A 144,179-nucleotide genomic window follows, 5' to 3' on the forward strand; every position below is an offset into this window, starting at 1 on the left:
TGGTAGCCTTTAAATCGGCCGCGGTCCGTTAGTATACGTTGAACCCGCGTGTCGCCACTATCAGTGATTGCAGACCGAGCGCCGCCACACGGCAGGTCTAGAGAGACTTCCTAGCACTCGCCCCAGTTGTACAACCGACTTTGCTAGCGATGGTTCACTGACAAAATACGCTCTCATTTGCCGAGACGATAGTTAGCATAGCCTTCAGCTACGTCATTTGCTACGACCTAGCAAGGCGCCATTACCAGTTACTATTGATACTGTGAATAATGTACCGTCAAGAGCGATGTTCACCATTTATGGATTAAAGTTAAGTATTCCACCAGCTACGTCCGATTTTTCTAAATTCTAATTTCCTTGTCCTGTTCCAGACCTCACGCCAGCCTGCGTGAGCTAAAACGCGTGCCTTTCGGCTTCCTCTAGTAACACGGTGTTGGCTCTCCTGCCAACCACAACAGGGTATGCAACGCGCTCACACATGGTTCGCACAGACGTTACTTTGGACGTCATGGGCTACATTTCCCACGTGTTACAACCGAAGCCTGTCAACGGTGTTCGATGTCTCCGTGACGTTATCTTTCCGTGCCGTCCTGACTTACCTCGATTCAGCTAGTGTTCGACCTATGCTCTGATCAACACTTTTTCCAGATTTCACACCTACTGTAAAGTCTGGTCATCCGTTGCCTAGAGACTGGCGCACCACTGCTGGCCACCTAACGCGATTCATAAAACCTGGTGTAGAACTGAAGCTGGATGTAATGAAGTAACCATAGCTGTTATCCACTAGATGTTCAGCCTTTTTGGAGCCATTGTTGCAACCAGAGGCGGCTCTGAACGTCTGTGTATCACATTTGTCACCCTGTATGTTGTAATTCAACCTCTCCGTTGTTTTTAAATCTTTCTGATTATTTCGCCAGCTGGCGCAGTAATTGGGAAATTGGGTTTAATTATAAAGTCGCGTCATAGTTCTCGCCGTGAAGCAGCGTTGCGACAATAGCAACTTACACAAGTGGAAACTATGCCACAGAATATTAATAAAATATAAGTAATATTTAACACCTGACTGGCTGCAACAACGAGAAAAGGCGCATACATTCGCTAGTGAGTGGACTGTCTAATAACTACCGCTTTTAGATATGATAGTAACAAATTGTAATTATTGTAAAAGTCACTCACATTTTATGAATATACAGGAGTCGTAGACGCACGTATAATCTTAGATTTACCTTTCCTTGTGGCCTGCTTACAATGAATATCGGAGTGTTGGATATAAGAACCAGATTAAAATTATAACAAAAGGAATCGGATTTCTTTAGAAAAAGAGAAATGATGAAGATTTCAGATATTAGTGTCGCGACAAATGGCCAAATTGAAAAAAAAGGAAAATGGCGGCGACACAGGAAGAAAAGGGCATGATCACCTATCTCCATTTTTGTACTGCGCCATCGCGAAGATCGTCGCTGATATCTGTATCCATCTCGTATAAACAATAGCAATATTGATCCATGTGTTATTAGGCATCCATAAATAATGATAAACGTGAAGATTCCGTTTTAACTTACACTGGGGATTATTCAGATGAACTTTCATAAATATAGTAACAGGTTTCACGTATACGTCTACACCTTATGACGAACAAGAACGGAACAGAAAACTACTACTAAAGCTAGTAATTGAAGAGCGTGATTATGTCATTGTCTCTCAAAGTCTATCAGTGCTCTTACTTATCTATGATTGGCCGATCGACATCTGGCAGATATTTTACATTTTGTTTATCAGAAATATTGAAAAAGTATCTCCACGATGTCTACGAATCCCCTATATGTTTAATAATGTACTCTTCCTAATATACTTTATATGCTTATTGAGGAAACTGTCCTTATTTGCTATCCTTCCTGGTGTTGCATTTAATGGCCAGTATAGTAAATCGCCCAGTGATGTGTGAAGTGCTTCATATATGTAGATCATTTGTACTCTGAGGTAAACTTTACTTGGTGGTATGGTTTATTATTTTTGCGGCTTTTTCTTCAGTGAGAAACCTCACCATTTTATCAACATCTGCCTTGAAAATTACTCTTTGGATATGTGGAATTAAAATTAAGGCCAGAATACTTAACATCCCCACATTGTATGGGACGACTTATTCCTTATTCGCTATTCTAGTCTTCTAGTTACTTGCCAACACAAAAAGCAAGAATAACAATTTTCTTTTCCAGTAGATCACCAATAACAAGTGGTTGTAGAAGGGACTTAGTAGATGAAGTTTTGATATGGAACTCCTGTTCGGTAAAGTACCGCTCGGATTTGAAATCAGTTTGAGGATCGGATCACTTTCATATCTCCCGCTTCGCGGTACGCATACAGCGGAGAAAATGAGCTCAAACCTATGTGCTGTAGAAGCAAATGGCATGAGTAATGCTACGACTACTTGTCCTCGGATTCTGTTCTACGTGACGAAGGACGTCCATCACAAATCCGAGACTGCAGAACGTCGGTGGAGCACCACAACTAACCTTCCTAGTTTCCAACGTACCAATTTCGCGCAGCCGTTTTCACAGTCAGATGCAGGTGTTATATGATGTCATAATTACAACAGCGACCGACGACGGCCGACTCCACTCAGCTTGTGTGCACACCGTGAAGCGGAGTATCTGAAAGTCATCCGATCTTCAATCTACTTTTATATCCAAACGGTACATCTACATCTACATCTACATGGATACTCTGCAAATCACATTTAAGTGCCTGCAGAGTGTCCATCGAACCACCTTCACAATTCTCTATTATTCCAAACTCGTATAGCGAGCGGAAAGAATTAACACCTATATCTTTCCGTACGCGCTCGGGTTTCCCTTATTTTATCGTGGTGATCGTTCCTCCCTATATAGGTCGGAGTCAACAAAATATTTTTACATTCAGAGAGTAAAGATGGTGATTGGAATTTCGTGAGAAGATTCTTTCGCAAGGAAAAACTCCTTTCTATTAATGATTTCCAGCCAAAATCCTGTATAATTTCTGTGACATTCTCTCCCATATTTCGCAATAATAGAAAACGTGCTGTCTTTCTTTGAACTTTTTCGATGTACTCCGTCAGTCCTACCTGGTAAGGATCCCACACCGCGCAGCAGTATTCTAAAAGAGGACGGACAAGCTTAGTGTAGGCAGTCTCCTTAGTAGGTCTGTTACATTTTCTAAATGTCCTGCCAATAAAACGCAGTCTTTTGTTAGCCTTCCCCACAACATTTTCTATGTGTTCTTTCCAATTTAAGTTGTTCGTAATTGTAATACCTATGTATTTAGTTAAATTTACGGCTTTTAGATTACACTGATTTATCGTGTACTCGAAGTCTAACGAGTTCCTTTCAGCACTCATGTGGATGACCTCACACTTTTCTTTATTTAGGGGCAACTGCAACTTTTCGCACCATTCAGAAATTTTTTCTAAATCATGTTGCAGTTTTCAGAATGAAATTTTCACTCCGCAGCGGAGTGTGCGCTGATATGAAACTTCCTGGCAGATTAAAACTGTGTGCCCGACCGAGACTCGAACTCGGGACCTTTGCCTTTCGCGAGCAGGAAGTTTCATATCAGCGCACACTCCGCTGCAGAGTGAAAATCTCATTCTGGAAACATCCCCCAGGCTGTGGCTAAGCCATGTCTCCGCAGTATCCTTTCTTTCAGGAGTGCTAGTTCAAGGTTCGCAGGAGAGCTTCTGTAAAGTTTGGAAGGTAGAAGACCGATACTGGCAGAAGTAAAGCTGTGAGTACCGGCCGTGAGTCGTGCTTCGGTAGCTCAGATGGTAGAGCACTTGCCCGCGACAGGCAAAGGTCCCGAGTTCGAGTCTCGGTCGGACACACAGTTTTAATCTGCCAGGAAGTTTCATGTTGCAGTTTGTTTTGATCTTCTGATGGCTTTATTAGTCGATAAACGACAGCGTCATCTGCAAACAACCGAAGACGGGTGCTGAGATTGTCTCCCAAATCGTTTATAGATCAGAAACAGCAAAGAGCCTATAACACTACCTTGGGGAACGGCAGAAATCACTTCTGTTTTACTCGATGACTTTCCGTCAATTACTACTAACTGTGACTCTCTGACAGAAAATCACAAATCCAGTCACATAACTGAGACGATATTCCGTAAGCACGCAATTTCACTACGAGCCGCTTGTGTGGTACAATATCAAAAGCCTTCCGGAAATCCAGAAATACGGAATCCGTACATAGTATCCTTATCAAAACTTCATCTACTATGTCCCTTCTACAACTGCTAGGAAACTGTCATGAGATTCTTCACTCACCCTGTCTATCAGATTTCCATAGATCTACTTCAAAAACAATACCGACATGCTCTGCTTGTCCAGTAAAAAGAAAGTATTCCATGATCGTAGGCGCTTAGGAACAGCAACTGTAACGTTTCTAGATACCTGAATTGAGCATGACGAATCATCAGACCTGCTGTATTGGTTCTACATTTCCAGCAGATATCATAGGTATCCGTCTAATATTATTATTTACCTATGTCTGTCAAGACTTTTCGGCCTGTGCACAGAATTATTGAGGTTAGCCGTTTACCTCAGAGTGTAAATGGTCTACATATCGCGGACACCAGACACATCTCTAGTCCAATTACTGTTATCCTTCGTTAACAGTATTATTAATTTTCGTACATTCTGCCATTGTCAACTGCGTTTATTTTAGTGTCTATTTCAGTGGTCTCACCGAGCAGGTGCCTCCAAAGAGCGGCTATTGGAGGCAGCTGCAACGTAAAAGTGTCAGCTATTTAAGGTGTTTATAGGTCCAACGGTCAAGCCTGGAACCTTCCTGGTATCAACAACGTTGGGAATCTTCCATTACTTTCGTCTAAAGGAATGACGTACATTAAATCAGCAGCGGCGTAAAAGCCAGAAAATGAGGCCCTGGTATGGGCTTACTGTCTAGTAAATGAAGGTAGAATTAATGTCTTACACATCTGCAACAGCGTTTTCCTGGAAATTGCATATGTTAAATTTCATCCAGGCTGAGGAGGTAGCACCAGGTGTTTATAATTAAGCTGACAATGTTCCGGGTGCTGCAGTATACATCGCGGGATGCTGAAAAATCGTAGATATGTGTTCGCGGAGTATTCTGAAAAAATAATAGATCCACCTTCTACCACCAGGTGAAAATACGGCATCAGTATGCTGTCGGTTGGCGACACGTGTTAATTACTTTTGTGAAGTTTCTATGGGTGTAAAGGGCTAAGAAAGTTGAAGTTTTCCGTACGAAAGGCAATGGGTATTGAGAAGACAGTCCGTGCACTGCGGGTAAAGTTGTTTTTATCAGAACGGCAGCAATAGCAGCTTTGCATTGCGGGAATATCGCAGACAGAAAAACTGCGTAAAGGCTGCATGTCGACAAATGGGCTATAGAATATGATCAAGAACTTTGAAGTAATTGAATTAGGTGGTACAACAGAAAGAGAAAGGCAGCCCATTCTCATGGCAGCAGCTGAAGTTGTTGAAGCTACAGACGATCGTGCAGCACATGCCTGAAATTCTGCAGCCAGTGTTTGAGCTGTGTCACGGGAATTCTCTCTGTCCTGGTCAACAGTTCAAAACAATTTGCGGCCCATTTTGTATTGACATACCTACAATATTCAGAATGTGCACCAAATGAAGCCCCAAATAGGCTATGACGCCGCGATATTACCCTTTGCTTTTCGGCACTCGTGAAGATGGATGACGTGTGACTGTGGAATGTACTTTGAATGGATGAGGACATTTAACTCTACGCGGTACCGTAAATGCGCGGAACTGTCGCATGTGGAGTACTACGCTGCCGCATGTAGTACAGAAAATCTACTCCGCTCAGCTTACGTGACTATGTGATGTGTTTTCACAAGCTTCTGCATTCTCGAGGCCCTGTTGAGTGTACATTGACATCTGTACGTTACAAGGACCTCCTTGCACAACACGTGGCTTCAGCTTTACAAGAGTGCAACTGTGTACCATTATTTCCGTGCAAGACGGAGCGACACCACACGTCGTATACCAGGTGAAAGATTTTTTAATCAAGAAAACTTTGGTAACTACCATATCATCTCTGGACAATTTCAAGATGTTTGACTTTCTTCAAGTTATGGGAATACATGAAACATCGTGTCTATCGGGGTGTATCAGGACTCCTCTTTATCGAGAGGATAGAATACGATGAAATATCACTCTGATTAAACCAGATATGCTGCAAACAACTGTCGACATTACTATGTTATGGATGCAGCATGTTGCTGAATCGGGAGACCACGTTGGACACTTGTTGCAACTTGTGGCCACAGCCCAATAAACGCACCAGAATCACCGTTATCGTACTCCCCTTTTCCAGCACCCACACCATTTTCTGACAGATTACATCGCCACGATTTCACCTAGTGCCAGCGAGTGGAACTATTATATTTTCAGCCATACTCCGCGAGCGCAACGATTAATGAACATACCTGTGATGTTTCAAGAGTCCTGCGATGTATATAAACCGCATAGCAGAACTTGCAACACAGTCGGTTTAATTATAACTACCTGGTATTTGCTGGCGGCCGTGGGGAAAAAGTCTCGCCCTTTTCCACGCTGTGTCGTCCTCTAATCGAAGTATATAGATATTGACCCACAAATAATTTCTATGTTCGTCATTAGCGGCTTAGATTTCCGTTCAGATGTAATTCAGCAACCGTTTCTTCGTCGGCTTTAGGATTATTTGCCAACCATAAACGCGTTGTTCATGGGAAATGGCATCGTCCACACTAGGTTAATGCTTGTAGCGGTGCTTCTGCATCTGCTGCCCTGCTGCCATCTGCGTTCGACACAGATGTTTTTCCTCTGCCCTGACATTTGGAGACTGCACCATTGGTCCCAGTAGGTCACCTGTGGCTCTGCTGGAACACTGCCGATTCCTTAGTGTGCATGTGATTGTTGGTTCATGTCCAATCGACGTCGACAATCACCGGCAGGTTTTTGACGACAACGTCCACTCATTTGCAGGTAAGCAAGAGCGATAGGAAACCTGTGTGGATCATCCCCTTCGCAGCCCTGCGCAGTCTAGATCTGTGTGACCACCAGCTACCGCCTGGTACAGAGTAGGTGTCCCAAATATCGCCCCTGAGCCTAATATCGCCTATTTGTATTTCCACGCTGTTAAGCGTGCCATCTGTGAGTTTGTTTAATAAACTTGAGCTTCTGCAGTTTTGCCACAGACGGCACTAGTAGCAAGCTTCCTAAGAGTAATAGCGGAAACAGTATAGCATTTGAAGTGTCAATCGTTTTTACTGGCTGCAGCAAATCGAGGGAACTACCAGGTAAATGTTTACTGATAATAATTTCGTTTATACTGTTAGGAAGTATGTTAAATAATGTTTGCATTCGTATTATTGATAGCGAGAAAAGGTGTTTTCAAGAACTGTAAAACGTGTATGTTTTTGTTGATTGTACTATGTTCGCAATATCGCCCATCAACTGGATCGTAATATCGCCAGTAGGTGATATTGGGAGCAGCTATTTTGTTAACCGATCTATCTCTTACTTACCTCAAACCTATTTTCTTAAAAAAAAAAAAAAAAAGGCAAGCTGAGAGTGTCCAAAGACGTTTGAAGTACCCAGATCAATGATTCGAGAGTACATTAAAAGATGTGCTAAAGGGAGAATGTACAGGAAGCTGCAGTTGCAAGACAGAAACTTGGAAGGAAACCTGTGTTGACACCTGAAGTTGAGAAAGAGCTGGTTGAGCACTGTATGGAAATATAAAAAATTTCTTTGGTTTGACGCGAAATGATGTTAAGCAGATGGCATTCCAACTTGCCGTAAGGAACAATCTGCCCCATCCCTTTTAAAAAACTGAGAACATGGCAGGTCGAAAGTGGCTGATATTGTCTATGAAAAGAAATTGCTCCCAGTTAACAATACGAACACCACAATCACTGTCAAGAGCTAGAATTTTAGGCTTTATTCAAGACAATGTGAGGTTATTTTTTGTATTCTCAGAGCAGAACTTGATAAAATCAAGTTCAACCCTGCTAGAACATTTAATGTTGGCGAAAGTGGAATAACAACTGTCCAAAGCAAAAACGTGAGGGTGATTTGCACAAAAGAAAAATTGGCAGTTTAAAAAAATGTCATCAGCCGATCACCATCATCACCTGTATGTCAGCTGCCGGTCAGTATATTCCTCCAATGATAGTGTTCCCCAGAAAGAAGCAGGATCTGAAGCTAATGAAAGGATCCCCTCCAGAAGCTATTCCAGGATTTCATCCATCAGGGTGAATTAAGTGTGATTTGTTTTGTAAGTGGATGAAGCATTTTGCCTCTTTTGTAAAGCCTACGGCAGAAGACCCAGTTATTTTAATCCTGAATGGACACTACTCACACACAAGGAACCTAGACGTTATAAACTTTGCCAGAGAAAATCACATCATAATGGTCTGCCTCCCACCTCATAGCACGCATAGGATGCAGCCACTGGATGTTACCTTCATGAAGCAATTTGAAACCTTTTACAATCAAGAAATTGAGAAATGGATTTCCAATAATGAGGGTAGAATTGTGACTAAATATGACGTCGCTGAACTCATGGGCAAAGCTTGCATTAGAGCAGCAACCATGAGTAATGCATTGAATGGTTTTCGTTCCACTGGTATCTATACTTATGATGAATGAATATTTACTGAAGCTGATTTTATTTATGAAGCGAACGATAACTGACCACAGCCTATATCTAAAGCTCAGTGTGGACCTCAATTACTTGCAAATACTGCCACAGTTTATCTAGCACATAGGCCTATTTCACGTAGTCTTGACAATGAAATTCCGTCTGCTGGTGAAAATGAATCTCATTCCTCATCTGCTTCCATGTCATTCCATCCTTACGTCTCGCCCAAAGACATAAAAGCTGTACCAAAAGTTCAACCAGGATCTCACAAACGAAAGTATGGGGAGTATGGGGAGAGACTAGTTCTCCTTATAAGAAGAAGTTGGAAGCCTTTTATGCTTCTAAAAACACAAACAAGTCCAATGAGGCTTCAAAAAGTTGAACAACACGAAAGAGAAATCCTGCCACCAAGAGGAATATTAAAAGAAACTAAAAAATCTCAAGTTCTTCTGACAGTAAGGCTCCTAGTGAACCTTCACTGGTAGACACCGATGACGCACATGATCTGGATGCTGACGATGATTCTACAGATTCCACCTGTGCATTTTGTAATGTTTCCGACGATTTTAGTGGAGAACGGTGGCTTATGTGCTCTTCGTGTTTCAACTGGAATCAGAAATTTTGTGATGCAGCGAGTGACGAGCGGAAAAAATACGTATGTTCTTTCTGTCTTTCTTAAATTTGTTTTTCATAATTGTGATGTAAATAATCGCATCTAATTGTACAATTGCGTTATAGTTTTCCAATAAATTCCAAACAATTTGATTTGATCTTACTCTTAACTTAAATTTTTTTCAGAGAACCATGTTCAAATTCACTTACAAAAGCTAAACAAATATGGGCTGTCCCATTTTTGAACAGGTGCTCTTAATTTCGCTGGGTGGGCGATAATAGGAACATGGGTAGGCGGTATTAGGAACCAAGTCTTAGACAATTTCCTTTCACCGCTTTCTAAATTTTCTAAAATAACTCAAAGTAGCACAGCTTTAGAAGTAATTTGGCCTATGGAAACCAAAGAAGGATAGTTTCTACCAATATTCATTTAGTTTAAAGCTTGATTTCACCAACCAAGAATTTGATAAACAGGGAAATAATAATGGTGGGCGATATTTGGGGCCCTTACCCTACTGACCTTCCAGGCACTGTACTAATGAAAGTATGTCTTTAGGTACAAGTCTGTCAACTGTTCTGCAGCTAGTACAGTCCCTAATATCTGTAGACAGAACTGCAAGACTGTTCTTTTCTAAAGTTTATCCACACGCCAAAGTGTCTCTCAATCTAAGGATTTCGTGGTGTGCTGAAAACAGCAGAAGAAGAGAAATCAGTGAAAAAACATACCTGTACTAAGTGGAATTATGTGTAATCTCTCGAGACACAAAGACTCACACATTTTAGTTTTGTTCACTGCATTTATTTTAGTTTGTTGTACTACAAACTTTAAGTTTATATATATTGTGTATTCATGTGGCAATCTCGCTGGTATTGACCTATTATGTTAAAAACAGTCTGCTCGATTTGCCTTTTTAAACCCATAGTTCTCTTTTTCCTCTATTGTCTACTTGTTTGTGTTTCACGGCTCAACAGTTGTAGATTACTTCTCTTACGAGAAGTTAAAATATGCGTTCACTTGGTTTATATCTATTGACAGCATCCTGTAGCTCCTGTATAATTTCTTTCTGAATCCTGTAATAAGATTTAATGAAGCCTTTCCGTCAGCCATTTCTTAAATGCTTCTTACAATGGAAAGAGAAACTCTGAGCGGCAGCAATTTTCCCACCTTGTTGAGAACTACTCCTTGTCATTAAGGAGTTCACCCCTTTTCGATACTTTCTGTTAGCCAGTCTATCATTCACCAAAGTTATCACACAAAGAAAAACTAGAAACAATAAAACTAACAGAAGTTTAAGGTATAAAATTCACAATAAAACCCGCTGCAGACGACCATGACAGTCGTAACTGTGGTCACTACTGCAGAATATCTCCCTCAGAGAAAGTCTTTAAGGTATAGAGGGGGCGGCGGCGCGGCTCCTTTCGTCCACTACCTGCACCTACTTGTAAACTCGCTGCAGCAGATCGCCGGTAGGATAGGCGAGCGGAAACTTACCGTCCTGCAATTGACACCAGACTGCATACAACGTAAGTATTCCAAGAATCGGGCAAAGGTCTTAATTTTTAATGAAAGCTGAAAATACTGGCAACTCTTCGGTATATTCTGAACCTTGATAATGTTCACGCCCTTGCCAATCGTAACACAGTCATGTGCAAAACTTTTCATTCACGTTAGCAAGTTCATGGTAACCTATTTCCCGAAATCTGAACAACTACTAAGCACGAATTGTTCTTAAATGAAAATGCTCGCCATACTATTAAGTATATAGGTGTCTAATGCACTCACGTTTTTATTCACCGATCTGCTCAATATGCTACGCGGAATTACTGTTTTTCTCAGACACAAAATTACTTAAGAAATCCGTACTTTCTAAAAAACACACCGGGCTAAATATGCCTTCACTTTAAAACACTTTTGAAACGTGTAGCCAACTAAAACCGGCAAATTATAATTTTCGGCGGAGCGCATACTACACACGACCGTACCATTGAAAGGCTGGGCTACGACTCCTTTAGACTGCTGTTACCATTCTATATCTCCAAGAGAAGAGACGCGAGAAGAATACTCTGTTCTGATTGGTCAGTTTTCCTTAAGGCCAATAGAAAAACATTCTCCCACGTTAGTCTGCGCTTTCCATAACTAACCAATTAACAAATAATATACTTTCGAACTGTACATTTACCCGAAATAAATATTTAACATTCTGATATTTTCTTAATGCATTATGTTACTAACCAGTTTCATTTGCATTTGAATTAGCTATCCTTTTATCATAAACTTACTTAACATATCTGCACTCACAATATAAGACTTGCTCACCCAAGATCGTACAGCATTCATCAGTAGAACAATGATCTGCATATTTACTTTAGATCACATTTACGCATCATTCACATTACTAAAAGCATATACAAACCTGTACAAACATAAATAAACAGAAAATCCTTCCAGAAATAAACAGAACAATACACAAAACCATTCTTGGCTTGTTTCTTGAATGCCTCTGTGCACTACTGTCCTCCAGCAGATGAAAATTAGAACTACATACTCGACTGAACTCGCTTCAGTCCATCTGTCACTGTGCGTGCATGAGTCATTCTCCTGATACACAGGCTCTAGACAGGAGCGTTATAAGGCGCCACTCCTCAACAGGAGCAGCGCAGGTCACCTCCCAGGCGGCCACAATGGGGTGTCCTTGCGAGTGCTTGTCGCTCACCGCAACGAGCGGTCGCTCAAGGCTGACTTCGATGAACTTTACGACCTGTCCCTTAAGCTACATTTCCAAGGTATTTTTTCCTTACAGACCAAAAATATCATCCTCTTATTTCTTTTTCACAGTTTATGCTTCGCAACAGAAAATGAAGAGACAGAGAAAGTATATGAGGAAATTGAAAGGCTAAGTGAGTGTGTAAGGAGAGATGAAAATCTGATAGTCGTGGCGGATTGGAGTGCGGTTGCAGACGAAGTAGTAGAAGAAAGTGTAAGTAGGCTGTTTATGTTTTCTTTATGTAAGTAGGCTGTTTAGGTTCTTATATTGGTAACGCCGCCGCCAAGTAGCGCTCTCTGTATGAAAATCACTGGCTGTGCTGTGTGCAGTCTGTGGCTGCTTTGCATTGTTGTAATACTCGCCATTGTAGTGTTGGGCAGAGGCAGCTGGCTGTGAACAGCGCGTAGCGTTGCGCAGTTGGAGGTGAGCCGCCAGCAGTGGTGGATGTGGGGAGAGAGATGGCGGAGATTTGTAATTTGTCATGAACTGCTATATTTATATATGATGATATCAAGGTAAATACATTGTTTGTTCTCTACTAATATCTTTCATTTGCCAACTATCCCTATCAGTAGTTAGTGCCTTCCATAGTTTGAATCTTTTATTTAGCTGGCAGTAGTGGCGCTCGCTGTATTGCAGTAGCTTGAGCAGCGAAGATTTTTGTGAGGTAAGTGATTTGTGAAAGGTATAGTTTAATGTTAGTCAGGGCCATTCTTTTGTAGGGAATTTTGAAAGTCAGATTGCGTTGCGCTAACAAAATATTGTGTGTCAGTTTAAGCACAGTCATGTAAAATTGTTCAAAGGGGACGTCTCATATGTCGACCCTTAGCCTAGGATACCTCACTGGAATCTTCTGATTTTTTCTTGTAGTTTGTGTATTTAGTGTAGCTTTTGTTTATTGCTAGCGCGTAATTGTAGAGAGAATCTCCTTTGTAGTTCTAGCCTTTCATTGTTGTACAGTAAAACAGTTGTGGCATGCATGTAGATTTGCACCAAGTATTTCGCAGCTACGCTTGCAATTAACTAGATATTATTTTCAGTGCTATGTTAATGTGTTCTCCTATTTTTGCACTTCAAATTGTGCTTTTCTGTGTTATCATGTGAAATATTGTGACAATTATGGCGTGTGAAAAACGTAACACTAGGCTCCAAACTAAACTGAGAAATAATAGTGACGACGAGCGTAGCTTATCAGCGCCGCAGAGTAATGAATTAACTAATGTTCAAAGTAGTAATTTGGTAACTGTGCACAGGGAAATGGAGCGGGCGTCAAACAATGGCGTGTACAGTGAAACAATTAGTGAAGAGGGAAGCATTATCGATCGATCGGTCGGCAACAGCTCGCCTCAGGAAGCCGAAATGACACGACACGATCTCGCAAATACTGTAGATTCAGGTTTTGGATCCTCACCGTTTTCTCAAATAAGTCAAGACACATTTTCTGCTTGTCAAAATGTGAATGTTTCCGGTGTAAATTCACTGCCGAAAAGCACTGAGGAACATGTTTCAGACACCAATGCATTGTTATTACAATTAATACAACAAATGGGACAAACACAGCAAAAGCTTCAAAAGTTAGACACAGTGGAACAAAATCTCAAAAAGTTAGACACAGTTGAACAAAATCTTAAAAAGTTAGACACACTGGAACAAAATCAGAGACAAACACAGCAACAGCTTCGAAAGTTAGACTCATTGGAACAAACTCTTGAACAAACGCGTGAAGATTTAACTACTGAGTTACATAACATTGAATCGAAATGTCAAAAAGTCTGTAATGACGTAAAAACTCAAATTTGTGAGCATTTTCAACCTATTATTTCGCGACATGAAAAGGCATTACAGAATCACGAAGCAGCCATAAAAGAACTGCAAATTATTGTTCATGAAAATCATGAGACCTTGCAAGCTAAATTTGACTCAGTTGCATCTACCGATTCGGTTACGCAACTTGCAAAAACTCAGGAAAACTTAAAGAACACAGTAGATTCGATTTCAACACAAATGGACAATATGAAACTTGGTTCAGAAAAACACATTGAGGAAATGTGTTCACTATCGGAGAAAGTAGCCGAACTTTCGGATCAGTTCACTAACTTATCTACGAAGGTAGATGATAATCTGAACGACACAAAACCGGTAGTCTTTAATGACACAGAAGAGTGCGAACAAATTAGGAAATTCAAACAAAATCAGAATCAAATTAATACGCAACACCAAAGAGAAATCCGGGAAGTACAAGTTCAGCTGACTCAGGTAATACAAGAATTACGCATTTCAGAGGCCACTCGCGCTCCAATACGGGAAGAGGGACATAGAAATACGGAACAACCACAAAATAATAACACAGGACACTTCGGAAGTTATGAAAGAAATTGGCAAGGTGCACCGAATTTTGAAATGGAACCGCCGAAACGACGTAACAATGACCGATATGCGACTCGCCGACATGATGACTTTGACTATAAGCTGTTCATTACTACACGTAAATTCAAAACATTTAAGAATTCTGGGAACGACATTCATCCACAAGCATGGCTCCATCAATTCTCTCATTGTTTTCCTCCCAACTGGTCGTTAGAACACAGATTAGAATTTATGTGTGGCTACTTGGAGAATGAACCAGCTGTAAGAATGCGATCGGTAATTCACGATTGCCACAGTGAAGGAGAGTTTTACCATGCCTTCCTCTCAGCATATTGGTCTCAAGCCACACAAGACTGAGTAAAACATAGCATCATAATGATGAAACGTTTCGAACAATCTGAATTCTCCAGTCTTGTGAAATATTTTGAAGACATGTTGCACAAGAATCAGTACTTGTCAAACCCATACAGCCCCTCAGAACTCATCCGCATTTGCTTAATCAAACTGCCTGAACATTTACGACATATTATTTTGGCAGGACGTTGCAAAGACGACATTGAAGCATTTCAGGGACTTTTACAAGAATTAGAAATTGACACTGACAATCGCGGAACGCGAAACCAGGAAAACAATCAATACAGGTCACATACGTCACAATTCTGTGATGACAGAAACAATAACTGGACACGAAAAGGCTATTCTTACAACGCAAATCGTGACCAAAACGGACACCACCCATATGACAACCGCTGGCAGAATAATAATAGTTACAGAGAAAGATCGCATTTCCGTAGTAATGACTATCACAGAGACAATCAGAGAAACAGACAATATAGGAACCAAAACAATTATTATCAAGGGAGACAGAATAACTTTAGACGCAACGGTCCAGCACGCAGTTACGATTCAGGGAGAAACTCTCCACCACGTGACCGACACGAAAGAAACTGTGTAAACTACCGACAAAACGACAGACCTGAACTCTATCAGAACTGGCGAGCTTTAAACAGAGCTGGGCCCTCTCGGCAAGGCGAATTGGTGGAAGTTAGACCTCCTAATCCCAGTAACGATGCGCGCCAACAAAGAAACAGACAATGACTCACACCGCAGGCAGTCGCGTGCACCGGCTGGCTCAGAGAAAAATAACATTGACGCTAACCTTGAGCAAAATTCCAGTATTCTTTACGGACGAATACCGCATGATAATTGCATTCAAGTTGAAATTCTGCGTACTAGGAAGAGTAAAGGTTTACACCATATTTCACATGTAAAACCGTTTATTGAAAGATAATCTGCTTTTTAACTTTGTTTTTGCCATAAAAAGTTTCACTTCACGTTACTAGTATGCTTTAGAAACTGTTACCATGCAACAATGTTTTGAAGTTCAATATCCACTCAAGAACCAAGAGAACTTATTTTAACAGAAATTACGACTGCATTGTTATTGCGAACAGACGACACAGTGTTATTGTGTGTATACATTCCTCCTTGTTAGTTGCACGATTACGTAACGAATATGAGGCTTACATACTTAGGACATATACTGGTACTGCTAATGAGATTCTAATGCAACATTTTGGTTTACTTGAAAATACATTCTGAATTAAAGTACTTTTTGAGAGATACCAGATGACACAGTGGTTAGTTTATGTGACAGCTACACGATTTTATCACGACGCTGCTAATGCGTGACAATTTACAATGTTGCTTCTGCGGTGTATCTGTTTTATATCTGCAGAGTTTTTTCTGAATTCTTCTATAAAGTGAGACATGTTTTAGTGGTGACTTTTGTGCTATTGCTACAAGGAGACAGCCTTTTCCGTAGGACAACAACACGTTACAGCACAGTACTTTCCTCATCACAGCAATAAGCGTAATAACTAAGTTATCTATACGCAAAGCATTTCACTTTTGTTTATCATGAGGTAAGTACATTGGCCTCTGCAGAACTTAGCTTTTGGAGGACGATAACTACGACACTTCCACAGAGATTATCTTACAGCAAGACGCATATTTAGCGCTACAGGACACGTATTTGTGTGATTAATTTTGTACTTAAAACATTTATTTTTAAAGATTTTTGAATTACAAAGAAAGTTTTTCGTGATACATTTCATTCCATTGCTGTAATCTGTAACACCTGAGGGTATAATTACAATAATCCTCAGTGGGGTACACGCTTACTTTGTGTACCATGTGTGTGGCAACCACAAGGAACCCTAGCTAATATGGTATTTGCTTATACAACTTTACACATCGTTACCATATTTCTCTAACACACAAATTACACAGCTATCTGATCATGTAACTGAGAGATAAACTTTTTTTACTACGTCAGTGACAGATGTTTATGCAATTACACAGTTGGATAACTTCACACTTATGAAACTGTATTTTGTCTGTACTGTGTGAACTGTTCATATTTTTTTGGAACCATTGTGATACTATGAGAGCTTTGAATGATGTATTTGGTATGGATTCATGATTTTTAAAGTACATTTGAGGCAGATGACACTTTTGACATGAGCAGAGAATTTTTTTAATTATTGGAGGAAGCTACTACGATTTTGAGATTTGACTGAGGTGTTATGATGTTATTTTTACGACGACGATGTCTATTATGCTGCTGAGGTATGTTTATGATTAATAGGCTGAGGCTATATGAGTTATTTGATTATGCTTCATATTTATAATGACAAAATATTGACGAGTGTTGATGGATACATATATGTGTAATAAGGTAAGGAGTGATGAATAGTGGGTAGGGACTCTTGACTTGTGAAACAGGATGTTGGAAACCAAGAATCGTACTTTAAGAGTTATAAAATGTGCGTAAATGCATGACTGTATCACAATGCTGACGAATATTTTTTTTGGACACTTATATTTATAGGATTTTGTTTCTACAGATTTGCAACGCTAATTCTTGACGTGTGAAATATTTTTATATGAGACTGTCACTGTAGCGGAAACTGCTGTCGTAAATATTTCCGTAAGAAAGTTAAGTGACCACCTGCATGTAATGCGTCGCGGGCACCCACCTGGGCGACAGCCGCCCGAAAAAAAAAAAAAAAAAAGCCATTAGCCTTTCAGCGGCACAGGTAGAAAAAAAAAGGGAGGCCATTATCCTGGCTATTGACGTTCCTTTGTAGAAAGCATCGCAAATATTACACGCTCATTACCAGAAAACATATGGTTACTCGTACTTTGTGCTAATTACTGAAATGCTTATGAATTGACAAGAAATATTTTTACATCTGCACACCTGATTATGACAAGCGTCTTTCTATGAGAGTTGAGAGAATTTCTACTAACTTATGAAATGTCACATGACTACTGAATGATATTTTTATGCTTTGCTTTTCATAGTTGCTTATTTCATTTGATATCTGGTTTCCAGCTGTGTTGCAGCATTGCTTTTATAAAATGAAATGCATTTGCTAATGTGAACACTTTCTGTCAACAGATCTATTAAATAATTATTATGATCCACATTCTTTAAAAAAGGAACACTTGGAAAGGAAAGAACAATAAGAAGGAACTAGTAACAGTAACACATAATTTTCTTTTCAAGTACATGGTAATATTTCTTTTACAATAAGTTGTTGTGGTGCACCACTTTAATTACTTAGACATTAAGATGTGATTATACATTTCCCTTATCTGCATTGTTATCTTTAGTGTACTATTTTTTCTGCTTGAGCTATGTCATGTTTAGATATAAGCTGCTGTTTGCCAGCCATAGTGTTACTGAATTTGACTTTGTGTTACTCTGCTAAGCCAGATTTATTTTTTTGTGTGCTGCGCATTGCCTCATATTAGTTGTAATGTTGAATTGCTTGGTAATTTAGATTTACTGTAGCTTGCTTTGCGATTTTCCATTTTTTTCATTGCTGTTTATATTAATTGTTTTATGTGCTGCTGCATTGCCTCGTCCCTTAGTTTAGCATCTGAGCTCAGTACATTTAAGTTAGCTTAAGAGGGGGTAGACTATATAAGAAACTAACTATTATAAATTTATCAGAAATAGGATACTGTACAGTGGAGAAAAACTATTATTGACAGAGGATGTGAACAAAATACAGAAAGCAGGTATAGATAGGACTTTTTGGGAATAATGATGAACAAAGGGAGATCTCCATGCAAAATACTGCAGTAAAACAAACCCTGTCCTTTCCCTTTTGTGTTATCCTACTATATGTTTGTGTACCCTTGTGTATTTGTTTTCTTCTTGTCTCTGTGTAATTTCATAGAATTTTTTTTTTCTTTTAATATTAAGCTACATTCACTATGATGAGGAATACTGTTATCCTCGAATATAATTGGCATCAATAATATGTTATTTACTTTGTAAAGATGTTTAGACATTATTTATTCTGTTCTGATTTAATGCTCATGTGTGAAATTAATGTTTCGAAAACTATTCTCATTATTTTATATATTCACTTATGTCATAATTCCTGTAACACTGATGTATATGTTATTTCGATTCTTTTGTAAAGCCCATATTACTACAAATGTTATCTGTACTATTATGTTCTTAAATGATGTATTTTGTACCTTTGCAATTGTATTTTCATATTGTAAATTTATAATTGTATAGACACCAGTTCTTCAAATTAAGTTACATTTCACTGCACACGTTTCTGTTGGTCATAGTATATGGACAATATGTGAGAAGTAGGGACTGTTAGTGTTTGCACGTGTGTTAATAATTCAGCAAGGGACTGGATAACAGCATTGCTGGTTCTAAGGACAATTCCAAAAAACTTTGTGAGTGCACAAGTGGTGGTTTATGGACTTGCTATATTCTCCGCAAGACTCTTCGATAGTGATTGTGCACCTGCACAGTCACAACAGATGGCTGCTGGCCATCTCTACAAGGACTACAGTGGGTCTACATCTTTGGTGGCCCACCAACGCCATTATTTCTACAAGGACTACAGTGGGTCTGCATCTTTGATGACCCACCAACGCCATTATTTCTACAAGGTCTGCAGTGGGTCTGCACCTCTGGTGGCCCACCAATACCATACTCTCTACCAGGACTACGGTGGGTCTGCTCTGTGATGACCTACCTACCAATATTCTTCCAAACTACGACTGACTCTGCTGTGGGTTTGCTCTGTTGTGGCCCATTATCTGTCAGCATGTCAAGAGTCAGCACTGTCTTTCCGTTGGAAGGACAACACTACTTCTTCAAGACTGCATGGAAATCCACTACTTCCGTGTGCATTTTCTTTTACTGCTCAGACTTTGAGAAAAACACTGCAGTTTTACTGTGACGAATGATGAGGACTGTCTTTATGGACTGTGAGAAATTTTTAGCTTTTGACCAACATTGTATCAATAAGTGTGTGCATTTGATTTCTTTGTTATTGTAATTGTGAAAAATTTTTGTCAAATCTGTATTGGCCAGTGCCCAACACCATTTGTAAAAATTTTTTGTGGGGAGCATGGGGGCTATGTAAGTAGGCTGTTTATGTTTTCTTTATGTAAGTAGGCTGTTTAGGTTCTTATATTGGTAACGCCGCCGCCAAGTAGCGCTCTCTGTATGAAAATCACTGGCTGTGCTGTGTGCAGTCTGTGGCTGCTTTGCATTGTTGTAATACTCGCCATTGTAGTGTTGGGCAGAGGCAGCTGGCTGTGAACAGCGCGTAGCGTTGCGCAGTTGGAGGTGAGCCGCCAGCAGTGGTGGATGTGGGGAGAGAGATGGCGGAGATTTGTAATTTGTCATGAACTGCTATATTTATATATGATGATATCAAGGTAAATACATTGTTTGTTCTCTACTAATATCTTTCATTTGCCAACTATCCCTATCAGTAGTTAGTGCCTTCCATAGTTTGAATCTTTTATTTAGCTGGCAGTAGTGGCGCTCGCTGTATTGCAGTAGCTTGAGCAGCGAAGATTTTTGTGAGGTAAGTGATTTGTGAAAGGTATAGTTTAATGTTAGTCAGGACCATTCTTTTGTAGGGAATTTTGAAAGTCAGATTGCGTTGCGCTAACAAAATATTGTGTGTCAGTTTAAGCACAGTCATGTAAAATTGTTCAAAGGGGACGTTTCAAAAGGGTTACGAGAGAATATAGACTTGGTACTAGAAATAAGACAGGAGAAAAACTAACTGAGTTCTGCAATAAATTTCAGCTGGTAATAGCGAATTTTCTGTTCAAGAATCAAATGAGGAGGAGGATATGCCCAGGAGATATGGGAAGATTACAGTTAGATGACATCATGTGCAGGCATAGATTCCGAAATCATATACTGGACTGTAAGTTGTACCGAGGTGTATATACATACACAGATCACAATTTAGTAGCGACGAATTGTGGCCTGAAGTTTAACATACTAGTCAGGAAAAATCAACGTGCAATGAAGTGGAATACACAAGTACTAATGAATGAGAAGATATAATTGAAGTATGCTGAGGCTACTGATACTACAATAATGAAGAGCTCATTAGGCAGTTCAGTTGAAGAGGAATTGACATCTCCAAAAAGTGCAGTTATAGAAACTGGATGGAAAATATAGGTGTAAATAAGGTAACGGTGAAGAAACCATGGGTAACACAAGATACTTAAGTTGAACGACGAAAGAAGGAAGTACAAAAATGTTCAGGGAAATTCAGATATACACATATACAAGTTACTTAGAAATGAAATAAAAAGGAAGTGCAGGCAAGCTTAGGCGACAAAAGAGTGCAGAAATCGAAAACGATTGTCGGAAGGACTAACTCAGTATGTAGACAAGTAAAAACAATCTCCGGTGAAATTAATAGAAAGTGTCATAACATTAAGACTACAATGGGAATTTCACTCTTAAATTCATAGGAGAAGCGAATATGTGGAAAGAGTACATGTAGGTCTCTATGATGGGGAAGACTTGTCTGATGACGTGACAGGAGAAAAAACAGGAGTCGATATAGAAGTGATAGGGGAACAAGTATTGGAGACAGAATTAAAAAGAGCTTTGGAAGACTTACATCGAATAAAACAGAAGTTATAGATAACATCCATGAGAATTTCTAAAAGCATTGAGGGAATTGACAACAAAACAACTATTCACAGTGGTGTGTAGAATGTCTGAATTTGACGATACACCATCTGACTTCCAGAAAAACATCATACACAGAGTTCCGAAGACCATAAAAACGACAATTGCGAGAATTGTCTCCGTATGCCCATAATCACACAGATGGTTGCGGGACCACGGCTGTTCAGTACAGAGTGTCGAATCAAATCTCTTTCAGCCTTCTAATTACCGATTGATATCTAATTTCCAACTAGCAACCAGTTTCGGCGATATATTACGCCATATTGAAGTGATGAGTGTGTCAAAACTCTCCAGTTACCAGTTATTGAATGCTGGCTCCTATTTTGACGGGGCATGATGTGAGAATCTCTCTACGCCTTGATCAGGGGGATCAGTAAAATAAAAATTGAAAATCAGACGGCTGTAAGATATTTGATTGAAAATTCAGTTCGAAAATCATCGCATAATCAGCTAACAGCTCAATCATCTAAGTTTCCGACAAGAAGAATGAGAAAGATAGCTGAAGATCTGCTTCATGACGATCAGTTTGGCTTTAGTAAAGTTAATGGCACCAGAAAGATCACTGTTGAAGCAAAAAGAAAAATCAAGACTTGTTCACAAGATTTGTCTCGACCTCGGAAAAGTGTTCGATGGTGTAAGATGGCGCAAGATATTCGAAATTCTCAGAAATATAGGTTTAAGCTGTAGGGAAAGGCGGGTAATAAACAATATGTACAAGAAACAAGAGGGAATAACGAAAGTAGACACGAAAAACGGAGTGCTCGGATTGAAAAGGATGTAAGACAGAGAAGAAGTCATTTTCCCCGACCATTCAAGCTACACATCGAAGAAGCAATTACGGAAATAGAAGCAAGGTTTAAGAGTAAAATTAAAATTCAAGATGAAAGGATATCGACAGATTCAAGAGTGAAATTAAAATTCGAGGTAAAAGGACATCAATGATAAGATTTGCTGATGACAGTGTTATTCTCAGTGAAAGTGAAGATGTATTACAGGATCTCCAGAATGGAATGAAGAGTCTAATGAGTACAGAATGTGGAATGAGCATAAATCGAAGAAAGATAAGTTAATGAGAGATAGTAGAAGTGAAAACTGTGAGAAACTTAGCATCAAAATGGGTGCTCGCGAAGTAGACAAAGTTAAGGAATTCTACTTCCTAGGCAACAAAATAATCCATCATGGAGGCGCAAGGATGATACAAGAAGCAGATCTGACAGAGGAAAAAAGGGCATTTCTGGTCAAAAGAAATGAAACACAGAAGTTAGTTTGAGTAAGAAATTTCTGAAAATGTACATTTGGATTCCGAATAAATCGAACAAACGCGAAAGTAATGCGAAGTAGCAGAAGTGAGAACACTAAAAAACTTAACATCAGGATTGGTGATCACAAAGTAAATGAAATTAACGAAGTCTGCGTCCTAGGCAACTAAATAACCCATGACAGTCGGAGCAAGAAGGAAGTCGAAAGCAGACTAACGCTGGCTTAAAGGCGTTCTTGGCCAAGAGAAGTGTGCTAGCCGTAGGGAGCTGTAGAGGAAATATATCCAGCATTGAGGACGTAGGTTGGTGTTGTGGATTGGCAAGACAGCCAATCCACTATGACAGGAAGGCGAAAGGCACGCGTTTAAGCTCACGCAGGCTGGCGTGAGGTCTGGAACAGGACAAGGAATTTATAGTAGCAAAGAACGTACGTAACTACTGGAATACTTAACTTTAATTCATAATTGGTAAACATCGCTCTTGACGGTACATGTTTTACAGCATCAATAGTAACTGGTAATGGCGCCTTGCTAGGTCGTAGCAAATGACGTAGCTGGAGGCTATGCTAACTATCGTCTCGGCAAATGAGAGCGTAATTTGTCAGTGAACCATCGCTAGCAAAGTCGGCTGTCTAACTGGGGCGAGTGCTAGGAAGTCTCTCTAGACCTGCCGTGTGGCGGCGCTCGGTCTGCAATCACTGATAGTGGCGACACGCGGGTCCGACGTATACTAACGGACCACGGCCGATTTAAAGGCTACCACCTAGCAAGTGTGGTGTCTGACGGTGACACCACAGTTGGAAGTGCTACTCTGAGATGAAGAGGTTAGCACAGGACAGGAATCCGTGGCGGGCGAGTCAGGAGACCGATCTCAAATAAACAAATAAATAAAACTGCTTCTGAAGGCTGATCGCGTACCTCTTCGTGCTAATGACGTGGGCCTATGTTTGCTCTGAACGAAAAGCGAAGATATTGAATACATCGCATGCAAATAGTGAAAGACAAGCTGAGCTTTATTTTGTGTAATGTACCTAATCAGAATGTTTTTAATAAGTTGTTTTTAGTTGAAGTTTTTTATAAACCACAAAAAATCGATTTCGTAGTCTCCTGTCAGACTTGTCATCGCTAGTGGCAGAGTGCGAGCATACAAACGCTCTGGGAGGCCCAAGTATAGACCTGTGGTTAAAATTTCTCTCTGCAGAAAGTTTAAGGAGACTTTCTTTCTAACGATATGCGTATTAGGCTTCCGGATCAATCCACCACACACGACACAGCCAAAGTCCTTATACATGTAGTAGTACTAGAGAATACAAATATAGTAATTTGCGCCTGTTAGACTTCAAAAAAATGGTTCAAATGGGGCTCTGAGCACTATGGGACTTAACATCTATGGTCATCGGTCCCTAGAACTTAGAACTACTTAAACCTAACTAACCTAAGGACATAACACAACATCCAGTCATCACGAGGCAGAGAAAATCCCTGACCCCACGGGTAATCGAACCCGGGAACCTGGGCGTGGGAAGCGAGAACGCTGCCGCACGACCACGAGCGGCGGACGTTAGATTTCCGTTCCACGACTTTCAGCTCTTGATGTGGTATTCTTAATATACTCCAACCAGACAACCGAAGAAAAATCTCACCTAATAACCTATAGAAAGTTAAACAAGTTAACCATGATTTTCTATAAAGGGACTGTCCATCTACTCCATTATGGGGTATAAGCAATGAGTTTATATTTGACGATAAAGTCCAGGACGTCAGTCGCAAACTTTTTGCATTGTACGGTAAACGTGCCCCTGAACGCTGTGTGAAAGTAAAGAGCGCTCCTGCTGCATGATTGACTACAGAAATACACAAGACAATGAGTAAACGTGATTCTACAAGTTACAGATTCAAGTGCTGCAGAGTTTCTGAACTATGTGCAGTAACGAAATAGCTGCAAAACAAAATTCTACAAAAAGTACGTAATCTCAATTTCAGGTATACTCTTTTGTACACAGCGTATTGCAAGCTGCTGCACTATCGGTAAAACTACGCAGCTTCCGAGTAGGAAAGGAAACAATTTGATACTGTAACGTTCCCTGGCAACACTCACACTATTAATAAACTAAAATTTAATTGTACTATATACGCCGCTATGAAGCAAAATGTATATATTGTAATTATTTAACAAATAATTTTATTTAATTTTGTGTAAAGGACATTCGTTATTATTGTAATATTTTCTGTAGTAATATTTTCGACGTATTTATGATTGTAATATTTCTATGCTCATAATGTAATTGCGAAATGTGTCAATATCTGCGATAGCAAAAATGTAAAATTCAGCCACAGAGGAAAATAATGTTGTAAGATTACAAAGAGATGTTAATGGTCAGCAGTAATATAAATAACACTGCATGGTGTGCGTTCTTTGTCGTCTTCCTCGAGAGCTTAGAGAGAGAGGAACCTGTGACGTAGCATTTTATGAATGGGTAGACTTCATTTGTTTGTATCTAGATTTAGCCGCCATTAGAGGACAAAATTACAAACTAATGTAAGTTGAATTATTGTTGTGGTCTAAATACATTATAATTTATCAAAAGTGTGTATTACTAATGTAAATTAGCTTGCCCATGTCATCTATAATATTTCTTTAAAGAATTTTCAGCATTTTTAGCGGTGTTGCTGGGCTGTGCCGCGACCGAACGATTTGCAGCGGCGGCACATTTAAAAAATTGTTCCGCTAAGAAAAATTAACCAAACCCGTAAATCGGGAGCAGATAAAAATTAGCAGTGAATTAAGAAAATGTTTTTCTTTTACAGCGATCCTGAGACTGACGGAATTTATTACTAGTTTCACATTTGTGCATTCATAGGCGGATAGTTAACGTTGAAATTTAACAATTTGTTGGTTCTTTCAAATAACTTAAATGTATAGTGAAGTGTGTTTTATCAATGATAATTAAACGTCGGCTTGGTAATATTTAACCATTTTCTGCTAATAGAGACAGTCTTGTGTTCCATAGCTAACACCGGGAAAGAATTCAGTAAATATTTAAAAAAATATCACTGCATTTAGAAAATGTGTGCCAAGGTCGAATTATGTAAAAGATATAATTCTCAACTAAATATTCTTAATCAGTTAATATGAATTTATCAGCATGAGAGGGTTGACTAAGTTCACGTAAATTTAAATGTACTTAAATCTGTCTAAATGGATTTTTATTACCACACGTAAATAAGATGTTCTACAACAAAATAGGCGAATTATGACTTTTTCTCAGCAGCACCAAATTTCCAAGCTGTGGTAAATTACCAGCTAGAGAGCAGATTAAATTCAGTAGGTGGTGGTCTGTTTGTTGCTGTTACAAGTAGTTTATTCTCCAGTGAAATTGAAGTGCACGGTTGCTGCGAGTTAGTATGGTAGAGCCCGTATTCTGCAAGTACCATAAATTAATAATTAGTTTCTTTTACGGACTCGACGACCTAAATGATATAGTTACCGAAGGGTTCGAGGGAAATTTGAGGCTCATTTCGGATAGGTACTCACGACGTAGTAGTATGTCGACTTCGTGGTTATTCAGCATCGTCTCATAACTGCGAAGGATTATGTGATGTAACGTCCCTTAGCAAAAGACATATTTTGTAGTAAAGAGAAAATATTGTGCATCGTATTTTGTTATTTTATGGAATTATGTATTTTTTTTATTATTATTTATTTTAGATAATATCTGTGCCGGCGAGTACTGAAACCACACAGACGATAAATATCATACAAAGATGAAAAAATATCACTAGTATAAATAATACAGAACGAACAGTAATTTCTTTGTCTTCCTCTTGGAGTTACGGGAGTAAGATAGCCTGTGTCGCAGTTGTACATGCTAACGTAGTCTTCTTTTGTCATGGTTAATCGATGCACGCCATTACGTACTCATTTTTGAAAAAGGTGTGTATTGTAGATAAGTTAACATATTTGAATGTTTTGAATAGAGTTATTTAATGAAACCTTGCATTATTATTTGTAGTAGCTTGCTTAAATTATTATCCCATCCTTTTAAGACATTTTCAGTTATTTAAATATTATCCGTGGTGCAGAGCTGCGCTACGAACGAACAAGCCGCTGCCGCGGCGCATTCAAACTGCATTAAAAGAAATCGATCATACCGCAAAGAAGCGGGAAGGTAATAGTGGAATAAAATCATCTCTTTCAGCTTCCGGACTTGCAGAGCAGAGCAGCAGATTTTATGATGTGTTTTGCAGGTTGACGCGGGCTGCTGATAATATATTGCTAACAGTACAAAAGAGATAATTTACCTTCGTAACATAATAGGAATTTTGTTGTGCTTAGTTCTGGTCTGGCAAACCTTATAGTGAAAACGTATTTTTCTCCGACAATAGTCTCATGTTCTTGTGCTAGTCGTGGTAATTATTAGTGTTTTACGCTTAACAAAAATCCACTGCAAAATGTTGAACAATCTTTGCGAACTGTAACATCAGTATTTCATAACAAAGTAATTTTCATTTTCAATAATTATAAAGTAGGGAAGATATGTTGATTTTTTATAGTGAGTTACAGTAACCAAAAATGTTCCTTTAATAGAAAGCCAGATACAGAACAATAAGAACCCAATATATTCTGTTTTGTTGAAAATTAATGATTATAAAGAAATTCTTGGCACAGCATTACTAAAAGGTATTTCGCGGCTCTTTTCGTATATGCGTTATTACGCGAGCAATAACAAAAACAAAACCAAAATAAATAGAAAAGAGTATATATATATTTACGACAAAAAAGCGAAAGTGACCATTTTGACCGATTAGGCCCATTCCATGGTACAATGTCTGTTCCCCAATGACAATGCTGCGTTACAACACGAAAGAGATGTTGTTCACACAGTTCGCAGCGTCCAGGACAGGTTTTGTGAGCACAAGAATGATTTCTCGCATCTCCACTGGCTCCCACACTCAGCAGATATCACTGTTGTTGAGACTTTGTGGTTTGCTTTGGAGAGATGATTGCGTAGTCGCAGTACACTTCCATCATCGTTACCTGATCTTCCACTATTTTGCAGGAGAAATGCTATAAGATTACCTTCAGACTCATACAGATCCCGCATTTATCCATTAAGAGATAAATGTAAGCTGTTTTGAATGCCGACGGGTTTCCTGCTCCGTGTTAAACGTGGTATTGTATTGTGTTATTGGTGACCTTATGTTTTGTACGATCTCAGTATATTTTTGTACTTCTTTCGCTTAATCAAATAGGTATTTTACAATAATGTTTATTAGCTAAAATTTTGGTGAAAGGAAAAAGTCATAATTTATTCTTGCAAGTTTTAGAAAGGGTTAATTATACCTCGTACAAAATACAGGCACCTATGTGTAATATTACCACTCTTACTATAACGTACATATATCATTTTTGTTAATACTACACACACATTTTTCTTATAATTTCCATACTCTCATATCCTCATCGCTTTATTAAATCAGAGTGTAGCATGTTTCACATTGGCTTACATAGAAATTGTTAGAATAGTTTATTCCGCAGTTTTACAATGACTACATAACAACTCAAAAGAAACAAACACCTATATACCTATGAGTACATTTGTTGTAACATGATTCTCTTTCCACTTCTTTTTGTTTGAGGGAATGTTCTTGATTGTAGATTGTGTAAAATATTTCTTACGTTCACTTCTGTTTATATTTTAACTTCCGTCTTTACGGGTGGTTAGTTAAGTTCTGGACTTTCGCTTTCTCTTCTATAGAAATTTATAAGCCTACTCGTTTATGATGTGGGGGCCTCGCCCTCATGTAACTTCGTACAGAAGGGTCTTGGTTCCACCAACCAACGTTAAGGGCCTTCTACACTAAATTTATGTGCTCCCAGCATTTCTGCATTTCACAATTTGTCTCAATAGTCGTCTTGCATATGCCTCCAAAAAATTAAAAACAGTCTCGACGGTGAAGCGCTACGTGCCGTTTAGGTAAGAGATATTTCACACTACTAACGTAGTACAAGTAAAGGTGGTCGTGATAGAATAATATCAAGCAGGGAGTAAGTTGTGGAACACATACTGTGGGCGGGTGTATTTTTTCGTGCTTACAGACATTAATAGGGAATTGTGGAATATAAGAAAACGGCAAGAGGTGGCATAAATAAACAGCTTCACCTGCTGTGGGCGGGATCTTTTGCGTTTTGGTGTTGCACGTTGGCGGTGACTTGACCGCCAAAGAGCAACGACGCTCTCAAAGAATGAAAACAAACGTCGGGACGGCTTTGTGACAAAACAAAATATATATTGTAATCTTGTCATGTTGAGCCTTCGAGGCGTATCTAGTACGAAAAGTTGAGTTCTACCCAAATTCATCAGTCACTGTAATGATCTGTATACCCACTCATGGAAATACGTATTTGTAAAAGGAACATAGTGGAAGTGCTTTTTCGTGATATGAGTAAAAGTTATCTTCTTGTCTCCAGTAACAGCTTCAGTACGTCAAGAAGTCAAGCCTTTCCTCAGCTTCACAGGGGATTTCAGAGGCATTGATTAGCAGGACCTCTACTTCAAGAGAATTAGCTATGGCAACCGGATTAGAAGAAAAAGGTGAGTACGCCAGGTGTTACACATCTCGTAAAGTGTTCTGACTCAGTTTCGACTAAAAGGAGCGAGCCAGAAGCTAGATAATAACCTAAACCAACAATAAAAACACTTCAGCAGCACTCGCAGCACTGACGTAAACAAAACGTAAACTTTATGACAACAAATAAAAATCCACTGTAGATGGCATAGGGATACGGTGAGATGTGAAAGTCTGCAAAATGATTTCTTTCTTCGAATGATTTTTTTCTCGACTCAGTTTCAACTAGTTTATGCCCTGCTACCTCGAGATCGTCTAAATGTTATACAGTGAGCTCTACTAGTAAATGTAAATTAAACTCGTAAATATCCCCTTTTTCCTGTCCTGTGATACAGCAATCAATGTCCACGTTCAGTTCAGGCACGACGTCTTCACTTGTTGTATTCAACCCGATTATCTGTTCTGACTGGATGAAACTATAAATTCTATAGTCCTTGCACTTAGTTTGTTATCATGGGACAAGAAGGTAACACCCTCACCTTAAGGGGCTGCAAATAACCATTCATCATTACCTAGAAAAGTCCAAATGCTATCATTTAATATGACAATTTTTTGTGTACAGAGGTTTGGAACTACTCACGTAGATTGCTACGTTATAGCTGCACATGTTTCATGGTCGTATGTGAACATTAGTAAGTAATTTTTTTTAATATATTTCGCTGTTTTTGTCTCTTTCCTCACAATGTAATTGTTCTCCTCCCAATTTAGTACATTGTTGTTTAGCTTGGACTATGATATGGAAATCCATTTCTGGAGCTATATACATGTACAAACCTTTCAGGCATCGATTTCTCCTGTCTATGGTAACACTCCATGTAGGCTGCATACATTCTTCCTCCAACGGCTACATTCAGGACATAGCTTAATATATGTCCTGACAAGGATACAACTACTTCATAATCCTGAGCAGCTGATAAGCATTTTCATCAGTGAGTGTTATAGGAATTTCTTATTTCTCAAGTTATCCCTTAGATTAGATTAGATTAGTAAAGAGTGTACGAGTTGCACTGCATTAATTGAATGTGGTTCTAATATTCCCTATTGTCCGCTTACTAGCGTGGAAATTATTAGATCGTGCTCGTGCTCTAGTTTGTTAAATATTGCGGTTAACTGAATCAGTTGTTCTTTCATTACAATCATTGCAGCTAATTGTGGTACCCTTTGGTTCGCACTGTTGGCGTATTCGCTAATTTATCTGTGTAGCTTTCCCATTCCCGCCTCTATCGTTTCGCGCCAGACTAACTACTGTGTAATTAAGCTGGTTAACTTACTGTGACCTGTTTTTTAGGTGTAGCACTTGTGTCTGTTCTTCTTCCCACTACTTCTATTTTAATTTTAAAATACGAAGTATCTTGCTCGTCCAATGTGTAGTATTATTTGGCAAATTTATAAGAACTCCTTTAGGCTATTTGCAAAAACAACCAGGTCATTATTTCTCTTAATTCGAATGACTACGTTTTGCCTCAGTGTTCGCACGACCATAAAAGGTCCTCTCCATACAGTATCTAGTTTCTTCTATCTACCCGGTCACTCACACTCATTGTACGAGAAGATTTTGTCTTAGACCTTAAAATGCTTCAGATTTTCGTTTCGATCATAATATTCCTTACTCTACAATTTTCGTTACCGGCCATGCTCCCAAACACATTGGTGCATGCACGGCGTTTCTTTCTTTTTGAAAAAATAAATTAATTAATTAAAACTCCAACACAAGTTCATATATATTGTTCTGGCAGGATCTTCGTTCATTGCACAACTACTACATATTCCTGTCACTGTATGACGTGTGGTATTATACACAAAAACAACATAATATACCATTCCACGTGTTCCACTCGTATTGTGCCTTGCTGATATAACGCCTTAGGTGCTCCGCTAAGGATCTAAGTGGTCGTTCTCAACCCTACTGCTCTGTGGGTAGTGAGCTATGGTCTCTATCATATCGATTTTAAGAACGCTGCAGATTGTTTTCATGGTGCCACTCACGAAGGTACTTCCACGATCACCTAGTAAAACGGATAACATTACAAGCTGTAAAATAATCGTCGCCTCTAACACGCGCGCAACTGTGTCAGTGTCTTCTTTTTGGATTGGTTTTGCAACAACAAATTGTGTTAATGCATCCTGGAATGGCTAGAATGTATTGGCTACCTTTTTCCATCTCATTGAGAGTCCCTATGATTTCGATATCGCATCTCTCGTATACTTATTCAGAATTCAATGCTATTTATAGCGGCACTTTTAGATTGTGTTGCATGATCTTGTTCATTTGGCAGCTATGGCACTTTGTTGTGTATTCTGCAATATCTCGCATCATACCCGATTACGTTCGGTATCTCGTTACAAGTTAGTACATGTGACTTATTCCTTATGCCAACTCAGAAATGTGTCATGGGAATGCTTAAAATTATGTATTTCTTTTCCTCACTTATCTCTCGTCCTGCAGGAGCATCTTCGAAACTGACAAGAGTGATCATTATCTGTTTCTGCAGTCTGTATTTCCCTTATGTGCGATAGGGCATCGGCAACTATTTTATTTTGTATGCAATCTCACAACTGAATACTTCGTCTAAACTTCATAACGTTGGACGACGGATCTATCATACATGATTTCCATTTTAGTTGCTTATGATCTGTCCATATAATGAACTTTCTGCTGAAAACATATGGCCTGAAATGCTTTACTGCCCATATAATAGCTAACAATTCCTGTTTACTGCACTGTAATTTTGCTCCGGAGGCATAGGCGATGGGTAGGTCCTTCCTTAATTCGACTTGACACAGTAAGGCTCCTAGTACATCCTGGTTTGTGGTAGTGGTTATTATTAACTGTTTCGTGCAGTGCGGATACTGCAGAATGGATGGATTTATTATCTTCTCTTTGAAGTCTGAAACACATCTTTTTGCTTGTTATCTCATTCAAATTTTGCTCCTTACTTTAAGAGTTCATGCAGTGACCGAGCTGTTTCGCTGAAATCATTTATAAGCAGCCTAGTAATAAGGGCCTGTCTAGGCAGGCGTTCGTGTTATTGTATTCAAGCCCTGTTGTTCTGCCGAGTTTCATTTCAGCATAAGAATAGTAAGAATTGATATGTTCCTGTAACTTTTGCAAAGAAGTGGAGAAACAAATTTCGGCATTCCTACCACTAATCCGAGAATGATTGGACTGAACACTCACTTTCATCGTAGCTTGGCTGCAATGGACTCACACTTATGAATATTGTCTTATTATATGAATAGTTTCAACTTACTGCTGCCTGACGAAATTTTATTGCAGTTTTCAGTACAATGAAACTTGTACCAGTACAGAGATTTCCTAACATTCCATAACGGTTATTTTCAGATTAGATTCCTTGTATGCAGATCACCAAGATGGCCACCACGCATGACGACTAGCCAGCATCTTCAACAGCCCTAGAAAAGCAAAACATATATTATAAATATTCAGCTTATGTTCGTATTATTACTCTTAGTGTAGTTCCGGTCATATAGTTTCAAAGTGAATTTTAGTTTGATTCTTTCAGACTGTACAACATCGTTACAAAGAAAAATCCACTGAACAGCCAGATCATTATGACCACCTACCTAATAGCCGGTATGTCCAACTTTGACACTGATAACAGCGGCGACATGTAGTGGCATGGAAGCCATCAAGCCTTGGAATGTGGCTGGGGGGGGGGGGGGGGGGGGAGTTGATATCACATCTGCACACACAAGTAACCTGATTTCCATCAATTCCTAGGAGAGGGCGATGAGCTCTCACGCCACGTTCAATCACATCCCAGATTTGTTCGATCGGGTTCAGATCTGGAGAGTTGGGAGAACAAGCACGTCAACTGGAACTCGCCACTGTGTTCCATGAACCACTACATCATACTTCTGGCCTTGTGACATGGCGCATTATCCTGCTGAAAAATGCAACTGCCGCTGGAAAACATGATCGTCATGAAACGTTGTACATGTTCTGCAAATAGTGTGCGATACTCCTTGGCCGTGAAGGTGCCTTCGACAAGCTCCAGTGGACCCATGGATGCCGACGTGAACGTTCCACAAAGCATAATGGATCCGCCAGGTTGTCCCCGTCCCGTAGTACAAGTGTCAAGGTGGTGTTCTCCTGAAGACGACGGATTTACGCCCTCCCATCGACATCGTAAAGATGGTACAGGAATTCGTCAGACCATGCAATGCTCTGCAGCTACACCAACGCACAGTGCCGACAGTCAAGCGTCCAATTCAATCGTATCTGCCGATGTCGTGGTGTTAACCTTGGCACACGCATGGGTCGTCGGTTGCGGAGACCCATCGTTAGGTGTGTGTCGGTGCACTGTGTTGGGGTGGCTGCCAAACCCGATGAAGTCTAGACGTGGTTTCGCCACGTATTGAAGACATTAACCACAGCAGTCCTAGAACACCCAACAAGTCGTGCAATTTCCGAAATGCTCGTGCCGAGCCACCAGGCTCCGACAGTCTGCCCGGGTCAAACTCATATACATCGCGCGTCGTCTTCATTTAACGCAGGAACAGCATGCTCACTGATATTGCATGCAATGTGTGTGTGTGTCTGACTAGCAGTCATTCCTCGCAAGGTGACGCTACTGTCACCTGGACGGGTTTATATCGATAGTAGGTCGGTGGTCGTTACGTTCTGGCTGAGCAGTGGGTATGTGTGATTTACACTGTACTGACAGTTTTACTGACAATGCACTGCCCTTCATTTACTTAGCAAATTAGTATACGCCTCGTAATTAAGTGCTATTGTCAATTATCATCGATATAAATCATTAATTTTTTTATTCTCGTAAAATCAGGTCAGTATCGGAAAATTACTATGAAATATAGAACATTATTTAATTTTAAAAGGGCAATATTTCGACTATTGTGAAAACCAATTCTGTTCGTTATTTTGATGTAAAGCAACAATGCAATGTCACGAGTAGATTGTACAAATAGATGGCCTTCTTCAGGTTAAAAAAAATGGCTCTGAGCACTATGGGACTTAACTTCTGAGGTCATCAGTCCCCTAGAACTTAGAACTACTTAAACCGAACTAACCTAAGGGCATCACACACATCCATGCCCGAGGCAGGATTCGAACCTGCGACTGTAGCGGTAGCGCGGTTCCAGACTGTAGCGCCTAGAGCCTCTCGGCCACCCCGGTCGGCTCCTTCTTCAGGTTCTGGTTGCAATTTTAATACAGAATGTTATAAAACCAATTTATAATAAACGTTTATTTTTGATTACCTAAAGAATGATCGTTAAAGGGCACGTCTGCAACTGCAGGCTGTCAAGGGAGTGTATCGCAACTACCTACATAATTTTTAAGAAAAGGATTTGTTACTTCCAACCTTTAAGTGTATATAAATGATATGCTGTCATTTCTTCGAATGGCCTGATGACATTTTGTAACTCTGTGTAAGTAAAGCACTCTCTACATACAACATCATTCGCCGAGATAGCTCTGAATTCGTAATCGGGAGAATTAGTGTTGAAATTCCTGTCAAGTCATGCTGGTTTAGGTTTCCGTGAGTTTTGTAAATCGATCAAGAGAAATGCTGTGTAGTTCCTTTAAATGAACACTTCAGATTTTTCTTCCGTCCCTCCCCAAATCGATCCTGTGCAACAGTTCTAATGATTTCGTCGTCGATTAAACGTTTGATCATGATTTACCTTCCCGTTTACAGCCAACATCCACCACAGGCCATCTGGCATACCCTTTCCTTATGGAAATGTGTTTATAAACTAACGCGATTGTAATTTTTCAAAGAGAGAACCGCAAGAATCAGTTATGTTGGTAAACAATGAGAAAATATTGTTTTCCGGTGTAACGACAAGCGCCGCCATGAAGGTCAAGAACGATACAGCAGAGAGGGCTCGGAGACGACGTCAGCCAGCAGCACGCTGACTAGGACCGCACAACGACGGGAGCTTCCTCCACACGAAGAGAATAAAAGCGACGCGCCGTGTAGCCTCGGCCGCACTAGAAGGACTAGAACATGCGCACTAGAAGAGCCACACTAGAAGACGCACTAGAAACCGGGCACTAGAAGACGCACTAGCAGAGAGGACTAGATGAGTTGCACTAGAAGACTAGACGTGACTTGTGATTCATATTAATTGTTTGCTTGGAGACTGTATACATCACATGTACCCAATTGCTTGCGATACGTCATTGTATTGTAATAAACTCCACTAATATGATTTGCTTGTATGTTGTCTAGCTATCCGAGAACAGCTTCCTAGGCACCCTATATTACACGAGTGTGCAGGATACCACATATTGACCGTGAGATGATATCAATATTGCATGAATTAGTGAAGACAGAGGTCGCTCCCAACAACAAAAGAGTGAGGACGTTCTTAACGTTTAGTGGCACTTCCGTACCTGTGTGACGGACTTTGTTAAAGTGGAGAGACGGAATTAATGCATATGTGATGGTGAAAGCGGTTTATGTGTAGAGTCTTCATCAAGCTACACGTTTCAAAGGGGAGTAGCCGTTGTGTAAGGTGAATGACACTGTGCAATGAACTTGAAATTATTCTTACCGACAACGAAGTTAGGAACAGAAGATCAAGTGTGTAGTATCAGCATTTCAAAATCGCACTCGATTTTGATTTCTCAATATGTTTTAAGCAATTTAACGTAAATAAAAAAAGTCAACCTAATTTTTGCAATCGTAATTTTGTTGATGTCCTTTAAGTACCCTCTCACTCTGCCAGTAGCCTCTGGCAATGCGCGACGAGTTCGGAACACAGTTTCTTACTAAGAAGACTGCCGTATATTAAATTTTGCCAAGACTCATTTTCTCTCTCGAAAGGATATCTCTGTAAAGACTTTTGTATTAATGTCAACTGAAAGAGCATCAATACTTAACACAAGGTATGGGCATTCTATCGTTTGTTACCATTAACTAACAATCTGTAGGTTGCAGCTACCTTCGTGGAGGCATATTAAGAATCCACGAAATCCATCACCTACAGGAAAGCAATAACGATTCTTAGACAAATTTGATTTTTGCGTGGCCTATATAGGGAAACAATATTCTCAGTTACGTCATTATCAGTACCAATGATTTCATCAAACCACATCTGCTTTCCGCTTCCTCCTCTCCTCTCCAGTCAATCAAAGTCCGAGATGGTGAAAGTGGCACAATTGAGCTAGTAGGGAAAGAAATCCAAGGTCATGGAACTAGCACAGTTGTTGTTTTGTAACCCTACTCTTCCCACCCCCCCCCCCTCCCCCGAGCAAATCATAGTCTAGTATTTTAGGAGCATTAAAATGATACAGCCAATAATATTGTTATATGGTAGAAAAAGCACAGTTGTGCTAATGCAGAAAAAATTCCAATAAGGTGGAACTAAGCTGCTTGTGGTTTGTAATTCTTCCCCTATCCTCCAGTCAGAGCCTAGTGTTTTAGCTTCCATTGAAATGAAACAATTTTAGCTTTGATTAAAATGAAACTGCCAATCGCAATGTGGCCCCAAAGCCGACTGTGCGCAAAATTATCTGATCGACCTGAATTATTTATCAAAAGATAATGTTTACAGTAATTCCACATCTAAAATAGGTCTTTCAAACACATTCACTCCTGAGAAATAAGTAACGTCTCCTGAATGACACAAAATTGCGCAAAAATAGTTGTGCCAACTGCAGTTTCATTCCTAACAATAAGAAGCTGTTTATGTATCGTTTCACCAGTCACACTCACAAAAGTCAATGGACTATATAACCTTCAGTGTGGAAGATGGGAATGAATAGTAAACATACACTCCATAAAGAGTTGAAAAGAATATTTTTTTACGTATTGTAACTGACTAACTGGAAATACATAGTTACTGAAGATAAGTTTTACTTTAAATACCATTCCACAACACTTCAGAACTTGAAATAGAATGAAGTAATGATTTACGCTCCTGTTGTTTGTCTTCACTAACATATGTATGCCCTTTTAAAAGCTCCTAGTTCGATTAAGGCACCATAGTGAAAGTTATAACAGAGCTTGCAATTCATTACTGTCCACATCTAAGTGCTTTTCAAGTGTTACAATGTAAATTCAACGATTAAAATGAGTGCAAAAATACATGATTAATGCAAAAAAAGCAGTGTTTACATCAAGTGCCACAAAAATGTTTTCCTCATACACATACAAGTCGATCAAAGCGGTGTCTAAAAGATTTTAGTGCAATATCAAATTAAGTGCCATAATGCTGTTTACATGTCTCAACACATGTGGATAAAAAATGACATACTGATACATACCAATCTGACAAGTTTGGCCGGAAGGATCTATACTAACCTGGCCAGGCCAAAACATTAGCTAATATATTTTGAAAACACACAAACAAATACACTGTCAAAATTACTGTCACCTATTCGAAAAATGTAACTAATTATCCCTACTGTTAGTGTGTATCACAATGTAACATCAAATTAAATTTAGATTAATCTATGAAGCTTATTACGTGTTACAATGCTACCTTTTCACATAAAGGGTTGTCATTTCAATCCGAATAAATGTTACGCAACGCACTGTCATTATCTAACGTTTTTCAGCAATGTATCACTAAAGAAATATGTGCGGAAACAAGCAGTCTTAGTTTTAGAAAAATGTAATCGATGATACTGAATGGCAACTATTTATTTATATTGCAAAAATCTTGGGCCTTGGTGTGGTTAATACTAAATTAACTATTGTAATATTTACCAGTTGGAACTGTGGTATCGAGTTTCTCTCAAATATATTTGTTTAGGAGAAGGTCTGCCTTTAGCAAAACACAATCTGATCTTATCCTCTGTTTCCTTGACATGTGTGGCTCAATTTAACAAGAAAGAAAATAAAATTCCACAGGTAATCATCAAATAATTTTACTTTCAAGATATCGACTCTGTCATCTCCTTTAGGGGTATTACATAAGATGTAGGTCTTATTTAGTGGCTGATTATAGAAAATAAAATCTGTAAACGTTTAATAGAGCCTTGGCAACCACCGTTCTACTTGGGAAATTTAGGAGACCCTTGGCACTGTGTTTCCGATTGGTAACTGTTGCAGAATTGTTGAACGCAACTAAGTCCAGGAGTTTTGTAATAAAATTCCACAATTGCCATTCAGTATCATCGATTACATTTTTCTGGCAATACATTGTTGATAAAAAGTTAGATGTTGACGGTATGCTCTATACTCTTCCTCAGATGGAAATGACACCAAAGTAGAAGCAAATGTAAAGAACATAGAGCCTAAACAACTGTATCATGCGTAACAGCAGACGAAAATGTTTTTTGTTTCTTCCAACTTAACATATTTGCCCACACATTCCGACAACTGGTTAGCATTCTCACTATGGGGTGTGACCTCCTCTGGCAGCAATACAGGCCTAACAGCCACAGAGCATGTTGTGAATAACGTCATCAATGTCATGTTGAGGCAATAACGCCTATTCTGCCTGCTGATCTGCTCGTAAGTCTTGTAGACTGGTTGGTGGTAGCTGACTTGAAGCAACCTGTCTATCTAGCGAAGCTCAGACATACTGTATGGGAGAGCAAGCAGGCCACGCCATGCGTGCTGTATCTTCCGTTTTCAAGAAAACATCAGCCACTCGTGCTCTATGAGGTAGAGCTTTCTCGTCCACCAGTACGAGGTCTGGACGCGAAGCACGTCACAATAACCGTACATGAGGTTCCACGACATCGTCACTATATCTGACTGAAGTTAAACTTTTTCGATTCAGGCGTACAATTTCGTGAAGAGATGTTCGAGTGATCAACATAATCCCTCCCCACACCATTAGCGTTCCTCGTCGATGTCGGTATCTTTACGCAATATTCGTATCTCGACATCGCGTTCCAGATTCCATTCAGATGCGAATCCGTCGAGAACCATTCTCCAGACCAAATCAGGACTCACCTCTGGAAAGAACGTTGGACAACTCTTCGACTGTCCAGGTGACATGTTGACGACTCCACTCTAGACGTTTCCTTCTGTGAAGGCGCGTCAGATGCACACACACATCAGGCCCCCGACAATAAAGGCCGCTCTGTCGAAGCCTTCTGTACACCGTTTGCCTCGATACAACGCGTCCAGTGGATGTTGCGAGGACGGACGTCAGTTGCTGCGCAGCACTAAGGCGGTACCGTCGTACCCTTACAGTCAAATAACCGTCCTCTCTGTCTGCTGTCACACATGGTCGGCCCTGCCCTGGTCTCACCACATCCGAGAAACAACAGAACGATTCACGCGTAGCCATCGAGCCACATGAGTTTGCGACTGTCCTGCTGCTCTTCTCCACTGTAGGCTCTCCACCGAAGAGAATGTGGTAGGTGTCTTCCCTGTGCCATACTCCATCTACTGTTACTGTCTACACAGCAACTGTGGATGTGGGACTAGTCGGAAAACACTACTCCGTTTGATAGGTGTCCTGACGTCATCACTGGCGTGGTTGTTCGTTGACAGAAATGCTATCTTCCGCGCAGAACACAATCGTACGGCATGTACTGACAGATTGTATGATTGTATCGTGAATTAGACAAACGACTGAATACCAGTTGCTTTAACTTTAAACACCAGTGTAGATAGCGCCGACAGGAAAGGTTAAAGGGACGTTTGGAGAAAAGAGACTCCGTTATACGAATATCAAGAGCTTAGACGCAAAACCAGTACTGAGCAAGGAATGGAAAGCTGGAAGGTGGAAGGAGTATTTAAACGGGCAATATAAGGGAAATGTACTTGAAGACAATGTTATAGAAAGGAAGGAGGACTTAAATGAAAATGAGATAGGAAATACGACACTACGAGAAAAATTTGGCAGAGGACTGAAAGACCTAAGTCAGAACAAGAGCCAGGGTAGACGACATTCCCTCAGAACTATTGACATCCTTTGGTGAGCCAGCCATAAAAAAAAAGCATTACGCGTGACGTGCAAGATACATGAAACAGTCGAAGCATCCTTAGACTTCAAGAATAATGTGATAATTCAAATCCAAAGAAACTTTAAATTTAGTAAGTCTTGGTTGCAAAATACTAACACGAATTACTTATAGAAGAATGGAAGATCTGGTAGAAGCCGACCTCGGGAAGACCGGTTTGGATTCCAGAGAAATTTAGGAACACTCCGGGCAATACTTACACTACGACTTATCGCACAAGACAGGCTATGAAAAGCAAACTTACGTTTATAGCTTCTGTACATTTTGACAAAGCTTTTGACAGTGACGGCCGGAATACACTCTTCGAAATTCTGAAGGAAGCAGAGGTAAAATACAGGAAGCAAACGTTTGTTTACAACTTGTACAGAAACCAGAGATCAGTTATGAATATTAAGGGACGTAAAAGGGGAGCACTGGTTGGTAAAGGAGTAGAATGGTTTGTAGCCTATCGTCGATGTTGAGCAAGCAGTGAAGGCAGTAGAAGCAAAATTTAGAAAAGGAATTAAAGCTCTGAGAGAAGAAATAAAACTTTTAGGTTCGTCGATGACATTGCAATTCTGACAGAGAGAAAAGGACTTGGAACATCAGCAGAACGGATTAGACGTTGTCGTGAAAGGAGGATATAATTTGAACGTTAACAAAAGCAAAACAGGGGTAATGGGTTTTGTATCCCGAATGGGAGGCGGCGCGTGGGTTGGATCAGGAAGAGGTAAAATACGTCATTAGTGCTGTATGAATTTAAATTGACTTCATTCGAGCAATACGAATACTTAACTTGGAATGTGGTGCGAAGCTGAAGCGAAGCATCCTGGCTGGCTGCACCTTATGAAATGGGGCGAAGCAGTCGCGGAGCTCGTAGAACTCGACAGCACTGTCTAGAGGGCACTGTCGTCTGTGTCTCGTGGTAGTGCCAACCTTTGAAACTATGCGTTGCTATCGATACCACAATGGGATGTTGAAGAATTAAATCAGGGGACGCTGAGGGAATTAGATCAGATAACGACAAACTGAAACCAGTAGAAGCATTTTGTTGTTTAAGCCGCAAAATAACTGATGATGTTCGAAGTGGAGAGGATATGTGATGTAGACTGCCAATGCCAAGAAAAGCGAGTCTGGAATGAGAATGTTGTTAACATCCAATAGAGATTAAAGTTTTAGGTAGTTTTTTCTGGAGGTATATGTGTAGAGTACTGCCGTGTGTGCAGATATAAGAAGCGATCAAAAAGTTTTCATCTGAGGGCGTTGCTACAGCGAATAAACAATATAGCGTGATTCCGATGCGGGTATATCAACACCGACATATAGCCCAGGTATCAGTGGGGCAATCGTATCATTACGAAGTGCGTGCGGTAAATAACCAAATGCGTCCAAACAGGACCGACGCGCAGTTATTCTTTTCTTGGCTGCCGGAAGACAAACACCGGTACACATCAATCAGAGAATCTAGATTGTGTTTGGGGCAGCACGTCTGTCGAAAACCACCGTTGCGGAAAACTGCGACAGAAGGTGCTGTCGCTTCATGATAACGGACGCCACCAAGTCGCAAACGTCGTGACGCAGAAGTTACGCCAACTCGAGTGGAAGATAGTGGAGCACCCGCCCCATAGCCCTGGTCTCACCCCACGCGATTATCACGCCTTCGGTCCTTTTACAAGACCCTGAACAATCGAACAATCGACAATTCCTGTCGGACGAGAATGTGCAGCAGGCAGTGACGGACGTCTGCACGCAACAGTACCCTTTCTTTTTTTTACCAAACGGGTATCCTCGACCTGATACATCGATGGGATTATTGCCTCCATGCTCGTCGTGATTTCTCCTGACTGGTATATCGAGTCGGGCCGATTCTGGACTGTACGGCCTTCTAACGGAAACTTTTTGACCGCTCCTTGTACTGAAACGCGGACAACTTCGGACAAGAAGATCCATTCCGCGACGAATAACCAGGTATTTCGCTGTTGTTCCAGGTATCGGCATTTCCTGGAAATACATTTGCTTTCTGCAGACCGGAAATAGTATACCATTGTCAACCCAACACCAACCGAAGCAAAGCATCACTAGCATACGGCTCTATTTCTCTACCATCAGCCAGAGGATAGAACAGGCTTGGGAAAGTAGAACCACTATCCACGGGAGGGTCTACCTGCATACCGGAAATAGTATATCATTTTCACCCCTTCACCGACCAAAGCACAGCACCTCCGTGGATGCATTTGTTTGTGTACCATCAGCAACAGGACAAAACAGCCCTACGAAGCGTGTCCCTACTTACTGGGGAGGAGAGAGAGGGATGAGGGGAGGTATTAGGGCAGGTAAGAGTGGCTCTAAGCTGATTAGTCTCCATCCGCACATCGAGGTGAAGACATATGCGCTGATCTGGTGGAAGGCTTTTATTTATTTATTTATTTTATAGTTGTGTGATGTTATTACAGTGATTCGTTTTCCTGTACACCCAAGGGCGGGATGTGGAATGGAATTGTAAGTCACACAGTCGTTACTATTGTCTTTGTGGTGTTTTTTTTTTTTTCAGAGACACACTAGTACTACTCACAGGAAAAGCACGTCTATCCATTCTGAAATATTAGCTCAGTATTGATTATCACATTGTCGTCTGGCCCTACCAGCATTACGTTACTGGTGTAGTCATCTACTCACCGTAGTGTGTGGAACGTGCTAGCTGAATGTATGTTTGAGGATGTTGAATGTTATGAAGTGCTTATTTTGTAGTATATTCAAGCAAGATTCAATATTCTCGGTTCAATAATCATCATAGCAAGCATATGTTTATACGACAAGTGTGAGTTTACACTTACTCTTCTGGAAATTTCATTGATTTTAGTACATATCCGCTATTTGCACTGTTGAAGTCACACTATTCATTTTAAAAGCGTAAGCCTATATCCCGTAGACGATGTGAGAGAGGTCTGTCGGTACAATATTTCGTTGTAGCAAGCATGAGAATCGGACCAGAAGAATACATGACGATAATACTTCATGCAGCAAATGTGTGTTCATACTTATTCAGTGGTTTTATTAAATAAATGAGCTGGTATTACAGCTGTTGAGTTTCCATGAAAATCAACTTCAGGCAGACACATAGTGTGTTATCCCTTAAGGAGCAAGTGACCTGTGCAAAATTCCTCCACTCTCTATTCCTCCACCGTCTGAACATCAGGAATCTCATCTTCCCACATGGTACGAGAACACACACACACAAACACACGAAGCTTTATTCGTTACAGTGGAGCGCCTGAAACCTCTGCCAGTCAATCTTCGAACAGTTTACCTGATGAATTAGGGTAAACTCAGATGGTGATGGGTTACAACAACATACAGTGCTGATAGCTAGCAAGAGTGAACAGCCCTCTCCACCTGTCAGGGGCAGAGCGGACGCATCGCTGCATTGTGAGATGACTAGCATAAAGACATGTTTATATGTCATTTACCAAAGATGTATTGCATGAATATTTTTTTATTTCATGCGCATGAGTTTTTTACTTAGCCGAGGATCACTTTCAGACAATGTCGGTACATCCAGAATGTTTGAAAGCACTCCACTGCTGACCATTCAGTTCTTGATCAGTGACAAATAGTGAAGTATTTCGATATTGTTCCAGGGGTTAGTCTTTCCGAGAAATACGTTTAACGGCTTGAAGGATGTGTCCTGTTCTTGACTCTTTTGTCCAGCTGTGAATGATTTCTACAGACCAGAAGCAGTATATCACTGCCAGAAGATGGATCTCTTTGTGTACCTACAGCGACACGTTGGAACAGGCCTGGGACCAGTATCCCTACGAACATGATGTTGAGAGGGAGGGAGGAGTGGAGGTATGAGAGGCTGTAACACTGTCTATATCTGCACATCGAGATGAACATAGGTATACCTGCCGCCACGCTCTACAGGTGCAATCTTTTGGAATCAGTATTTGTGGTAGTCGTGTTATTACAATGATTTTTCCTAGTACCCAGTGCATGTGTTGCATTATGACCCATTGTTTATGAGTCATGGTTGTTTTCACGATAAATTCGATGTGTAATTAGAGCAGTGAAGTTTTTTCTGTTTGTTGTGACAGAATGTACTAACCTTCCTACGCTTCTATAATAGTTTGCTCCCTTTCCCTTCTTACCATGTTTCTGTGTACAATTCCGAAAATATCTGTGTACAAATTGCTCAGCAGCTATACGCCTGTAGATTTGTAGATTGGTAGGAGGCATTTATTTCAGCAGCAGCTGTAGGACAGTTCCCCTACCAATTTCGAGTGGTAATGTGGACTAGAGCTAACAGCAAGATAGCATATACACACAAACAAAATCGGAAAGGGGACAAATCCCGTTTCACGCGTCCTTAGTTGCGCACTATATACCAAGACGAGCACATTTGGTTCATTCAGTCTGGGATAAAGGAGTAGGGCGAAGTTGATTCCTTCACTGTGGATTGATCAGCCATTTCGAGAAACACAAACAGCTCCAGCGCAGGCAGTAGTTTCTATGAGTTGTGAAATGCATCCTCAGGCCATTCTGCTACACCACCGCAATTTGCTGAAAAGTATACTGGGGGGCGTGCGGGGCAGCAGGAAGTAGGGACGAGAAGGGGCAGCTGTAGGACAGTTTTGAGCACCCTCTGATGCTGGTATTATGGACTAGACCAGTCGGTCTTCAGATTTCGAGGCGAACATACATATGCGCGATTGGGAAAAGTGGGTGTGGGGATTGGCAGAAATTGGGGGCAGGGGATGGGCTGAGGGTGGATGCAGCTGTAGGACAATCCATCAGCAGGATAACACCCTGAAAAATTAATAAAGGAAGTAAATAGAAAAAGTACCTTACGTCCTTCCCCTCCAGCATCTCAGCACAGTCTGACTTTTCCCACCAATTCACAAGTTGGGAATTGGAGCGGAAGTGAGAGAGAGGACAGGGTGAGGTGGTGGTGGGTAGGGGAAGTGGGAGATGGATGAGTGGGGGTAGCTATGTCAATAATGTGGCGTTGTCATATCTACACCATAGGAAGAAGATGTGGGGGACAGCTGACATCTTGAGTAAATTTGACAACAATGCAGACTGGCATCACTTCAGCTTTATTCCACTACTCACGTGTGGGACTTGATTAAAAAGTATCAAAATAACAGTGCCGCAAATCGCTGTCCCATCCTCAGGAGAGGCAATTCCAAAAATGTACTAAAAGTAAACAGCAAGTAAGTCAGGTATGGTACATGTGTTTATTGCCATGGCTTTCATACCATGTGTTTATAACGTTGACATTGAGCACTGCTAACACGCTATAAAGTGATTCTGGAGAAACAATACTGCACGTTGATTTTCATTTGTAGTTAACGGCAGCACAGGCCTCTGTTATAGGGCATTTCGTCGTTGTTTCCTAAGAGACCTCTTCCTTTAAAGTTCACCAAAGATAAAATTATAGAAGTGATATTTTTGCTTAATGTACAGACCATTTTGCTTTTCCTGAACGACTGTTTCTATGATTTCCACATGTTATCTTAAGATGCCCTGTGATTATATGGGTGGAACTGGAGAGACATACATCATGTTGATACCACACTGATAGACCAAAAATATTGTTTTCATTCACTTCTTTGAGTCAGTGTGGATTTTCAACTGACGATTACTGCATATTTCGAAGACTGATTTGTCCATGGTTTGTAAATGAAGCTTCTTCCAAAGACAAAATATTGCATTGATACAGCCCATCACTTTACATTTTTCGTAGACGAGATTCGGAGAACTGTAGCCAGCTTTAGACGCCATTGTCATGAAGCTTTGGCCAGTTATAGAGTGCTTAGAACCTAAGACAGAGATACAAACTTTTTCTTTATATCGTCTGAGAACTTCTTCACGTGTTGGCTGATGGCCTGCCTATGTTCATTTGACATCACCTAGCTAGACTGTGAATTTCATTGTTGGACAGGAGACTTTGCAGTACTGATCAGAGGCCTGAAACTTTCCCTGATTCACATAGTACCTTCTACGACATTAAGTTTTCTCAAGTCCTTTTTTGTCTCTTGCAGTCATCCTGTGGTGTTTTTTTTTTTATTTGGAAACGAAATTACAAATCTCCTTCGTCAGCCTGCTTTCATCCATTCTGTAAATATGACCGTAAAATATTAATATCCTGTTTCTTATTGTGTCTGATTGTTTTTATGTCTCTATGTAGATCTTCATTACTCCTCTTCGTGCAGTTGTTATCTTAGTTCTTTTTTTGTGTTCCTAAAATTTTTCTGAGTATTTTCTTTTCTATCTTTTCCAGTTCTTCTTCTTCATCTCCTTTATTCAATGTTATGCACTGAGATCCGTGAAGTGCTTCCGGTTCAGTTACTGTTGCCTAGTGTTTAATTTTGGCCTGGAATTATGCTGATCTTTTATTACATCAGTTTTGGTTGAGTTTGTATGCTAATTTCATTTCCTTCGATCTTACTTTACTTGTGGTTTTATGCCGGCTGGGGTGGCCAAGCGGTTAAAGGCGCTACAGTCTGGAACCGCGCGACCGCTACGGTCGCAGGTTCGAATCCTGCCTCGGGCATGGATGTGTATGATGTCCTTAGGTTACTTAGGTTTAAGTTGTTCTAAGTTCTAGGGGACTGATGACCTTAGAAGTTAAGTCCCATAGTGCTCAGAGCCATTTGAACCATTTGTGGTGTTATCTAACCCATTTGACTGTATTCCAGATATTTAAACTTATCAATCCATTTAATGTTTTCAGGTTATTTTTGTATACATTTTTCTCTGTTGTGTTTATGTTCAATGTATTCCGTTATCTCAAATGATATCAGTAACCGGTTTTAGCTGCGATTTCGTAAAGTGATTGTATCATTATCTCTGTATCTATTTTGTTCTTAGAAATTACTGCAATATCGTCAGCAAAAGCAAGGATTTCGTCTCAGGTCTTCCTCTTCCTTGGCCTAGATACATTTCTTCGATGGTTTTGCCTTGCAGTTCTGTACTCCACTCCCTCATAACCTTGTCTAAGCCCATATTGAAAAGAATCGGTGAGAGCCCATCGTTCTGTGGACACCTGTGTTAGTTTAGAAGGGTTCAGAAACATCTAGAAATTTACTTTCTGAAGTTGTGTCTGTGAATGTCTGTTGGACTAATTATCTGGTGGTTTTGTCGATACCTGCTTCTTTCAGTGTTAGGTATACTGTCTGTCTACGTGCAGAATCGTAGGCTTTATTGGAATCGATGGATGTAACGACTGCCTTAAGGCTCTACATTGTTCTGACCCCGAGAATTGTTTCCAAGTTAAAAATTTGCTTCGGGCTCAATACACGTTTTCTGAACCCCGCTTGGTATTCGCAAGTTGTGCGCTATTGTTGATCTTCTATCTTATTCAGTAGAGCTTCAGATGTAATTTTGTAGGTGAATGGAAGCAGAGATATGCTTCGTTAATTGTTGGTGTCTTTCCTGTCAGCTATCTTGTGTAGCGGATGGATTATGGCTTGTTTCCAGTCTCCCGATATTCTTCCCTTCTCCCGGCTATCTTTCATAACCTTATAAATGGTTTTTGCTGCCCGACCCCCCCCCCCCCTCCCCCATGCTTCCACAACTTAGCTTATATCCCGTCTTCAACAGTCACTCTGTTGTTTCCCAGCTGGCCCATGCATTGATCAATTTGTTGTAGTGACGGTGTTTCTGAAGGTGGGTTTTCCTTTTGAGGCTTTCTGAAAATTGGTCGTTGTCTAAGCTCCTTGCAGGTTATAAGATTTTTGAAATATTTTGCTAATGTCTCACAGTTGTCTGTGTTGTTGGTAATCAGTTTGCTTGTTGAATCTTTGAAGTGTAGGCACATAGGCTTATAACATGAAATTTTTTCTTTAATGCTGTGTAGATGTCCCTGGTGTTGCCCTGTCTTAAATATGTATTTATTTCCTCTTAATGGTTTTTGTCGTGTTTTCTTTTCTCTGTTCGTATAATTTTTGATGTCTGTTTTCCGATTTCAGTGAATTTATTCCAGTCTCTTTCCTTTTTGTAAGAATTCCTGTTTTTGTAAAATGTTAGTCTATGTTCTATTGCTTCGTCACATATCTCAATCCACCATCCATCTTCCGTTATTCTTCGCGGTTGTTCTAGTTCTTTCACACTTTCTATCATTGCCGTTCTGATTTCGTCCCAGTTTCTCATCTTCTTTGCGTGAAACTTTTTAACGATTTCATTCCTGTTGTGTGACACATTTTGTATCGGTTCTGCGGACTTTTTTCATTTTGGGTTCGAACTGTTAGGTTTAAATTTGGCTTTGATTTCTGTTTAAAAAAATACTCAGAATCTGGGCCTAGTCCTCTTCTGACCCATACGTTCTTGATTTCTCTGTGGTTTTGTTTGGTTATTGCCACGTGATCTAGTTGATATGAGCCTAAATTGTATTAGGAGATAACCAGGTCTTCTTTCTCCTTGGTAATTTTCTGCAAAAGATTTACATTAATTTTAAGTCAAATTGTCTGCAGTAGCTGATGAGCCTTTCTCCATTCTTATTGGCGCGTTTGTGTGCAGGAAAATTTCCTACGATTGCATTATATTTCTCTTCTCTGCCACTCTGTGCACTGAAGCTACTATGAGCAGTTTTATGTGGTGCTTTGGTAGTTTTGATGTCTGATTTTCTATTGCTTGCCAAAATAGTTCGGCTTTTTCGGGATTTCTTTCTGTTATCGTTCTTGGTAAGTGCTTGTGCATTTACGACGGTATAGCACTTATTTGCTGTTCTAAACGAGAGAAGTAATATACGCTCCGAAGGGTATGCATAATTTATTATGGATTCTGTTAGGTCCCATTTGACAATGAAAGCTGTTCGAAGCATAGTGACCTCCTGTTTATTCCTTATGGCCGGTTTTCCTCAGTAAATCCTGTAACACTCTTATTCCAATGCGTTGTCATCACCGTATCTAGTTTCCTGAAGCGCTAGTACAAGTATGTTGCGTCTGATTAACATATATGTCAGTTGGTTAAGTTGCCCAGTTTTTAGTAAAGGGTTAATGTTCAATGTGCCTGGCAGATGTTTTCGTTTAGACCGTATGCGAGGAGTTCTAGGAAGCTCAGACTCTTTCTTACGTGATGTTCTAGGCTCTCTAAAATCAAATGGCCTAGCTGCATCACTGTTTCCAGTACTAAAGTTTTGTCTACCACCTGGAGTACTTTTCCGTTCAGTGTTTACCATTATGTCCTCGTTGAAAGTACTTTAGGACGGGATATTAGCCCCTTCGTGGGATGTTACATCTATGACCGAATCTCCAGATGGGTCTTAACAGGTTGCCCAGTATGGGAACAGACGCCTTTCGTAGCCGATCACTTTGATACAAAACGCTACTGATTTTTGCAGGAACCATCTACATGTAGAGAGACGCCGACCACGCAGCCGCTTATTTCAAGTCAGACGCGACTTGGATTTTTGTTCTGCTTAGCGTGTTGCCTCCACCGCTAGAACTGCCTCATTGAGGTACGTTTTCTCTGCCTTTACTTCCGTTGAGGTATCACTGACAGGAGAAAATGATTCGTCCGCCTTCTTTGACATTTGCATTCGCCTCAGAAGCCTTTGATCTTCTTCGTCTCAACCCCCACGTTGCTGACTAACTGGCTTCCCTTCTCCTCTTACCAGGCGGCTAGCTAATACAAATCGAGAGTCCCGCAATGGTCGTCTTGAGTTCTGAGCCCCACGCCGCGTCAAGGCTTGGTCCTTGGATATGAGACGCGTAGTACTTCAGCTACAGAGAACGAAACATCTTTTAAAAGCAAAGATACGAAAATAAAAATACATACGTTGCTGAACGAAGCACTGTTTATCACAGGATAATGCTAAAGAGAACGTACCACTAAATTTCTAATGCAAAACGGTAATGCTTGCAGTACTGCACGGATTATAAAACTGCTCCTTCTCTCAAAATTAAAATTTATGTAACAGACTGCTGAAATCAACGCTATGTGGGATGTCGGAAGTATAAAAGTCTTATGAAACTACTGAATCTCTATGACATAAACCACATGGAGTAGACCTATAACAGAAATCAAAATACCATTTCTAGCGATTTTATGATAACCAACTGTGTAACCAAGGGCATGTACGCAATGCACATGGGATGAAAAACGATGAGTTAATTGAAGATTGCGACACCATGTGTCTAGTTTGATCACTGACGCAATTATCAACGTGATCAAGCACCAGATAATATAACCGTAAAAAGTAGCACTCAGTCAAGGATTCAAAGTAAAATTTATAGGAAAAATAAAACTATAAACCATTCTTTATAAAACTTTGGGGACAGGTTCCTTTCTTAGTAATAAGAAAAAATTTCGTTAGTTCATACAGAGCGAATCAACTACACTCCTGGAAATGGAAAAAAGAACACATTGACACCGGTGTGTCAGACCCACCATACTTGCTCCGGACACTGCAAGAGGGCTGTACAAGTAATGATCACACGCACGGCACAGCGGACACACCAGGAACCGCGGTGTTGGCCGTCGAATGGCGCTAGCTGCGCAGCATTTGTGCACCGCCGCCGTCAGTGTCAGCCAGTTTGCCGTGGCATACGGAGCTCCATCGCAGTCTTTAACACTGGTAGCATGCCGCGACAGCGTGGACGTGAACCGTATGTGCAGTTGACGGACTTTGAGCGAGGGCGTATAGTGGGCATGCGGGAGGCCGGGTGGACGTACCGCCGAATTGCTCAACACGTGGGGCGTGAGGTCTCCACAGTACATCGATGTTGTCGCCAGTGGTCGGCGGAAGGTGCACGTGCCCGTCGACCTGGGACCGGACCGCAGCGACGCACGGATGCACGCCAAGACCGTAGGATCCTACGCAGTGCCGTATAGGACCGCACCGCCACTTCCCAGCAAATTAGGGACACTGTTGCTCCTGGGGTATCGGCGAGGACCATTCGCAACCGTCTCCATTAAGCTGGGCTACGGTCCCGCACACCGTTAGGCCGTCTTCCGCTCACGCCCCAACATCGTGCAGCCTGCCTCCAGTGGTGTCGCGACAGGCGTGAATGGAGGGACGAATGGAGACGTGTCGTCTTCAGCGATGAGAGTCGCTTCTGCCTTGGTGCCAATGATGGTCGTATGCGTGTTTGGCGCCGTGCAGGTGAGCGCCACAATCAGGACTGCATACGACCGAGGCACACAGGGCCAACACCCGGCATCATGGTGTGGGGAGCGATCTCCTACACTGGCCGTACACCACTGGTGATCGTCGATGGGACACTGAATGGTGCACGGTACATCCAAACCGTCATCGAACCCATCGTTCTACCATTCCTAGACCGGCAAGGGAACTTGCTGTTCCAACAGGACAATGCACGTCCGCATGTATCCCGTGCCACCCAACGTGCTCTAGAAGGTGTAAGTCAACTACCCTGGCCAGCAAGATCTCCGGATCTGTCCCCCATTGAGCATGTTTGGGACTGGATGAAGCGTCGTCTCACGCGGTCTGCACGTCCAGCACGAACGCTGGTCCAACTGAGGCGCCAGGTGGAAATGGCATGGCAAGCCGTTCCACAGGACTACATCCAGCATCTCTACGATCGTCTCCATGGGAGAATAGCAGCCTGCATTGCTGCGAAAGGTGGATATACACTGTACTAGTGCCGACATTGTGCATGCTCTGTTGCCTGTGTCTATGTGCCTGTGGTTCTGTCAGTGTGATCATGTGATGTATCTGACCCCAGGAGTGTGTCAATAAAGTTTCCCCTTCCTGGGACAATGAATTCATGGTGTTCTTATTTCAATTTCCAGGAGTGTAAAAGTTTCATCGTAACTATTGCGGGAACGAAAAGTGCTATTGATGTGCGGTTTCCACTGTATGGATTGGTAGTGAGGGATTCGTACTGTTAGCCAATCAACAGATTGCAGTCATGTTTAGAGAGTGCATTTTTAGTGCAAACATACACTTTTTAAATGAAACAATGTCTACTCACATTAACAAACTGAACGTAGAGTACACTAAAACGTTGACAGTGTTTGTTTAAGGATTCTAGTGTGAGCCATTTACGAGATATCGTGCTTCGTACTCTAATGAACACCACAAGTACATACATTAGTTATATGGATTCTGGCCAGAATGAAAGAACTGGGCATCACAGGTTGTATTCAAAATGACCATCTGCCGCGGCAATAGGTTTTTCCAGCCTAATATGGAACGACTTCTGTACACGTGGTAGCATTTCAGCGGAGATACCCGAGCAGGCTGCAGTAATACGTCGTTGCATGTCATCGCATGTAGTTGGCGTGTCCCTGTAGACGGCGTCTTTCAGTTTTTCCCACAGGAAAAAGCCTACAAGTGTCAAATCCGGGGAAAGGGCTGGCCAAGATACAGGTTCTCTGCGTCCAGTCCAACGATTTGGAAACAGTTCGTGAAGACATGCTGTAGTACTTCGTGCACTATGGGCTGGACAGCCATCACGCTGATGTCTTAGGTTCCTCCTAGTCTGCAGAGGAATGTCTCCTAGCATTCGTGCAAGATGGTCTGTTAGGAGGCTGCGATACTTGTGCGCGTTCAGTGTTCCGTCTAAGGACAACGGGCCTATGAGCTGATGGTTCACTATCCCACACCACACGTTTACACTACATGGACGCTGACGTTCCCAAGGGGATAATCAACAGACCAACAGTGCATGTTTCGCTTGTTTACCTGGCCACGATTGGTAAATGTGGCTTCAGCATTAAACAAGATTCATGGTACATGTGTAGTATCATGTCTCAATGCCCGGGTACAGATGTTAAAACATTTCTGAAAATTGTTTCCCTGCAGCTCTTGTGGGAGATAAATGTGATAGGGATGGAACCAATGTCGATGGAGAATGCCTAGGTCACTTGCCTGACTCATGCCACTTCCTCGGGTGATTGAACTGGAGCTAAAGTGCGGATCAACCGAAAAATTACTTCTACAGACTTTGGATGTATGCGTAAAACGCAAAAAAGTCCATTGTATGGCAAAACTACTTTTACAACTTTGGATAGAGGTTGCTTACGACATAACGAGAAAACATCCTTTAAACGTATGTCCGACAACTATTGGTTTTCGAGTTGTTAATGAGAGTTCACGCTGAACGGCTTTGCAGGTACAACCCAACAACTTAAATTCATTCATTCAAAAAAGGCTTTGGCTCATTATACCCATTAAAAATACAGGTATTTCAGTACCGATGAATTCAATACACTTCTATATGCTAACTAGTTGAATAAAGCGGAACGTGCCTAAAGCAGAAACAGAATGTAAATCTTAAGACTTAACTAGTAATTCATTGTATTGTGCGGAAAAAGAGTTTACACAGTACTACTGTATTACAGGATACATTAGTTATTAACGACTCTAGAAGGAGTCTCCTTTTAACACAGGACTGTAGTACTCTGATTATGCGGTTAACCTGCGCAAAACCAAGAAAAGTGGTTCGGCACAGCGCGGAGATGCGTGTGTGGACACCAAACCGCGCCGCTGTGTGCAAGGACGAGCAAGTGATGCGCAGTATCGGTACATTAGAAGGAATGGTTCGTTTGTGAGCGCTGGATTTCTCGTTTCCCACTATTACTGACGCACCCGGGCCGACACTGGAACATTGTTGCGCACGAACGAACACTCTACTGCTATCTGAACAGCGAAAGAGATGGGTGTTGTTCAGTTAAACAATGGTTTTATCCGGCAGTGCCAAGAATTCCAAGAAATGTACTATCTGTATCATTTTCTGTTAGGTGCAGTTGACTAGTAGCATTTTAAGTGATAATGTGGTATCGAAGAAAATCTATGTGTCGCTAGCACTTAGCGAAAAGATTAAGGTAGTAGAGGTGAGTGCGAAAGTCAAGCACTGCGTGCGAAATAATGTTGCCTTTCAAATGCGGTAAAATACAAATTTACGATGCTTTAAGAAACATGGATAAGCTAGGGATGAATGAAAGAAAAGGGAAAGGGCAAATGAAAAGAAAGGTTAAGAAGTCGGGGCTATGGAGAAATTTACCTGGTAGGGTAGGAATGGTTCCTAAGGGCGCTGGCAAAAAGCTTCCTGAAAGTCTCTAAAGAACTAGGAAATACGGAATGTAAGGCATCATCAGGATGACTGGACCTTTTCAAAGCTATGCACAATATCATGTGGAATGAGGTGTTTGGAAAAGCTAAAGAATTGCGGAAAAGAGTTGCAGTAGAATGGAAGACAATACTGTACAACGTAACTGCGAAGTATGACTCGAAAGACACATTCAGTGCCTACGAAACGGGACTGTTTTGTGCGTACTGTCTATAAAATCTCTAGCAATTCGAGGTGAAAAGTACACAGGTGGAAAAATGTCCAAGGAAACACTCACTGTACTGCTGTGTGGAAACATATCTGGCAAAATGGAGGAGTCACTGGTGATCGGAAAGGCAGAAAAACCGCCTTGGTTGAAAAACATAAGCCGGCCGCTGTGGCCGAGCGGTTCTAGGCGCTTCAGTCCGGAACCGCGCTGCTGCTGCGGCTGCAGATTCGAATCCTGCCTCGGGCATGGGTGTGTGTGCTGTCCTTAGGTTAGTTAGGTTTAAGTAGTTCTAAGTCTAGGGGACTGATGACCTCAGATGTTAAGTCCCATAGTGCTCAGAGCCATCTGAACCATCATCATCTGAAAAAAACATAAATTTCAGTAAGATTCCCGTCACATGACGAACAATAAAAAGGCGTTGATGATGAGTAGACTTATGGAAGAGTGACCGGGCTCTTTCAATGTAAGAAAAAGGAAAGGAAATCACCTAGTTCTCCCAGTCCTAGACAATGAAACCTGCCGCCCGAAAGTCAAGTTATCAAACGAGAAATAGGCTCCGTTCCCTCCAGGTTCAACAAGCTCACACAACCTATTGACCAGGGAGTTATTTCCACATTCAAGACCCATTGCAGATGATTACTGATGCGATCTTTTACTCATACTGTTGAAGAGGCCGAAAGTGCATTTGCTGTTACACAGTCAGTTTCTGTCCTGGATGTAGTATATTGGTTTGGCTTGACAATAAGAAGAATAAAGCCCGAAACTGTTACGAAGTGCTTCAACAAAGCAGTGTTCGGAGGTCAAATACAGGACGCTCCTGTGGCCATTGAAGCTCAAGAAAATGCAGCAGTAATTGCAGAATTAATTAAACTGCGAAACATTTCTTGTAACGTTGATGATTACATTGGAGGTGATTGCTTCCTGTCAAACCACTCCACTTCTACTTCAGTGACAAGTTTAATAGACATTTGCAGCATAGAAGATGGTTAGGTAGTAACACATGAGGAAGAATAAGAGGAGTAAAATTTACACACATGAAGAAACTATTGCATGCAGAAACGATGTTACGCAATCTGCAGCACACACAAATTCTCCCAACCTGTTGGAACTGTTGTACAGTACCAAAAATTGTATAGAGAAAACAATTTTTGAGCAAGAAATTCAAACAGGTTTACCTCCTCGATATGTGGCGAAAAAGGTGAAAAGTAAGCAAGTAAACAGGGTAATAATGCGTATGTACATTAACAGTAATCGAATTTAAAGTTAGAGAAAAAATATAAGATATTCCGAATTATTTATCAATTAATGTAATAGCCTTGTATTCTGTTATACAATAAACGGAAAATGAACATCTACTGTGCAGGCGTGAAGATATGTAAATACGTCAATCATTACAAAGGCACACTGTTGTACCCGAATAAAACAGTGGAAGCTAGTATACCAAAATACACTTTAGCTGTAAACTGAAATGACAAAAGTCATGGGATACCTCCTGATATCGTGTCAGACCTCCATTTGCCCTGCGGAGTGAAGCAACTCGACGTGACATGGACTCAATGAGTCAATGGAAGTGCCCTGCAGAATTATTGAGCCTTTCTGGCTCTACGGAAAGTGTTGCCAGTGCAGGATTCTGTGTATGAACAGACCTCTAGATTGTGTCCCATGAATGGTCGATGGTCCCCAGTAGCCAAACATAACCAGTCCTATTCAATCATAGGTTTAGTTTGACCTTAGGATCCAGTCCATTCCGCGTAAACACAGCCCACACCATTATGAAGCCACCACCAATTTGCACAGTGCCTTGTTGACAACAATGAGACCGTGCCTTCATGGGTCTGTGCCACACTCGAAACCTACCATCAACTCTTACCAACTGAAACCAGGATTCATCTGACCACACCACGTTTCCCTGTCATCTGGGGTCCGACCGACATTGTCACGATCCCAGGAGAGGCGCTTCAGGAGATGTCGTGCTGTTAACGCAAAGGAACTCGAGTCGTTCGTCTGCCGCCATAGCCCATTAACGCCAAATTTCGCTACAATGTCCTAACGGTACTTTCGTCGTAGGTCCCACATTGATTTCTGCAAATGCTCCACACAGTAGTGCTTGTCTGTTAGCATTGACAACTCTACGGAAACGCCACTGCACTTCGTCGTTAAACGAAGACCGTCGGCATCTGCTTCGTCCATGGTGAGAGATAACACCTGAAATGTGGAGTTCTCGGCACAATCTTGACACTGTGGATCTAGGAATATTGGATTCCCTAGCGAATTCCGAAATGGAATGTTCCATGCATCTAATCTAACTACCACTCCGCGTTCGAAGTCTGTTAAATCCCGTCGTGTGGCCGTAATCACTTCCGAAGTCTTTTCGTATGAAGCACTTGAGTACAAATGATAGCTCCTCCTAATGCACTGTCCTTTTGTATCTTGTGTACGCTATAATTCAGCCAACTGTTGTACGTATATCGCTATCCCATGGCTTTTGTCACCTCAGTATGTGGCTCAAAATGAAGACCTTAAATGAGGTCACAGTCGCACCAAAACGTGTACTGGTCAAAGTCAACTACTTTACGGCAAAGCCCTATTGACTGCAGTAGAGGTGGACTATGAAATTTAATGCCGGAAAAGGCACTCATCTACTCTCGGGAGCTGAAAAAATTTTGAAAATGTTTGCCCTCCTAATACTTATAATATGTACTGTAACTTGCGGTAAGGTTGTACTGAACGAGTACGCAAGTTGAGCTGCCTACACTGACTGCTTCTCATCGCGCTTGGGGAACCAGTAGAGCTCCATGGTGGCGACCTTCTTACGCAGCTGGTTCCTCTCGGCCACGAGCTTCTTTATCTCCATGCGCTGCTCGTGCACGTGGCGCTTCATCATTTCCCACTCCTGCATGCTTGGCCTGCAGAATAACACACCAATGCACACACAACGACTGATAATAATAAGTGGCAGCTACGGCGGGCAGGTGCGCAGCGCTCCCTGTCCCAACTGCACGGCACCTGTGGTCGTTCAGGCTGGCGCGCAGTCGCTGCAACGCCTGCGGCCGCGCCGGCCGGTCCGTGTAGAGCTGCAGCAGCCCGCTGCGCAGCGGCTGCATCGCGCCGTGGCTCTCCAGGTAGCAGCAGAGCGCCGCGCGCTCCGCGCCGCGCCCGCACGCCTCCTGCATCGTCATGGCGGCGTTGCCTCGGAGACGACAACAGTCCAGGCCGAGCTCGAGAACACACTGACGGTCGCTACAAACAAGTGCTACGCACGATTATATATGTAATGGGAAGTGTCGCCAAATCAGACGCTACCTGCTTTCTTTCGCTTCTATTTAATACGAGTGATTTAGGTGGCGTCCGTAAGTATGCCTTTTTCATGATCATTTGGCACAGTGACAGCTGCTGTGTAAGAGCACAAGACCACGTGGCACCAACACTTTTGGCAACTTGCAGATTTATTAGTTATTTTTCTTTGAATGCTGTCAAACGTGACATAGACGCTGCAATATGGAAGACACGGCACTTACATACACTGTGTTACAGCTTTTCTAGACTCCGCAAAACTTGGTACCAAGGATGCGAGCACACCTTCAGTTGTGCAGTTTTAAGATGCTTTTGCACATGCCCAACACGCATGACGTAATTTCCTTATGGGCCAAATATACACATCAAAAAAAGGTTTGCATCACCCGAGTTCTCAGAACTCCTGTAGGGAGACGTTGACTGTGGTTACCGTATCACAGACACAGTCCCTTTTGTTGTAACTGCGACAGGGACGGTCGCGGGGTAGCAATGACGGAAAGCGCGGCGGGTCCCGCGGAGAGGCCCGCGAACAACAACGGGAGAGGACGGAAACGACCAACGAAGGACAGAACGAATACAACAAGATCGAACAACGGAGTCATAAGAAAACAAGCACCGCCACTCGTACACAGAACAAGAAAGTAAACTGTCTAACGTGAAGCGGGGTGTCACCCGTCGTACGCGTGATTAGACTGGCTGGCTGACCTTTTTTTCTTTTTTCTTTATTGTTATTTTCAAACCCGTACAAACAGGCAGGCTGTCAGCAGCATGTTACGTCCCTCTTCAGCCACAGAGCAGATAAATAAACAACAGAAAGAATACACTTAAGTGACATAACGGTGAGTGATAAAACAGTAGACACATAAAGACAAACACGGAGCCGTTCACATTCGACGATAATCTACACTACAAACTGTTGACACGACGCACAAACACTGAAGATGGCGATGGCACAGGTGAACGATGGAGTGCGACGGTGAACACTGAACACTAAACACGATAGCACACACACGAGACACTGATGGCGATGATCTCCGGAGCGCGAATGTCCACGTAGCGTGTGCGAGTCCGGGGACCTGCCAAGCTGGCTGACCGAGAGGCAGGCGCTTTAGTACGCTATCGGAGGCGCCGCTATTGGACGCTGGGACCACGTGTTCCACTGTGGCGCCCCCACACTAAAAGCGGGCCAGGAGGCGCGCGCCGCCACAGCTTACGGCGCGGTGGTGCAGAGACCTCTATGGGTCTTCGACGTCCATGACGTCTGGCACTTATTCAAATTCCGCGGCGCGCGGTACCAGACCTTTGACTGTTCAGAGATGTCACTAAACCTGCCCAAAGATCTAAACAACCATGCATTAGCAGCGCCTATTAGACGGAGGGGTCCGACAGCCGATCAGTTCCAGTCATTCCACTAGGAAGGAGGCACAAGGCTCATGTTGTCTGTAGTTCAGCAATGCCTAGACGGTCAGTACCGCGGTTCGATCGCTTCCGCATTGTTACTTTCTGCCAGGAAGGGCTCTCAACAAGGGAAGTGTCCAGGCGTCTCGGAGTGAATCAAAGCGAGGATGTGCGGACATGTAGGAGATACACAAAGACAGGAACTGCCGATGATATGCCTCGCTCAGGCCGCCGAAGAGTTACTACTGCAGTGGAAGACCTCTGCCTAGGGATTATGGCTCGGAGGAACCCTGACAGCAACGCTATCATGTTGAATAATGTTTTACGTGCAGCCACAGGACATCGTGTTACGACTCAAACTGTGCGCAATAGATTGCATGTTGCGCAACTTCACTCCTGACTGTCCATGACGAGGTCCATCTTTCCAACCACGATACCGTTCAGCGCGGTACAGATGGACCCAACAACATGCCGAATGCACCGCTCCGGATTGTCATCACGTTCTCTCCACCGATGGGTGTCGCATGTGCCTTCAACTAGACAATTGCCTTAGACACACTGTCCAGCGAGTGCACCAAGGTGGAGGTTCCCTGCTGTTTTGGGATGGCATTATGTGGGGCTGACGTACGCCTCTGGTGGTCATGGAAGATACGATACATCAATGCCATCCTCCGACCGATAGTGCAACCATACCGGCAGCATATTGGCGAGGTATTCGACTTCATGCATGACAATTTGCGCCACCATCGTGCTCATCTTGTGAATGACTTCCTTCAGGATAACGTCATCGCTCGACTAGAGTGGCCAGCATGTTCCCCAGACATGAACCCTATTGGACCAGCCTGGGATGGATTGAAAAGGACTGTTTGTGGACGACGTGACCCACTGACCACTCTTAGGGATCTACCCCGAATCGCCATTGAGGAGTGGGACAATCTGGACCAACAGTGAATGAACTTGTTGATAGTATGCCTCGACGAATATAGGAATGCATCAGTGCAAGAGGAGGTGCTACCGGATATTGGAGGTAGCGGCGTGTACAGCAATCTGGACCACCACCTCTGAAGGTCTCTCTGTATGGCGGTACAGCATGCAATGTGTGGTTTTCATAAGCAATAAAAAGGGCGGAAATGATGTTTCTGTTGTTATCTATTCCAATGTTCTATACAGATTCCGGAACTCTTGGAACGGAGGTGATGCAAAACTTTTTTTGATGTGTGTATATATGGATTTGATAAACCGCGTGCGCAGCCATGATGTGCACAGCTAGCCCTTGCAACTAGACGCTCACTCCTCAAATATGATAATTCACTCACTATACAGTAAAATTAGATCGGACGCCAATATATGTTAAATTTTTACTGACAGTAAAACTATTTTGTGGGTTTCTGAAAGAGTTATAGTACATTAAGGTATGAATTTTATCATACAGTAATCTATTTGAAGCGGTGAGAATCATAAGGACCTACAGCACAACATCGTCGATTATGAGACTGTAGCCTTTGTTGATGCTTCTGAAACTTGTTGATGTTATGGTGAGTAAGGTGTATGTGTGCTGTAGGCCAACATTGTATAAATGAAAATTCACGAAAAGCTGTATCACTTGTTTCTCTGAAATTCACTTAAATGTGGGATCGACGGCGTGCTTTAGGCACTTACGGATCTCAGCGCCTCATTTGTATTCTAGTCAAGTGACCATGTTGGTAGACATAACTACTTGAGGTTAATCTTTTCGACAAATGCCACTTTGTGTTTGGAGTTGGTTGTTTACTGTGCAGGAATCGGCTTTCGTGTGCAGTGTTAACATGAACAATGTTGAATCTATTTTAAATGCTAACAGAAAAGTAAGGCCGTGATGACGAGTCGTTAGTCACGCTTGTGTAACTCTGTCGGTAGAGTACTGGTTTCAAAGGGCAAAGGTCCCGAGTTCGAGTCTCGGTCCGGCACACACCTTTAGTCTGCCAGGAAGTTTCATATCAGCGCACGCTTCTCTACAGAGTAAAAATCTCATTCTGGGAACAGAAAAATAATCACCAGGAAAAGTCGACTACGAAGTAACTAGGGCCTCCAAGAACAGATCATTTGATTGAGAGAATGACGAAATCAAACAAATGTGGCTACAAGCGAACATTTACAAAGGCTAGCGCAAGATGTATGGCTGCAGCGTAAGAATATCTAATTTTCAGCCCGGAAGCAAGTTATATATGTGTTAGGGATCTTGTACATTTGTCCTAAAAAATGTAAAAGCACGAAAACTCCCACGCACACCAAAATGTGAAACGGAGAGTTGTGGAAGTTTACACATTATTTCGTTATTGCCCTAAACTGTACTTAATTATGCTAAAAACGACAAAATTCCACAAAAACAGTTCTTTACTTTGTCAGATAAGTTTTGCATCTTATTATTATTACTATTATTATTATTATTATTATTGGCAGTGGCTGTAGTTGTATAAACTTGTTGATAAGAATAACTGTTATACAGTAGATGCTATGAACTTGACACTCTGAAATTTACCTGAATCAAAAAATTTGTGAACACCCAGAATGTACACCCACGCGATGCCACTAATTTGGCTTCTTTTTTAGATTTCTTTAGCGAGACTATTGGAAAGCATTAAAATCCAAGTTTACTAACGATGCAGCCATCGCTTGGGTTACGTATGTAATCCACTTGTGGCAGTTCAAAAAATCTGGAAGTCGAGTAGCGACAATGCTTCGAGCGTCTGTGAACTTCAAGATAGGTTGTTGGGGGACACACTCAATGTCATGCGAGCACCAGTCACTTTGGTTGTGTCGCAGGAGCTCGTCAAAGTCAGGCTGTACCACTGTAATCCGGGTGACCTATTACGTAAGTATTTTTGAAATGCTGCTTTTTCCGTAGTCCATTTTTTGCATTTCATTTGTTGGAATACGTTCGATACGTTTATTATGTTAAGTAATTATTGTTTTACAACTTGTAAACATTTGAAACGATCGTGTAATTTCATTTAATTTCAGCAAAATTATGAATCAGAGGCTAGAAATTTGAATTCTAGTGTGGCTCAAGAACACTGAGGATGAGGGTTGTACTCCTGTCTTAAGTTCTAACGATGAAGATGATGTTCTGGAGGAGCAAGACCGTTAGTTGAGTTTGAGCAAGAACGAGGCCGATACAGGATCTCAACAGAAACCAGAAAAAATAACGTACTACAACCGTACAAAGAATGGTGTGAACCTGGTAGGTTAGATATGCATGCTGTATGACGTATCTAGAAATTCAAGAAGAAGACCACTTACTTTATTTTATGATTTGATGACCCTAGCACCCCCAATGCACTTTGCATTGCTACAGCGACCCAAAACCGCATTACTGTTCGAAGTCGAGATTTTCTTATTGACCTATCTCTGTCTTGGATGAAAACCCCGGCTCTCCGATGGTTAGAAAAAAAAAATGTTGACAAGAAGTCTGCCCTTCCAAATAAAAACTTTTCTTGCCATTCCTCTGGTGGAAAGTCAGCCATAAACTTTGGAAATGATGCAGAGGAGTTCTGTGCGTCGCTGCTATGAATACAGAAGATCACGAAACATAAGTACATAAAAAGTGTGTAATGCGTGTAATAAATTCATTTACCCCTACCATTCCAAGATCATCTGTATTTCGTGTCCTGAAAACCACCGTTAGATTCGCATTTATACAAATATGTATTTTTTCAGATTGAGTCATAGCCAATGATATTAACTCAGTTAAAATTGTGACTTGTTATAAAAATTGAGATCATGCTGGAAAATAAGGTTGTGTTACCAGAAGAGTGGCGAATGGTATGATGTATTGGAATTCTGAATGAAACCACCCGGCCCTGGGGGAAAAAAGGTGTTCCATTACCTATTGAACGCTCCTCGCATAATTCATAATATGCAGTGAAGTTACGTCGCGGCAGCATCTAAGATAACCTACCGGCCGCAGCCAACAACTAGCATCTCACTTTCTTCTTATCTCCTACGGTGTTTTTCATCAGCTTTTCACAGAACTGCGTTCTTACGAAGATCTTTTCTTAAATTATTTTCGTATGCATCGTGTACAGCCTTAAACGTTACACCAAGTCATGCCACTGAGCATTCGAATAATCACATTTGTACATCGTTTAATCGTATACTTAAAAGATCGAAAGGTACAATAATTTGACGTCCGGGAATTTTGTTAAATTATGTCCAGAATAGTGTACTCCTGTTCCTGTATTACTATGTAGAGATCTAGCCTCTGCATTTATAAGGCAAGTGGGTATGTATGAAGACACACTTTTCTCCAAGACGTCCCACAGCCACCCACTCCCGGTTGTGTCGGTAGATAGACCTTGATATCGTGCTCTTAGTAAGGGAATTTGATCACAATAGGTGGAAGTGGGTGAGCGTGGGGAAAAACGTTTTCTCCCAAATTTTTTACTGAATAGTGTCCCCCCCCCAACCCATGGACCTTGCCGTTGGTGGGGAGGTTTGCATGCCTCAGCGATACAGATAGCCGTACCGCAGGTGCGACTACAATCGAGGGGTATTTGTTGAGAGGCCAGACAAACGTGTGGCTCCTGAAGAGGGGCAGCAGCCTTTTCAGTAGTTGCAGAGGCAACGTCTGGATGACTGACTGATCTGGCCTTGTAACACTAACCAAAACGGCCTTGCTGTGCTGGTACTGCGAACGGATGAAAGCAAGGGGAAACTACAGCACTAATTTTTCCCGAGGGCATGCAATTTACTGTATGATAAAATGATGATGGCGTCCTCTTGGGTAAAATATTTCTAAGGTAAAATAGTCCCCAATTCGGATCTCTGGGCGGGGACTACTCAAGAGGACATCGTTATCAGGAGGAAGAAAACTGGCGTTCTACGGATCGGAGCGTGGAATGTCAATCCCTTAATCGGGCAGGTAGGTTAGAAAATTTAAACAGAGAAATGGATAGGTTGAAGTTAGATATAGTGGGAATTAATGAAGTTCACTTGCAGGAGGAACAAGACTTCTGGTCAGGTGAAGGCAGGGTTAAAAATACAAAATCAAATAGAGGAAATGCTAGAGTTTATTTAATAATAAATAAAAAATAGGAGTGCAGGTAAGCTACTACAAACAGCATAGCGAATGCATTATTGTGGCCAAGATGGACACGAAGCCCACACCTACTACAGTAGTACAAGTTTATATGCCAACTAGCTCTGCAGATGACGAAAAGATTGATGAAATGTATGGTGACATAAAAGAAGTAATTCAGATAGTGAACGGAGGCGAAAACTTAATAGTCATGTTTGACTTGAATTCGACAGTAAGAAAAGGAAGAGAAAGAAACGTAGTGGGTGAATATGGATTGGAAGTAAGAAATGAAAGACGAAGCCGCCTGGTAGAATTTTGCACTGTGTGTAACTTAATCATAGCTGACACTTGGTTCAGGAATCATAAAAGAAGGTTGTATTCATGGAAGAAGCCTGGAGATGCTGGAAGGTTTCAGGTAGGTTATATAACGGTAAGACATAAATTTAGGAACCAGGTTTTAAATTCTGAGACATTTCCAGGGACCGATGTGGACTCTGACCACAATCTATTGGTTCTAAACTATAGATTAAAACTGAATTAGATTAAGAAATGAGGCACTTGAAGGAGTTTTGTTATTTGGGGAACAAAATAACTGATGATGGACGAAGTAGAGAGGATATAAAATGTAGACTGGCAATGGTAAGGAAAGCGTTTCTGAAGAAGAGAAATTTGTTAGCATCGAGTATTGATTTAAGTGTCAGGAAGTCGTTTCTGAAAGTATTTGTATGGAGTGTATCTATGCATAGAGGTGAAACATGTACGATAAATAGTTTAGACAAGAAGAGAATAGAAACTTTCGAAATGTGGTGCTACAGAATATTGCTGAAGATTAGCTGGGTAGATCACATAATTATTGAAGAGGTATTGAATAGAATTGTGTAGATGAGAAATTTGTGGCACAACTTGACCAGAAGAAGGGATCGGTTGGTAGCACATTTTCTGAGGCATCAAGGGATCACCAATTTAGTATTGGAGGGTAGCGCGGAGGGTAAAAATCGTAGAGGGAGACCAAGAGAGGAATATACTAATCAGCTTCAGAAGGATGTAGATTGCAGTAGGTACTGGGAGATGATGAAGCTTTCACAGGATAGAGTAGCTTGGGGAGCTGCATCAAACAAGTCTCTGGACTGAAGACCATAACAACAGTGCCTAAAATGTTTTGAGGGACATAGAAGTTACTAAAAAGTATCCTTTAAACAGGATTTTTCAAGAAACTTCGAAAACTTTTGAAGATGTATGCGGCTGAAAATTATAACAATTTATCATCAATTATTACAGGGCTAAATTCTCGTGAAATTTATTCCGTTTCCGAAATCGAATAAATCCGACTTTTGTAGACTACCGAAATCAGATATTAAAACATGTAAAGAGACGATCAATGAGAGGAATACCAAAAAGAAAATGTGAATATTCATATGGAAAAGTGATTTAAAAAAAAACTTTTGAATATTCAAACAGTTAAGTGAATTCAAAAAAAAAAATTTCTCATTTTTCTTTTTTGTATTCTGTTGCTTTCTTAAAATTTCTATACAAGTGTGTATAATACACTTGTACCTGTAAGTCTGCCTAATCACAGCCCGAAAAATAAAATTACAAATGTATGGTATAAGCAAGTGTTGTAAATTATGTACGTATACGTCTGTCTCTTTCGGCATTTGCCATCTCTGTAGACTACCACAACCTCCCAAGTACCTGCTACAGCCTAGAACGGTCTAGGTTCAGCGTCGGCAAACTGTTTGCCTGAGCCTCTATGTAGGGGAGGAGTTCTCTTTTATAGAACTAGATATCCATGTAGATTTGGAGGATCCAGTTTAGAGTCAGAGTTAGACAGAGCTTTGAAAGACTTGTGCTCGAATTTCTAACTTCGGTGAAAGAAGTGGTCAAGTATGTAGATTCCATGAGACTGGAAACATGCCATCTGACACACGGAAAAATGTGTTGCCTGACAAAACTATTGAATTACCCAGAAGAAATGGTGGTATGTCAATATAACTTCGTACGCGTACACACCATTGGTAGATACATGAACGATTGCAATTGCAATTCTCTGTGCCAAGCAGAGCGGCCACCAGTATGCTTTAGTGTTCCTCGTGTTTACTGCTGTTTCCAGGCCTGCTAGGATATGTTACGGGCGTCAGCAGCATTAGTCGTTGAATGTTCACTGTCAACGACACGGAGATGCCACATACTCCTGTGAGACATGGTTATCCGTACATGGCATCGTCCGAAAAGTGCCTCATTGTGGGTCTCGTTTTAGCCGGCTGATAGAGTCGTGCAAATACAGATTTGTTGGGTATTCGGATGTGACAGTGGCGCAGTGTTGGACAGGAATGGAACATGAGGGCAAGCATACTTGTCGTCAAGGCTCCACTCAACCACGCCTGACCACCTAGAAGAGAACAGTATCATAGTGATCACCAGGAACATCGTAGTCTCTTCCATATGAGGTCAGGTAAAGGATTTCTTCCGACATTCTCTGAGATCGCACATCAACAGTTAGACACTAGCAACAGACTGAGAGGGAATTATTGTCCTTTGTACCGACAGCCTCTAGTACGACAACACAAATGACTGTGTTTGGAGTGGTCCCGTGACTGGGAAACATGGATTACTCAACAATGGCGTCACTGTGTCTAGCGATGTATCACAATTCTGCCCTAACTCAGATGACCATCATCAGCGAATATGGTGACGACCTGGTGAGTTGCCTGTTTCTGTTCATTCCAGCGCATTTCAGGACGATACTTTAGCTATCTTAACCTACTTCCACATTTAAGTAATTGTCATAGACCCAAGTATCGTAAGACAGCACGAAGCAACCAGGTCTTATTTACTCTAACTTACTTTCACCTTTCACCAACTGTCGTTGGCCCTGAGGCAAGAGATGCTACGTAACTGTAAGGCTTTCTGTACTTTCACAACAACACCTAAGTACTCCAAGACCTGCAGCTCCATGGACTTGTACTCGACCCCAAGCATATGAAATTTTGTCAAGCGAATTTCAGCAAGCTTACTCTTACAACAGCACCAGTCGATTACCGAACTGCCCTCAGGTTATATCACAACATATTTAACAGCTGGCATCGTGGAGTGGAAATTTTCTAATCACGTCCGACGTTACCTGAATGAAACAATTCCAGAACGTTGGATTGAAAGAGGAGGAGCAGAAGACGAACCTCATCGACTGTGGCCTCCCAGGTCTCCAGACCTCACCCCTTGTGACTTTTATCTGTGGTGTTATGTAAAAGGCTGCTCTAAGAGTGACACTCTTGAAAGTCTGCGACATCGCATTGTTGAAGCGGCGGGAGACCAACTGCTTCGTGTGTGGCAGGAAATGTACCACGATTCTGATATTTGTCTTGCGATACTTAGAGCTCACATTGCATAAAAGTGTGAACTTTTATCATTCGAAGAACGTTGGGATTGCGTTTCTGTCTTTTGTAGTTTGGAAGCAATAACTGTTTGGAAACTGTTCCTTCTTTTGAATAGCTCTGTATTCCTAATATTATATGAAACACGGCTTATTGTGGAATTGTAACGCTAGATTTGGAAGGAAGTCGTGGCATCTGTTGGGTGGCGTATGTTAAGAAAGGTGGAAATAAATCTATTGCTTTGAATCGTTTGGAGTCTTAAAACCTCCTAAAGAATTACATTACTATTTTACTGAAAAGCATGATTTCTATAATTTTCCACCCTATCTCAACTTCAATACATATATGTGAGGAGACGTATTCATTATGATTCTCAAGAAGCATGTAGAGAAGAATTACACTTCAAACAGTACGTGCTCCACATCCGTACACCACTCTCACTTCCAAAATAGTGGGGTGTCATACACATTGATGCTCAAAAGGAACAACTTCCATTCTAAGAGGAAAATTATTTTTCACCTTTAGACTTAGATATAGAAAATAGTCTATTGGATTGACATTCTTCGATACATATAACGCCTCTGCACCTATACGACCCCCCAAGCCACCTTGCGATGTGTGGCGGAGGGTACATCGTGTACCACTGTCATTCCTCCTTTCCTGTGACAGTCGCGAACAGTTCGTGGGAAGCACAATTGCCGAGAAGATAATTTCATATTTATGGTTTTTTTTCAGCCATTTACGTAGAAGGGATCAATATGTTTGATGACTGTCCTACGAAAGTACGTTCTCGGAAATTTAACAGTGAACTACACCAGGATCAGACAGCCTTTTTCAGCATCTGCCTCTGGAGTTTTTTGATCACCTCTGTGAGCTTTCGTGATCACTAAATGAAGCTGTAACGTAACATGCCGCTCTTCTTTGGATCTTATCTATTTCCTCTCCCAGTGCTACCTGACACTGATGAACAGTGTTCAACTATGGGTCGCATGACTGTTTTTTAAGCAGCTTCCTTTGTTGATGGACTACATTTTATGAGGAATCGTTCAACGAATCTGTCTGGCATCTGCCGTACCCGCGATTAATTTTATATGGTCGTTCTGTTTCAGATCTCCCCATATGCATACTCCTAAGTATTTTATGGAAGTAAATGCTTTCAATATTTGTTCTGAAATTGTGAAATCTATCTATACTGATAATAAAACTTTAAAATCTTCATGTCTGCCAGTTTGTATAATTGAACACGGAAATCTCCAACACTACTTGACAAATTTTCATAGCGTTTTCAAACATAATTTGAGCTTATTTTGCGGCAACGTATACGATCTGCTTCATCAAAATCGAATCATAGGGAAAAAAGACATCGTGATTTATGTTTCTACTTAAAATTATCGTGTCCGTTTGTGTGTCTGTTGGAACACGCTAAGCTCCAAAACTACTAGATGAATTTTGATTACGTGTTCACGGTAGCTTGATCGCAGCTTGAGGCAACGTATAGGCATTATTTCATGAAAAATCGGAACAAGGAAAAATATATATTGTAATTTAAAGATTTGTATAAAATCGTCTGCCCAGCTTAGTAGTTCGGGTGTTCAATCATCCAGGCGTAGTACACTAAAGAACAAATCGATGGCCCTGTTAGTTTCGTAATATACCAATGAACGATTAGATGGCGATGTTAGTTACGTTTAACTCTCTGACAGATTTAGTTCCGAATGTTTACGTCAGTGACAGGGTCAAGTGCCTCAATCCTATCCTTAAGAGTACAGAGTAACATTGAATTTACTTGGATAGGATATAAAGACTTACAGATTTTGTTTTATATATTAAAAACTTAACGACATTGCTCCGCTTCTTTCGATGGGATTTATTTATGTTGTTTGCTGGAAAAACCAATTTATTTTGTTTTCTTTATGATTTAGATGCCTACTAATTACATTTAAACTTAATTTTTTATGAATAAAAAGCCTTACAAGGGAACCTCCCCATCGCACCCCCCTCAGATTTAGTTATAAGTTGGCACAGTGGATAGGCCTTGATAAACTGAACACAGATCAATTGAGAAAACAGGAAGAAGTTGTGTGGAACTGTGAAAAAATAAGCAAAATATACAAACTGAGTAGTCCATGGGTCACATATGCAACATCATGGACAATGGGCTCACGAGCGCCGTGGTCCCGTGGTAGCGTGAGCAGCTGCTGAACGAGAGGTCCTGGGTTCAAGTTTTCCCTCGAGTGATAATTTTACTCTTTTTATTTTTGCATAGTTATTATCTGTCTGTTCGTTCATTGACGTCTCTGTTCACTGTAATAAGTTTAGTGTCTGTGTTTTGCGACCGCATCGCAAAACCGAGCGGTTAGTAGACGAAAGGACGTGCCTCTCCAATGGGAACCGAAAACATTTGATCGCAAGATCATAGGTCAACCGATTCCACCACAGGAAAACACATCTGATATATTCTATACAACACTGGTGATGGCATGTGCGTCACATGACAGGAATAAGTTGTCGACCCACCTAATTTGTACACTTGGCGAATGGGTAGAAAGATTCTTCTACCTTGCCCGATTTAGGTTTTCTTGTGGATGTGATAATCACTCCCAAAATAGTGATGAAAACATAAGAGTTTGTCACATAAACTGAAAATAAAAAATTTAACTTTTCACTCGATGGAAGATTTGAACCAAGGACATTTCGCTCCGCAGTTGCTCATGTTACCACGAGACCACGGCGCTCCTGCATTCATAGTGTCCTTGATGTTGCATATCTTTCCATGAACTACTCAGTTTGTATATTTTGCTTATATTTTCACAGTTCCACACAACTTCTTCCTGTTTTCTCAATTGATCTGCCTTCAGTTTTTCAAAGCCTATCCACTGTGCCAACTTATAACTAAATCTGAGGGGGGTGCGATGGGGAGGTTCCCTTGTTAGAAAAGGGCAAAGTCTGAATATACCTGAACGACGGGCTAAAGGACTGAGGACCATGCAGTCTCATGAAAACACTGAAGATTGTGAGTGTTATGGCAGCTAAAGAATATAAGGTTTTAACTCATACTTGGAAACTCGTTTCGACAGCGAGGCGCGACGTAACTGTGATGGTTCAAATGGCTCTGAGCACTATGGGACTCAACTGCTGTGGTCATAGGTCCCCTAGAACTTAGAACTACTTAAACCTAACTAACCTAAGGACATCACACACATCCATGCCCGAGGCGGGATTCGAACGTGCGACAGTAGCGGTCGTGCGGTTCCAGACTGTAGCGCCTTTAACCGCTCAGCCACTCCGGCCAGCCGTAACTGTGATTTCGAGTGTCATGCAATATTTAGCTTCTCAGAACCCTGCTTTCACAGAGGCTAAAAGTTTCTTACCCCCAACGTGACATAACGTAGAAAAGAAAATTTTTATGGGAATTGACGCAAGTGAGAGAGTTTTTAAACCCCGAATATGGCTTATCCCTAAAAGTTTGCCATTCACTGTGAACGTATGAGAGGTGGCATGAGCCCCCTCTCATATTTCTATCTTACGATTTTCGTCTCTAATTGCATGCAGTGAAAAGTCGCTATTCCTTCACACGCGGACTTCCCACGCAGCGTCTCTCGTCACCCGGGTGGTCCGGTGACAGGCGGGCTCCGCTGATCTGGAAAGGGTTAAGCCGACGGGTGTGAGGAAGTCGAGTGAATGCTTCGCAGACGCCGACATTGTCAAAAGACACGCCCGGAGGGGTCTGAAGTAGCAGCTGGGCTAGAGGTTCCGTTGCTTCGCAGAAACTTAGTGAAAACACTTTCTGGCGGGCTACCAGTGAGGCAGTTGTGGCGGGAAAATTCCCGCGCTTTCTGCAAAATAGTAACTGTGATTGGCTTGCTCAGGGCATAGCTCTGTGACGCAGAAATTGGCGCCAAGAATCTCCATTGGTGGAATGGTAGTGCTCCGGCAATAGAGTGGAATTTTCCGCCGGTTTTCGAGTTGCTGATAGGAACGTTTAACCACGGCCACTGTCGTGGGGGCAGGAATGTTGTGTGTTCGGCCTTTCGGTCGAGAACGTCGAAGCAACCAGCCACCGCTTCCGGTACGCCAGATCGTGTTCTGACAGTTAAGAAGACAGTTTGGTAATGTGTGTCCGCAGCACCGGCAGATAGGGATTTTCCTAGGTGATAATCAGAACTCAGCAGAGCGCGCCTGTTCGTCTTTTTCTAACTTTGTTCTGTCTTGAGTAGCAGCAATTAATGTTGGGTTAGCTGTGTGTTCTCTTAAGATTTGAGTGGCAAGGAATTGGCTCCACATACCACTTCGTCTTAAACCTCACAATCTAGTTTAGGGACAACTTCACCTTCACAGCGTTTGTTTGAGTATCCAATTTGAGCCAATTTGATGTATTATAAATGTTTCATGTGTTTTTGTTTATTATTTTGTGTTTAGTCTTAATAAATCATATTGTTATTTTGGACAGAACTTTCATTCTGTTAATCAGTAGAGCAACCCATCATTTCTCACTACGTTAATGAAACCTTCCTTTATTTAACTTATTTATCAAATTAAATTATTGCAGGTGCCAAACTCTTTTCTACTCCACTTGCAGGGTTGATTACAGTCAGTTCGCGTATATTTTTTAATCCATGTGCAACAGCAAAAGTCGGAGTTAGAATAGGGGGGGCTTAGAGCATCATTTACATATGTAGATTCTAGAAGAATTTAGTGTTAAATACACTGCTTGCCCCGGCACCTCGCATAAAATGGCGACCCTTAGCCTCGGATCTTTCCTGTGAATCGCTGATAAGCAAGTATTATTAGTAGTAGGGACATTAAGAATTTTTTGCTTAATTTTTTATTGATTAATACCCAAGTTTTTTTCTGGTAGTTCCGCCTTTAGTTTTAAGTAGCGGCGCATGATTACAGTTTTTGTTTTCAGTGTATATATTCTTTTGTTCATGGTTTTTGTGTTCCTTTGATGGTGTGTCCGTATCACATCACACTTTATCGGGTTTGTGTGCGGTTTCTGTACCACAACAAATCGTGCGTTTAATTACAGCGTTGGAGAGGCGTTGTTGAAATTTTATGTCTATGTGTAGAAATATATGGAGTAGATTAATTTTATTGTGCATTTTAGATAAATTTGTTTTTCATGAATGATAAAGAGAAGTAAGGCACGACTATTATCGAGCGAAGCTAAAACAAAAGAGGATAGCATAATGGATAAGGGGCAGTTTACTGACGGGAATAGGTTCGGAGATGAGATGGGCACATTTTTAGCAGGACAGGACGCCAGAGTCATTGATGAGGAAGGTGATTTGGACGCGATCTCAGAGCAGCGTTGCGGCCGTGATTATGATAGTGAAGTAGAGTATGAAACAGAGACAGGCACACAGGTAGAGATGGTAGTAGAAGTTTATAATCAAACGAACGAGAGCAGACGGGGGCTAGCTCGGCCACGTGAGAGCTCTAGCGCCCAGGTGTCCGGAGTTACATCTCCCACATTTGAAAAGGATCAAAAAGATGACGTAAACCCAATACTGAGCTTCCTACGATCAATGAAAGAAGAAGCTGACAAACAACGTAAGAAGGAAAAGGAAGAAGATGAGAAACAACGTAAGAAGGAGAAGGAAGAAGATGAGAAACAACGTTAGAACGAGAAGGGAGAAGCTGACGAACAGCGTAAGAGGGAGAAGGAAGAAGAGGAGAAACAACGTAAGAAGGAGAAGGAAGAAGCTGACGAACAGCGTAAGAAGGACACTGAGGCAATAATTTCTCAAATAGGGGAAATTCGTGGGGAATTACTAACAATAAAGAAAGAATGTGGAGAAGTAAAACAAATGTCAATGGCTGCACAAAAAGTAGCAGGCCTGGCCAAAACGGCAGCAAGAGGGGCAATGAAAGTCGCGGAAGCAACTTCTAAACTCGCAGGGCGCTTGCGACGTGCAACACAATCCCACTCAAAATCCCTATCATTCTTAAAAACTCAAGGTGATATCGCGGTTGCGAACACCACGAAACGAATGGAAGAAGTAGAGAGTCGGATAGCAAAACGAGAGCAAAACGGGCACACGAGCACTGCGCGTTCGGATACCAATGATGGAATACACAGAATTGTGTCTCCGAGGAAAAGCCCGCCGTGCTCTAGCCGAATGACCGAGTGCGGAACTAACAATGCACACGCAGAAACAGCGAGTAATAGCTCCAATAATTATAGCCCACTTAGGAGAGTGAATTCTGAGTGCCACTTCCACTGTGATACAGAGGTAGCACATCACAGTTATCAGCAAGATAGAACAGGACACTTAGCAGACGTGCAAGTATCGGAAACGAGTGACAACACCAGTGCGAGGATCAGACAGGATTTTGATCACAATCACTTCCTGTCGATACTAAAATTCCAGAAGTTCAAAGAAAATGGAGGGTCGATGCATCCGAAGAGCTGGGAGATGCAGTTTACAAATTCATTACCGGCATCATGGCCAACCCAGGCAAAATTAGAATTCATGTGTGGACACATCGAAGGCCAAGCCGCGGAAAAGATGCGGGGTGTGGCAGTGACGTGTCGGACTTATCAGGAATTTGTTGGTGCATTCCTGCGGACCTACTGGTCAAAGGAAACGCAAGACAAGATTAAAGAGGAAATAATATTTTGTCCTGAACTGGAAGTGTCCGGGCATAGGAGCGCAACCAAATTTCTTGATGATTTACTCAAGAAGAATCAATTCTTAGATAGTCCATATAGCAACGGAGAAATCATTAAATTTTGCTTTTCCAAATTGCCAGTTAGGTACCAACAGACACTTGTCGGGAAGTGTGGATCTGACATAGAAGCATTCAAGAGTCTATTGCGCGAACTCGAAGTAGTCTTTGATAAACAAGACGCAAAGGACAGGAAGAAGGGGCAAAGTAACAAATACCACGGGCCTCTCCAGTTTGTCTGACGAACCGGTTTCAGGCTCTGTCTCAGGCTGATACTGATCTTCGGCCTGACATGGCTGCTTGTCCTGTTCCAGAGGTTGCCCCTCAGTCTGCAAGACCCGGGCAGTCGCAGAGGGTGGGCTTACTGGTAGTTGGGAGCTCCAACGTCAGGCGCGTAATGGGGCCCCTTAGGGAAATGGCAGCAAGAGAGGGGAAGAAAACCAATGTGCACTCCGTGTGCATACCGGGGGGAGTCATTCCAGATGTGGAAAGGGTCCCTCCGGATGCAATGAAGGGTACAGGGTGCACCCATCTGCAGGTGGTCGCTCATGTCGGCACCAATGATGTGTGTCGCTATGGATCGGAGGAAATCCTCTCTGGCTTCCGGCGGCTATCTGATTTGGTGAAGACTGCCAGTCTCGCTAGCGGGATGAAAGCAGAGCTCACCATCTGCAGCATCGTCGACAGGACTGACTGCGGACCTTTGGTACAGAGCCAAGTGGAGGGTCTGAATCAGAGGCTGAGACGGTTCTGCGACCGTGTGGGCTGCAGATTCCTCGACTTGCGCCATAGGGTGGTGGGGTTTCGGGGTCCGCTGGATAGGTCAGGAGTCCACTACACGCAACAAGCGGCTACACGGGTAGCAGGGGTTGTGTGGCGTGGGCTGGGCGGTTTTTTAGGTTAGATGACCTTGGGCAAGTACAGAAAGGGCAACAGCCTCAACGGGTGCGGGGCAAAGTCAGGACATGCGGGGACCAAGCAGCAATCGGTATTGTAATTGTCAACTGTCGAAGCTGCGTTGGTAAAGTACCAGAACTTCAAGCGCTGATAGAAAGCACCGAAGCTGAAATCGTTATAGGCACAGAAAGCTGGCTTAAGCCAGAGATAAATTCTGCCGAAATTTTTACAAAGGTACAGACGGTGTTTAGAAAGGATAGATTGCATGCAACCGGTGGTGGAGTGTTCGTCGCTGTTAGTAGTAGTTTATTCTGTAGTGAAGTAGAAGTGGATAGTTCCTGTGAATTATTATGGGTGGAGGCTACACTCAACCACCGAACTAGGTTAATAATTGGCTCCTTTTACCGACCTCCCGACTCAGCAGCATTAGTGACAGAACAACTGAGAGAAAATTTGGAATACATTTCACATAAATTTTCTCAGCATGTTATAGTCTTAGGTGGAGATTTCAATTTACCAAATATAGACTGGGACACTCAGATGTTTAGGACGGGTGGTAGGGACAGAGCATCGAGTGACATTATACTGGGTGCACTATCCGAAAATTACCTCGAGCAATTATACAGAGAACCGACTCGTGAAGATAACATCTTGGACCTACTGATAACAAACAGACCCGAACTTTTCGACTCTGTATGTACAGAACAGGGAATCAGTGATCATAAGGCCATTGCAGCATCCATGAATATGGAAGTTAATAGGAATTTAAAAAAAGGGAGGAAGGTTTATCTGTTTAGCAAGAGTAATAGAAGACAGATTTCAGACTACCTAACAGATCAAAACGAAAATTTCTGTTCCGACACTGACAATGTTGAGTGTTTATGGAAAAAGTTCAAGGCAATCGTAAAATGCGTTTTAGACAGGTACGTGCCGAGTAAAACTGTGAGGGACGGGAAAAACCCACCGTGGTACAACAACAAAGTTAGGAAACTACTGCGAAAGCAAAGAGAGCTCCACTCCAAGTTTAAACGCAGCCCAAACCTCTCAGACAAACAGAAGCTAAACGATGTCAAAGTTAGCGTAAGGAGGGCTATGCGTGAAGCGTTCAGTCAATTCGAAAGTAAAATTCTATGTACCGACTTGACAGAAAATCCTAGGAAGTTCTGGTCTTACGTTAAATCAGTAAGTGGCTCGAAACAGCATATCCAGACACTACGGGATGATGATGGCATTGAAACAGAGGATGACACGCGTAAAGCTGAAATACTAAACACCTTTTTCCAAAGCTGTTTCACAGAGGAAGACCGCACTGCAGTTCCTTCTCTAAATCCTCACACAAACGAAAAAATGGCTGACATCGAAATAAGTGTCCAAGGAATAGAAAAGCAACTGGAATCACTCGATAGAGGAAAGTCCACTGCACCTGACGGGATACCAATTCGATTCTACACAGAGTACGCGAAAGATCTTGTCCCCCTTCTAACAGCCGTGTACCGCAAGTCTCTAGAGGAACGGAGGGTTCCAAATGATTGGAAAAGAGCACAGATAGTCCCAGTCTTCAAGAAGGGTCGTCGAGCAGATGCGCAAAACTATAGACCTATATCTCTGACGTCGATCTGTTGTGTAATTTTAGAACATGTTTTTTGCTCGAGTATCATGTCGTTTTTGGAAACCCAGAATCTACTATGTAGGAATCAACATGGATTCCGGAAACAGCGATCGTGTGAGACCCAACTCGCTTTATTTGTTCATGAGACCCAGAAAATATTAGATACAGGCTCCCAGGTAGATGCTATTTTTCTTGACTTCCGAAAGGCGTTCGATACAGTTCCGCACTGTCGCCTGATAAACAAAGTAAGAGCCTACGGAATATCAGACCAGCTGTGTGGCTGGATTGAAGAGTTTTTAGCAAACAGAACACAGCATGTTGTTATCAATGGAGAGACGTCTACAGAAGTTAAAGTAACCTCTGGCGTGCCACAGGGGAGTGTTATGGGACCATTGCTTTTCACAATATATATAAATGAGCTAGTAGATAGTGTCGGAAGTTCCATGCGGATTTTCGCGGATGATGCTGTAGTATACAGAGAAGTTGCAGCATTAGAAAATTGTAGCGAAATGCACGAAGATCTGCAGCGGATAGACACTTGGTGCAGGGAGTGGCAACTGACCCTTAACATAGACAAATGTAATGTATTGCGAATACATAGAAAGAAGGATCCTTTACTGTATGATTATATGATAGCGGAACAAACACTGGTAGCAGTTACTTCTGTAAAATATCTGGGAGTATGCGTGCGGAACGATTTGAAATGGAATGATCATATAAAATTAATTGTTGGTAAGGCGGGTACCAGGTTGAGATTCATTGGGAGAGTGCTTAGAAAATGTAGTCCATCAACAAAGGAGGTGGCTTACAAAACACTCGTTCGACCTATACTTGAGTATTGCTCATCAGTGTGGGATCCGTACCAGATCGGTCTCACGGAGGAGATAGAGAAGATCCAAAGAAGAGCGGCGCGCTTCGTCACGAGGTTATTTGGTAACCGTGATAGTGTTACGGAGATGTTTAATAAACTCAAGTGGCAGACTCTGCAAGAGAGGCGCTCTGCATCGCGGTGTAGCTTGCTCGCCAGGTTTCGAGAGGATGCGTTTCTGGATGAGGTATCGAATATATTGCTTCCCCCTACTTATACCTCCCGAGGAGATCACGAATGTAAAATTAGAAAGATTAGAGCGCGCACGGAGGCTTTCAGACAGTCGTTCTTCCCGCGAACCATACGCGACTGGAACAGGAAAGGGAGGTAATGACAGTGGCACGTAAAGTGCCCTCCGCCACACACCGTTGGGTGGCTTGCGGAGTATAAATGTAGATGTAGATGTAGATGTAGATGTAGAAGGGAAGACGACAACAGATCGCATAATCGCACTGGTCAGTTAGGAATCCAGGGTTACGGAAGTCAAGGTTACGCTATTCAAGGTTATGGAAACCAAAGACACGGAAACCAGATCGTCAGGGAGCAGGGTCAATCTAGACAAGGAATCTGGGATAGGAGGAATAACGAACGGCAAAGCGACCGTAATTGGAGAGAGCGAAACCAAGGACAACAGTGGAACCAGGAGATTGAAACTAGACCCGCAAATCCTAGTGCACGTCAGAGGAGGGGGAGCTTAACAAGGGATTGACGCCAGACCAGTGCGACCACAGGCCGCCGCAATTTCGCACATAATCTCGGACCTGGCCAACTACGGATGATACATTACGAAGATTTATCAGAAATCCTGCTCGAGGAACATAAAGCAACTCCTCGACAAGATCGGCAGCCTCTTATCACAGTAGCAATAGCTGAAAAGAGTATGAATGCGATAATAGATAGTGGAAGTTACATAACAGCAATATCTGAGGCAGCATACAAGAGGTGCTCTCAGGAGATGGCCTGGCCTGTCCTATCGCTTAAAAAAACCAAAATAAAAGGGGCATTAGCGGGTAAATGTACGGAGGTCACCCAACAAACAAGACTGGAATTCTACTGCCAAGGACACAAAATAGAGTCTAACGTCTGGATCGTGCCAAATCTGGCGATCGACATGATAATAGGAACGGACTTCCTAAATGAACATGAAGCGATAGTTGATCTACGACGAGGTGAAGTGGTTTTGAGGAAAGGAAATCCCGTCCACATTAAGTTCGACGACCAGCTGATCCCAGCTCAACTACCGTCTACTGTGTACGGATAAACTATGCGTGTCTGAAAGACAGAAAGGAAGAACAGGTCGATGTTGTGGGTAGGGGAGAGGACACGGATGAGAATGAAGTCGGAATAATGGGAGAAATAAAGGAGAAAGAATATAAGGTGCGACCACCGCAAAGAACTTCATAAATTACTAGTAGAACATGCGGAGGTCTTCCTTCCCAAGACAGGATCAATAAAGAACTTCCAATATGAATTTCGTGTACGTCCGCACAACCAGTTTCGTGTGCCACCCTATCCAATCCACTTGGCATATCGACAGGAAGTAGCAGCTGAAATTACGCGAATGCTGAGTGAAGGAATAATAGAACCTACGGCTTCAGCCTATAATAACCCGTTAAGAGTAGTCGAGAAGGCAGATGGTAGTATTCGTTTAGTCTTGGACTCGCGACAAATTAATACCATAATAGAACCCGAAACAGACAGACCGGAACGATTAGAGGAACTCTTACAAAACTTCCATGGAATATCAATCTTCTCATCAGTTGATCTAAAATCGAGTTTCTGGCAGATCGAGCTCCATCCAAATTGCAGACAGTACACAGCCTTTTTATCATTTGGAAGATGTTACCGGTTTCGTCGTCTACCATTTGGTTTGAACGTTTCATCTGCCGCATTCATTCGGGGGCTGGACGGCATACTAATCGATAATTTGAAACGTCATGTCACCAGATATGTGGAGATTTGATGATCGCGGAGAAATCTTGGGGAGAGCACAATGCGGTCCTCGGTGAACTCCTTGCGACATTCAAGGAATACGGAGTGACTATCAATATCGAAAAATCGAATTTTGGGACGACCTCTGTCAAATTTCTAGGACATGTCATCACGGGTGAGGGCATTGCGCCAAATCCCGAAAAGATCGAAGCGATTGAAAAGTTTCCCATTCCTACGACAAAGAAGCAGTTAAGGGGGTTCTTGGGGATCATAAATTTTTACAACCGCTTTATACATGTCAAAACTCAGAGCAGTCCTAGGTTGCATCAACTTACAGGAAATAAGATTCCTTGGGAATGGGATGAGGTGGCCGAATCCGAATGGAAAGCATTAAAATTCGCATTATTACAAGCACCCATCCTATCACACCCTAATTTAGCAGAAGAGCTTTGCATAGTAACGGACAGTTCATACTCAGGTCTGGGTGTCATGGTGTTCCAAGACTACGTACATGAAGGAAACAGGGTGTGGAAGACAATTACGTTTGGTAGCAGAGTACTAGCCAAGAGTGAGAGGAATTACTCAGTAACCGAGTTAGAGGCGCTGGCTATTGTATGGGCGTTTGAAAAATTCAGATACCTTCTGTTTGGTCGCAAGACGAGGGTCTACACAGACCACAAGGCACTCGAGTTCTTGATGACTGCAAAGCTTAATCACAGGCGGCTCATTAGGTGGGCATCATATCTGCAGCAGTACAACTTTTCGATAGAATATATCCCCGGCAGTCAGAACATTATTGCAGACGCCTTATCACGGTCACCGATCGGATTTGAGCACAACATTGAAGAAGATCTGGAGGAAAATCACTACTGCCTTTTCTATATGCAGAAAGTGGCCTTTGAAAATTTTATTACCTGTAGTATGCAGGACATCAAGAAGGAGCAAGACAAGGACCCTGCCCTAGTGTTATTGAAACAGAAATGGATAGACAGAAGACACGCCACCATCAGGCAGTTATACCTCTTGCGGAAAGGCATAATTTTCCACCGAAATTATGCAAATGACACTGAATGGGGGGTATCCATCCCTGAACACCTAATAAACAAGGTTATATGGCATACTCACCTCAGCTATGGACACTTCGGACCACGCAAGTGCAATCTCAAGCTAAGGACCATGTGTTACTTTCGAAACATGGAGCGTCGAATTCGGAGGGTACTGTCGGTGTGTAAAGACTGCCAAAAGGCTAAGCACACCACTGTGAGCATGCAAGCACCATTACACCCAATAGTACCGACCAAATTAAGACAATTAGCAGCAACAGATTTGATGGGACCTTTGCCAAGAACAAGAAGAGGATATACTTACGTATTAGTGTTTGTTGAACTAACGTCCAAATACGTTACCTTTACGCCACTGAAGAGGGCGACAGGACGAACTGTACCACGAGCCCTAATCCGGGATTTCCTGCCACAGGTTGGTCATGTGAGTAGAATTATTTCTGATAACGGGCCACAGTTTATGTCAAAAACATGGAAGGAGACGTTGCGTCGATGTTAAATTGATCCCATTTTTATATCTTCACACCATCCGAGCTCGAATGTTTGTTGAACTAACGTCCAAATACGTTACCTTTACGCCACTGAAGAGGGCGACAGGACGAACTGTATCACGAGCCATAATCCGGGATTTCCTACCACAGGTTGGTCATGTGAGTAGAATTATTTCTGATAACGGGCCACAGTTTATGTCAAAAACATGGAAGGAGACGTTGCGTCGATGTTAAATTGATCCCATTTTTATATCTTCACACCATCCGAGCTCGAATGCTGCAGAACGGGTTATTAAAGAACTCGGAAACTTGTGCCGCTTGTACTGTAACAAACAGCACACGACATGGGACGTTTCCCTTAAAGACTTCCAGGAGGTGATCAATGAGGCACCCCATGGGATAACAAAATTGGCACCCATTACAGTACTGATAAGCCGGATTCCTAAGGACTTGATAACCGAGGTCGTAAACTTCCCACCAAGGGCGCGAACGCAGCACCAAGTCATAGCGGATTTGGCTCTCAAGAGGATACGGGCTGCAGCAGAGGTCAGGAAGAGACGTGCCGACAGGGGAGCTCGTCTACGACACTTCCAAATTGGACAAAAGGTGCTCGTTAAGTCTTTCAGACTTTCGAACAAACAAAAAATGAAATGCCAAAAATTCTATTCTGTTTACAACGGCCCGTACCGTATAAGGAGAGCAGCTCACCACAATGCTTATGAATTGGAGACGCTGAAAGGAAAGAAGTCCATAGGACTCCACCACATCTCTCACATAAAGGAGTTCGTGGAATAGTAGTAGTGTAAGTGGTGTACATAGTAGAATGGGCAAATACATGAACCTTGCTATAGTAGTAGTGTAAGTGGTGTACATAGTAGAATAGGCAAATATATGAACCTTTCTTCGGGGAACAATAATCGTTGCATTAATAGATTAAGATTGTTAAAGTATTAACACGCTGCGTTTTCTCGCATAAGAATTTACTGCTGTTAACTTTTTTTGTCTATGTTCGGGATCTCCTCTGTCGTTGCGATAAGAGGCACTACCTTTCCATGAGCAATGTTTTTGTCCTTTCCTATCTGGTGTCCATGTTAAGGGATAAAGATGAGTGACGAGATGTCGCACAAATGGGCGGATACAAGAACGTGCTCTTAGAAGCGTTCTGAGAAGTCGTGATACGCTCCATAGCGGCCACAACCAGTTCGTGAGACGTTCATACCAATGCTTTCAGGCACGCGTCAGTGCACTGCAAGATTGTGGTATATTGCGTGATTTCGAGGATGAATATGGGCAGTATAGTTTTTTGCAGAGCTGCGCCAGCATCGTTGTCTTGCAAGTCGGGGTGAACCTGAAAGCGTTTGACTCCAATGGTGCCCTAGACGAGAGAAATGCGGGCATAAAACCTACAATGCCAATGTGCTGGTTGGGGATTTAGCGTGCTGCTCGTGACTGTCACAGATGAATAACCAGGGACTTATACTTGGATATTCGTGACATACTGTGTAGCTGGCGTGTGTTGGGCAACTGAATCCTCAACAGGAACCAGTCCTGGCTTGGTCATATTACATTACCTCTGGAAAGGTGTGCTTTGATCGCGAAAACCGCATCACATAGAGAAGGAAGTTGCAACTATAAATTTATTGTCGTGTATAGCCATGGCTAACCCAGTCTCTGGAGTTTCAGTGTGGCGTAGTGAAAACTCGGAGGTCATGGCGTACGGCGCGCACATCACTGTCGTCAATAGCGGCGAGCAGCGAGACATCTCAACGTAACAGGAATTATGTAAGAGTATTGTATAAGGTAAAAAAAAAAAAAAAAAAAAAAAAAGGTACGATATACTAGGATAAGTTAAACTGTAGGATTTAACAATAACTAGATTAATATTGTGGGGGTTTTCTACCACACGTGTTTGGCGCGCGCCTGTTGGGATGTTATTTTTCAGGTCATCAAATCACAGACCCAAGATGGAGGGACGACCGGCGAGCGAACGTAGAATAGTTGCTTGTTCTTTATAAGCTCAGTAAAACTTCGACCTGCATAATAACATAATTTATTCAAAAGACATAGAATGTAGATCATTGGCAAATGGTAGTTAATTCTTGAGCATGTCTACTGTCGATCTATATAATTAATAGTAATATTAGTGCGGGCCCGCACATTTACCTGTTCATGCAGTGTAGCGTCACACACCATGTACAGTAGTGAGACCGGTCTCTACACAAATATCAAGATAAATTATTTCCATGTCTAAATTTGATACACCAAGATTTTGTTATAATGATAGCCATAGATTAATAACTATAAAAGTAAAATAAGAGTGTCTGAAATGACATCAATGTGTCATTATGTAAATTTATTATTACATAGAAGGTCATGGGAAAAAGTTAGGCATAAGATTTTTGTCAGAACTGTGCAGATAACGGGTATCGTGGCAATGCAGGGGCCAGCCAGCGCAAAAACAAGAGGTCTTCGGCTACCTGCTAGAAGGCGAGCGTCCTGTCCTGCAAGCTGACAGTCACTGGGCCGTATACCTGAGGGATTAGGCGGGATCCTCGCCGGGCCACAAGCGAAAGTGAAGCTGGCCGTTGACACTGACACGCGACCCACATGCGACTGCCTGCTAGCTCTCCTGACGCGGCAGCCGTTTGAAGGGATTCCCTGCGGCAGACCACGTTGTTGTGAGTACACGAAGAAGATCACATATCGTGTCAGAACCTGCGCCTCATGTGCCTCAGGACAGAAAGGGACGCTATATACTCACCTGTTTGGGTTTTTACAACTCACTAGCATTGGCCGATCTGCATACACAAAGCAGTATCGTGCCACACTAACAAATGTATGGTCTCATTTCTAACTTCTCCCTATTAGAGAGCAGTTTTAGCAATCGTCGCTCCTAGTTCGATCCTGTATGGATGACCTCACACACTTGTGGAGTCACTCCACGTGCCATCATCCCTCGTCGAACTGCAATATTGGCAAATGTAAAGTACTGTCCAGCGAGTGAAGAGACCTAGACTAGTGATGTATCCCAACAAGTAGACCTCAGAGACAATTAATCGACGTGAGGAGAGCCTATCACTGTGTCTTCCTACCGTACTGCCGTGATCATATGCGTGGGTCTTGGTGCAATCTCAACAGAGATGCTCCAGCACACCCTATTGCCGTTGCAACAACGTAGCAACAACACCCGACGTTTAGCCCTATGTGATGTCAGTACTGTGGAATTTGTGAAGTGCTTCGAATATTTCTAACAATGTGATTTAGTGCCTCATTCTCAGCACAGTCGTGAACTTTGTGCAATGTGCACGCACAACTTGATGCCCCATGAACCTTGTTTTTTTTCCTAAATTTCTTTCTCTAGTGTTGTTTTTGTAATGTATGTTATACCTTTTATGTGTTTGTGTTTCACACTGTAATTCTTATTACAAATTACTGTATTGTTCTCCACACCATGTTTTTTTTTGTATTTAGTATTTATTGTTGTGTGTATGCAAACAGTGTGCCTGAAGTCCCCATAAACTGAAGCAGATACCACCACTATCATTGTGAATGGACCATCAGTTCAGGGAACATTTTGTAAAGGTTATTCTTGCTGCAGGGAGACAGAATGAATCGGAGGTTGTAATTAGATACTGTAAGCTCACAAAGAGATTATTAACTTAAATAGTATCATGTGTGAGTGAGTTCAGGTTAGTTTAATGATTAAAATTGTTGTAACATCTTGGGCATTTAATTGCAGAGCACTCCAACTCTGATTGTAAAGAATAAATTGCTCCATATTTGGCTCACATGCCCGGGCCACATTTAGAGAGTGAATGTCTGTGTGAATCGGTGTTTGGAAGGGGCTCCCTGGGTATGGATGTGTGATGTGAGTGTTAGTGTTCCATATTAAGAAGGTGAAGTTGGCTACATCATAAATAATCCTCCCTCTATGAGCCGCATTTTTCAGTTGCAGTGATTTCCTTTATAGAGTGCGGCATGTGCAGCCAGTTTGCGAGATTGTTCTTGGGCGATTGACTCACTACCTTGCTCCTAAGTGAGCCAACCGCTCACCAATTACAATCTAAAATGGCGTAGGGGCTATGAGAGGTGGCATGAGCCCCCTCTCATATTTCTATCTTACGAATTTCGTCTCTAATTGCATGCAGTGAAAAGTCGCTATTCCTTCACACGCGGACTTCCCACGCAGCATCTCTCGTCACCTGGGTGGTCCGGTGACAGGCGAGCCCCGCTGATCTGGAAAGGGTTAAGCCGACGGGTGTGAGGAAGTCGAGTGAATGCTTTGCAGACGCCGACATTGTCAAAAGACACGCCCGGAGGGGTCTGAAGTAGCGGCTGGGCTAGAGGTTCCGTTACTTCGCAGAAACTTAGCGAAAACACTTTGAGGCGGGCTACCAGCGAGGCGTGGGAATGACTTGTGTACCCAGGCAGTTGTCTTTTTCTAACTTTGTTCTGTCTTGAGTAGCAGCAATTAATGTTGGGTTAGCTATGTGTGTCTCTTAAGATTTGAGTGGCAAGGAATTGGCTCCACATACCACTTCGTCTTAAACCTCACAATCTAGTTTAGGGACAACTTCACCTTCACAGCGTTTGTTTGAGTATCCAATTTGAGCCAATTTGATGTATTATAAATGTTTCATGTGTTTTTGTTTATTATTTTGTGTTTAGTCTTAATAAATCATATTGTTATTTTGGACAGAACTTTCTGAGGGGGGTGCGATGGGGAGGTTCCCTTGTTAGAAAAGGGCAAAGTCTGAATATACCTGAACGACGGGCTAAAGGACTGAGGACCATGCAGTCTCATGAAAACACTGAAGATTGTGAGTGTTATGGCAGCTAAAGAATATAAGGTTTTAACTCATACTTGGAAACTCGTTTCGACAGCGAGGCGCGACGTAACTGTGATGGTTCAAATGGCTCTGAGCACTATGGGACTCAACTGCTTTGGTCATAGGTCCCCTAGAACTTAGAACTACTTAAACCTAACTAACCTAAGGACATCACACACATCCATGCCCGAGGCGGGATTCGAACGTGCGACAGTAGCGGTCGTGCGGTTCCAGACTGTAGCGCCTTTAACCGCTCAGCCACTCCGGCCGGCCGTAACTGTGATTTCGAGTGTCATGCAATATTTAGCTTCTCAGAACCCTGCTTTCACAGAGGCTAAAAGTTTCTTACCCCCAACGTGACATAACGTAGAAAAGAAAATTTTTATGGGAATTGACGCAAGTGAGAGAGTTTTTAAACCCTGAATATGGCTTATCCCTAAAAGTTTGCCATTCACTGTGAACGTATGAGAGGTGGCATGAGCCCCCTCTCATATTTCTATCTTACGATTTTCGTCTCTAATTGCATGCAGTGAAAAGTCGATATTCCTTCACACGCGGACTTCCCACGCAGCGTCTCTCGTCACCCGGGTGGTCCGGTGACAGGCGGACTCCGCTGATCTGGAAAGGGTTAAGCCGACGGGTGTGAGGAAGTCGAGTGAATGCTTTGCAGACGCCGACATTGTCAAAAGACACGCCCGGAGGGGTCTGAAGTAGCAGCTGGGCTAGAGGTTCCATTGCTTCACAGAAACTTAGTGAAAACACTTTCTGGCGGGCTACCAGTGAGGCATGGGAATGACTTGTGTACCCAGGCAGTTGTGGCGGGAAAATTCCCGCGCTTTCTGCAAAATAGTAACTGTGATTGGCTTGCTCAGGGCATAGCTCTGTGACGCAGAAATTGGCGCCAAGAATCTCCATTGGTGGAATGGTAGTGCTCCGGCAATAGAGTGGAATTTTCCGCCGGTTTTCGAGTTGCTGATAGGAACGTTTAACCACGGCCACTGTCGTGGGGGCAGGAATGTTGTGTGTTTGGCCTTTCGGTCGAGAACGTCGAAGCAACCAGCCACCGCCTCCGGTACGCCAGATCGTGTTCTGACAGTTAAGAAGACAGTTTGGTAATGTGTGTCCGCAGCACCGGCAGATAGGGATTTTCCTAGGTGATAATCAGAACTCAGCAGAGCGCGCCTGTTCGTCTTTTTCTAACTTTGTTCTGTCTTGAGTAGCAGCAATTAATGTTGGGTTAGCTGTGTGTCTCTCTTAAGATTTGAGTGGCAAGGAATTGGCTCCACATACCACTTCGTCTTAAACCTCACAATCTAGTTTAGAGACAACTTCACCTTCACAGCGTTTGTTTGAGTATCCAATTTGAGCCAATTTGATGTATTATAAAAGTTTCATGTGTTTTTGTTTATTATTTTGTGTTTAGTCTTAATAAATCATATTGTTATTTTGGACAGAACTTTCATTCTGTTAATCGGTAGAGCAACCCATCATTTCTCACTACGTTAATGAAACCTTCCTTTATTTAACTTATTTATCAAATTAAATTATTGCAGGTGCCAAACTCTTTTCTACTCCACTTGCAGGGTTGATTACAGTCAGTTCGCGTATATTTTTTAATCCATGTGCAACAGCAAAAGTCGGAGTTAGAATAGGGGGGGGGGCTTAGAGCATCATTTACATATGTAGATTCTAGAAGAATTTAGTGTTAAATACACTGATTGCCCTGGCACCTCGCACGTATACAATTTCCGGTGAGCGTACGTTATGCCAAAATCATAAACAACGATAAGGCCAGAAGTCGCGTGTTTAGGGCGTGTACCTTACTGCCGGCTGCTTTTTGTACAGTCGACGGTATGTAGCTCGCTCCTGCGTTACCGAAACAAAGAAGCGCTTTTTCATGACTTCAATCATGCTACTTCAAAATGTTATATAAAATAAGCTTTATAAGTTAAAAATAAGTGCCATGTTATGAAATCTCAAGCAGAGCTATAAATAAATACCCAGGCAATGTCGGGTTTCTCAGCTACAGTCGTACCATAATGGGCATTTCGCCTATACATTCGTAATACATTTGCTAGTGTTGAGGGTCAGTTACAACTCCCTGCACGATCACCAATCCTCTGCAGATATTCCTGAATTTCGATAAAATTCTGTAGTGTCGCGACTTCGCTGCATACGACAACTTCATCTGCGATAAGCCGCATCGAACTTCTCACGTTATCGACTAGGTCATTTATATATTTTGTGAAAATTAATGGCCCTATAACTTTCCCCTGCGTCATACATGAAGTTACTTTTACTCTTCGCCATTCAAAACGACAAGCTGCGTTCAGTTTGGTAGAAACTCTTCAGCCCAGTTACACAGTTAGTGTGATATTCCATAGACTCGATTTTTGTTCATTAGGAGTCAGTGCGGAACTGCATCAAACGCCTCCCGGAAGTCAAGCGATTCAGCATCTACCTTGGTGCCTGCATCTGCCACTCTCTGGATCTCGTCCACCAACAGAGCTGGGTTTCACACGATCATTGTTTCCGGAAACCATGTTCATTCCCACAGAGGAGATTTTCGGTCCCCACAAACGTAATAATACTCGAGGATAAAATTTCTTCCAAGAGTCTACAACTGACCAACGTCAGAGATATACGCCAACAGTTTTGTGCGTCTGTTCGACGACTCTCAGCTCCTCCTCCAAAGACCTACTGTACACTTGTTTCCTCTGTTGAGCGGTTTCAATCGATTTTCTGGCTTATGATCATTCGTTTGGATATCAGTCATTTTCTCGTTCGTGCGACATTTTAAAAGAAGCACTGCAGTGCGTTCTTCCTCTCTGAAACAGTTTTGGAGGAAGACGTTCAGTATTTCGGCCTTTTGTGTGTCGTGCTCCGCTTCACTATAGTTATGGTGAGACTGTCTGGACAGATAACTCCAATTCGTTTACTGATTTTACATGAAACTAAAACTTCCGATTTTCTGTCAAGACAGTAAATAGAATTTAACTTTTGACTTCCTTCAATACTTCACGCGTGGCTCTACCAAAGCTAATTTTGGCTTCGTTTCACTTCTCTGTTAGGTTTTGGCTACGTTCAGATTTGCAGTGAAGCTCTCTTTGCTTTAATAGCAGGTTTATAACACAGTTGTCTAACCAGGCTGGTCTTTTCCATCCCCCAGACTTTGCTCGGCAAGTACCTGTCTCAAGCGTATTGCAGAATGCTTTTAAACTTTGTCCGTTGACCTAAGCACAATGATTTTCCTATCTTTCTTTGCATTGGTCTCTGAATTTCTTTTACAGCCGTATTCAGTGGCGCTGTGACGGCCTTGTGATCACTGATTCCCTTTTATTAGCTAATTGACTTGAACAATTTGGATCTGTTTGTCACTAGGGGGACTAAGATGTTATCCTTACTAGTCGGTTGTCTGATCAACTGCTCAAGGTGATATTCAGGCAAAGCACTCAGTCCAGTTTCGTGTGATTCTCTGTCTCTGATCACTTGATCCTCTCAGTCTATAGCTGTTAGGTTAAAATATGACGTAAAACTGTAACATGACTGGGAATTTTACGCGGAATATTCTACAAGTTTCCGCTCAATTGTTCGGCCACTATTGCTGTTAAAGCACTGGATCTATAAAAGCATCTAAGACCATGAATGATCCACCTTTAGCACTTGTCTTCAGTCAAATTATTTCGCATTCGGGATTTATAAGAACATGATTAGATAATATCGTATAAAAATAAAAGTAGCTATAAGAACGTCCTCCACACCTGCATTCATCCTACTTCGCGATTCACATCGCAGTCGGGATTTGGAATTTCGTTGATGTTGACTTCTGGCTTCAGCCATCGTTCTCTCCGTAGTACAATGTGGTCAATGTTACCGTTTGTGACAGTAGTTCCGGAATCTTTCCACAGACGCTCCGGCAGTTGACTGGTACAATATCAACATTTTCTTTCTCTGATTTGCTCTGAGGAATGCTAGTCTGCATGGACTCAGAAGGCATCTTACTGAGCTTGTGGAGGAATTTCCCCATCCTCAAAGCCACATGTGCATGTGGCACGTACTCTACTACACTAGTAACCTCTATTCGTGTCTAGTGCACGCCTGACCTATTAAAGGAACGCTTACAGCCCTTCACCCGATAACGGAGGTCGAGAAATTTCCATCCGACAACCTTGCAGAATCGTATGAGTATGTGATTTAGACCTCCCACTCTGCTGTAAATCAGAGGTACACTGATCGGTTCTGGTAATGATGCTGCAAAACCGTAGTTTGCTTCCACTTCTGCAGTAGAGGCTAACTGTTTTAACCAATTTGCCAACCGCCTTTAGGAGCCAAGGATGGCCTCTCATCCTAGGCGGCAGACACGATATGCAAACGGGTGCATCCCGTTATATCCCCAGTCCACTCAATCGCAGCCGGCATAGCATCCTCGACATCTTGGACGAGACCCCATGGCAGGTTAACAGTATGGACAGGGTCCCGGGCTCTGCCCGACTTGCCCTGTATTTTCCTCCGGGACTCCGTCACCTACCTGGCACCAAAATTCCCAATCCCAGCTCTGCACTTGTACAGATCTCTCAGGAAGATCGCTTACAGACGTGGCGTCCCATGCTGGTTCAGACGTACTTCCAGCAGCAAGCGATACTTCAAATTTGCATTTAAGATGTAAGGAGGCAGCTGTAAGGCCGGTACCCACTTTGGTATTCAGTGAAGAGTTTCGAGGACGAAACTTACCTGTCGATATCGGAAGTGTCGACTAGCCACGACGTGAGAACCGTAAGACGCAGTGGCATCAGTGATCCCAGGCGACGCTATGAGCTCCAAGGTGCCAAGGCAAGTTTCTCAGAATGATAACGCCACCGCAGCCCACGGCAGCAGCTTGAAGCGAATCGCTTGTGGCGTCAACAGCAGCCAATTGTTTCCGAGAGTGGTCGGTTCGTACTGTATCTGTACACAGCAGGTACAGTCCTTAATCATCTATAATCAGTTATTATTGTCTGAACCACAGACAATGCAGTCCCAACCCAAGAAACTGAACTCAATGAGCACAAACAATCGGGAAATAAGCCAGCTTATATAGCAAAAATAAATGGCACTGACAGAAAACAGCTAACCGATCTGCTCCTGTTCACTTCGACTCAGACGTAAGTCAGCATGCCACTAAACTAAATGATGTATATAAACTGCGTACAACCGCTAAGGGGCTGCCGCTACTGCTGGATCTGCTCTGCTAGGATGTTGGAGCTCTTCTGAATATTTGCTGTTCGCAACAGTCACGAAAACAAGCATGTAAAGTGACACTATCGACTTCTGTGGCCGAAAACTACACTGCAAAGTAAACTCACTCAATACAAACGATAGAAAAACGCAATTCTCAATATCACATCGTGATACAATAAACTAAATTTAGCAGGTGATAAAGTTATACACGTTCAGTGTGGTGCATACAATATTGATGATATAAGAATACGTTAAAAATCTTTTATAAAAGGGTTTTAATTAACGCAAACATGTGTTGTTCTGGTGGTCTTCAGTCCTGAGACTGGTTTGATGCAGCTCTCCATGCTACTCTATCCTGTGCAAGCTTCTTCATCTCCCAGTACGTACTGCACCATACGACCTTCTGAATCTGCTTAGTGTATTCATCTCTTGGTCGCCCTCTACGATTTTTCCCTCCACGATGCCCTCCAGTACTAAATTTGTGATCCCTTGATGCCTCAGAACATGTCCTACCAACCGATCCCTTCTTCTAGTCAAGTTGTGCCACAAACTCCTCTTCTCGCCAATCCTATTCAATACCTCCTCATTAGTTACGTGATCTACCCAGCTAATCTTCAGCATTATTCTGTAGCACCACGTTTCGAAAGCTTCTATTCTCTTCTTGTCCAAACTATTTATCGGCAATGTTTCACTTCCATACATGGCTACACTCCATACAAATACTTTCAGAAACGACTTCCTGACACTTAAATCTATGCTCAATGTTAATAAATTTCTCTTCTTCAGAAACGCTTTCCTTACCATTGCCAGTCTACATTTTATATCCTCTCTACTTCGACCATCATCAGTTGTTTTGCTCCCCAAACAGCAAAACTCCTTTACTACTTTAAGTGTCTCATTTCCTAATTTTAATTCCCTCAGTTTCACCCGACTTAATTTGACTACATTCCATTATCCTCGTTTTGCTTTTGTTGATGTTCATCTTATAACCTCCCTTCAAGACACTGTCTATCCCGTTCAACTGCTCTTCCAGGTCTTTTGCTGTCTCTGACAGAATTACAATGTCATCGGCGAACCTCAAAGTTTTTATTTCTTCTCCATGGATTTTAATACCTACTACGAATTTTTCTTTTGTTTCCTTTACTGCTTGCTCAATATACAGGTTGAATAACATCGGGGAGAGGCTACAACCCTGTCTCACTCCCTTCTCAACCACTGCTTCCCTTTCATGTCCCTCGACTCTTATAACTACCATCTGGTTTCTGTACAAATTGCAAATATCCTTTCCCTCCCTGAATTTTACCCCTACCACCTTCAGAATTTGAAAGAGAGTATTCAAGTCAACGTTGTCAAAAGCTTTCTCCAAGTCTACAAATGCTAGAAATGTAGGTTTACCTTTTCTTAATCTAGCTTCTAAGATAAGTCGTAGGGTCAGTATTGCCTCACGTGTCCACATATTTCTACGGAATCCAAACTGATCTTCCCCGAGGTCGGCTTCTACCAGTTCTTCCATTCTTCTGTAAGGGATTCGCGTTAGTATTTTGCAGCCGTGACTTATTAAACTGATAGTTCGGTAATTTTCACATCTGTCAACGCCTGCTTTCTTTGGGATTGGAATGATTATATTCTTCTTGAAGTCTGAGGGTATTTCGCCTGTCTCATTTATTTTGCTCACCAGATATAAGAGTTTTGTCAGGACTGGTTCTCCCAGTAGTACTTCTAATGGAATGTTCTCCACTCCCGGGGCCTTGTTTCGATTTAGGTCTTTCAGTGTTCTATAAAACTCTTCACGCAGTATCATATCTCCCATTGCATCTTCATCTACATCCTTTTCCCTTTCTATAACATTGGCCTCAAGTACATCGCCCTTGTATAGTCCCTCTATACACCCCTTCCACCTTTCTGCTTTCTCTTCTTTGCTTAGAATTGGGTTTACATCTGAGCTATTGATATTCATTCAAGTGGTTCTCTTTTCTCCAAAGGTCTCTTTAATTTTCCTGTAGGCAGTATCTCTCTTACCCCTAGTGAGATAAGCCTCTACATCCTTACATTTGTCCTCTAGCCATGTGTGCTTAGCAGTTTTGCACTTTCTCTCGATCTCATTTCTGAGACGTTAGTATTGCTTTTTGCTTGCATCATTTACAGCATTTTTATATATTCTCCTTTCACCAATAAAATTCAGTATTTCTTCTGTCACCCAAGGATTTCTATTAGCCCTCGTCTTTTTACCTACTTGATCCTCTGCTGCTTTCACTACTTCATCCCTCAAAGCTACCCACTCTTCTTCTACTGTATTTCTTTCTCCCATTCTTGTCAATTGCTCCTTTATGCTCTCCCTGAAACTCTGTACAACCTATGGTTCTTTCAGTTTATCCAGGTCCCATCTTCTTAAACTCCCACCTTTTTGCAGTTTCTTCAGTTTTAATCTACAGTTGATAACCAATAGATTGTGGTCAGAGTCCACATCTGCCCCAGGAAATGTTTTTCAATTTAAAACCTGGTTCCTAAATCTCTGTCTTACCATTATACACTCCTGGACATTGAAATAAGAACACCATGAATTCATTGTCCCAGGAAGGGGAAACTTTATTGACACATTCCTGGGGTCAGATACATCACATGATCACACTGACAGACCCACAGGCACATAGACACAGGCAACAGAGCATGCAAAATGTCGGCACTAGTACAGTGTATATCCACCTTTCGCAGCAATGCAGGCTGCTATTCTCCCATGGAGACGATGGTAGAGATGCTGGATGTAGTCCTGTGGAACGGCTTGCCATGCCATTTCCACCTGGCGCCTCAGTTGGACCAGCGTTCGTGCTGGACGTGCAGACCGCGTGAGACGACGCTTCATCCAGTCCCAAACATGCTCAATGGGGGACAGATCCGGAGATCTTGCTGGCCAGGGTAGTTGACTTACACCTTCTAGAGCACGTTGGGTGGCACGGGATACATGCGGACGTGCATTGTCCTGTTGGAACAGCAAGTTCCCTTGCCGGTCTAGGAATGGTAGAATGATGGGTTCCATGACGGTTTGGATGTACCGTGCACTATTCAGTGTCCCCTCGACGATCACCAGTGGTGTACAGCCAGTGTAGGAGATCGCTCCCCACACCATGATGCCGGGTGTTGGCCCTGTGTGCCTCGGCTGTATGCAGTCCTGATTGTGGCGCTCACCTGCACAGCGCCAAACACGCATACGACCATCATTGGCACCAAGGCAGAAGGGACTCTCATCGCTGAAGACGACACGTCTCCATTCGTCCCTCCATTCACGCCTGTCGCGACACCACTGGAGGCGGGCTGCACGATGTTGGGGCGTGAGCGGAAGACGGCCTAACAGTGTGCGGGACCGTAGCCCAGCTTCATGGAGACGGTTGCGAATGGTCCTCGCCGATACCCCAGGAGCAACAGTGTCCCTAATTTGCTGGGAAGTGGCGGTGCGGTCCCCTACGGCACTGCGTAGGATCCTACGGTCTTGGCGTGCATCCGTGCGTCGCTGCGGTCCGGTCCCAGGTAGACGGGCACGTGCACCTTCCGCCGACCACTGGCGACAACATCGATGTACTGTGGAGACCTCACGCCCCACGTGTTGAGCAATTCGGCGGTACGTCCACCCGGCCTCCCGCATGCCCACTATACGCCCTCGCTCAAAGTCCGTCAACCGCACATACGGTTCACGTCCACGCTGTCGCGGCATGCTACCAGTGTTAAAGACTGCGATGGAGCTCCGTATGCCACGGCAAACTGGCTGACACTGACGGCGGCGGTGCACAAATGCTGCGCAGCTAGCGCCATTCGACGGCCAACACCGCGGTTCCTGGTGTGTCCGCTGTGCCGTGCGTGTGATCATTGCTTGTACAGCCCTCTCGCAGTGTCCGGAGCAAGTATGGTGGGTCTGACACACCGGTGTCAATGTGTTCTTTTTTCCATTTCCAGGAGTGTATAATCTATCTGAAACCTTCTAGTATCTCCAGGCTTCTCCCATGTATACAACCTTCTTTTATGATTCTTGAACCAAGTGTTAGCATATGATTAAGTTGTACTCTGTGCAAAATTCAACCAGGCGGCTTCCTCTTTCATTTCTTCCCCCCAATCCACATTCACCTACTACATTTCCTTCTCTTCCATTTACTAATAACGAATTCATGTCACCCATGACTATTAAATTTTCATCTCCATTCAGTATCTGAATAATTTTTTTCTATGTTATGAACTATTAGTTTAATAAGTCACATCTGTAAAATACTAACGCGAATTCTTTACAGACGAATGAAGAAACTGGTAGAAGCGGACCTCGGGGAAGATCAGTTTGGATTCCGTAGAAATGTTGGACCACGTGAGGCAATACTAACCTTACGACTTTTCTTAGTAGAAAGATTAAGAAAAGGCAAACCTACGTTTCTAGCATTTGTAGACTTGGAGAAAGCTTTTCACAATGTTAACTGGAATACTCTCTTTCAAATTCTGAAGGTGGCAGGGGTAAAATACTGGGAGCGAAAGGCTATTTACAATTTGTACAGAAATCAGATGGCAGTTATAAGAGTCGAGGGGCATGATAGGGAAGCAGTGGTTGGGAAAGGAGTGAGACAGGGTTGTAGCCTCTCCCCGATGTTATTCAATCTGTATATTGAGCAAGCACTAAAGGAAACAGAAGAAAAATTCGGAGTAGGTATTAAAATTCATGGAGAAGAAGTAAAAACTTTGAGGTTCCCCGATGACATTGTAATTCTGTCAGAGATAGCAAAAGACCTGGAAGAGCAGTTGAACGGGATAGACAGTGTCTTGAAGGGAGGTTATAAGATGAACATCAACAAAAGCAAAACGTGGATAATGGAATGTAGTCAAAATAAATCGGGTGACGCTGAGGGAATTAGATTAGGAAATGAGACACTTAAAGTAGTAAAGGAGTTTTGCTATTTAGGGAGTAAAATAACTGATGATGGTCGAAGTAGAGAGGATATAAAATGTAGACTGGCAATGGTAAGGAAAGCGTTTCTGAAGAAGAGAAATTTGTTAACATCGAGTATAGATTTAAGTGTCAGGAAGTCGTTTCTGAAAGTAGTTGTAAGGAGTGTAGCCATGTATGGAAGTGAAACATGGACGATAACTAATTTGGACAAGAAGAGAATAGAAGCTTTCGAAATGTGGTGCTACAGAAGAATGCTGAAGATAAGGTGGGTAGATCACGTAACTAATGAGGAGGTATTGAATAGGATTGAGGAGAAGAGAAGTTTGTGGCACAACTTGACTAGAAGAAGGGATCGGTTGGTAGGACATGTTTTGAGGCATCAAGGGATCACAAATTTAGCATTGGAGGGCAGCGTGGAGGGTAAAAATCGTAGAGGGAGACCAACAGATGAATACACTAAGCAGATTCAGAAGGGTGTAGGTTGCAGTGGGTACTGGGAGATGAAGAAGCTTGCACAGGATAGAGTAGCATGGAGAGCTGCATCAAACCAGTCTCAGGACAGAAGACCACAACAACAACAACAACAACAACATGTCATCATACATTTCTTCAATTTCTTCGTCATCTGCAGAGCTAGTTGGCATATAGACTTGTACTACTGTCGTAGGCGTGGGCTTCGTGTCTATCTTGGCCACAATAATGAGTTCACTATGTTGTTTGTAATAGCTTACCCGAACTCCTATTTTTTATTCATTATTAACCTATTCCTGCATTACCCCTATTTGATTTTGTATTTATAACCCTGTATTCACCTGCACAAAAGTCTTGTTACTCCTGTCACCGATCTTCGCTAATTCCCACTATATCTAACTTTAACCTATCCATGCCGGCCGCGGTGGTCTAGCGGTTCTAGGCGCGCAGTCCGGAACCGCGCGACTGCTACGGTCGCAGGTTCGAATCCTGCCTCGGGCATGGATGTGTGTGATGTCCTTAGGTTAGTTAGGTTTAAGTAGTTCTAAGTTTTAGGGGACTGATGACCACAGTAGTTAAGTCCCATAGTGCTCAGAGCCTTTTTTTAACCTATCCATTTCCCTTTCTAAAGTTTCTAACCTACCTGCCCGATTAAGGGATCCGACATTCCATGCTCCGATCCGTAGAACGCCAGTTTTCTTTCTCCTGATAACGACGCCCTGTTGAGTAGTCCCCGCCCGGAGATGCGAATGGGGGACTATTTTACCTCCGGAATATTTTACCCAAGAGGACGCCATCATCATTTATCCATATAGTAAAGCTGCGTGCCCTCGGGAAAAGTTACGGCCGTAGTTTCCCCTTGCTTTCAGCAGTACCAGCACAGCAAGACCGTTTTGGTTAGTGTTACAGGGCCAGATCAGTCAATCATCCAGACTGTTTCCCCTGCAACTACTGAAAAGGCTGCTGCCCCTCTTCAGGAACCATACGTTTGTCTGGCCTCTCAACAGATACCCCTCCGTTGTGGTCGCACCTACAGTACAGCTATCTGTATCGCTGAGGCACGCAAGCCTCCCCACCAACGGCAAGGTCTATGGTTCACGGGGGGGGGGGGGGGGGTAATGCAAACATAAACATACTTAACAGAGAAAGAGAGGATGAATAGAGCCACTTTTTTCCTTTGCGATTAGAGAAGGTCTGGCACTGAGTTTTTGAGTCGAAGCCGGAAGATAAATTACTGACTAAGACAGTTCACATTGAGGTGACAAAGGTCATGCAGCAGCGATATGCACATATTGAAATGGCGGTAGTGCTGTGTACGCATTGTATGAAAGGTTATTGCATTGGTGGAGCTGTAATTTGTAATCACTTTATTCATGTGAATCGTTGTCCGACGTCTCTATGGCCCCACGACGTGAATTGAGACACTTTGGTAGTTGGAGCTTAGCGCAGGGGCATTCCACTTTGGAAATCCTTAAGGAATTCAATAGTCTGAGGTCAGCAATGTAAAGAGTATGCCAAGAATAACAAATTTCAGGCGTTACCTCTCACCGCGGACAATGCGATGGCCGACAGCGTTCACTTAACGGTGGAGAGTAGCAGCGTTTGCGTAGAGTTATCAGTGCTAAAAGACAAGCTATACTGCGTGAAATTACCGCAGAAATTAATGTAGGACGTACAACGAACGTATCCGTGACGACATGTGGCAGTAATGTGCTATGGCAGCAGACGACAAACGCGAGTGCCTTTGTTAATAGCACGACATTGAATGCAGCACCTCTACTGGGCTCGTGACGATATCGGTTGGACCTCAGACAACTGATAAAACATGGCCTGGTCAGATGAGTCCTGGTTTCAGTTGGTAAGAGTTGATGGTTAGTTTCGAGTGTGGCACAGCCCCCATGAAGTCATGTTCTTATTGTTGTCAACAAGCCACTGTGTAAACTGGTGGTGGCTCCATAATGGTGTAGGCTGTGTTTACGTGGAATCTACTGAGTCCTCTGGTCCAATTGAGCCGATCACTGTTGGAAATTTTTAATATTCGGTTACTTGGAGACCTTTTGCAGCCATTCAAGGACTTCTGTTCATAAAATACGATCGAATTTTTATGGGGGCAATGCACCACGTCACAGGGTCACAATTGTTCATGATTCGTTTTAAGAACATTCTGGATAAGTCTAACGAATGACTTTACCACACATATCTATAGGTCATTATGGGACATGATGGATTGGTCAGATCGTGCACAAAGTGCTGCACCGGCAGCAGGTTCGCAATTATCGACAGACATACCACGAGGCAGCTGGGCTCTGTATTTCTGCAATGGACTCCCAGTGATTTGTGGAGTTCCCGCCACGTCGAATTACTGCACTACACCGGAAAAAAGGAGAATCGACACTATATTAAGAAGTATGCCATGACTTCTGTCACTTCCGTATGTAGCAACAAATTCTTGCTTAAGGGGATACGGAATCACCTATCCCCGCAATGTTAATATATGCCTACTATAGGGAACATTTTCTCACAAACTACTGGAGACAGAGAGGTAAAAATTTTACTGTATGTGCATTCATATGTTACAACAATACTGAAACAACAGTTTATTGTCAAAGTATTTTCTTACAGAGATATTGTACATTTATTTTTAAGTAAATTTTTTCCATCGCTTTTTACTAGACTATCACCCCTAAGTCTTTTGTAAATCAAGTAATTAAAAAATCGTTGTTTCAGTATGTAATAGGGACCTATGTCACTACGTCATAAAAATTTCAGACTTCTAGGTTGACCAGTACCTGAGATAATGTTCCTAGATGAAGTAAAAAGTAAACTTACGGGAAACGGAGAAAGAAGATTAAAACATTCCTGATCCGTAGCGAATACCCCCTTCACAGTCTTCATAATCATCTTCAAGTCTTCTTTTGGCACCCCTCTGCACCTGTCTTGCTTTTTTCACTAATGTCTTGATTATATTATCAGCATGCCTTAGTCTGTGCTGATCTAAAAAGAACATAGCACGTACCGTACGGGAACCAACACACATACCCAACTTTTGAAGGACCTGGCATTTAGTTATATTTCCAAGATTGAAGGTTGCCACAGCATCATACACACCAAAATGTAGTGTATTAATTCCGACAAACACTGTTTTTGGGAGACGATGCCATATCACACTATTCAAGCACTCGCTGGGGTTCTGCGTTTTTCCGTGAAGACATTTCATCAGAAGACTTCTGTCAGCCAGATCTCTGAAAATGGGCTTTATTTCTGCCATGATGGCTGATGGTAGACTGTGGTGGTGAATGTATTTCTCTCCTGTTGTTAGTCCCCTATTGTATTTACACCAGCTGTTTTCACCTTTGGGGCACAAACCATGTTGTGGATGCTCATCCGTGGATGCGGTGTGGAAACATAAAGCCCATATAGCTCTCCTCATTTCTTCAAGATTGCCTGTATTTTGCCTGATTGCAAGGCCATAGCAGTTCTGAATGTGGTCTATTATGGAATCAGTCAATCTTCCTCTGCCATCCAAGGTTTTCCCATCATCTAGTTTTTTCCCTTTCATAACTGATTTTAACCTTCTCAGCCTGGCACCCATTCTCTTCTGCACATGTCCTATACATTAAAGTTTGCTTATATTTACACTGTTCCCATATGGTTTGCTTTCCAAAACTTCTTTGAATGCTTTAGAGAATGCTTTAGAGAATATCTCCCAGATATTTGACATAGCGAACATTATACCACTGTGAAGAGCGATGAAAAATTTTCTTCACCCCAGCAACCTCCATGCCACCACTACTACCATAATAATTAGCAATACAGTCATCACTGTGTTCATTTTTCAGCCTGCCTGTGCACCTACAGTATTTAGACATTATTGCAACATCAATAACCTTGCCAGTATCAACACCAGTTGCTGTTACAACACCATTGTTGGAGGTGTGGCCCCTTTTCTGCCACGTGCCATCAAACGCCACTGTGAGGTCACGACTGCCGTCATTTTCTTCCACTGCTTCTTCCACAGCAACCTGCATTGACTTCTGTGCTACATCTTCAACTGCAGATCCTAGTACATAATTGTAAGCTTCAAACTTTGAAGGTGCACTTGGAAGATTTAGAACACCACATAGCATATCACCAGCTGCTTTGCCCTTACCAATTGCTCGCAATCCATAAACTAACCTAATATTTACACTATAAAGTTCAGTTTTCTTGTATCCATTATTTACAGTTACTGAAACCGAACTTGGAAACTTACAGCTGTATTTACAAACACTGCATATTAAATTAAACTGGGCAGCCAGGCCAACATGGGATTCTACTTTCAGAGAAACGTTTCCATGACATTTTTTGCAGCACAAACTGTTTTCAAGAGCTTCACACAATATATTCGTATCAATGAGTTCAAAAACTTCATTCCCTCTATCAAGTAAATTATATTTCTCTTCCAAATCTCTTAGTTTTTTATGAGAAGCACTGTTTTCATTTGGTGTAAGTTCGTTCGGCAAATCAGTAATAAGTGGATTCACATTTTCCAACAGTGATGATGATGAACTGCTTTGCTTTGCTAATGAATCATTATTTCTTTTCTTTTGCCAGTTCACACGCTTTTTAAATACTTTTGCTTTAGCTCTAGGCATTTTCACTGCGAAAAATGAAGCACTAAATACGAAATAACTCAACAACAACTACTTTCTTATATCACACTGTTTACAAAACAGTCCCGCCACAAAGTCAAAGAGTAACTTGAGGAAACCAGAGAGAAACATTTTCGGGCAACTAGTGTATAAATAGTCGCTGGAAACCGGGATATTTGAATTCATGTCACTTTAAAGGTACTGCCAAAAAGTTCATGGTCAGCCACGAGAGACGTGTATAACTAAAGCGCAATACCCGATCTCACAAATATATAAAAATAAAATAGTTATAATTGTAGTAGAGCTATGTATGATACGTCATTTTAAAGAGGAAACATGGCAGAATATAATACGCCAATAAAAAAAAATTCGATTTTTTAACCCAAAATCCGATTCCGTATCCCCTTAAATGATTGACTGACGTAACAGTATACGATTTCTGTTCTACAATATGCCTGGGTACAAAATGTTAGAGGTTTCGTCTGCTGTCGTGTACCTCCCTGTAACCGTTGAAACACTGGACACACTTGAGATGGAGATTATTCATCAAAAAGGACAGCTTGCCAATTTTTCCAGGAAAGAAATCGTTATTAGATTACAGCCATGGATACGATATAAATGTGGTACAAGCACCCAACAGCACTTCACAGCAAAAACCTGTCAGGTTAACATGGGCAAACTACGACAATCATAAGTCAACAGAATTTTAAGCTTTGCAGTGACATGGCATGTTATAACACTACCTGCTGAATATGACGAGTGAATTATGTTACTACACTCCGTTCATCATAAGAATAAACCTGATGTAAACAAACACAAACGCAATCATAGGTCAGCAGCCGTATCTCTCGTACACTGGTGTTGTTCTGCTCTTGGAAGTAGATCCAACTAATTTAGTAGAAATCTTATTACTTTGTCACTGTGTATGAAACTTTAATACATTCTGATGTATTAACAGCCATCAACGTTGTTCTTAATCGTACTTCAACTACGTAACCTTTATATCAAAAATCGTGTACAGCCACCGCCCCCGTAAACGCTCCCTGTCCTCTAATTGTCTCGCTGTTCATACGTACCCTGAAAATGAATAACACTGCTTCCTGTTTTGTAGTGAAACACGCGCGCGAATCGCCGTTAATGACGAGAAAAAATCGTTCTTAATGTTTTCACAACATTACGGGGAAAAATCAGCTTTGACGTTTTTTTTAGCAACTGTGTACTAAATATAAGATAAACACATTCGATTATATGCGTGGCGTAATCAGTAGCGTCATAATTTTATAAAGGGGCGTAGTGGTGAGCCGCTGTTGGAAAACACTACCTTTTTTGTCCGGTTTCAATACCTAAATCATTTAAATAGGTAATTCATCAAATATATGGTAATTAACTCATACTTAACTATCATTTTTCAAGAAAAATGTACGTCTACAAGTTTCTAATAACATATCGCACGCAAAATTCTGGCTTTCATTGAAAATACACACTCTTAATTATGGATCTTTTATAAAACACTGTTAAATTAAAGAAATCATTACAAAATTAAGTTGTTTGGAGAAAAATGAAAAGTCAAATACTGTTTGAATATGTCCATTGTGTCGTAGGACAGATGTGGTATCACACGAGCGAGAGTGATAAACATCGTGGAAACATAGATAACAATAACTTTCACGACGTCGAGCACACTGTACACATGCTGCAATTTACGGTTGCCACCTTAACACTGCAATCTGAACCGAACAGAATTAATCTAGAGCAACGTTAACGAATTTGTCGCGAGAATTAACAAGACATTTAAGTTGCCAAACGTCCTGGAACTAATGCACGAAGCTTTGTGACACGTCACCACCGAACGATGGTGAAATGGAGAACAGCCTGTGTAAAAGAGGAGGAGGTCTGTGGACTTTTTGGTGGCTTGGGATTCTGTTGCTGAACGCCTCATTATCAACGTAGCTGTGCTGTCGGGGTACGATGTGGACGGATTTCAGAGATTACCAGACGACTGAGCTTCAAGGGCTTGAATATTTAACAACGTGGTAAAACCCCATTTGTGCTCTTTTGCGCCGTTCATAGCTCATGCAGAAAAATTACAATTGTTTAAGTCGGGAATTCTTATCACTTTTGTTTTTAATTACAGTACTATGTTAGCTGTGATCGAGAGCGTGTGGGTTCCCATACGATCACCTAAGAGGCGTATCGCCTGAATTTTACCATATATTATTTCATTCTGTGTAAAAATTAAGTGACATTCAAAGCTATATTGTTCTCTGCTCGTCTCTTTTTACGTCTTCACTGCAACTGTTCACATCGCTGCAGGTTAGCTGGATCACTTGCCTGGCCAGTGCTGTCCGAGTTAAATGCGCCGATAGAGCTGTTGCCCGTATTATCGCTGAGTCGATGTGCGCATGTAACGCACAGCATAAAACGTATCCTCGTTATCGTACTTGACTGTTCTCGAGACAGCTTGGCTTCCGCTCCACTTGAAACGAAATCGAATGAGGTTCCAGCAAACGCGGAAGTATACATGGTGTAATATTTACATAAGGTTTATTCTTATGATGAACGGAGTATAGTTGAGGTGTTCAACTACCATTAAGCTTTAAATCAAGGAAATTATTTGAGTAACCACTTCTTCTCACACCCACATGACAGACATGGACTATTAAAACGCCAGTTCAGTTTGAAAAGCTGGTAATCATAACACTTGCACCGTGGATGAACTACAGAGGAAACCCAAAAAAAGATAAATTAACAAATGCGAAGGTATACCTTAAGTCAGAATTCTATCCATATGGTAGTCTACAACGGAATTATTAGCGGTATCTTTACAGTCTACAGTACGACCTACACACGCGATTTCGAAGCAGTATTACGATGGTCTTAAAGATGATAGCTGTGTGTTATCACCAAGGGGATTTAGGAAAACAACACCCATTCTCATAACCAAATGTTCAAAACATAAGAGACCATTAAGGAAGGTCTATTTGTTGTATGAATTGAGTTTGGAGCACCCAGACATAATGTCGCATATGTCAAAGGGTTGGTTAAAAATTCTAAATCACTTCATGGTGATATCTCCGTGTGTTACCTTGATTTTGGAGAGCCAAGAATTCCATTACGAGAATGGTGTTTTTATACTGAAAAATGTTGCTTTCGTTGAACAATGGAAAGAAGAACTTGTTATCACACTGTTCAGTACGATTATGACATCACAAAAACCATTATTCAATGTTACATGGCCGATAATATGACGAATGACATCGTGTTTGGTGTGGTATTTCCATGGGATATGACGGAATGAAACCAACACTGAGTATATGAGCAACATCCAAGACGTTTGAGCGTACTGAACAGTATTATTTACGCAAAAAGAACTGAAAAACCTTCTCATCAGCTGTTAAACATATATCGCGAATATAGGTTAAGAAGTGCGATTAAAATTAAGTGGAGTAGGATTTCAGTGAGAAGATATGCTGATGACATTGCTGTCCTGAGCGAAAGTTGGGAAGAACTAGCTGGCCGGAGTGGCCGAGCGGTTCTAGGCGCTACAGTCTGGAACCGCAAGACCGCTACGGTCGCAGGTTCGAATCCTGTCTCGGGCATGGATGTGTGTGACTTCCTTAGGGTAGTTAGGTTTAAGTAGTTCTAGGGGACTGCTGACATCAGAAGTTAAGTCCCATAGTGCTCAGAGCCATTTGAACCATTTTGGGAAGAACTGTAGGACACGTCGAATAGAATTTGCAGTCTATTGAGCAAATATTATGTATTGAGAGAAAAACACATAAACTGTGAAAGTGTTGAAGGGCACAGCATAGAGATAAGCACATTATTGGTATCAAAATTTGGTACCGTATAGCAAATGAAATGAAGAAATTCAGTTAACCTGGAAGCAAAACAATGCATGATATACGAAGTGAGAAGGATAGAAAAGGCAGACTTCATTAGGCAAAAATAGCATTTTCAAACAAAATAAGGCAACTAGTATCATACACAGGTCTTCACTTCACAAAATGAAACTTAGACAATACATCAGGAGTAGAGGAGTGTCTGGAACAGAATTATAGACTGCGAAAATATCGAAAGAAAAGAGAATAGAAACGTTTGAGACGTTGTGTTTTCTGAAGGTGCTGAAAATTCAGTAGATTGAAAATCTAAGTAATTAGGAACTGGCCCGCAAAATCGGGAAAAACATTGTCTATAAGGAGGGACAGTGTGGTAGGATAGGTGTTATGAAATCAGAGAATAACTTCAGTTGATACTACAGGAAGGTACAGATGGCAAAGATTGTACGGCAGTTCTCGTCATACTTTTTTCCTTGAGCCAATACTGACATTGTGGGGCAGCATTTTGCGCCGCATATTTATCGGTCCTGCTATTAAATGGTAATGTACACAAATTAATGTGTTATGAGCTCCCAATAGATCAACTAATGCGATGGCGTGATAAGTTGTCCAACGGCTCCCAAGTACTGGTCCTTAAAAGTCGACATCATTCAGAACAGCTGGTGCCGACTGTTTTCTGTTTCAGATTGCTGGCATTCTCCTCGACCCCAAAGCTGTGACACTGTAACTAGCCCGCATCTCGTGGTCGTGCGGTAGCGTTCTCGCTTCCCACGCCCGGGTTCCCGGGTTCGATTCCCGGCGGGGTCAGGGATTTTCTCTGCCTCGTGATGGCTGGGTGTTGCGTGCTGTCCTTAGGTTAGTTAGGTTTAAGTAGTTCTAAGTTCTAGGGGACTTATGACCACAGCAGTTGAGTCCCATAGTGCTCAGAGCCATTTGAACCATTTGAGCCACTGTAACTGCCTGACGAAGCGTTGTTGTACTGTCTGTATGGGCGGATGATTACGTGGTTAATAACAGTAATCGTATTGATATTTAAATATATAATATAACATGAGACACGATTACAGGTATTTACTAAAGGTTTTATATGTTATTTTTCTTCTACTCACTGTGGTGTATTATGACAGCCTTAATTTAATATCATGTTCCTTGTTACGAATGTTTACGACATATGGAGAAGGCCGTCTCTGTGATGTGCGTTCACGAATCCATGTTACTTCCGTTTGAATTTTATACCAGAGCAGCTGAACGATATGAGGTACACACTCCAGTGAGTTGCCAGTAGTCAGAAGACAAACGGGAAAACATTCCCCATATCGCACCCACGTTGCTTGAAACGATAAAGCTGTCTGCCCAGTTTCGCCGCTGAAGCGGGAGTGACTAACTTTTTGCTCATCCACAAAGACTCTTGCAATACATTTTTGATTCGACAAAGTAGTCATTTACTGCCCACAGTTGCAAATTGTAAGTATTTATTCTTTAATGCTTTATTCTTCTTCAGAAGCAATTAAAGGTTAACACACGTTAGAAATGAAAATGTATAATCGAAAGCTGTAAAGATTAAATACTTAACTTGGCCCGCCCGGTTGGCCGTGCGGTCTAACGCACGGCTTTCCGGGCTGGAAGGAGCGCCTGGTCCCCGGCACGAATCCGCCCGGCGGATTTGTGTCGATGTTCGGTGAACCGGCCAGCCTGTGGGGGTTTTTGGGTGGTTTTCCATGTGCCTCGGCGAATGCGGGATGGTTCCCCTTATTCCGCCTCAGTTACACTATATCGGCGATTGCTGCGCAAACAAGTTCTCCACGTACGCGTACACCACCATTACTCTAACACGCAAACATAGGGGTTACACTCGTCTGGTGTGAGGCGTTCACTGGGGGGATCCACCGGGGGCCGAACAGCACAATAACCCTGGGTTCGGTGTGGGGTGGCAGAGGGCTGAAGTGGACTGCGGTAGTCGTCGTGGGGTTGTGGACCACTGCGGCTGCGGCGGGGACGGAGCCTCTCCGTCGTTTCTAGGCTCCCGGTTAACATACAATACAACACAGTACAAATACCTAACTTTCGCAACTATAGGCTGTTCCAGACTCATTTGTCGAATACAATAATTGTACAGTTGCTGACAATGACCATCCATGTTTATCATTTTAAAATAAGAATGGGGATAGGAACATTAAATTGACGCACGCCGGTTTGACAAGGATTTCGTGCGATTTATTCACGGTAGTCATAGGTAGGCGTTGAATGAAGTCATTGGTGTAGTAACATGAATCAACCATGTGATTGGCCACTGACCGAAAATTACAGAACAGTGGGCACCGTGTCTGCGAGTGTAGAAAATAACTAAGTGCTGCTCATCAGTTTTCAGTAAAATAAAAGAAATAATTCCGTGCGGTTTTCTATTTGATTTCATTTCACCATATCCCTGTGGAATCAAAGTTCATTTGTTGTTCGTAGTCCTAAAATGTTAATGTCGCTTGACAGGTGCATATGAAAGCTGCAGGATAAGGAAAGGAGTCATTAGCAATTTAATAATTTCGAGTCACCAGGAAAAACGAGTCTGCAATCAGTGTATTTTGCCACTGAACTTGATTACAAAGTGCTTTAATGTAAGATCAGCCAGTGGCATGATAAAAAAATTATTTTACAATATTCAAATGTCCACAAATTTTATCGTAATGACATGAATACTAAACTTTGAAAGTGACAGAAAGTCGATGAATGCTTACTTTACGATACCTTCCACGTGCCAAAGTCTATGTAAAAAAAATACTGATTGTCTTTCGATATGGATATTTATTCATTGTAACTGAAAAACAAACAAATGTACAAAAACAAAAATTTAAATTTATGCAACTTGTGATGTACTTTCGTGGCTTCCTCGTCCGTACATGCGTCGCTGGAACTGCGTGCTATCCTCCTTTCGTCTTCTAAATGGCTGGACAACCGGTTACGATCTTTATTTTTGAAGTAGTTAATTTTTCGAGAAAGATGCTTCAGGAAGGGTAAGTTGAAACAATTTGTATTAAAATAAACAGTGCACAGTCTTGTAAATTTTTCTAATTATTAGGCACGAGCTTCCCAAATTCTGTTAACTACTTTCTATGAGGGTCTATAAATGGATCTTTGAACTGTGTGTCATGTGAAGTTCGGTTACATCTTTTATCAACGAGTTGTACGAAATTAGAATTGGCAGAATAATTTGAGATCATCATGTTCAGCCTGCTGTTTTCAATGAGAATAAGACAGCCTCGAATAACTCTAACGCCTCGAAATCCGTTTTTTTTTATTCTTCCAAATATTATTTCAAACAAGACTCCACGACGGCCGCAGTGGCCGAGCGGTTCTATGCTCATCGATCCGGAACCGCGCGACTGCTACGGTCGCAGGTTCGACTCCTGCCTCGGGCGTGGTTATGTGTGATGTCCTTAGTTTAGTTAGGTTTAAGTAGTTCTACGTTCTAAGGGACTGATGAACTCAGATGTTAAGTCCCATAGTGCTCAGAGCCATTTGAACCATTTAAAGACGCCGCGTCTTGAATACTTTCGGGGATAGTGAAGTCTGATCGGAGTATAGCAACGACTGGGAAACCAAACAAATATTTTTCTTGAAGTTCATTTGTATACGCTTGCACTTTGGCTTCAATTGCAATATTTCATTACTTACCAGCGAACCCAGCAATGCTTCACAACTGCCAAATATGTATGGGAATTTGATATGTGTCCTAATCTCCTTCTCCTACCCTCTCTCCACCCTCTCCTCCTCCTCAGCCCCCTATCTCTGCACTTTCGGAAGCTACCATTGTCCTCTGCATAACCTACGAGCAAATTGTAGTAAATGGGTATATATGATTTAGTTACTTGTAAGTGGGCGACATATCTTATGCGCCAATGGATAATGTACCTTAACTGTCGTTTCAAGCCCAGGGTGGTAAACAGGCATTCCACATAGCTATAAATTTTGGCCCTGTCTCAAATTAACTAAAATGCCACTATGACATTACAAGAATATTCAGATTAATATAAATGACAAGTTTGGGATTTATCCTAAAATGGTAAAACAAACCCTTTCACTCTCATTCTACTTTTTAATTTTATCAAAGCCCTCAAGGCCATAGACAACAAGAGGATTTAATTACTTTCAACTCTCAACAAATTAATTAACATTTAGACATTGAATACGTGATTATTAATTATCTCTATATATGAAAGTATTGTGACAAATGAAACATTTAAACCTTTATCAATGATATTTTCATCTACGTTGTCGTAGCTGAGCAATGGGCTAATTTGGTGGAGAATGAACTTCATCTTTTGAAGTAATCAAAACTCTCATGTACTCAATGAAGGGTATGTTAGTAATTAACTCTTGAATTTCTATATTCAAAGCGTATACAGGTTGGAGTAAACAAAATATCGACTCAACATTTAATCTCGCCTAAGGCGCATTGGTACATCACCAATCGGGAACTGCGGCGGCGTTGTCTCCATACTGGATCTGAAACGCTAATTCCCTACTCTGGCCTTGACTGAATTCAATCAGTCTTAACTTTCCTGTATTCCGTAGAACTTTAAATTCGCCCTAGGCGAAATTAATGGCAATTGCACACTCGCTATGGGATAGAGTGACATGCACAAATCCCAGCCCACAAAAACTCCCTCAGGAATATGAACTACCGCTTTACGTTTGTCGCCACGATACGTGAAGCGTACAGCCCTCACTTCGCAAACGTAAAGTTTTAGTCTCAACATCATCGCTAATTTTACCACACGCATGTGTGTGGCCCGCCGCGAGACGAGAGCTCTCTGTGTGTTAATTTAGTTCTCAGAATGCTTTTATATGACGTTACTCTCCCCACCGCGACTCTACTACGTCATGCAGTACAGCTTCGGCCAACTGCTTCCTCGTTATAGGTGAATTCTTATTTTTCATGCCCGGGTCGCCGACAGACTCGTTAATGTAGTATCGCCATTTACCCACGGTCTCTGCTGCGTTTATGGTAAAAGGTATTATATTGTACTCTCCTTATTTCTTTCTGCGCTGCAGCTGGGCCTTCTTTTGTTAATGTTAATTGGGGTTTCCCTATGCCATTAGCTACGTGCGCTGGTCTCGAAGCTGCGTTCACTTTATCTCATTTACTCATGCCCCTGTCGTTATAAGGGTAGATATTGTTTTGTTCTTCGGTACATGAGATTGCCATAATTACTTCCTGTTGACAATATAGAGTTCTTTTCTGAGGATTTTATTCTGTATCATACGTATGAAGCTTGTGTAAGCTCCGGAAAATGCGGACATCTTACATACTGTAGCCGATATTCTAACTAATATGTTATGTTACATCTAGTTTTCCCTTAAAGAGGAGTATCCCTTTATATTATCTGCATTCATCGCAAATTAAATCCGTTTTCGAGTTTGCTGAAAACTATAACCTCAAAACATTTTAAAAATAGTAATTTTTGCCATAGGTTTTTGTGTTGCCTTAATAGAAATCTGGTTTAGTGAATTTGTTTCAGTTCTTATACGGAAGTAGCAACATTTTAGCTCAACAGATTAAAAGATAATCAGCGTTAATTTAAAGTTATTTGTTCACTGCCTTGTATTGCATTGCACCAGCCAAAATGCAGCCCCACTGTGAATGCTGTTCTCGAGCACGGGATGACGGGATGAGTAGGTTGACGTTCGTTTTTTTTCTTTTTTTTTTTTTTTTGATCATCAGTCTACTGACTGGTTTGATGCGGCCCGCCACGAAATCCTTTCCTGTGCTAACCTCTTCATCTCAGAGTAGCACTTGCAACCTACGTCCTCAATTATTTGCTTGACGTATTCCAATCTCTGTCTTCCTCTACAGTTTTTGTCCTCTACAGCTCCCTCTAGTACCATGGAAGTCATTCCCTCATGTCTTAGCAGATGTCCTATCATCCTGTCCCTTCTCCTTATCAGTGTTTTCCACATATTCCTTTCCTCTCCGATTCTGCGTAGAACCTCCTCATTCCATTACCTTTACAGTCCACCTGATTTTCAACATTCGTCTATAGCACCACATCTCAAATGCTTCGATTCTCTTCTGTTCCAGTTTTCCCACAGTCCATGTTTCACTACCATACAATGCTGTACTCCAGACGTACATCCTCAGAAATTTCTTCCTCAAATTAAGGCCGGTATTTGATAATAGTAGACTTCTCTTGGCCAGAAACGCCTTTTGTGCCACAGGGAGTCTGCCAGATTAAAGAGTAGGGGCGAAAGGCTACAGCCTTGTCTTACACCCTTCTTAATACGAGCACTTCGTTCTTGATCGTCCACTCGTATTATTCCCTCTTGGTTGTTGTACATATTGTATATGACCCGTCTTTCCCTATAGCTTACCCCTACTTTTTTCAGAATCTCGAACAGCTTGCACCATTTTATATTGTCGAACGCTTTTTCCAGGGCGACAAATCCTATGAAAGTGTCTTGATTTTTCTTTAGCCTTGCTTCCATTATTAGCTGTAACGTCAGAATTGCCTCTCTCGTCCCTTTACTTTTCCTAAAGCCAAACTGATCGTCACCTAGCGCATTCTCAATTTTCTTTTCCATTCTTCTGTATATTATTCTTGTAAGCAGCTTCGATGCATGAGCTGTTAAGCTGATTGTGCGATAATTCTCGCACTTGTCAGCTCTTGCCGTCTTCGGAATTGTGTGTATGATGCTTTTCCGAAAGTCAGATGGTATATCGCCAGACTCATATATTCTACACACCAACGTGAATAGTCGTTTTGTACCACTTCCCCCAATGATTTTAGAAATTCTAATGGAATGTTATCTATCTTTTCTGCCTTATTTGACCGTGAGTCCTCCAAAGCTCTTTTAAATTCCGATTCTAATACTGGATCCCCTATCTCTTCTAAATCGACTCCTGTTTCTTCTTCTATCACTTCAGACAAATCTTCACCCTCATAGAGGCCTTCAATGTATTCTTTCCACCTATCTGCTCTCTCCTCTGCATTTAACATTGGAATTCCCGTTGCACTCTTAACGTTACCACCGTTGCTTTTAATGTCACCAAAGGTTGTTTTGACTTTCCTGTATGCTGAGTCTGTCCTTCCGACAATCATATCTGTTTCGATGTCTTCACATTTTTCCTGCAGCCATTTCGTCTTAGCTTCCCTGCACTTCCTACTTATTTCATTCCTCAGCGACTTGTATTTCTGTGTTCCTGATTTTCACGGAACATGTTTGTACTTCCTCCTTTCATCAATCTAATGAAGTATTTCTTCTGTTACCCATGGTTTCTTCGCAGCTACCTTCTTTGTACCTATGTTTTCCTTCCCAACTTCTGTGATGGCCCTTTTTAGAGATGTCCATTCCTCTTGAACTGTACTGCCTACTGCGCTATTCCTTATTGCTGTATCTATAGCTTTAGAGAACTTCAAACGTATCTCGTCATTCCTTAGTACTTCCGTATCCCACTTCTTTGCGTATTGATTCTTCCTGACTAATGTCTTGAACTTCAGCCTACTCTTCATCACTACTATATTGTGATCTGAGTCTATATCTGCTCGTGGGTACGCCTTACAATCCAGTATCTGTTCTCGGAATCTCTGTCTGACCATTATGTAATCTAATTGAAATCTTCCCGTATCTCCCGGCCTTTTCCAAGTATACCTCCTCCTCTTGTGATTCTTGAACAGGGTATTCGCTACTACTAGCTGAAACTTGTTACAGAACTCAATTAGTCTTTCTCCTCTTTCATTCCTTGTCCCAAGCCCATATTCTCCTGTAACCTTTTCTTCTACTCCTTCCCCTACAACTGCATTCCAGTCGACCATGACGTTCGTATGGTGCTCGAAATTACCCCAACTACTGTCAAACAGTTTTCAGGTGCTGCAAGTCTGTGCTGAGTGAGCTCCGGACAGTCGTGTACCTGTACTGCGTTAGTGGAAGTACCTCAAATACTATATTATCCTGTGAGTCCTGTCTCCTCTGCAGAAAATATACTCGTCCACTTGACTGCGAATGGTGTGTTATCGCTCGGCCTAGGCATCCTGTACAGGGTGGGCAGGGACTAGGAGGGACTCAGGCTGTTGTACCGATCCCATAACCAACAAGTCTATGGTGCTGTCCCTCACTGAAACTGAGCCAGTGTGACTCACTTCACATATTTTTGGGAAACTTGTTTGGTCCGGTGCCAAGAGGAGGCAAATGCAAAAGGGTGAGGGTCTATTGATCGTCGGCAATTCAAATTTACGGACCACGATTGTATCCTTCTATCCTGTAGGGAAATGGCAGCAAGGGATAGGAACGGACACCAGATGCATACAGTGTGTATGCCTTTTGGCCTCATTCAACATGTTGAGATGCTATTCCAAAAACCATTCAGAGAACAGGATGCAATCAACTGCAGATTATGGCACACGTTGGAACACATGATGCCTGTCGTCTGGGGTCCGAGGTCATACTTGGGTCATTCCAGCGGCTGGCAGAGAATGTTGAGAACGCCAAACTTGTGCATGGCGTCTCAACGAAGCTCACAATTTGCAACGTTGTCCCCAGAACGAATGTGACCCTTTGGTTCTGAGAGAAATTATTCAGCCAGGGGCCTCAAAGGTTCTGTGAGAAGTTAGGCTGCGACTTCCTGGATTTGCACCATAGGTTTGAGAACTGTAGGTTCCCCCTAAATATGTCAGGTTGTAGTGCTACAACGATGAAAATTAGTATTACGACGATGTCAAACCTTATTTTCATGATTTAAAGAAGTATTCATGATATGAAAAATGTAATTATAATTTTATTATTTTCATTTTTGTGCTCAGTGTATCAAAGACTTTCTAGTGCACGGAATAGTTAGCATTGTTTGTACTGCGAAACTATATATGATTGTTAAGGGTTAAGCATGTAATAATTCGATGTAAGACATTTTGTTGAGTCTGAATTTTGTTCTCGTACTGGTCAGTAGAGAAGAAAAAGTTCCTTAATCGATGTGAAGGTATAAAGGCTGTAAAAAGGAGAGAGAGAGAGAGAGAGAGAGAGAGAGAGAGAGAGAGAGAGAGAGAGAGAGAGAAGGTAAATACAAGTTCTTCAAAACAAATATCTCCCAAGTGTAACGTCTTGTCATTTCCTATAACTAAAAATTGCAAGGTCTTGATCACGGTCGTGATTCGCATGTTTCTTTTAGTTACGTGGCGTGTTATGAATATTTTCATTATACGCGCATAAGTGCACACAGCTTTAATCGAACCTGCGTCTTTTGGAAACGATAACTTTTAATCATTACAATTACGCGAATACCGTCTAAATCGAAACCATGATCGCAAAAGTGTTTCCTGGACCAAATAATTCTTATAAAATGTGTATTCTCCAAAGCGAGCAGCATTGCACTATCGCTGACTCGCAACAATCGAAAGAGTAAAATCAATGCTTAAATAAAATTGCCACCTTTTAATAATTATTATTATCCCATTAAATAAATAAATAGCAATTCAGTGGCTATACAATCAATAAACAGAGGGGGCAATTCAAGGTGTGCACTATACACAAGAGGCCGCTTCTCCGGTAGCTGACTGTGTGCGGTATGGACGTAAGGACTTTTTAGATTAGGGACTCTCCGTCCAATCTAGATAACGATAGCCTTAGGAAACCCAGAAGTATCAGTGTAAGATCAGAAGAAATGCCTCCCACAGGTGGGAGCATTAAAATACTAATGGTAACCTTCCAGAACATTCACAACTAAGTGCCAGAGTTTGAAGCGCTCACTAAAAGCTGTGAAGCTCACATAATACTAGGTATAGAAAGCTGGTTGAAACCTGAAATTGATAGAAGTGAGATTTTTGAGGAAAATTTAAGTGTAGATTGAAAGCATAGGCAAATGGGTACTGGAGGTGGCGCATTTGTCGCTGTAGACAAGAATCTCAAATCCACCAGGATAGAAATAGAAGGTGCATGTGAGATTATTTGGGCAAGACTCAGTATCAGGGGTGCGCATAAATGATAATTGGATCATTCTTTCGCCCATCAGTCTCATCTCCTTATTGTTATGTCAGATGGCCACTTGTTACGATTTCTGCAGTACTTGTTAGCAGCTGACACAGTGGCTGCGCCAAAGACTTAGACGACGTGGAGTTTTACAATTATTTATTGAGCTTTCCTTAAAATTTCTCCCTCGTCGTCGCTGCCCAGCCCTGCGGATCCTTCCGCCTGGTGGCTCCTGTGTAGATTCTCCAACAATGTGCGCAATGCGCGCCACCAGTGCTCCGCTGAAGTCAGGACACCCTGTAGTTGAGATGAACTCGTCGCCACTCCGCAGCCCAGTATGGCACCCCCAAGGAACCGTGTCGCCGTGAGGTCAGCTGCCGCCACCTGCTGCACCGGCGGCTGGGAAGCCGTCAGTCGCGATGTCCGCGAGCTCCCCTCACGTATGGACCACGCGGAGTTGCCGTGAAGTCCAGGCGTCAGTTCCCGGCGGCGCCTGTGCCCAAGACCGCGCTGCGGCCGGTCCTGTTGGAAGATCTCGCTGTAGTTAGTCAGCCATGGTGCCGACCGGACTCGGGCCGACCCCCCAGAGCTGAAGTTGACATCTGGTGGCGAACAGATGACTCCTGCGAGCTGGAACAGACTTCCGGAATCGTCACCTACGAAGATTGAACATTCAGACACGGACCACGTCTGTCCTCAGAGAAGAACTGCTTCCTAATGGCTTCTGTCCGTTGCTGCCTGCACGCCACTATTTATATCCGGCAGGAGGACGTTTTTTACCCTCGGTGGCAGCTTCTTGTTATTAATCCCGCGATATATTGCAGCGTAACTTAGTGTGCTGGCCTCACTTCTCTTACTCAACACCGCGCTCGGCGCTCGGTCTGCGTGCGTCCTTGCATCAGCCGGTTGGTGGACTGCTGCTGTGAGCAAGGCTATCTGTGCTGCGCCTACTTCGCAATGCCGCGACTGCCGGCTGCAGCTGTTTCGCCATTCTCCACTGCATGAAGCAATGCTTACTACATGTGGCCGCAACACTGCCTCCTCCTAAAAATTAAATTCATCCCCATATTTACCCCATAAGTTAACTCTAGTTCTATCCTATATTCTACTTCTTCCCTACATACATCGAGGTTGTCCTGACTCATGCCCTAGTGGTAATCCATTCTACAGGAATCTCATGGACCGGTCTTGCATTAACATGCCGAATCCTCCGTTTTAATAAGACATATACTACACCGATATATACAATCAACACGGTAATAGTACTGTTGAAAAACCGATGGCCACTATGCTACGTTTCCGCCTGGTATCGTACTCCTCCACAAGCCTTAATAATTGTTGCATTGAAATTTGACCTTTCCCCGAATCTACTACTTTATCTATCGTTTGCAATAGCGTAGAATCCAAAGTGTTGTTAATATACGTCAAATATTCTCCTGGAGCGATGATGAATGTGTCATCTGGCCAGTAAAACATCAGATGAGTATCTGTAGCCTTGGTGACTCTCGTGACTGTCGTTGGTGAGCTGAAACGAGCCCCAACTATTTCACAATTTGTCCCGTTGATTAGCAAACCACTGTCCCGTAATTCCATCTCCGTGGTTGCTGTCCAATTCCCATTGTCATAACATTTGGCTAATATCCTCTCCGTAGCGAATACAGAATACAACCAATGCTTCCAAACTTGCTGAAAATGTGGCGTAGGCTTCACTATTATTCTCCGACACTCCAAAGCTTCTGCTTCTGCCCTGAATAACTGGATCTCACATGACCCCTTTGCCTGTGAAAACAATCCGTGGTGGAGAAATGGAAACTAACTCCGTTAGACATCTACTCATCTCTAAACTCGACATAGTAGCGTGAATATCCCCCTCCTTAGAAATTAATAAAACCTCCTGTGTCCTGAACTGTACGGCCTTCCCCATGCGCTCCCATCTCACCGGATAAGGATGTACTGTGTAACAGTGATACTGTCTCCCCACACTAATTACTCGAAATCTAATCTCTATATACATTTTGACTAGATCCGTTGTTACCTTAATCCTAGACATATGATAAAAAAGTGACATACTCGCTTCAATTATCGGCACTACGTGATCTACCACTCTGGAAACTCTTTGCCTGCTTCAGACTCCGTCTGAATTTTTGTGGTGACATCAACTTCACACTCACCTGCCCGTGCACAAAATAATACACACATGATAATTACTGCTAACTACACATCCCTCGAATGCAACTTATACCTTATACCCGGTCTACTGTCTGCTTCTGGCGCTTCTCTTCGCTTTCTGCCAGAAGGAGAAGTACATATACACGGATCTACTACCCCTGGAACGGCTTAATTCTATTAACTTGAACCACCATTGTCTTGGTAGACAATTGTAATTTTACACTGACAGGTGATGTCATTTCCACTACCTTGTACGGTCCCCGGAACTTGTATGTGAACTTCTTGGTTCTCCCTTTTGGAACATACGGATGAGCTAGTAGCACCCACTGGCCTACTCTGCACTGTGTACCTCCCATCCGTTCCTGTCGTTCCAACGCTTTCGTGCTAGCTCGTATAACTATTGGCCATACTTCCTTAATGGTATTCGCAAATTGCCTTACATGCTCGCCCTCCGCTCCCGGCCTTGGACGAAGCATGTCAAAAGGGGATGGCATCTTCCGTCCACACATCACTTCGTTTGGCGGCAATCCCGTCGGTGTATGTACCTTACTATTATGTGCACTGGTTACGAATTGCAAGTACACATCCCAGTCGGTGTGTTCACTATTTACATACTGACTCAACATCTTAGCGATCGTGCAATGCACTCTCTCCGTTCGTCCGTTTGCTTGCGGATGGAATGGACTAGTCCGTAGTTTCTTTATCTTCAGTGACTTACACAGTTGCTTCATCAGATCAGACGTGAAATTAGTACCTTGATCCGAGATTAAGGACTGAGGTATCCCATACCTGAGTAACCAATTATCAACTAAAGCTTGTGCCACCATACTTGCTTTCTGATCTGGTAATGCGACCATGACTAAATACCTAGAAAAGTGGTCAATCTCTGTTAACACATACTTATTCCCTGCTGCACTCCTATTTAATGGACCTAATACATCAATTCCGATTTGCTGGAAAGGTCTGTCTGCCTCTGGTAATCTTTGAAGCCGAATCTTTTGATGGCTGAAGTCCACACACTGTGCGCATGGCACACAATTCCTGACGTACTCGTCCATGTCTTGACGTCGTGTCCTCCACCTAAACTTCTCCGCTATCCACCTATCCGTAGCGCTTCTCCCGCCATGTCCTGAAAGAAAATGGTCATGGGCCTGTTGCAAAACTTCAGATCTTAACGCTGCTGCTACGACGACGCGCGGGCCGCATTTCGTCGCCCTCCAAAGTAACCCGTCCTGTACTAGGAACTGCGGTTGCTTTCTGAACAATTGGCAATCACTATCCACGGCTTGTGCCTTTTCCACTCATCTTCAGTCACCCCTGTTACTTGTAATACTGCCACTTTCCTGCTCAATGCGTCAGCATTGGCATGTTTTACACCTGGCTTGTGTATTACCTCATAATCGAACTCACTGTGTTGCAGTGCCTACTCGCTGGGTCTTTCAGACCTAATAACCGTTTCGGAGCTAAATGATCCGTCACAACCTTAAACCTTCTACCGTACAGATAATATCGAAAGTACGAACTCCCGTATATCACCGCTAACAATTCCTTCTCCATCGTGGAGTAATTTTGTTCCACTGAGTTAAGCTGATGAGACGCGAACGCAGTCGGATGTTATTTGCCATCTACTTCTTTACTAAGTACAACCCCAAGAGCGTGATTAGACTCCTTCGAAAAGTCTGGAAACTTCAAAACTGGATCTGATGTCAGCATCCGTTTCAACTCTTGAAATTCTTTCTCGCACTCTGACGTCCAATGGAAGGTAACACATTTTCTTAGCAACTTAGTAAGTGGCCTCGCTATTTCTGCGAACCCCTGTACGAATTTTCGATAATAGCTCACAAGACCAATATACGATTGCAGTTGTTTAACCATTTGCGCTACCGGAAAATCTCGTACTGCAGAAGTGAGACGAGGGTCAGTCCCTAGCCCATCCTGACTGATAACATGCTCGAGATAATTTATTTGTGCTTGCGCAAAATGGCATTTGTCCAAACTTAATGTTATCCATGCTGCCTCTAACCTTTTAAACACCTCCTCTAACCGTTCCACATGCTGTTCTATATCTCTTGAAAACATTATAATGTCATACAGTTACACCATGCATTTTTTTCGGTTTCAACCAGCGAAGGACTCCATCCAACAACCTCTCAAATGTTGCTGGAGCTTTTTTAGTCCAAACGGCATTCTTTTATACTCAAAGTGACCATGATGCGTGGTAAATGCTGTTTTTGGCCTGTCCTCCGGACATACTTCAATCTGGTGATAACCGCTTCGCAAATCCATAGTGGAGAAAATTTTACACTGCCCTAGGTTGTCTAATGTTTCACTCAAATGTCTGTAATCGCAATAAAAGCGAAATTTTTTCGACCCGTCCGGTGTCTTCTTCGGAACTAGGACCACACTACTAGACCAAGGACTATAACTGTGCTGGATTATCCCATCTTCCAGTTGTTCCTCTATTAATTGCTCTACTACTGGTTGTAAATGTTTCGGTAATCTGTATGGCTTACGATACACCGGAGTGTGATTCCCTGTCGGAATGCGATGCTGTGTTATCGGTGTAGCAGGTAACGTACCCTGTGCTTCAAACAATGCTTTATACTTTAGTAATAATGCTTCCATACCCGAACCATCATTTCCTCTCAAATGGTTTACCTTGTCACGAAGTGCAGACGTGCTGACGGTTTGCTTTACATCATAGACTAGCCTCGAACTATCGATGTCCTCTTCATCCATTAACTCTGCTGCGGCTATTACTAATCCCTTCGGCAGATCGACATCATCCCTCCCGAAGTTATCTAAACTCACCGGAACCATAAACTGTCCATTTATGTCCGTTACCCGTGATACACTCCTACGAATAAAGCAATGGGTTTCGTCTAAAATCTCATTACTCGGTAGTGGCTCTCCCAAGAATAACCCCTGCTGTGGCACATCGACATCCACCGGACCCAGATCAACTTCCCTGTACCTGTTCGTACTTTGTCACAAGAAATCACCTTTAATGCACTTGTATGCAGTTTAGTTGGTATCACCTAAGCTATCGGTGCACCTTGCGACTCTGAAACATTTGCAACGGCTGTACCCTTTGGGAACAAGTTTCCATCGAGTTCCAGTGTATGTTGCGAAATGTCAATTCTGGCATGATGTTTAATCAGAAAGTCCAACCCAAGTATCGCTGAAAATCTCTGTCCCACGGTTGGCAACACCTCCATTTGCTCCCGGAACCACACGTTCCCTATCTTAAACTTGAGCAGTGCTGTCCCTAGTGCATCTAGATTTTTATCACCTACTGCGTGGAATCTGTATCTCGGAGCTTCCAATCCCTTCTTGCCCACAAGGTCCACACTGACAACTGATAAATGCGCTCCAGTATCCACTAAAACTCTTCGCCACTTATCTTTTATCCAAACCATCAAACTACAATCCGCCTCTTCGTGCACTCTCTGAGTACCACTTTTTACTGGCAATGCCTCCCAACGCCAGGAACACTCCCTTTTTCGTTTAACAGTTTTCTACCTGCTGTATCATTAACCCGTTTCTTGGCTTTTCACTGCCGTGCCTTACGACCTATTTTCTGACAATTGAAACACTGCAGTTCCCGACATTGTCCCTTAAAATGACCTTGCTTCCCACAACGGAAACACTCTTTGGAAGACGAAAAAATTTTCTTGTCATTGCGACTTCTAGTGGCGCTATCCACTTCCTGCAAATGTGTAGCTACGCGCAATGCTATTGCGAAGACACTCGAATTTTCCATTCGTATCCGGCGTGAAAAATCCGGCGAGACCCCTCGCAAAAATGCGTCTAAAGCTCTATTCTCTGCTTCTTTCAATAGAACTTCGTCTGCACTCGCATCTTGTGTTAACTCATACGTGTGCGCATTCGTTCTCCTAATTCTGTCTCAAAATTCTTCTACCGTTTCACCCGTTTTTTACATCATCCTCCCCAATTTTTCTCTAAAAAGTGTGGCACTGTTTTGTTTCCTAAACCTTTGCAATAATCCCTCAGCCAACTCTGTGAACGTAGTAGCATCCTTTAACCCTTCGTGGTATGCCACATAAGTCTTTGCGTCACCTACTAACCGTAACCTCGCCATTTGCAAACACATTTCATCCGACCAGCCACACAGTCTAGCCATACTACGTACGTCACAAATGAAAACATTCATATCCTCTGATGTTTTACCTGAGAAGGAATGTATCAAATTAGCCGCTGATCAATCTGCCACACTGGAAAAGACAGTACCCTTACATTCTAGACTATCGCTTCCCGAGCCTGATTGAGTATTTTGCAACAATTATTGCTCCAGCCTCTGCATGTGCTGGTTTTGCAACTTATTTTCTTCAATCAGTTTCTTAACTTGCTTGTCAATGCGACTATGGCGTCACTTGTCCCGGTTGCACGTGTCTCTAGCATTTTCCGTGTGGTACACCTCACCTCACAAAAACAAAATTGTATTACCCAGAAGCAAGTTAATTCCTAGCATGTCAAATGGCAAACCATCTAGACTTACCACTTTGCCCCGTTACATGACCATAGAAGCCACACACATCACAAGTGCTTGGTAAAAATTTATCGCAAGGAGCGATGTGATCTGCTAATCAACACACTACAAATTTAGATGGTACTAAGGTAACGTGACTAGCGTTCCCAGAGAACTGCGATAAGTCTACAGGACTGCTAGGCCTTTCAAATGACACTCTCACATCCCTTAACATTACCCTCGACATGTCTAGCTGCACAGAAAACAGAGAGAAGGCAGTTGCTGGACTCACCCTATTCGGTGTTCCTCGGTTGCTCCGCACGGCGCTAGTCAAAGTCGAGGTGTGGGTGCGCCTGACACCTCTTGTTATGTCAGATGGCCACTTGTTACGACTTCTGCAGTACTTGTTAGCAGCAGACACAGTGGCTACACCGAAGACTGAGACGATGTAGAGTTTTACAATTGCTTATTGAGTTTTATTTACAATTTCTCCCTCGTCGTCGCTGCCCAGCCCTGCGGATCCTTCCGCCTGGTGGCTCCTGTGTAGATTCTCCAACAATGTGCGCAATGCGCGCCACCAGTGCTCCGCTGAAGTCAGGACACCCTGTAGTTGAGATGAACTCGTCGCCACTCCGCAGCCCAGTATGGCATCCCAAGGAGCCGCGTTGCCGTGAGGTCAGCTGCCGCCGCCTGCTGCACCGGCGGCTGGGAAGCCGTCAGTCGTGATGTCCGCGAGCTCCCGTCATGTGTGGACCATGCGGCGTGGCCGGGTTGCCGTGAAGTCCGGGCGTCAGTCCCCGGCGGTGCCTGTGCCCAAGACCGCGCTGTGGCCGATCCTGCTGGAAGTTCTCGCTGTAGTTAGCCAGCCATGGTGCCGACCGGACTCGGGCCGAACCCCCAGAGCTGAAGTTGACATATGGCGGCGAACAGATGACTCCTGCGAGCTGGAACAGACTTCCGGAATCGTCACCTACGATGATTGAACATTCAGAATCGGACCACGTCTGTCCTCAGATAAGAACTGCTTCCTAATGTCTTCTGTCCTTTGCTGCCTGCGCTCCACAATTTATATCCGGCAGGAGGACGCTTTTTACCCTCGGTGGCAGCTTCTTGTTATCACTCCCGCAGTATATTGCAGCGTAACTTAGTGTGCTGGCCTCACTTCCCTTACTCAGCACTCTCCACGCTTCGCTCGGCGCTCGGTCTGCGTGCGTCCTTGCGTCAGCCGGTTGGTAGACCGCAACCGTCAGCAAGCTATCTGCGCCGCGCCTACTTCGCAATGCCGTGATCTCCGGCTGCCTCTATTTTGCCATTCTCCACTGCACGAAGCAATGCTTACTACATGTGGCCGCGACATTATGGAACTGAAAACTTCAGAGAAAACCTGAGTTCACTTGCACATAAGTTCCCCAATCATACTGTTATCACTGGTGCAGACTTTAATCATCCAACAATTAACTGGGAAAAGTACTGTTTTGTTCGCGGTGGGCATGTTAAAATATCCTGTGGAACATTACTAAATGTCTTGTGTGAAAACTATGTGGAACAGATAGTAATCAAGCCCACACATTACCAATGTACCGTTAATATCAGGAATCCAGTAAAACATGAAGTCTGCGACATCGCTATGGAAGGAAAAAGATCCTGCAAGTACGGGACCAACGACGACTCAAGAGAGACGTTCAACGTGACAGAAGTGCAACCATTCCGCAAATTACTGCATATTTCAACGCTGGGTCATCAGAAAGTGTCAAGAGGCGAACCATTCAACTAAACATCATCGATATGGACTTTCGGAGCCGAACGGCCACTCGTGTATCCTTGATGACTGCACGACACAAAGCTTTACGCCTCGGCTAGTCTCGTCAACACCGATATGGGCCTGTTGATGACTGGAAACATGTTGCTTGGTTGGACGAGTCTCGTTTCAAATCGTATCGAGTGTGTGACAAGCTCATGAATCCATGGACCCTGTATGTCAGCAGGGCACTGTTCAGGCTGGCGGAGTCTCTGTAATTGTGTGGCGCGTATGCAGTTGGAGATACGACTCTGTCTGATGACACGTGCGTAAGCATCCTGTCTGATCACCTGCAATAATTCATGTTCATTGTGCATTCCGACGGACTTTGGCAATTCCAGCAGGACAAGGTGACACCCCACACGTCGAGAATTGCGACAGAGTGGCTCCAGCGACACTCTTCTAACACTTGTGCTGGTCACCGCACTCCCCAGACACGAACGTGATTGAGCATATCTGGGATGTCTTCCAACGTGCTCTTCAGAAGAGATTTATGGACAGCCCTGCAGGATTCGTGGTGTCAATTCCCCCCAGCACTACTTCCGACAGTTGAGTCCATGCCACGTCGTGTTGCGGCACTTCTGCGTGCTCGCTGGGGCCCTACGGGATATTAGGCAGGTATACCAGTTTCTTTGGCTCTTCAGTGTACTTCAACAAAAGAAATAAATCACAACCCGTGCCACGAACTGACATCAATTCAATCTTTGCAACATAACAAAATATGATCATATCGCTTTCAATAGTTATCGGTTCCGGAAAATGTCAACTTTAAACGAGGAATATTTTTGTTTTTATGAAAACGTGTGACAGCAGAACTGTCAGACTGAAGGTTACGTTATTTTCCGAAACATATTACAACAGAATTGCCAAGCCGATCGTCAGGTTTATTTCACTGAGATCCTCATACAAAATTACAATCAAAATTCCTCATCTTTTCGATGGATTTTTCAAAAAGATTCATAGGTACAAATCTTGTTCCGACAATTACAAACAACGAGAAAAAATAGTTAAATCGGTCGAGCCGTTCTCAAGTGATTAGGTTTCATACAAGCGACAATTGGTTTTCATTATTGTTGGTAGATTTTCCATATTATTCTGTTTGTTCCTTGAAATTCCAAATTAATTTTGTTCAATTTATACGTAATATTGGACCATAAACTCTATCAGTGTCCACACCGTTCATTGTCGTCGATTTCAGCATAATTTTACTACTTTCTTAATAGGTAAGCGGTTATTTTTCTTTCTTTCATCCAATATTTGTTTACTGTTTGAGGACTGTTCAAACTAAGTTTGAGAAACAGTTATCATGTATTGCTTCACTAACTCAGTGTCAGTGAAATGTTTCATATTTTTGGCAACAATGTTACATACTTTTTATGACGCTTACGTGACAGCCTCTTTTGCTAATGACATAACGTTTTGTTGGTGACAAATCATTAAACTTAGATAGCTATCTTTTTTTTCCTTTCTTTCAATGTAATCTAAAGGCAAATGTACTGCAAATGAATTATGCTTACGTGTGAAGTGGTGAAATAAACTGTATCTCATCATTCCAACAGCCGTATCCCATCATATTAAGCAAATAGCAGAACCTTATTCGTGTCATAAAACAAAATTCTTTTTCCCATTTCTCTCGGACCTTTCTATTCTCTTCCCTTGTCATCCGTTTCTCAACTACTTGTCACAGTATGCAAGGAATTTTTATTTATTGTAACAAGGAAAATCACAATACGAACGAATAGATATACACTTGCAACGCGAAGGAAACTGGGGAGCACCGAAACGTAGAGCGTGACTGACACTGACGGACATGACAAAACTGATGGTAAGGATCAGCGGGGCGGCCACGGAGACTGTGCGCCCCCACTCTTCGCCCACTTTTCCATAGGTGCGTTTGTAAAGGCAAAGAGTTTTTGTGGTGTTAATTGGAACTCAAGTCCTGTCCGTGAGAGTACTCTTGCAATGTTAAGAACTCCAGTCGTGCGATAATTGAGAAACGGAACCTAACAAACTGTTTAGTTCTTCGTAAATCTGATACTAGGTACTGAGTAACAATTATACGGGGTGCGGCAGCGTTCATAGTAGCGTATTAAAAACACACCGCCGGCCGCTGTGGCTGAGCGGTTCTAGGCGCTTCAGCCCGCAACCGCGCTGTTGCTACGGTCGCAGGTTCGAATCCTGCCTCGGGCATGGATGTGTGTGATGTCCTTAGGCTGGTTAGTTTTAATTAGTTCTAAGTCTAGGGGACTGTTGACCTCAGATGTTAAGTCCCATAGTGCTTAGAGCAATTTGAACCGTTATGAAAAACACACCATCAGGCAGTAGCTGTAATTATTTATTACCTATTATGTCAATAATTAAAGGTATTTCATTTACTATTGTGTAAGTCAGTGTCCATTGTGTGGATTACTTTTTGAATATGACTCCTGTCAAATGATGTCCCCTCTGCACAACACATTCAGGAAGCTTTCCATAACTCGGCGTAACGTATTCCCTGGGACACTGCCGACGGCAGATCTGATGCGATCCTTCAACTCAGGAATGGTGTCACATCGTGTTCTGAACACTTCTTGCTTCAGGTAGGCCCAAAGGAAAAAGTCTGCACTTGAAAGGTCAGGTGAGCGACACGGCCAGGGAATGACACCAAAATGGGAAATTATTCTACCGGGAAATGTCTGTCGCAAGAAAACCATGAAAATTCTGGCTGTATGCGAGGACGCTCCATCTTGTTGAAACCATAACTGTTCCACATCCATATCGACCATATCTAATTGGGGAAGAGCGAAGTCTTGCAGCATCTTTAGGTAGCGTTCACTGGTGACAGTTAGAGCCACACTGCTGTCATCCTCAAAGAAGTAAGGGCAAATAATCCGAAAGGAAGCAACTCCACACCACACTGTGACACGAGAACTGTGCAAGGGCTTGATGTGCAGTTCATACGGGTTTACATCACTCCAATAACGCATATTCTGTTTATTCACTGAACCGCATAACTCGAAATGAGCTTCATCTGACATCAGGGTGGTGTGCAACATTTGTGGATTTTGACGAAGGAGATCACGCATGGTTAAGCAGAATATGTCACGTGAAACTCATTCGCGAGGCCTAGTTTCCTGAACAATGTGCAGCTTATACGAATGAAAATGGAGATCTTCGTGCAATATTCTCCTGAATGAGCGATCGGCCACATGCACAGTTTGCGCATGAAAACGAGCAGATCTTTTTGGTTTATGCAATAGTGCAGCACGAACATTTTCCACGGCTTCTGGTCTCCGCACAGTTCATTCACTTCTTCCCGGTTCGCCATTGCAAACAGAACCTGTTGTTCGAAATGCACGTACCCACCTCACACTGGTCCGTCCATCTGAAAATCTCCCGTGACGACTCAAGTTGAAATGTAGCCGAAATAGACGCCGGGTAGCAATAACAGAGTCGTTATTCTTGAAATAGCTTTCAACAGCAAAGGCACGATGCTGTTTACTCCATCGGTCCATATCACTGTCACACTAGAAATGGCAGCTGATTAGTACACGAATGCGCCACGAGCTGGCGCGCATTGCTGCAGTACGTCATTAAACTAAGCAAGTCAATTTACGCTCTGAACGCTACCGCACCCTGTACAATGGATAAAGCTAGCATTCCAGTTTCGCTGTTTGGATTAGATTATATAAGATAAACAGTTAATGTAAGATATGAAAAATGCCGCACTAAAGGAGTGTAAGAATTAATGCATATTTTAGCACATCGTCAGACATATTTTTTTTTTAAAATGAAAGTACCTTTTGTAATAGGTGAATGTATTTTAAGTTAAATAAAGACAGAAAAGAAGGAAGATAAAGGTAAAAAGAGAAAGGCTAAATTTCAATTTTACAGTGCATGGGGGCTTAATTATATAGAATGCAAATAATTTTAATTTTAGTCGCTGTCTGTCCGATTACGCAGTCTCGTAACCGGTTGGCCCTGTCTGGTATTAGTACGCAATCTGACTGTATAGAATAACAACAAAGAACGAAAGAAAACTTCCGTTAACACAATTAATTAATTAAGTCCCCAGAAACTATAAAACCTACGAAACAACAAAGCACAAGAGTAACTGTTCTGTGTGTGGAAATGTGATTCAACGTACACATCTGGCACGGTTCTTCTTCAATAAGACAAGATATTTTAAATACCATTTATACTGAAGTAATTAAAAAAATAGAAATACTATAATTGCGCAAGAAAACCAGAATTACACTCTAATACAAGAACACCAGCCAGATGCTTTGTTGACTGAACCTGTGACGAGGCATTGTTTAAGACATAATGAAAAAAAAGGAATTTTTTTACCTTCATATATATATTGACGAAAAGCACTCTGATCATTACAATATCTCCATTCGAACAACATCTGCTGTCTAGCCCATCAAAACAATATGACAACATCTGAACAAGCACTCTCCATGGGAACCTCTCAACAACGATTCACCACTGCTACATCTCAACAAGCACACTCCACCACGACTTCTCGACAAGAACTGCCCACTACGACTTCTCGACAAGCACTGCCAGTGGAGGCGGCTGAATAATACTCTTTGGCGCAACCTCTGGCGCTGTGGCTCAGTGTAGCCACCTTTCATATGCCCCTCCTCCACGGGCTAGAATTTGATGGTATTTTTGCCAACATTGGTGGTGAAAATACCACCAAATTCGTCCAAAAAAACACAGACAAAAATTAAAAAGTAATATTAATAAGTAAATATCACTTCAGTAAATAAATTTTGGCTTTGCACTGACCATTCCATAACCTAATATATAAAATACAGTAAGGAATACAAATGCTTTCATACATGTGATTTTACGTAATAGTTTACACAAGTACCATTCAATCAATGGCACCAGCAATGTCAAATAGGTGTAGGTAAGAGTCTCATAACATTTCGCAAACAGTAAATACACAAAAAACCAGTTCTTACAAATATTCACATAAAACCCTTTCAATATATCAATAAACAAGTAGTTGACAGTTCCAGCAGTAGCACCCAGCAATGGTCAACAGGTGCAAACACCAACGACTGACATTATTTCAGTAGAAACAGTTCCATCAGTGGCACCCAGTAATGTTGAACAGATGCAGACACCAACAAGTGACATTTTGTCAGTAGGAGCAGTCCATCAGTGGCACCCAGCAATGTTGACAGGTGCAGACAGCAACAAGTGACATCACTTCAGTAGAAGCAGTTCCATCAGTGGCATACAGCAATGTTAAACAGATGCAGACAGCAACAAGTGACATTATTTCAGTAGAAGCAGTTCCATCAGTGGCACCCAGCAATGTTGAACAGGTGCAGACAGCAACAAGTGACATCATTTCAGTACAATTAGTTCCATCAGTGGCACCCAGCATTGTGGAACACGTGCAGACACCAACAAGTGACATCATTTCAATAGAAGCAGTCCATCAGTGACACCCAGTAATGTTGAGCAGTAGCAGACAGCAGTCCATAATATTCACTATCACTAATCACACTGTTCATCAGAGTTTATCAGCAGAAATTAAACATCTCTAAGTGGCACCCATTAATGTTGAACAGGTGCAGGCATGAACAACAGTTTGAATGCATACACAATTGCTTTTACAAAATTATTCTCAATGTTCTTACACTAAACATACAAATTATAACAAACACACAAATGATATCAGATAATTGTCACATTAAATATTACAATTACACAAATATCAGTAAACCTATAATATTTACGGGTGTCAGTGCAAGCCACAACAAACAAGTAAAATAATATTTAGAAGATAGGTCGGTACCAATTATTTGGGATTAGGAAAGGAAAACACACAAAACACACTCACTCATCTTTCATCCACATTAAGTACTACTGTGTAATTGAATAGTGTTAACTGTGTAAATGCAATTCTGTCCAAAATTTTATGTTCAACTTGTGTATCAAGCAGTAGTGGCAGCAGTGTATAACAGTCAATAATAGTTAGTCAACGTCGTAGTCATCATGTCAAGACCAATGTTTGCCAAGCCAAATCAAAATGTACGGTTGCTGAACAACTGTCAATGTGCCAAGATATGCAAATGCTTCCTCTCTCCAAAATATATATATATATATATATATATATATATATATATATATATATATATATATACTGCTTATTGATTTAACAAAGTGTGTGTGTGTAGACAATCTTCTTTCCACTTGAGTGTTCTAGTCTGCCATCTTCATCCTCCTTGTTCCATATAGACCAACAAACAAAACAAAAAAAAATGCTCCTCACTTACTTCACCTCTTATCCACCAAAACTCCAATAATCATTATCATCACATAATCTTAATACTTCAATAATACCTCTTACGTCGATACATATAAACCTTATCATCAATATCATTTACCTTACCTCTTATCCACCAAAACTCCAATAATCATCAACTTCACACAATCTCAATACCTCAATAATACCTCTTCAATACGTCGATACATATAAACCTTATCGCCAATATCATTTCATTTCCATAACAACTCCTTCCTCTATTTAGTCTCCTCGAACAAGTACAGATAAAATCTTAGTGCAAACTTCAATCCATCATCCCATGCAATCCGAAGACACAGTGTCCACACACAACCTCTGTGTAATCCATCTGACCCAAATCTTCTACTCATTATGAATTATAAAATACATTTTGGTTACCTTGTCCACCATTAAATAAAAGAAATGCATACATGACCTCTAACAGCCTTTAGTTCGAATAACTTTCAGTAAGTAAGTACGAGTACGAAATTTTAATGATCGTAATTTTTCACAGTGTGTACACCACTTCAAGAATTATGGCAAAACAGAAGTAAACATGTGGAGCATTTCTTGTGTCAAGTGTCACTTACTATTTCAGTTGCTCACGAAGAATGCAGTGTAATAACTGTCAATGGTCTAAGCCTAGTGTTGGTATTTCATGTCGTTAGCTTCCTTTCTATTAGCATAAATTAATACGGCTTCCATAAAACCTCCAGCTCATGGCAGTTCATTTTCTTATCTTAAAAATATAAGGCACTGAGCGTAAGCAAAACATGCATGCGTGGGGGCTTTAATTATTTAGAATGCAAATAATTTTAATTTTAGTCGCTGTATGTCCGGCTACGAAGTCTCGTAAACGGTTGTCCCTGACTAGTTTTAGTACGCAGTCTGACTGCATAGAATAACAACAAAGAATGAAAGAAAATTTCCGTTAACACAATTAGTTAATTAAGTCCCCAGCAACTATAAAACGTACGAAACCAAAGCACAAGTGTAAGTGTTCTGTGTGTGGAAATGTGATTCAACGTACACATCTGGCACGGTTCTTCTTCAATAAGACAAGAAATTTTAAATACCATTTATACTGAAGTAATTAAAAAAAAATAGAAATACTATAATTGCGCAAGAAAACCAGAATTACACTCTAATACAAGAACACCAGCCAGATGCTTTGTTGACTGAACCTGTGACGAGGCATTGTTTAAGACATAATGAAAAAAAAGGAATTTTTTTTACCTTCATATATATTGACGAAAAGCGCTCTGATCATTACAATATCTCCATTCGAACAACATCTGCTGTCTAGCCCATCAAACAACTGCATACAACATGGCCACAAATAGCACAGCTATCAATATCCTCTCAGCAAGATCTGCACAAGCACTCACTACGACGACATCTCAACAACGACTTGACTACTACTACTTCTCAACAAGCACTGACTACTGCCACCTCTCGACAAGCACTGCCAGTGGAGGCGGCGGAATAATACTCATTGGCGCAATGTCTGGCGCTGTGGCTCAGTGTAGCCACCTTTCAACAGTACGGCAATGAACAGTAATGGGTGGAGCTCAGTGGTAAGTAATGACGTGCCCATAGTTCCCACGACGATGGGACCGAAGGTGTTACAAGTGAAAATGACAAAATCGCGAGGAGCCCCTCTGTTCCTGTATCCTCCAAATCTGAATTACTACGTAAAAACAGCTACAGTTTCGCTCTCGAACCTGGATTTTTGTTTTCTGAAATTACGAAGACAATTTAAAAACATTGTGACGTATATCTTTGACTATCTTATCCGTATTGGTCGTTATTCGCTTCAACGCTAATCTCATTGCCTCTTCTAAATACGGAATTTTTGATTATCGTTTGAGAGAATTTTCTGATTACAGTGTGATTAAAATTACTTTGCATGCCCAGCCGGAGAAAGGGGCGCAGGGCGTCCGTCATCACTTGTCGCGGCACACCTACTGCTGCAGCAGAACTCACGTCGGCCAGACGGCGACTGTGATCAGTTCATTAGCTAGACTGCGAGATTCAATTGGTCCAGGTAATACGAAAGCTTAACTTTGAAATGCAAACAATTTCAACAGAGTTACAGTTGCAATAAGCGCATTAAGTTAACTTTTCTGACCGTGCCAAGCCATTTTAGGCGGCGGTGATAAGAAAATTTGAAATTAAACCTCGACCTCACAGGTCTTTCGTTCTGTGATTTTACGAGCGCCCGCAAGTTCCGCTTCTCTGACTACTGGTCCCTACTGTTACAGAGAGTATTATTCTATGCTGGACACGCGAAAAGTTGGCCAAAACGCCAAAGCACTGATCGTTACGTGTCACACTATTCGGAGCACTGTGTGCTGACTGTGGCCTATTTCAGACAGCTGCCAACGCCAGCGATCTAACAGTCGTGATAATACACTTGCATGGTGAAATGTTGGTGGTTTTACTATGTGTGTGATCCATTTTGATTAACAAAAGAATTTGTACTTAAATTTATATGCATTACTGAAAATGACACATATGACTAAATTCTGACAAATGATTTAAATAGTTTTTTTCTTTTCACTGCATTGTATTAAAACAGCCTTAAATAATTTGATTTTCATTGTCACAAACAAGTATCGCATCTGACGATAATCGTCTCTGTAATGCACATTCACGAATCCATGTTACTCCAGTGACATAATTCTACCATATAAGCTGATCGGTACGAGCCTACCACGTCCGTGAGTTGTGAGCATTGGTGTACAAACTACAAAACATTCCCCCTCTCACATCCTCTACCCAAACCACTTACCCCTTTGCCCCTGAACTAACCAGCCAACATTACTTAGGTAATGACCGAATTCACCAACGTATATTAAATTTAATCATATCGTGCCACAAACCTCTGAGTGAGTGTTAAGTCGCAAATTAAATATTTAATAAGGCTCATTTGAAAGAACTGCGTCAATTATGACAGTAAAATATTAGCTGCCAATGACTCACAATGTACGTCAGGAGGACGACAGAAAATGAGTGTCCGGGAGGAGCAGATATCAATCTTCTTTGGGATGTATGTATTACAAGTCACAAAATGGACATCGTCGACATTCAAGAAACATTCTAAACAAACCATTATCTTGCATCACGATCACTGCATGAAAAATGGCGCGCCACAGTGATCACAAAGGTTCGCACCATCAAGATGGAAGACGAACTCCTTGGGAGCTACAAACCGTGCGGAACGTTCAACCAGACATCCACTCTTGGTTGGTTGATTTGGGGAAAGGGACGAAACAGCGAGGTCATCGATCCCATTTGGTTAGAGAAGGATGGGGAAGGATGTCGGCCGTGCCCTTTCAAAGGAACGATCCCGGAATTTGTCTGAAGCGATTTAGGAAAATCACGGGAAACCTATTCAGGATGTCTGGACGCTGGTTTGAACCGTCGTCCTCCCGAATCCGAATGCGAGTCCAGTGTGCTAACGATTGCGCCACCCTGCTCGGTAGTCATATTGGTATAACAATGTGCTGCAATTGTTTAGACTTTTGTACATTTTTGTCATTGTTATCCACAAGACTAAACATGCAATGCACTATGGGTTGACAATACTGTTTACCGATAGTTTGTGATAGAATGAGTGCTTCCTTGAGTATAGCACAAGAATACACCAAGTTTCGTCTACTCTCAGACAACTGCTCAGCGCAGAATACGAATTACACCCTCAGCAGATTGCTGTTGTGCCTTCGAGAATCCTGTTACCCCGATGGAATGATTGTTTATTTTGAAGGTTAATAAAGCAATAATATTTTTAAAATGAAGCTCTATTTTCAGTTATTGCTTCAATTATAAATCATAACTAAAAACATAGATATCGAAATAAAATTTTAAAAAATGAGAAAAGGTAAATACATATTTCGTATGTATTGATTATTTTATTTTTTCATTAACACATAACAATAATGTGGAATAAACTTTTGAATAGCTTTGCAGGTTTTGGATGCTTAGAAATCTTATTGATATCGGGTACAATGGTAGGAACATGATTCCTGATATCTGGTGCGTCATCAAGGCTGTTCCTAAACTTTGTCTTCATTGCAGTATAATAGTAAAATTCTGCATCACATCAATATGCAGTGACAAATGGAAACAAAACATTAATAATTTGTTCTGATCAACTAAAATATTCTTCTGATAAATTGACCCAGTGATTACATAATGGCTGATCTTTGTACTTTTGCTTTAAATCAGGGTCATTTATTAAGTCTACTAGTTCTTTATCGTCACTTGCAGCTAAGCCTGCTGTCATAGTTGTTACAGTAAATGGAATTCCATCTCTGGAATTGCCCTCACTAGTGTTCGAAAAATAGTGCACAATATTTTTTCCACGTCATAGTCCTATATAAATAGCTCAGAGACTCTCAATTATTTAAAATAATTTTAGTTAAACGTTTAAGGAAGGTAGGAAATCAGTTTAGATGAACTGAAGAAATCCAAAATTTAATTTTTTTTCTCAAAGGATGCAATTTTGTCTCTTGCATCAAAAGCTGCAACACTCTTACTTCGCAGTGGCAATATAATTTCGTTGCCCTTTGTTTAAGTATATGCCAGATATACAAGGTTTATGAATAATAAAAGATTTTTTAAAAATTCAACAAAAGTATGTACTGAGTTATTTTACACATCAAAGGGGTCAGTAACGTATTACGTATTCCAAAAAGCCTCAATAACGTTTTTCTTATGGATATCTATCTCACTTGTGTATGTAGTAAAAGCGTGTCGAGTTCACTACCTATTTCCTCGCACAGAATTTTAAAGAATGTGGACTGCAGTGGTCGAGATTTTATATAGTTTATCAATTTGAGCGCTGCACCCATAATACAGTTTAAATCAGTAGCTATTGTTTTGTTACCAGATCTTGCCTATGTAAAATACAAGGATTGTTGGTGGCTCTTGTTTATACCTGCAGTATATGGGATACAGATCCCTTGGATTTTCCAACCATTACTGTAGTTCCAGCTGCGCAAATACTCCCAACCGATGTCATGGTTTATTGTGTAATCATTAATACAAATGACTATATCTTGTCATGATCCTAGTTCATGTAAATAGGCACTCCTGAGTAAGTCTTCAGTACTCTTAGAAAATGTATAATAAACCAATTCTAGCAGTAGAACTGGTCCTGCGACATCTATGGGTTCATCCATTTACAGTGCATACTCAGTACAAAGCTGAAATCGGTGAATTAACTCTTCTTCTATGCCAACAGATAATCTTTGATGCGTCGTGAAACATTATTCTTATATAATTGTACCGTTCCTATTCTTTTGGTAGTCTGCGCGTTGATTGTGACACTTGGGTTAATAAGCTTTTCTAGAATTGATTGAGCTTCGCTATTAGGCACAATACGGTAAATTACACGGTAAGATGCTTTGGTTACGTCTTCATTTTCAGGTTTTGTAGAAATAATAATATGGCGTTTTGACTTTTATTTTGAGGCGCGTTGTCTTTTAAAAAGTGAATTCCTTTGCCTGTGTGATCTGAATACATTGTGTCTCAGTGTTCACGAAGTTTGGCTGAGGTGAAAGAACTGTCCGCGAGTTTTGTTTGACATAAAACACACACTGAAACAGGAGCCACTGACTCGCCAGTATACATGAAAGCAAATTTTCAATAGCTTTCCTAAAATTAGCGTTTGGGTCTGTCTGTATGGGCCACAAGTTTTTTAATATTATTTTTGAAGAAATCCCAGTTTGGGCATTCTTCTCATCATTAAATGAATCAGTTGAACTACCACAAATTTGTTACCTCAAAGTTCCCCTCTTTAACCATGAATCCATGGATACGTTTTAGCAGTCTATTAATTCCGTAAATGAAAGAGAATTTTGTTGATATGCCTTCCTTACGCTTCAAATAATATGCTTACGAAAATATGCAGACCTGAACTTGTCAATGAACAGTTGGGGTTCGGTCTCAAGGGAGCGCTGGAAGAACTTCACCTTCGGTAGTGTATGAATGTTTGAGGGGAACGGTCCTATGTTTGTCTTTCATTGGTGACCATTCAGGCGTGCACCCACCTCACCAACTGCGGTAGAAATTCCACATGGAAGTAAGAAATTTCCTGAAAGCTCATCACAGAGACAATGATGTTCAAACACACCCATAACGTTACTGATTTTTCTATTGACATATACAATACGACATTTTCAGTGTGGAAACACGACTGCAAGATACAAAATTTTTGCACTTATAATTGAGTGTGTTGTCATTTTAACAGTAAACACATTCTTAGGTGACTGCTTCACTGAATTTAGGAAAGTCGTGGTTCCACTTTTTCAGTCACCACTGACTGGGTTCATCTTGAAAACAATTCGGCTACGTTCACCATCTGACGCTCACCAATGCACACCGATAAAATTTTATATATAAATATGTTATTTAGTAAGTCATGCTCAAAACAGTTAACTGCTCAGCAGGTTCCAAATAGATTTTCAATATATTATTGGTGCTTTATTTTTTGCGGCTTTCAGTTAATGATAATCCACTTGTGGTTCCAAAATGGATGATTGTAGGGGTATGGACGTAAATTTTAAACCCAATTACATTATTTTTAAAATGTCAGAAAGACACTTTGAAACACAGAACATTGTACTACGTCCTAGTGGAAGGGGGAGCATTTCAACATAGCTGGTTCTAACATAGCGAAACGTATTCCGGCGGCTTCTGCGATAAATGTAAAAGAAACTGTTTCGTTTCTCTGCATTGATCGACATCCAAACGGTTAATTTTCTTTATTTCGTAGCATTTATTCAGAGCGATATGGGCGTGGAATACCGTATAATCATTCTACAGGCTGCCAGTTATACCGAGTTAAGGAAACTCCTCGTACCCAACCACCATTTCTTGTCACTGTTGTAACATTCAAGATCAAGAATTAGTGTCTCCTAGCAGGACTAATGCATTACAACGAAAGTATATAACAAACGTAAATGTCAGCTGCCTATCCTACTCCGTGTAGAAAAGAGAGAATATGAAAGAAGGAAAAATAATTTTGGCAATAATAATGATTATTACTGCCATTCCAACGTTACTTTATTTTAGTTCGGATGAGATGATCATCCCTGTGCTTTCACATGTAACAATCACAAGGAGGGCATCTATGCTTAACATACCAATGTGAATACAGGAGTGTGCTTATCCGCAGTCATTGAAACAACACGTACATAACTGTGTATTCGGTATTATTTCCGCAGATCAATTTCATACAGAATTTAGAAGTCCGTATGCTGAACACTTCTGAAATATTTTACTGTTGTACTATAATCAGTATTGTGCTGCTGCGATAAGAAGCACTTTACTGCGCAGAATGCTAGCGACTCAGGAAAGAGAACCAAAGCAACGGCAAACGTTGAATGTTCTGGAGGTGCGTTGACATGACTTTCCGCCTTTTCATTCTGTGCCGGAAACACATTCGCGCGTTGCGGATCAGCTGGGTTTCGGACACTGCTACATAAAAACGTTGTTGTTTATTTGGTGATGATGAACTAAGTTACGTATGGAAACTGTTGTAACTCAGTTATTCGTTGACTAGAAGAGGAATATAATTACAACATCTGTTTAACAAGCAGGTTGCCAGACAACGTGTAACCACTTCGAGGATGGCAGGCAGCGTGTAACCACACTGTTTTATCGCACAAGTTAGCAGTTGTTCCAGTAATGACGACTGCCAGCTTCTACCGTTATTAAGAGGAAGGCACAACGAGGATGGCGGTAGCATAGTAGAAGCTGTTTTCTGAAATAAAACAGAGCGGAAGAAAAGCTGACGTTATTGGTAATCAAATTCACATGACATTTTATGTCGCCAAGAGTGGTCAGTTATGAAATTTACACCAGCTAAGTTAGTATCGTCAAAATGTAGAAGAGGAACATTCACTTCCTCTAGGACACCAGTCCTCTGCGGAGCGCACTTGGTGAAACTCTGACCTAAGCGATTCTGATAAATTTAACAAAACTGGACGTTAACTTCCTGTGAGAGAACACAGTTCTTTATTCTGCGTCAGGGATTTCGGCGTTCTAAAAAGAAATCAGTATGGATTGTTTACTGTTCATGACGTCACAGAAGTGGTTCTTACAAGTTCGAAAACCGGTAAATTTGTTGTTAAAAGTGGTTTCTGGAGCTGAAATACTAGTCTTCAATCTATTGTGGCAGCGCCGGCCGGAGTGGACGAGAGGTTCTAGGTGCTACAGTCTGGAGCCTCGCGACTGCTACGGTCGCAGTTTTGAATCCTGCCTCGGGCATGGAAGTGTGTGATGTCCTTAGGTTAATTAGGTTTAAGTAGTTCTAAGTTCTAGAGGACTGATGACCACAGCAGTCAAGTCCCATAGTGCTCAGAGCCACTTGAACCATTGTGGCAGCCATACTATAGCAAGACCAGAATTAAAAAAAAAAAAAAACTGAAGGTATAGGAAGACAAGGGAAAGTGACATTCTCTGTCAGCACCTTTACACATTCAGTTTTCCACAACGCGGGAAAGACTTGTATTAAATTTTATACAAAGATCAGTGGACTGATTAGTTACACTCTTCGTCTGCACCTTCAGTTTGATCCGTTGACTGCGCCAGAAAAACTAGCTTATCCATAACGAAAGATTCCAATTACGTCCGGTATAATGAAGGTCTTGGAAAAACTCTGACGTCATTTTCCTGACAAACAGGTACGTTTCTATGACGAAACTTTGAAGCTTTCTGTAAGGAACGACAGCCAGGACGACGAGGGAATGGACTGATTATTTTAGAACGATGAATTGAATGTAGAGCTTTATGCGTTCTATACACTGAAGAGCCAAAGAAACCAGTCCACCTACCTAATATCGTCTTCAGCCCCAACGAGCACACAGAAGTGCTGCAACACGATGTGACATGGACTCGACTAATGTCTAAAATGCTGGAGGGAACTGGCACCATGAATCCTGCAGGGCTGTCCATAAATCCGTAAGAGTACGAAGGTGTGGAGATCTCTTCTGAACAGCACGTTGCAAGGCATCCTATATATGCTCAATAATGTTCACGTCTTGGGAGTTTGGTGGCCAGCGGAAGCGTTTAAACTCAGATGAGGGTTCCTGGAGCCAATCTGCAGCAGTTCTGGACGCGTGGGGTATCTCACTGTTCTGCTAGAATTGCCCAAGTCCGGCACAATGGACATGAATGGCTGCAGGTGACCAGACAGGATGCTTGCGAACATGTCATGTGTCAGAGTAGTATCTAGACGTATCAAGGGTCCCGTATCACTCCAACTGCACACGCCCACACCATTATAGAGCCTCCACCAGCTTGGACAGTCCCCTCTTGAGATGCATCGATGACATTTCGTTGAATGGTTCGCACGCTGACACTTGTTGATGGCACTGCATTGAAATCTGCAACAATGTGCGGAAGTGTTGCACTTCGTCACATTGAACAACCCTCTTTAGTCGTCGTTGGTCTTGTTCTTGCAGGATGTTGTTTCGGCTGTAGCGATGTCAGAGATTTGAGGTTTTTCGGGATTTCTAATATTCACGGTACACTCGTGAAATGGTCGTACTGGAAAATCCCCACTTCATCGCCACCTCGCAGATGCTGTCTCCCTTCGCTCGTGTGCCAACTGTAACAACACGTTCAAACTCACTTAAATCTTGATAAGCTGCCGTTGCAGCAGCAGTAACCCATCTAACAACGGTGACAGACACTTGTTGTCTTATAAAGGCGTTGCCGGCAGCAGTGCCGTATCTCGCCTCTTTATATATCTCCATATTTGAATACCCGTGCCTATATCACATTGTTTTGCGCTTCAGTGTAGTATGAAATCAAGGTAAAGTTAAAATGAGTGAAAAGAAGTATCGTTAGTTAATATTCTTTTAAAGGGCATCAGTTTCCACATTTAATAATAAATTATATTACCAAAATAGTACATTAGAAATTCAATCTCATGTCTGACAGTCGTTTTTGCATCATTAAACACAACAATTGCAATAAAGACGGCCATAAAATGTTTACATACATCTTAAACACGATTTCGCACAAATATGTATCGGCTGACTCACCCGCAAGCTGAGAAAAACTTAAGGATTCAGCTGAAGTACATTGCACAAAGAGTGTCGGAATGTAAAAGAGAGAATAATTGCTGAAAATACAAGCAATATGAATCCGATTTTTTATTATTAAAATAATGTCACAAAGCGCCGGACGCAAACAAATTAGTACTCATTGAAATAAGTGAAGGAAAATTATCTAACGGCAAAAATATGCTCCTCCAGTACAGTTACTATATTATCAGACTGCTGTTCAAGTGTTTGAGCAACTGGAATGAAACGATTTATTTCACGGCTCTCATCATAGCAGAATAGACGTCACGGGACAAATTACAGACGCTATTTCAAGTAATGCCCCTAGGATACTCTTAGTATTTACGGTGTTCTCTGCTATTTTCACACGGTTTCACGCTGGATAATTTTCTGGAAGTTCTTCTCTAAGGTAAATTTTGATTACATTCATCGTGTTTCCTTTTGTTACGGGTGGATGGTCAGCAGAAAGCCTAGCGTCAAAATAAATGCCTTACAAAAAGTAACGGTAGCGAGAGATTTGTTTCCCTCGAAGCGACAGCTTCCTGGTTCACTTGTTACGACGAGAGGCTCAAGAAAACTCTTGTAAGAAGCTTAGGCCCAGAAATAAACTGCGTAAGCGGCAAGGGTGTTAATAGCCTGTCTTCTCCGATTAGATGCTGCGTAAAGACACCTCCCGTAGCTGATGAAAAAGTACCGGTATCCTTCTTACGGCAGCTGCGGAACTTCCCTTGGAAAGAGGATAGGAAAGCACTGAAGAGCATTAAAAATTTATAGCAGGGAGCACACGTGCGGAAACGTGGAAAAGTATTCGGATCAACTAGGTTTTGAACATGTGGTAAACAAATAAAAAAACCAAAAGTGCATAATGAAAGTTAAACGGTGAAGAGCAGAAGTAAAGTTTACGTACGGATTGAGATAACAGGGATGATTAAGACTCTGGACTCGGTAGGACCGTTGCTCAAGTCATCGTCCAGCCACCCATGTTTAGGTACGAATGGTCTCCCTTAATCGGTTGATCCCTCTGAAATGGACACGGCTGGTATCCTTCCCCATTCCTCCTCAATCGTAGTCTGTACTGCGTCTGTAACGATTTTGTCGTCGACCAGATAGTAAGCCTTAGTCTCTCTTCCTCCATTAATCTTTTAATTTTAAGGTGTAATATAGAATTTAACGAAAACTGAGTGGACAAGAGCTGCATGGATTATGCTTGCACTAAACAATTATCTTTCCTCACATCGATATTGCAACCAGACACTAGCCCATATTATCAAACACATAAGAGTGATTATGTCTTTTAACGTATTACCTTAAAATATTCAGATGAAGTGATATTCGTCATCTCATATGAGTGTGCTGTTGAGAATATGCTATTTAGCAGATGAAATCTCGTTTCTAGGCAGATTTGCCTTGTGTTGGTAAGCATTGGCAAATGAGTACTTTCCTCTTGATTTCGTATTAATGCAAGCAGAGTCTGTGTGGGTGAAGACAGAGAGTAAAGCTACTTCGAGACTTAATGCACTTACCAGGGGTGTATTTCAGTGCGATCGTTTAGGTTTTTCTCGGTGAATTCGATTAATTGTGTGATTCGAGCACGTCAACCGTGTTGTTGTTTCCGGTTTTGTGTACACTATTTAGACGAATGAACCACTAGTTTTCCTGGGCTATGAGGTGCGTTGTTATACGTACACACTGCCGAGAGTCCAACCTAACCTTTGTTTGTATCTGTTATGCCGTGAGCATCCTTTTAAAAGTTTCTTTATGGTGTCTGTATACATAGAAGATCCCTACCATCACGGACTGTTCTACCGGGACTTCAGAAGGATGCGTCTTAGTCTTTCCGGTATGTTGAACGTATATTCGGAGGGTAAGAGATCTACCATAATGAGGAAGGACAAATAGCGGTTATCGAAGGACTCCGTGGCCAAGGAATGAGTACTTAACGTCTAGTAGAAAGTTCCGACTGTTTTTACGGAGACTTGGTGAGTACGTTTATAAGGTAGTTAGCCTGTATCTGTGCAGCAGTCAATAAAATTATAGTGTCTAATTGTTAAAAACCATTCAAAATCCAAGATCACGCAAGATATTTTTTATTCAAGACAACCGGTTTGAATAGTCTTAGCTGTCAGCTTCTGGTCTTAAACATTGTTTTCTGAAAAACATGTTCAGTTTACTCTAAACCGCGCGCACAAAAAATGTTTAAGACCTAAAGATGTCACCTAAGACTGTTGAAACCGGTTGTCTTGAATAAAAACATTTGGTGCGATCTTGGATTTTTATAGTTTTTAAAAATTAAACAGACCGCCCTTTAGTACCCTCATAATGAGAAAAGTCAGTAATGTCTAACTTATTATTTAGAGTCCCAACATACATCTATAATCTGTTCATTCTTTTCAGCTTCAGCCACAGCTCTTCTACGTACCCTCGATCAGAGCTAAGTTTTCCTGATGCAGGTATGATAGTACTGCCTCTTTATATTATTTGCTTAATGTACTGTATAGAGCTTTCTACTTGTTTTCTTTGCTACCCTTCGAACTTTGGTAATAATTGCTGTTGTACCAGCCTCGGGCTCAATCAGTCATGTTCCCGTGTAGGGATCGTCAAAGAAATCTAGTCGATTTGATGGCGTAATATCCAATATATTTCTGTTAATAATGTGTTTTCGCACTTTCTGTTCTAGGTACTTTTCAGACAAAGCATTTTTTACTCTAATAATAAGTCAGCTTCGTTCTGTCAACGGTCTTGTCCAAGAGGGGTACTCTCTTGCTATTGGTGTGGTAAACTACCCCTAAAACGCAAAAGAATCGACATTGATTAATGGCATGAGGATGCAGAAGCCAATGGAAACAACTGCATCAAAGTCACATAATACGTGTCGGCAGGACATGCAGTGTGTAACTGAAAAAGTATCATTATGATCTCTCCATGGGCAAAGGACCTCCGACTATTACCGCATTCCGTAAGGGCACTACCAAATGGGAGATGACCGTGAGAAAAGTACTAAATAAGCAACGAAAGTGTAACACTCTAAACGTCGACGCTTGGAATGTCAACGTTTTCAACGTGCCCGTGCAACTGAAAAATCTGGAAAGGTAAATGCACACGCTCAGTCTAGATAAAGTGATCGTGAGAGATGTGAAATGGAGAGAAGATAAGGATTTCTGGTGAGGCGAGTACAGAAAGGTATTAAGAGCAGCAGAAAATAGTATAGCCTACTGCCTTACCGCACTGGTAACACCCGTTTCCATCAGATCACCGAAGTTAAGCGTTGTAGGGCTGGGCGAGCATTTGGATGGGTGACTATCCGATCTGCCGAGCGCTGTTGGCAAGTGGGGTACACTCAGCCCTTGTGAGGCAAACTGAGGAGCTACTTGATTGAGAAGTAGCGGCTCCGGTCTCAGAAACTGATTCACGGCCGGGAGAGCGGTGTGCTGACCACATGCCCCTCCATATCCGCATCCAGTGACGCCTATGGGCTGAGAATGACACGGAGGCAGGTCGGTACCGTTGGGTCTTCGTGGACTGTTCGGGAGGAGATTTAGTTTTAGAAAATAGTATAACAAGAATAGGATTCGTTATGAATTCGAAGGTAGAGCGGAGAGTGATTTACTGTGAACAGTTCAGCGATAAGTTTGTTCGCTTCAAAATCAACAGCAAACTGACAATAGTGCAGGTATACATGACGACGTTGCAAGCAGACGATGAAGAGATAGAGAAAGCACATGATGTTGTTGAACGGGTAATTCAGCACGTAAAGAGGGATGAAAATCTGATGTCATGGGGGTTTGGAATGCGGTTGTATGGAAAGGATTAGAAGGAGTAGAAGAAGGATTACGGGAGAATATGGGCTTGGTAGCAGGAATGAGTAATTCAGTACTGCGATAAAGTTCAGATGGTAATGGCGAATATTCTGTTCAAGACACACAAGAGAAGGAGATGAACTAGGAACAGGCCGAGAGACACAGAAAGATTTCAGTTAGATTACATCATAACCAGGCAGACAGTCTGAAATCAGATAGCGTAATGCAAGGCTTACCAAAGAGCAGATATAGACAAAGATCAGAATGTAGTAATGATAAAGAGTGGGCTGAAGATAAAGAGACTAGTCAGAAAGAATCAATGCGTAAAGAAGTGAGCAACTAAATAAATTGGAAGGAAAAACATAAGTACTAAGAAGGTAACCGCGAAAAACCATGAGTAACCGAATAAATACTTCGGTTGAGTGATGAAGGAGGAAAGTGCAAAAATGTTGAGAGACATTTAGGGATACTGAAATACTACTCACTTATTAATGATATAAATAAGAAGTGCAGTAACGCCAACGCTAAATGGCCGTGTGAAAAATGTGAAGAAA

Source organism: Schistocerca piceifrons, chromosome 2, assembly GCF_021461385.2.
Source record: "Schistocerca piceifrons isolate TAMUIC-IGC-003096 chromosome 2, iqSchPice1.1, whole genome shotgun sequence".
NCBI classification, from domain to species: Eukaryota; Metazoa; Arthropoda; class Insecta; order Orthoptera; family Acrididae; genus Schistocerca; species Schistocerca piceifrons.